Source organism: Chrysemys picta, chromosome 5 (genome assembly GCF_011386835.1).
Source record: "Chrysemys picta bellii isolate R12L10 chromosome 5, ASM1138683v2, whole genome shotgun sequence".
NCBI lineage: Eukaryota > Metazoa > Chordata > Testudines > Emydidae > Chrysemys > Chrysemys picta.
In genome coordinates this window covers 84,316,886-84,461,064 of record NC_088795.1, presented here as the reverse complement: position 1 = coordinate 84,461,064, position 144,179 = coordinate 84,316,886, and the positions used below count along the sequence as shown (strand labels likewise).

General features: G+C 40.2%; 2 long non-coding RNA genes across 3 annotated transcripts; one reads left to right on the top strand and one right to left on the bottom strand.

Annotated features, from left to right (window-relative positions):
* Positions 1 to 75,272: 75,272 nt before the first annotated feature.
* LOC122172320 (uncharacterized) lies at positions 75,273 to 106,888 on the bottom strand. The gene is made up of 2 exons (XR_010601458.1): positions 106,589 to 106,888; positions 75,273 to 75,530 (listed from the first exon to the last, which is right to left on the bottom strand). It is a non-coding gene; the product is annotated as an uncharacterized LOC122172320 (long non-coding RNA).
* On the top strand, positions 103,997 to 143,789 carry LOC135983704 (uncharacterized). 2 transcript variants are annotated; one of them, XR_010601456.1, is made up of 3 exons: positions 103,997 to 104,259; positions 132,147 to 132,323; positions 142,986 to 143,789. It is a non-coding gene; the product is annotated as an uncharacterized LOC135983704 (long non-coding RNA). The 2 variants fall into 2 exon arrangements; XR_010601457.1 differs by lacking the exon at positions 142,986 to 143,789 and adding an exon at positions 133,236 to 133,360.
* Positions 143,790 to 144,179: the final 390 nt, after the last annotated feature.

The window sequence follows — 144,179 nt, the reverse complement described above, 5'->3', positions numbered from 1 at the left end:
TGGTCTGTAGTTCCCCGGGTTCTCTTTTTTTCACTTTTTTAAAATATGGGCACTATATTTGCCTTTTTCTAATCATCTGGGACCTCCCCGGATCGCCATGAATTTTCAAAGATAATGCCAATTGCTCTTCAATCACATCAGCCAACTCTCTCAGCACCCTTGGATGCATTAGATCTGGACCCATGGACTTGTGCATGTCCAGCTTTTCTAAATAGTCCTTAACCTGTTCTTTCACCACTGAGGTGTGCTCACCTACTCCCCATGCTGTGTTGCCCAGTGCAGCAGTCTGGGAACTGTCCTTGTCTGTGAAGACACAGGCAAAAAAAGCATTGAGTACTTCAGCTTTTTCCACATCATCTGTCACTATGTTGCCTCCCCCATTCAGTAAGGGTCCCACACTTTCCCTGACCACCTTCTTGTTGCTAACATGCATGTAGAAACCCTTCTTGTTACCCTTCAAATCCTTTGCTAGCTGCAACTCCAATTGTGCCTTGGCCTTCCTGATTATACCCTTGCATGCTCTAGCAATATGTTTATACTCCTCCACTTCTTGTAAGCTTCCTTTCTGAGTTTAAGCTCACTGAAGATTTCACTGTTAAGCAAAGCTGGTCACCTGCCATATTTGCTATTCTTTCTGCACTTCAGGATGGTTTGTTCCTGCACCCTCAATAAGGCTTCTTTAAAATTGGAAAGGGTCCAAAGAAGAGCAACAAGAATGATTAAAGGTCTTGAGAACATGACCTATGAAGGAAGGCTGAAAGAATTGGGTTTGTTTAGTTTGGAAAAGAGAAGACTGAGAGGGGACATGATAGCAGTTTTCAGGTATCTAAAAGGGTGTCATAAGGAGGAGGGAGAGAACTTGTTCACCTTCGCCTCTAAGGATAGAACCAGAAACAATAGGTTTAAACTGCAGCAAGGGAGGTCTAGGTTGGACATTAGGAAAAAGTTCCTAACTGTCAGGGTGGTTAAACACTGGAACAAATTGCCTAGGGAGGTTGTGGAATCTCCGTCTCTGGAGATATTTAAGAGTAGGTTAGATAAATGTCTATCAGGGATGGTCTAGACAGTATTTGGTCCTGACATGCGGGCAGGGGACTGGACTCGATGACCTCTCGAGGTCCCTTACAGTCCTATAATCTATGAATCTATGAATCTATAAAATAAGCCAGCTCTCATGGACTCACTTAAATCACTAAATACCTAGAAAATAGAAGTACCAAAGAGGTATGCAGAAGTACTCCATTACTATAGTTGAATCACTAGAACATTTAGGGTGGCACCATAGAAACCAAACTCAGACTTTACGTGAGTCAATGCTAATGGCTCATGCAACACCTTTAAAGTCAGTGGAATTGCCTCATTGTACCTGAGAGGAAAATGTGGCTCTGACACTTCACTGTTGGACCCCATGCAAATCCTGTGCTTTAACTAACAATGAATTGAAATCATTGATATGTTGATTTTGCTACAGTGGGGCACGTCTGCCAGACACACAGTTCACCAACTGCACTTGGTTAATTTGTTATTTTCTGTGAAGAAAACAAAACCCTTATAAGCAATTTACTTAGTGTCCACTACAGAGGAATCATGAACATTTTGTTGTCATTTTCCCGTTTTTTAAATTCAAAATTCTTAATTTTCACAAATGTGATCAATTTAAACCAGGTCTACCACAAAGGGACCTACCTTCCAGCTGCAGGGACATGCATGGAACTATGTTGGAGTTCATCAAGTCTACTTTCAGATTGATTAGCAGGATTGGTGCAAAGCTAAACCATTCTCTTTTGTTCCCAACATTATCTTCCTCACATATTGTTCTGATTATATCCCTCCCCTCTTTGAATCTCTCCTATGACTTACCTTTTTCCTCACACCAAGTTCTAGCTTCTTGCCCCTCCCTGCTTGTCCTTTGGATGGTGGCTTGAGGTCTTTGGAGGCACAAGAGTACATAGCTAAGTCAGAAAAAGACTGCCTGATGTTTTTCAAACCACTAATCTTGGGTAGCGAATTGCTATTGTTAACGGTTAACAGGAATGGGTGCAGCTGAACTGGTGCTGAATATGATTTAACTGCAAGATTTTAACAATGGTTTCTGAAACGGTGATAAACACAGTTTGGCCTCATTTAAACCTTCAGTTAAACTATATTCCACCCTGGTTCAACTGCACCAGTTGCTGACGTTCTTTGTCAGCAATAGGTAATTTCATGAGTTGACGAGTCATGTCTTCAACGTCCTGGCTAGCATTTCCTCTCCTCTCAGTAAATTGGCTCTAATAACATAAGATTTTGTGTAACCTATTTCTGAACACATAATGGCTGTCTCTTTTGCCTGCTCAATAGATGCTGTAGCAGCTTTCTAGCTCATTATTGTGAACAACCTGAGATAGCCTCTGTATGAAAAGTTCCATATGAAACAAACTCTATTCTGTCCTATAAAAGAAAATTAAAGGTTTCTTAAATTGGGTATTACATTCTTGCCAAAACAATTCACGATTTTTTCTTAATCTAATCAAATATTCGTATAGACTAAAGAGATTTTATTTAGGACTTTGGCACTTGGAAATCATGTGTATTAAATTAGTATAATTTGTCAGATTACTACTTTTGTAGTATAATAAGAGGGGGGGAAAGCACATTTTTTGTGAACTGGCTGGGGTTTAGAAAAAAGAAAAGGAAAAGGCAGGACCAATTATTCTTCAAAAAGTTTTAAAAGAACAGTATGACTAGGAAAGTGGATTTCTTCCCAGAAGGAGAGTAACCAGGATTGATACATAGACCAAAAAATTAGTAAATTCCTGTCAATGCAAATTCAGTATAAATAAATTTTAGTTTATTGATACTGAATTTGCATTGACAGGAATTTACTAATTTTTGTGGTCTTCTGTAATTACTGAAGCTAACAACTTATGCAAATATAAGGGGACAGTTGATCCCTTACTAAAATTATGTGAGTTTGGTTCGTTGGTCCCCTCCCCATGCGAATCTGTCATGATCATGGGACTGGCAAGGCCTCTGGCCAATCAGAGAACTCCAGACCAGAGCCAATGGGAAGTAGCCAGCACCCGCAAATCAGTCTGATTCACCACACTGGGGGAAGGGACCTGAGCAGCTAGCAGTGGCAGAGCAGCTTGAGGTGCTGAAGGGATCTGCCGGAAGATGCAGCGACACATTTGAGGAGCTAGGGCAGGAACCATCGTTGTGTTTACATATTTGGACAGTGCCTAGTGCAGAGGGGCCTCAATCCCACATTGGGATCCTGATGCACAACTGCAATAGATAATAATCACTACTGCCAGCTACTGCCAGCAGAAGCACCTATCAATTTACTTGGAGTGTGGTAGGTACACTGATACATTTTTAGACTTTCAGTAATAGGTAACTTTTTCCTCTGGATATCTGGAAAAGTCCAGTAATGAAGAACAGAAGTTTATGAGCCATACAGTACACAGAATGCTAATATTAGTTGCCTTCATTCTCATGTTAATTTTATATGCTGCTATAGCAGACATTCAATAAAACACCTCACTAGGCCATCTTCCATTATGAAGATAAAACTCAGAATAAAGAGTGTGCTTTGTATCATGATCATAGTAGTCAATAAAATGAGAATAGATATGGTACAACATAAAAATTAATCTGTCATTGCCAAAATCGTATATACTTGAATTAAAATAGAGCAAAAGCACTGTACAGCTGAATAATTTTCTTTATTTATGATCCACAGGGACAGTACTCCAAACTGTCACAGATTGCACAACCATGTATAAATATTCTCTAACTGTATCAAGCTATGTAACACCACACAGAGAAGGGTCAAAGAGTGCTGGAAGGAGGCCAGATGGATGCAAGGAAAGTTAATAAATGCCTATTGAAGAGGAGGGTTAAGGTGTCACCTTCTGTTGGAAGCCTATTGGGAATCAGAGGAAAAGTGTTTGGGTTGTGTGTATCATCTGATGAGCTTTTTTTTTAAATCCATCCTCATTGCTATTGACAACCTTATATTTTGCCTGTCACTCAAAAAGCTCAAAACCACGGATGAGTGAAAGAGGATAAAGGAGGAGCTTGTTTCTGTAAGGTGCCTAGAACATTTGTAGGCATAATTAAAATAAATGTTGAGAGGCATGGGGGTTACTGGAAGTTTAAAAAAAGAAGGAAGGTTTGGATACATTCTGATGCTTATCCAAGCAAAACCACTGGAGTCCCTTAGTTCCTTATCTCACCACATACCAAACTTTAAACTGGTTGGAGAGTACAAATAAGCAATTGAATTATTTTTGCAAATATACTAGTTGATTTTAATGTGCTGTTATTTTTATTTATTGTTTATTAGTATTTATGTGGCTGACAGGTATTTATGGGAATATTTGTGAATCTTGGAAAGTTTTTTGTGAATTTTAGCACTAATGATTATTAATCCAATAATTAATATTAAAAGTTCATTGTTTCATATTTGCAATTCAGTACTTATCCTTTTATTTTAAAAGTTCAAGTCATTCAGTGAGGGAGCTGAAACTGTGACTTTGGTGACACTTTACATACTATGAAACGTGAATGATGAAGAGAACAATTTGAGCACGTTAGGCTGAAATGTATTTGTATAAACTATTGGGAAAATACTTACAAATATCAAATACATTTGTTGAAATCAGGATTGGTTCATGAATGATGAAACAAGAAGTAACCTCACAAAGAATATCCACAGAGAATAATTTCTTAGAATTATAGAACTATAGGATTAGAAGGGACCACAAGGGTCATCTAGTTTAACCCCCAATTTGACCAGTTTTACTTAAACACAACACTTCCAAGATCTTCTTTTGATGATCCTTGTTTTTCTAAATCAAACAAGAGTCAGATGAAAAATCATGGATTTCAGATCTACTAGCAGGAACAGGTTTGCTGGGGAACCTCAAGCAGTCGGTGGCGTTGCAGAATTTCATTTATTCTTGCTAGCTGTGAAGCTGAGCTCTATGACGGATCACTCTTTGGGAATGATGTACAGAAAGAAGATTTCTTCCTTGAAAAACATATAGACATAGAAAGTTATAATTTCCTAATGATTTTTAAATTACCAATAATGAAAATTGCTTGATTATCACCCAAAAAGATTTGTTTCTTACTCTTGCTTAGTCTAAAGGATTTCTGAATAAAAATGATCAATATACATTTATTTTGTAGTGGAGAGTTATTCTGACAGTATATCCTTTATTATGGCTAAGGCACATCACTACTCTGTTCAGTCCCCATGCCTAGTACATTGATTCATGAATGTCAAACATTCTAAGGCTCATAAAGGCAGAGTTTCCACAAAAGATAAGACAGTGATTAACTGATATCTCCTGGCCAAGAAAACAACAAACCCCCTGCAAAGAAGTGTTCTCAACTTGTTCAGTAGCCCTTTATCTGAAAGATCTTATCATAATATAATTCTTTTCCCCAGTGACTTTAGTGCTGTGGTAGTTGCATGTCACAAGAAAAGTGGCACAATGCAATCAGTCTGGTTCTTTTTTCACATCTTCTCAATGATAATGCCAAGCAGGTGCTTCAGCTATGTTTTTTTTGTTTTTATTTTGGTTTGTTTTTTTTAGAATCCGAACTTAACATCTTGTTCCTCCATAAAAGTATCTATCCATCAACTGACCTGATCGAGTATCTTAAAGCATCTTGTCACCACCACTAGTGCACCTAACAGTCAGAAGCTTCCATATGTGTAAGACTTTTTTACAGTTTATAATCGCATTCTGAGCTACCTTAGAGATTCAATATTGGTAAGCTGAAAGATAATGTCAGTAACATAATCTTGACCCAATTATCTTCTGTCTTTTCATTGGATATTGACACAAAACATATGATTACAATTTTGTGCAGAATAATATAAAAACCAACAAAACCAATGTCATGCTGGCAACAGTAGATACATGCCACAGATGCAAACCATTCATAAATGATTACATATTCAACTCAAGGGATGCCTACTGAGCTGCAAGCACTGATGTCAAAGCAAATGCTGTAATTCTGAAGAGATAAATACAAAGAGGATTACTTGTGGGGCGGGGGGAGGGGGCAAGGAAGCAATGATTACAAAAACGTTAGTATAAAGGTATTGTATAAACTGGCCAGCGTTTTAAAGATTAATTGAAAAGTATTTTTAAAATATTCAATTAACAAACCGTTCAAGATCTCTAAGCAGTAACATAATTATGTGTAAACATTCAAAATAAATACAAAACAAAAGGGTTTATCTATTCATTGAGACAGGGATGACCTTCAGCAGAAGCACTGTAAGTGATATTTTGGGTATGGCTACACTGCAATTAGAAACCTGCGGCTGGCCCATGCCAACTGATTCAGGCTCACGGGGCACGGGGTATGGAGCTGTTTAATTGTGGTACAGACGTTCGGACTCAGGCTGCAGCCCAAGGTCTGGGACCCTCCCTCATTGCAGAGTCCTAGAGTCCAGGCTTCAGTCCAAGCTGAAACATCCATTCCACAATTAAACAGCTCCATGAGTCCAAGACAGCAGGCATGGGCCAGCCATAGGTTTTTAGTTGCAGTGTAGATGTACCTTTTAAGAGGCTATGCATATAAAGGCCCTGTGATCCGAAGTGGGTATTCACCCACGAAAGCTTATGCTCCAATACGTCTGTTAGTCTATAAGGTGCCACAGGACTCTTTGATGCTTTTTGTTGTGACTTGGAAATTCATGGGCCACTTTGATCTTCCTGTCTAGGTTTAGGATTGAAGGGGGAGAAAACTTGTCACCTGCTCACCCCCTAGGCAGGACCAGACAGGCAAGAAACACTGATCCTGACCTCCCAGCTTATGGCCTAGCTATCACAGCCCACTATTCATGAAACAACTGTGTACCCCCAGACAGGAGTGATACAAAACTGCATTATAACTGACACCTTTTCTCTGCAGCTTTTGAATGTAATTAATTTAAATTAAAATACTATATAGTTCAAAGACTGCAGCCCCTGGCATGACCATGAAAGAGCCAAAACACAATGGAAAGACTGCAATTTTGTGATTAGATTTGGGAAATGGAGAAGCCACATAGAGTGACTTGTGCTGCACAACCAAGCCCCATAGCCAAACATGGTTGTGGGTTAGCTGATCAAATGTCCAGGCAGTGGCAAGAGACCTGTGCTGATCTTTGGACTAAACCCTGCTTAAGGGTTATCAGCAGGCAAGAACCATTGCTACGTCCCATGCTGCATGACTCCCCCAACACCTCTGTAGTTCTTCTATGCAATGACTTTTTACTAGGCCTTTGCATAGGAAATTGGAATTGCACCTATTTTTAGGAAATGGTTCATTGAATGACTGTGCTCAAAAGAAACAATTAACACTGTTAAAAATAAAATTGCATTTGCATTTCTGATGTCTAGTGGTAGGTAATATTTTAGATAAAGGATTTCATCTTTCTCCTATGGTGTTAATTGAAGTTTTGCAATAGAGTTCAAAGTGAACATGATCAGTGCCAGAGACATGTAGCAAATGCATTCAAAAGTGTCATCAAGACAGCAAAAGAAAGGGCAAGAACATGCTGATGTTGTAGGACAGCCTGAATTATTTGCTTCTGTGGTTTTGGAGACGTAAATAGAAGCAGCTACAGCAGAGATCTTCTATAATTAGGTTTCATGCTGATTCTGGAAGTTGCTTGTTATAGATCTTTTAATAGTAGATAAAACCACAGTTTGAAATTGTTGGCTTGGATTTTCTGGTGCTTTAATGTAAAAATTAGTATTTTCAAGTTCTGTGGTTTCTGTAATGTCATCATTTCTGTGCCAGACAAGTAGAACTCCTTCTCTAACTGCAGGGTTTGTAACGTTTTATTGATATTTTTGTACATTTTTCAACCAGAATATTCTCTTGGCATCATATTTTGGAGTTCATAATGGTTTACATTAGAAATTGAATGAATTTCAAATCCAAACTCTGGCCCAAATTACAACCAATCCACCAGAGATGCGTTGGCTGGGGAGAAGTCACAAAAAGCCCTTCCTCTGTCCCCCTTTAGGAGGGGTGGCCAAACTTACTGACCCTCTGAGCCGCATATGACTAACTTCAGAAGTTCAAGAACCAGGGCTTGGGGCATCAGGGCTCCGGGCATCAGCCCTGTGGGGTGCACCTGCCACAGCTCGGGGCTTCAGCCAAATGTGAGGTGGGGGGGGGCACTTGGGGACACATGCCCCCCAGATTTTTGCCAGGGTTTGCTGCCCCTGCTTGGTCACATATTGCCACCACACCCCTCCCTGCGTGACAGTTGTTGGAGCCGGCAAGCTGGGAGCTGCGGCTGTGGGGAGAGGCAGCAGCAAAGATCTGGGAGCAGCAGGGAGAGACACTGCTTTTGCTACTGCCTCTCCCCAAGGAGCTAAAGCAGTGGCCCCTCTCTGCAGCTCCCAGCTCTTTGCCACTGCCTCTCCATGCAAAGCTAACACCTGGGAGCTGCAAGAAGGGGACACTGAGGGTAAGACTGGGGGAGTGTCTTGGGGATGTAGCTCAAGCTGTTGGGGGGAGGGACTTTTAAATTGTGCCCCCCGCCACTTTCAGCAGGCACCGGTCATCTCCTCCCCTCTCCCCCAATCTGGTAGGCAAATAATGGGGGGGGGGATTTGGCCTCACGAGCCAAAGTTTGGCCACCCCCTGCCCCATAGTGTACCTTCACAGATGGCAGTAGTCCTGGGATGTTCATGATGGTAGATGTTATTCTGAAAGGTGCTGATGGCTACCATAAGGAGGCCTTGGATTCCAAGACAATTATGGACATTGTTAAAGCCAACAGTTGTGCCAAGCACTCTCTTTCAGCCTCAATGGAAAAAGCAATTAAGCCCCTTTATGTAGTAAATCATTTGCAAAAAATGCAGGCTATTGCCTAAGGCACTAAACTTCATGGCCAGGCCTGAGCAGAGCTAACCCAACCCATGTCTACACTGCAAAATTATGTCTTCCTAAACTACATCAGAATACAGTTACCACAGTTACTGCATCACTTGTGCGGGTCCACACTACTGCTCCTTGTGTCAACAATGCACTTCCTCCCCCAGGAGCACTTATATCAATGTACGGTGCAGTGCACTGTGGGTAGCTATCCCATTGTACAGCTCACCACCATCCAGAGGAGGGTGTTTTGGGAAGTTTTTGCACTGCCTCATGGGGTTGATACGAGTCATGCAGGGGTGACTGGGAGCATGGGTTCAGCTTCCCATAATGCAACATTCTCCATCCCATAATATTTTGAATCTCTTTTCAAAATCCCCACAAACCAGCACATCCCTCCTTGCTGTCTGCCATCTGTGGCAGAAGCATGGATCCTGCACAGCTTTGCATTATTGTGATGAGTGTTGCAAGCACAGGACACCTGATCCTCCAGTGATTGCAGAGCTACAAGAGGAAGCGTGGGGAACATGATGATTCCTTGGAGGATAGATTGTTGTGGGACATAGAAGAAACAATTCAATGTCATGGAGCAGCTGCAGATGGTGCAGATATTGATATTTTACAGATAGATCAGAGCTGAGCCTGCACAGCTGCTTCTCCGCACAGACCCAGGAGATCCAATACCTCCCATGTACTGCAGACAGGAGCCTCTCTGCTGTGTGTAACTGGCATCGTCATCTGGGCAGTTGCACACAACAATGGAGAGTTGCTAGGTGGTGCTCGCCAAGCCAGGCAACCAGGAAAAGGAATTTCAAAAATTCACCAGACTTTAAAGAGGAAGGGTGGTTTCCCATCCATCTGGTCCCTGGGCAGTAGAGTTCACAACAGTGACCAGAGCAGTTAGGGTGGGGCATTCTGGGACACCTCTTGGAGGCCAGGAACAGTCTATATAAGTACCACAGTGTCGACACTGGCTGTGCACTGATTCTAACTACATTGATCTTGACGCTATGCCTCTTGGGGTAGTGGTGTTATTAATTCAGTGTTGTGGGGCAGTTACGTCAGCAGGAGTGAAATTGAAGTTTAGACTCATCCACAGCTAAGTCGACATAAGCTGCCTTGCTTCAGCTTAACCAGGTACTATAGACAAGGCCCCAGATAGATTAACAGGAGTTCCACTTCGCAAACACAAGTGTGAGGATATGTATATGTGTATGGGCAGAGAAAGCCAGAGGAGGACTTGTGAGTATGACCCTGAGAAGAAATAGAAAGAAGTAACAGAACTTCTTGCACATAGAGGTTGCTGGAGCTCCAGACTTTGGGATTTCTGAGCAAGGGAACTGCCTGTTGTTTCTCTTGTGTTCATGGAAGCAGGATCTTGTGCACATTTCTTGTGATTAAACAAGATTACACATGGGCGGCGGGTCTAATAGGCCGGGGGAGGCTAAACCTCCCCTAAGCCAAGCCCTGGCCCCACCCATGCTGCTCCCTCTCTTCCAAGCCAGCGGAAGCTCAGCTCCCGCCGGAGGCCAACAGGTGTCTGGGGCTGACGGGCGGCCCAGTGTTGGGGCTGGTGCTGAGGCCGGCCAGCAGCATGTGGCTGTTCAGCTGGGGCTCCTCTGGCTGCGGGAAGGGGGTGGACTCAGAGCTCCATAGATTCATAGATTCTAGGACTGGAAGGGACCTCGAGAGGTCATCGAGTCCAGTCCCCTCCCCTCATGGCAGGACCAAATACTGTCTAGACCATCCCTGACAGACATTTATCTAACCTACTCTTAAATATCTCCAGAGATGGAGATTCTACAACCTCTCTAGGCAATTTATTCCAGTGTTTAACCACCCTGACAGTTAGGAACTTTTTCCTAATGTCCAACCTAAACCTCCCTTGCTGCAGTTTAAGCCCATTGCTTCTTGTTCTATCCTTAGAGACTAGGGTGAACAAGTTTTCTCCCTCCTTATGACACCCTTTTAGATACCTGAAAACTGCTATCATGTCCCCTCTCAGTCTTCTCTTTTCCAAATTAAACAAACCCAATTCTTTCAGCCTTCCTTCATAGGTCATGTTCTCAAGACCTTTAATCATTCTTGTTGCTCTTCTCTAGACCCTCTCCAATTTCTCCACATCTTTCTTGAAATGCGATGCCCAGAATTGGACACAATACTCCAGCTGAGGCCTAACCAGAGCAGAGTAGAGTGGAAGAATGACTTCTCGTGTCTTGCTCACAACACACCTGTTAATGCATCCCAGAATCGTGTTTGCTTTTTTTGCAACAGCATCACACTGTTGACGCATATTTAGCTTGTGGTCCACTATAACCCCTAGATCCCTTTCCACCATACTCCTTCCTAGACAGTCTCTTCCCATTCTGTATGTGTGAAACTGATTGTTCCTTCCTAAGTGGAGCACTTTGCATTTGTCTTTGTTAAACTTCATCCTGTTTACCTCAGACCATTTCTCCAATTTGTCCAGATCATTTTGAATTATGACCCTATTCTCCAAAGCAGTTGCAATCCCTCCCAGTTTGATATCATCTGCAAACTTAATAAGCGTCCTTTCTATGCCAATATCTAAGTCGTTGATGAAGATATTGAACAGAGATGGTCCCAAAATAGACCTCTGCGGAACCCCACTTGTTATACCTTTCCAGCAGGATTGGGAACCATTAATAACTACTCTCTGAGTATGGTTATCCAGCCAGTTTTGCACCCACCTTATAGTAGCCCCATCTAAGTTGTATTTGCCTATTTTATTGATAAGAATATCATCCGAGACCGTATCGAATGCCTTACTAAAGTCTAGGTATACCACATCCACCGCTTCTCCCTTATCCACAAGACTCATTATCCTATCAAAGAAAGCTATCAGATTGGTTTGACATGATTTGTTCTTTACAAATCCATGCTGGCTATTCCCTAGCACCTTACCACTTTCTAAGTGTTTGCAGATGATTTCCTTAATTACTTGCTCCATTATCTTCCCTGGCACAGAAGTTAAACTAACTGGTCTGTAGTTTCCTGGGTTGCTTTTATTTCCCTTTTTATAGATGGGCACTATATTTGCCCTTTTCCAGTCTTCTGGAATCTCTCCTGTCTCCCATGATTTTCCAAAGATAATAGCCAGAGGCTCAGATACCTCCTCTATTAGCTTCTTGAGTATTTTAGGATGCATTTCATCAGGCCCTGGTGACTTGCAGGCATCTAACTTTTCTAAGTGATTTTTAACTTGTTCTTTTTTTATTTTAGCTTCTAAACCTACCCCCTTCCCATTAGCATTCACTATCTTAGGCATTCCTTCAGACTTCTTGGTGAAGACCGCAACAAAGAAGTCATTAAGCATCTCTGCCATTTCCAAGTTTCCTGTTACTGTTTCTCCCTCTACCCTGTCTAGTGGGCGGGGGGCCTTGGGCAGAAGGGGTTGGGCCACATGACTAGCCTCCCCAAAGGGGGGCTCACAAGCCGCCCATGAGATTACACCAAATATTTACCTGACTCATTTCACCAATTTTAACAGAAACAACCTTGCAAGGTCCCAAACATTGGCTAACTGCTGAGGGCAAAAGGATAACAGTAGGCTAGTTAGCACGGGAATAGCCATCTATTTATCCTTCTATTTATTTAGACACCTATACAGGTAGCACCTCGACAGAACCAGCCCAAGGGGCCATAAAAATGGAAGCCAGCAGGAGTAAATGCAAAAGCTGCTTTAGAACGTACTGCAGTACTAAGGTTTGTGAAGAGAAAAGAAGAGGCCCACCTGGATGGGGGAATGGGTAGCTCCAGTCCCAGTATGTTCAAGGGATGTCCCCTTCCTCACTGGGTATACTAGGATCCATGTGCTAACCATCTTCCTCAAACCTTCCCTTAGCTATGTGGACTTTCTAGAATTTCTAGCGCACTGGCAGCGCTGGGGGCCAGAGAAATTTCAGCCAGCAGGAGCAGACAAGGTGGCAGCCTCAGTTAGGACTGTCAGACACTGATGATACCATCAGGTAGTTTTCTACACTTTTCTCTCTGAACATGTTTTCTCCTCTGCTGATTGACTGCTGGCTCCAGCTCCCTCCTGCCCTTTCCCTTAAAGCTGTTCAAATAATGGAATGAATCTGTTGAAGAAAGTGTTCCTGTTTTTCCATAAAATTTTGAAGTTTTTCAACCAGCTCTAGTCTCTGTGCTTCAGTCTCATTCTACCTGCCCTCCATGTTCTTCTCCTTCCTTCCCCCAGCATCTCTCCCCATTCTTTCTTCCTCTTCCCTGTTATGCATTTAATATAAACAAAAATAAAGTAGAGGAAATAAAAAACCCACCCAACATTTATTTAAATAATTTTTAAAAGGAAAAAAAATATGTCACTAACATGAAACTGGCAAACCATTGCTCTGTTCACCCCGCTATGTCTAGTCCCTTTCCCCCACCCGCTGTCTGTCTTCTTTATTTAGACTGTAAGCCCTTTGGAGCAGGGGATGCCTTCTACCCTGTACAGTACCTAGCACAATGGACCCTTTGAGTGCAGAACGTGGGGGCCCACAAGGAGTCTAAAAATTAATACTGGCCATGCCAGGCTTGTATTAAACTCCCAAGGTTACAGCTTCTCTCTGACTTTGGATTGGTAGATGCTGCCATCACCCAAGTGCAGAACCCCTTTGAGAGACCAGGAAGGCGCACTTGGGAATTCCTTCCTGTGGGGTACCCTCAAGCCCTTTCATACCTCCCACCCCACCCCTTGGGCAAGAGCTGAAAAAGAAAAGGAAATCCGCTGTTGCCACCAGCTAATTAAACAACATGTGCACAAACTCTTAAGACACAAAAATCCAATTCTGTTCTTAAAAAAGGTAAATTTTATTAATTAAAAAAAGAAAGAAAATACATCTGGGAACTCAGGCTATTGCCAGATTTTAAAAGAGCAACTACAAGGATTAATCACCAAGAATGGCTTTCTTGAGGTCCAGCTTAAAGGTTACAAGCAAAACAAAAGCACCTGGGGTTAGCACAGAGGAATCCACAAGCCATAATGAAATAAAGGGGATAAACCTAATTGTGTCTTCCTAGACATTTCCTGGTCTACTTACATATATGGGGTTTTAAATGAGTAGTTTCTAGGTATGATACTGATGAGTTTTCCATACGTTGTCCAAGCTTCTTACAGCATAGCTGTTGCCCTGTCTGCCTCTCCCTGGGAGAACAACCACAGACAGACAAAAGGGGAGTCTTTCTTCAATTTTAAAAAATCTTAGCCTTCCCATTGGCTCTTTTGGTCAGGTTCCCACTCACTTCCTTGTACCTATGCATAACAGTGAGACTTTTTAACCACTTACAGGCAGAGCAATTAGAGAACAGCTACTAAGAGGGATTTTGTAGCTTCTGGCTGGCTGGGTGTCCATAAAAGGGAGCTACTCTCCCCCCCTTCATTTATCACACATGTTCTTTCAGATTCCTCAGAGATGATGTCTACTCTCTCATTTTTTGTTGAGACTGGTTCTGTTGAAACAAATCTGGTTTGATTCATTGCCTGCCTGATTCACATGATTTTAAAATGTTGCTTGATTTTCTAAACTCTAAGGGGAAATCCTGAGATCCTTACCCAGGACCAGATTGCTTCCATAATTCACAAGGGTGTTCTGGTTTGGAAACAGTACAAGATGGCTTTTCTTCACTCCCTCTTTGCACCTTATGCAAGAGCCAGGGACAATCACATGCACCTCTGGAGGCACAAATCTCTCCAGAAGGCAGAATGTGGGCCTGACTAAGGCCCTATCTGACTTCATAGTGTGAGGAGCAGGTTGCACATACTTGAAACTTAAAGTGTGGTTGTGGTTAAAGAAGTCACTGTAAAAACAGCAACTTCTTTCATAACAGATCTGCTCAGTATGTAATCAGACTCCTGAGTATTTTACTGACTAAAATGTTTGGGTTTCCCCCCCTCCCCCACCACTATTTACTTCTGTTAGTGCTGCAAAGACATCTCTGCAAAAGAAAGTGAGCCGGACCATAGTCCTTATTCAAATATTTCTTAAGGCATAGTCAAATTATGACTTCTGTAACTGTTGCACTTGTACATCCTCATGGAAGATAAAGAATCTCTAAGAATGATGCTGCTGCTGATGAAGATGATGCACAATCCACAAAGAACACAGCTTGAATTTCAGAATCTAAGTTGAATTTTCAAGGTTAGTATTTCAAACTCCTCCACACCACTATTTTTACTTGTACATGGAACAAATGTGATCTTAGAAATAAATGGGTCAATAAATAAATATGGAAATCCAGGATGCAACTTTTACAGAGTCATATCTAAGAGAAAAAACACACTTTAAATAGTTGTAGCTCTATATGAGTTACAGAAAAGTTGAGCATGTGATTGGGAACATTCACAAATATTCCAGAAAGGCAGATCTATTAGTGCCAAGATGCTGTACAAGAATGTGTCAGAGATAAAACTTCAATTTCTTGGGAATTTAATTTTGTAAGATCCACCAGTAGTGAATCTTATCTTCGGATCTCTAGACTATGACTGCCTCAAAAGACATGCTACACTGTAGTCTTGGGTATAATTAAAAAAGGAGTTGCATTTGTCATTGAAAATTCATACCTATAGTTCCAAAATGTCTAAGGGTGTTTTACTTTTGAAAAAGATTCTTTTGATCCTTTAATTGTAGGTGCAGGACTCATCAAGCACGACAATTAAAGTTAATACCTAACTTCATGAAGAGAATGATGCAGAAAGTTTTGTGACTGTTTTAACCTTTTTCAACAGAAACAGCTGTTGTTCCATATTAATCATGCTTTATGGTTAAGGAGAATTACTCAATTTAAAATAAAATACTAGTGGAAAAAAACATCCCCAAAAATTAGAAGGTTTAGTGAAAAAAATCCAGTGTTTAATATTTTCATCTCTTTTGGATGTTTCTTTCCCTTCCTGCACTAAGGGGAACATTTCCCTCCCCCCCTCCCCCAAATCTCTGATCTGTGAAGAGCCACCACATAGATTCTCTAGAGGAGTTGGGACAACATAGGTACATAAAAAGCAGGTGTCCTGGCCTGCCTGCCAAATCCTATTGGTTGATGGTCTGCAGGGAAATCAAGTTATTGATCTGCAAACCCCAGATAATATATGCTTAGTGACTGTCCTTCTATGCCCCACAGACCCCCTACGCTAACAGCATAGCTTTGCCTTTGTATTTCCTTTGGCTGCCCAGCACTACTGTGGTGCATGATGGGTTTCTCCCTTAGACTTAGATACTGTAAATTCTGATGGACTTGAACAAAATGAGTAATCTTCTCAACTCTTCTATTTTCAACTGAAGTTGAGGTCATTCTTGCCCTCACAAGAGGCACTCTGTTTTTCACAGGATCTGGTCCTTAATTTGGAAGAGGAATCAGTGCAGCTTACAAAGGATATTGATTTTTAAGGGGAAAATACAGCACATATAGCATATTTATCCCAACCCTCCCCCTCCCTGGCATTTCCTATTCTCCTTTTGTCTCTGAATGAATGCACTGAATGTTGTCAATGGCAAAGTACTGAGATCTTCTGACTCCCAGCCCTGTGCTTTAATCAGATGTAGGATTTCTCAAGTCATTTTATAATGTGATTTATAAACATATTTCTTTATAGCCCTGAAAATGCCTAGCCTCCAGAACTATTTAACAAGGGCAAAGTGTATGTTGATAGAGTAAACATATATAGTCCCTTGTTTAAAGTTTACAAAATACATACATTAAAACTAGCCCTGGCAGGCACCCCCAGGCTCTGATGTATTTGAATTGTTCCAATGTGGTTCCTTTCATAAGAAACATTTATTTCCCCAGTGACCAGAGAACATGTTATGGTGGGGGGGGGGAAAGTGAAGTATTTCACTTGGTAAGTTTCAAATAGCCTGAGTCAGTATATATGTTGTTCTGAATATTTTAGAGGAAAAGAACTACTGTTAAGATGTGTCATGACCACAACTGCTATAATTTAAAATAAATTCCAGTGTGAAGGAGCCCCTGCCATTTTAAAACTATTTACAGTATGCAAGATGTCTGTAAGTAGACATTTTCTGTGTTCTTTGTCACTTTGCTAGAACAGTTAAGATCTCATTTTAAGCAAGTTAGGTGTGTAGTTGCATGAGCAAAATGTGCATGCGACTACACAACTAATATACACACATGGTATGATACATACCAATTGGCTAGTTGTGTACACTAATGTACATAATTATGCATTTCCAGATTTACACACCTTATACATGCAGTCTTTCAGAATGTAAGCTTTTTTGGGGGCAGGGGATTTTGTGGGTATTACCAGGATGATGATGATGATGATGATGATGATGTTCTTGTTGCATTTAGTACTCGGATTAGAAACATATTTGCACTCCTAACTTGCTTATAAATCAAGGCCTTAAATTTTCCTTAGAAGAAATAGTATGCCAAAATGAACAAGAAGTGAGGTGGAACATGTCTCTAAATAGAAGTGTGTGTGTGTGTGAGAGAGAGAGAGCGATTGACCCACCCTATATTTACATAGGTAGCTCAGTACATTCTTACAAATTAGAGTCTGAAACTCTACCCAGGGTTGTTGAGGCTTCTGAACCTTGCAATGAATCTTGGCTGAGTTTCATGCTGACTTTCAGGGAGGGATTTCTGATTTCATGAGGAAATCAAACAAAACTTAACAGGTGCAGCTGAAATTTGCTTTGAGTTTTGGCAAGATTCAGACACAGGGGATCTCACACAATCCAAAACCTAAGAAAGGTTAACTGAACCATCTGTGAACTTAAACCACTGTATTCTATACACTTCTTATTTAAAGTTCTGGCTCGGCAGCATAACTATCATGCAAGGGATATGTATTTTGTACTTGAGTTCACCAAAGCCACAGAGACACGGAACATTGGAAGTACCACTTCACTGCTCTCCTTCCTCTTCCTGACTGAAGGAATGGTGTGGGTGTGCTTGTGAGAGCTGTCTTTCTCCTTCCTCATCAGAAGGAAGTTTGCCCAATTACTTGTTGATTCAAAATTGCCCAATAAACTGCTGATACCAAAGTAGGTTTTTCAAGATTTTTGGAGAAATCCCCAATAGCATCTGCATGTTTGGTAGTTTCTTTAAGACATTTAAGAGGTCTGGACATGTTCTCACTTGATCTTTTCTTGGGTTCCCCCACTAAGGCAATCATTCTGAAGTCATTAGTCATTGAACTTTGCCTCTATGAGTGCTGAGGAAATCTAGGCAAAATTGAATGAATCATAGGAATTTTGTGAATGGGCATTTAAAAAATGCCTATTCTTTTTTCACCCCGATAAATTTCATGTTTAAACAAAACTCATCCGAAACTTCCAAGCGTGCAATAATTTTCATCTGATACATTTCTGAACTTGTCCTGAGCTTGCTGAAGATTTGGCCCAATTTCCTTGAAAAATACTTCAGGCCTATTAATCAGAATCTCTCCACACTTGCTAGCTAACAGTCTACCATCTAATAAGAGTTGTTCTGATGATCTAAAGCTTCTTTCTTACATTCCTTTGGTTGAATGCTTTGTGTTATTACTCAATATCTTGTAGGATCATTGTGCAAGTAGAGTTTTGGAATTTGCCAGCATATCTTAGTGCAAATAGTTAGAATTAAGATCATCTGAATTTATCTCTTGATTAACATAATATGTTATTTTTCTAGTGTGCTTCCAGCCTCTTATGGTCAATTCAGTGTTGAGTGCAACTCCATTGAATTATATGGCCCTCTATGACTTGTACTCCAAGCAAAAGAGAAGACTGCAAATCTTTAGATAAACAGAGGACTAGCACATAGGACATGTTGGGAGCAGTAAAAGCACCACAAGTATGTCTCATATATGCTATGCTCATCATAGATCATCAGTTATGACATTTATACAACTGGGATTACACAGTAAAGTTAAACAGTTTGAATAAAGATAAGGTTTGTTTGCTAGTTTACTTTTAATGTCTTACAACATTGTTTTTTTGTTCACGTTGGTGTCAAAAACAAACATTCCACAAATAAAAAACAGATTGGGCATTAACAATTAGGCTGTGGGAAAACAGGCACTACTTTGTTTTCCCTCAACTGAGAAAGGCCCTATGCTGAAGGGCTGTCCAGTGCCTTCAGTGCAGAGAAATCCCACAGATATCAGTTAGAATCCCCCATTCCACATCCACACTGTGGGGATTACGTATTCTTTCTGCTGTAAGACCTTCCATTAGTCCATGGAGAAATACAAAACTGAAATATTAGAAATTAGGGCCATGATCAGCAAGCATGTTAAATCATATCACTCATGATCCTTGCATAGCACTCCCACTGTTATCAGTGTAAGCACCATGCATAGCCTGAGGGCAATATTATTATGAATAAGTGCCAACAATACTCTATATGGCCAGAAATTGCGACCCTGCATATACTCTGTTTTTATGTGTGTTAAAATAGCCTTGCTTTTTTTCATACTAGAAGTACACTAGCTATTCAGCTGAAAAAAAATATTTTTCCTGAAAGATAATTATTGGAAGAAAAACATACCTGGCAAGCTCTTAGCTACATGATTTTCAGAATGTTCCTAATCCACATAAAGATTAACCTAACCATTTCTTTGTCATGCCTTGTTATATTCAAGTGGAACTGAAACATGTTAAAATTGCCAGCAGGGTGGCACAGCATGCTAAGGGCTGACAGAAGTAGAATTTGCTACATCCAACAGAATGTTGTTCAGCTGACTTATTCCCATCACATCATGAAGCAAGCACCGTGCAGGTGGAAGTAGAGTAAATTTACATATCTAGATATACAGCATCATGCAACTGGTCTGTTTCTTAGAGTTTTGGCCTTAGGGAGAGGGAAAGAAAAATAAAAAGATTTCAAGTCAGCTTCCACTACCAAAACAGAATAATGTGTTGTTGTACCAGTGATATGAGACAGCTAACTGCTGCAGCTTGATTTGGGATCTCTGGTTTCACTGTTCCCTTCCCTGCCAACACAAACACACAACTTTTAGGATTCATGAAATGCTGTGTGAGAAGCCTGGTAGCCAAAAATGGCTTAAACATTTAGAGTAGCAGCCGTCTTAGTCTGTATCCGCAAAACACCTGTTCTTTAAACATTTAGCACTCCTTGAAAACTGTGTTGTATGATGTCCATGTTTGAAGCTAGCAAGCATTTCTGGATGCATGGGGAATTTCATACTAACAAAGGGAAATGGTTTCTTCAATGTATAGGGAATTTCCAGCTGACAATCACTGAAAAGGGTTTTACTATGGGAATTATATTTGAAATTACGTAAACTCCCAAGGAAAAATTGAAATTCAATAGTGCAATAAGTCTTTTAGAAAAATCACAGCAGTGTCCTGTAACTTTTAGGAGGGTTATGTTTGTTCTGTATACATAGTAAGAAATTTCATTTCAGTCCTTTTCACAGGTTCTTGAAATTAAAAGAACTTTCACCTGCATTATTTATCAAGCAGTTAGAGACCTTGCATCATAGAAATTTGTTAACCATGATATTAATGCACAATGTGTCTTCTTTAGATAAGTTATTTCATTAAAATGGTACTTATTTATGTGGATTTTACTATCAAATATTTATATTTGGCAACTGTCAGTCCACTGGATCATGGTGTATATGTAAGAGGTCTAATCAGGTGCCTGTTGAATCTGCTTATGGCTGACAAGCCCAATTCGAGAGTGACGCAGCCTATTACAAGTTTCTGAACATTCCAACGTGCGAGTCTGTTTATTTCATTTTGGCCAGGATAAATTGAGTTTGGGCATGGCTTTTTTGGCTCACCTTTTCCAGGATGCCTTGATAGCTGCTTGGATTCCTTGGCAGCTACCTCAGGTTCCTTATGCCACTTACCGAGTCCGCAACCATCACACCAAGACCTTAAACACATATGCCTAAGCAAGAGTATGGAGGAGTGGAGGCTACGCTAGACCTGCCATCTCCTCTTTAGACCATTGAGACAGAGTCCAAAGGCCAGACTGAGTCCAGATGTTTGGTACCTCAATGGTTATAGCTTCTTCCAGAAAGCAACAGATTAGAACTGCTGCTGACTGCTTAACGCCTCAGCGAGGACGCATTTTTGTCAGGGTGATGTCCCTTAGCCTTACTCCAATCAAGGAATACCACAATGCAGTGGGGACTAGGGTTTTAAGGATCCTGCCTTGGTCTGAAAGTTGCAACATCATAGTATTTTATAGAAGCTACTTTTCCATGAGTAGCCCCACCACATTATCACAAGGCCCCACCCAGTCAGATGCAGGTTAGGGTCATACCCAGTACCAATAAAATATACATACAATAAATAAAAATAAAATATCAAATATATAACTACAAGTAAATATTCTTATAATGGTTTAATTTCTTTTATAATTAAGATTATATTTTGGAAATTAATTTCTATATGTATCTACTTCCAATAATATGTATTTCAGTAAGAGGGATTGAGAAGACTTTATATTGCATATATACGATGTATTCTTAACCTTTGGCTTATTGCTTATTCTTTAAAAGAATAAAAACGTATTGCTTTATCTCCAATGAGAAAAAAAAATATGAGAAAAAAACATAAGGCAACATGGCTGAACTATTTGTCTGTTTCTATTCGTGTAGGGGGGCTGAAAGTGAATTATTCAGGTAACTGCATTATTTCTCTAATACACATTTTAAAAGTACCTTCCAGATTTATCATACAGGAGTAGTAGAGTGAGCCACATTTTGTGGTTTCAACCAACTTCAGTGCTCCTCAGCTACTCCCCGAACACTCCAGCTGCTGATAAAAGATAAGCAAAGCACCATGCCCTGGCTCTGTGGATATAGGGAAAGTGGTGGATGTGTTATTCCTTGACTTTAGCAAAGCTTTTGATATGGTATCCCTCAGTATTCTTGCCAGCAATTTAAAGAAGCATGGATTGGATGAATGGACAATAAGGTGAATAGAACGCTGGCTAGATTGTTGGGCTCAACAGGTAGTGATCAATGACTGGATGTCTAGTTGGCAGCCGGTATCAAGCGGAGTGCCCCAGAGGTTGGTCCTGGGGCTGGTTTTGTTCAACATCTTTATTAATGATCTGGATGATGGGATGAATTGCACCCTCAGCAAGTTTGCAGATGACACTAAACTGGGGGGGTGAGGTAGATTTGCTGGAGGGTAGGAATAGGGTCCAGAGTGACCTAGAGAAATTGGAGGATTGGGCCAAAAGACATCTGATGCGGTTCAACAAAGACAAGTGCAAAGTCCTGCACTTAGAAAGGAAGAATCCCATGCACTGTTACAGGCTGAAGACTGACTGGCTAAGCAGCAGTTCTGGAGAAAAGGACCTGGGGATTACAGTGGACCAGAAGCTGGATATGAGTCAGCAGTGTGCCCTTGTTGCCAAGAAGGCCAACAGCATATTGGGCTGTATTAGTGGGAGCATTGCCAGCAGATCAAGGGAAGTGATTATTCCCCTCTATTAAGCACTGGTGAGACCACCAGTGTCCAGTTTTGGTCCCCCTACTACAGAAGGGATATGGACAAATTGGAGACAGTCCAGCGGAGGGCAACAAAAATGATTAGGGGGCTGGGGCACATGATTTACAAGGAGAGACTGAGGGAACTGGGGTTATTTAGTTTGCAGAAGAGAAGAGTGAGGGGGAATTTGATAGCAGCCTTCAACTACTGAAGGGGGGGTCCAAAGAGGATGGAGCTAGGCTGTTCTCAGTGGTAGCAGATGACAGAACACGAAGCAATGGTCTCAAGTTGCAGTGGGGGAGGTCTAGGTTGGATATTAGGAAACACTATTTCACTAGGAGGGTGGTGAAGCACTGGAATGGGTTACCTAGGTAGGTGGTGGAATCTCCATCCTTCGAGGTTTTTAAGGCCCAGTTTGACAAAGCCCTGGCTGGGATGATTTAGTTGGTGTTGGTCCTGCTTTGAGCAGGGGATTGGACTAGATGACCTCGTGAGGTTTCTTCCAACCCTAATATCACTGCTCTACAGCCAAAATGCTTCTGAAATAAATGTAGTCAAACTTTACTAATTCTGGGTCACTGAGAACGAAAATGATGCTTAAAATTGTTAATTGGCTCTAGTTTTCAAGATATGCTATTGGGTCAGTATATACAACCCTTGACTTGGGAATGGCGGAGGATAAGTGAGTTATAAAGGGAAGGGATCTCAATTTAAACCAGAAATTACTAAAATACATCTTTGACTGGATCTATGAATAAATCTATGACTGGGTTTGGACAGTACTTGCTTTTTAGGCAAAACAATGAATGATGCAATCTGAAGCTGGTATTGCGTCATACATGATATGAATTGCATCATGTTATTCCTAGAAGTCATGGATGATGCAATCATAACGAAGCTTACATCACTCTGCTGAACAAATTGCCCGATATTAGCTCTAGAAATCATACAGTGTCGTGCTCTCTTATTTGTCAGGGTTTGATTTTGCAAAGGGACACATTTCTGTTTCGCCAAAGTGAGCAGAGATGCCTCGTACTTGTGTGAACAGTGCAGATAACTTCTGCTATGTTTGTGGTGAAGTGACTTTTGCATCACAAAAGCGCAGTATAACCACTATGGTTAAGAAATCCTATCCCCTTTATTTTGGCTGCAAAATTGGAGATCAGGACAAGAGGTGGGCCCTACACATATGCTGCAACACTTGTGCAACAAATCTTCGCCAGTGGTTGAACAGGAAAAGGAAATCTATGCCTTTTGCAGTGCCAATGATTTGGAGAGAGCCAACAGATCATACCAGCAATTGTTACTTCTTCATGGTGCCTCAGTTGGGAAAGGTGTGTCAAGGAAGAAAAAGTGGACTGTGCATTATCCAAACATTCCATCAGCTATACGCCCAGAACCCCACGGAGAAGGACTGCCGGTTCCTGATGCACCCGAATCATTCTCACTTGAGTCAGACCAGGAAGAGGAAGAGGATGAAACTTCTGGTCCTGAACCATCAATGTCACAGGACCCACATTTTCTCCCATCCTCCTCCTCTGAACCACACCTCATAACACAAGGTGAACTGAATGACCTTGTCAGGGATTTGGAACTACCCAAGAGTAAGGCAGAGCTGTTGGGCTCCAGACTACAGCAGTGGAATCTCCTGGCAGGTGATGTTAGGGTTTCCATGTTCCGTGACCGTCAAAAGGATCTTGTCCCATTCTTCTTCATGGAAGGTGATCTTGTAGCCTGCAACAACATCAATGGTGTGATGGCAGCCCTCAACATCGTTCACAATCCAGATGAGTGGAGACTGTTCATTGATTCATCGAAGACGAGTCTTAAAGCTGTTTTACTGCAGAATGGCAATGTTTTGCCATCAATTCCAGTTGGTCATGCAGTCCATAGGAAGGAAACCTATGACAACATGAAACAACTTTTGAGGTGCATAAACTATGACCAACATCAGTGGCAGCTTTGTGGCGATTTGAAGGTTGTTGCTCTCTTGCTTGGTCTGCAGACTGGATACACAAAGTACTGCTGTTTTCTCTGCGAATGGAATAGTCGTGCAAGAGATTCCCACTACATCAAGAAAGATTGGCCACTCCAACAGTCATTGGAGCCTGGGAGGAAAAGTGTTCAGCATCCACCACTTGTTGAATCAAGGAAGATTTTGTTACCACCCTTACACATCAAGCTGGGTCTGATGAAGAACTTTGTCAAGGCCATTGACAAAACACAAGCAGCTTTCAAGTACCTCCGTGGAAAATTTCCAAGGTTAAGTGAAGCTAAGATAAAGGAAGGTGTCTTTGTTGGTCCTCAGATTCGTGAACTTCTTTGAGATGATGCATTTGACCATGCACTGCGTGGCAAGGAAAAGACGGCATGGAAAGCCTTCCAGTTAGTGGCAATACATTTTCTCAGAAACAACAAGGCAGACAACTACAGGTTCTTGGTGGAAAACTTCCTCAAGGCATACAAAAGCCTTGGTTGCAACATGTCACTAAAGATACATTTTTTGCACTCTCATCTAGATTTTTTTCCACCGAACTGAGGAGCAGTGAACGACGAGCATGGCGAGCAATTTCAGCAGGACATTGCAACAATGGAGAAACGCTAGCAGGGCAAATGGAGCCCAGCAATGCTTGCAGACTATTGCTGGACAGTGACAAGAGATGCTCCATTTAATGAATACAAGAGACAAGCCAAGAAGCACCGAATAGACACTGAATAGGACTAAATTATATACATAATAGTTTTTTGCCTTTTGTTTCATAATAAATTTTATTTATAGAACCCTTTTGCTGATTTTTAAAGTGTTACATAAACAGGACAGGTGAAATATTATCATGTAAAGCAACCATAAACACATGAAAAGACCTAGGTTTACAATTTATGATTAAAACTCTACTATCTACACAATATACATAGACATGAAAGGTAAAAACTTAAATATCTTAGAAACAGTAGCCAATCAGTTGTTTTAATTGTCATATTTGAATTCAGCACATCAAAATACATAATAAATAGCACATTTTATCTCTGAAGCAGACGACTTCTCAAAAATTGTAGACCAGTTTATTCTATGATTCTAAGGTCACCAACTCAGAGATCTCTCTGACCAAGGGAAAAAGTGAGTTCCAGAGTTGAGGACCCCACAGTAAGGGTATGTCTACACTACGGGATTAATCCGAATTTAGATAATTCGGATTTGAGAAACAGGTTGTATAAAGTCGAAATGAGTGCGGCCACACTAGCACAGTAATTCGGTGGTGTGCATCCAAGTACCGGGGCTAGCGTCGATTTCTGCACCGTTGCACTGTGGGTAGCAATTCCATAGCTATCCCATAGTTCCTGCAGTCTCCTGCGCCCATTGGGATTGTGGGTTAAGATCCCAGTGCCTGATGGGACCAAAAACATCGTCGCAGGTGGTTCTGGGTACAGCCTCACTTCCTCCCTCCCTCCCTCCCTGCATGAAAGCAACGGATGGCAGACAACCATTTTCGCGCCTTTTTTCCTGGGTGGGTGAACACTGCAGACTCCATACCACGGCAAGCATGGAGCCCGCTGAGGTCAAGACAGCACTCATGAATATTGTAAACACCTCGCGCGTTCTCGTGGAGTTTATGCTCAGCCAGGACCAGAAAAACGAGGAGAGGAGGCAGCGGCGGCGGCAGCGCAGCGACAAGCATGATGAGGACATGGACACGGACACGGACACAGAATTCAGTGAAACCACAGGCCCCGGTGCTTTGGAGATCATGTTGTTAATGGGGCAGATTCTATCTATGGAACGCCGATTCTGGGCAAGGGAAACAAGCACAGACTGGTGGGACCGCATAGTGTTGCAGGTCTGGGACGATTCCCAGTGGCTGCGGAACTTTCGCATGCGTAAGGGCACTTTCATGGAACTTTGTGACTTGCTGTCCCCTGCCCTGAAACGCCAGAATACCAAGATGAGAGCAGCCCTCACAGTTGAGAAGCGCGTGGCGATAGCCCTGTGGAAGCTTGCAACGCCAGACAGCTACCGGTCAGTCGGGAATCAATTTGGAGTGGGCAAATCTACTGTGGGGGCTGCTGTGATGCAAGTAGCCAAAGCAATCACTCAGGTGCTGCTACGAAAGTTAGTGACTCTGGGAAATGTGCAGGCTATAGTGGATGGTTTTGCTGCAATGGGATTCCCTAACTGTGGTGGGGCAATAGACGGAACCCATATCCCTATCTTGGCACCGGAGCACCAAGCCACCGAGTACATAAACCGCAAGGGGTACTTTTCAATGGTGCTGCAAGCACTTGTGGATCACAAGGGACGTTTCACCAACATCAACGCGGGCTGGGCAGGAAGGGTTCATGACGCTCGCGTCTTCAGGAACACTACTCTGTTTAAAGGGCTGCAGCAAGGGACTTACTTTCCGGACCAGAAAATAACCGTTGGGGATGTTGAAATGCCCATAGTTATTCTTGGGGACCCAGCCTACCCCTTAATGCCATGGCTTATGAAGCCATACACAGGCAGCCTGGACAGGAGTCAGGAGCTGTTTAACTACAGGCTAAGCAAGTGCAGAATGGTGGTAGAATGTGCATTTGGCCGTTTAAGAGGTCGCTGGCGTTCATTATTGACTCGCTCTGACCTCAGCCAAAGAAATCTCCCCATTGTTATTTCTGCTTGCTGTGTGCTCCACAATCTCTGTGAAAGTAAGGGGGAGACCTTTATGGCGGGGTGGGAGGCTGAGGCAAATCGCCTGGCTGCTGATTACGCGCAGCCAGACACCAGGGCGATTAGAAGATCACACCATGAAGCGCTGTGCATCAGAGAAGCTTTGAAAACCAGTTTCATGGCTGGCCAGGCTACCGTGTGAAATATCTGTTTGTTTCTCCTTCATGAAAACCCTCCCCCTTTACTGACTGATTTTCTGTAAGGAACCCACCCTGCCCCTTCCCCCAGCTTTCTTTCAAACCAAATAAAGTCACTATCATGTAAAAATCATTTATTCTTTATTAATAGATTAGAAAAAGAGGGAGGGAACCCGGGTGGTATTTGGGAGGAGGATTGCTGGGAAGGAAAAAGCCACAAAGAAAAGGTTAAAAAAATGACAGCCTTTTGCTTGGGCTGTCTACTGGGGTGGAATGGGAAGGTGTATGGAGCCTCCCCCCCCCCCGCGTTCTTACACGTCTGGGTGAGGAGGATACGGAACATGGGGAGGGGGGAGGGTGGAACAGGGGCTGAAGCGGCAGTCTGTTTTCCAGCAGCCGTTCCTGAACCTCCACCAGACGCCGGAGCAGCCCCAGCGTTGCATCCTTCATCCTCTGGTCTTCCTGCCGCCATCTCTCATCTCGATCGTCTCTCCTCTCCTCACGTTGGTCCCTCCTCTCCTCACGTTGGTCCCTCCTGTCCTCACGTTCACTGACTTCTTTCCTATACTTTGAAACTGTTTCCTTCCACTCATTCAGATGAGCTCTGTCACTCCTGCTGGATTGCATAATTTCAGAAAACATCTCGTCTCGCGTCTTCTTCTTACGACGCCTTATCTGTGATAACCTTCGGGATGGAGGAGGGAGGCTTGAGGAATTTGCAGCTGCGGTAGGGAGGGGAAAAAAGAGAGAATTGTTTTAAAAGCTACATTTTGCAGAACAATGCTTATACTCTTTCATGGTGACCAACACTGTTCACATTACATAGCACATGTGATTTCTGTGCAAGGTCGCATTTTGCCTCTTAATGCTGAGTGCCTGTGGCTTTGCTGCTAGAGATCACAGGTCTGGGCAACAGAATTCGGCTTGCATGCGGCCATGGTAAGCTTCTGCGCCGTCCTTTCCCACATACCAAGCATAGCTTGTAGAGTGCTGCAGAAGCCTGGCCAATCTCAGCCAGTTGGGGGGGGGCAGTGTGGTGGGGCTTGTCTGGGCCCCTTCAGGCAAGTAGAGTGCTGCGGTTTTTCTGCTAACATTCAGCAGCACCAGAAAACAAACTAACCCCCCCCCCCTCACCATGAATTCTCTGGGATGATCGCTGTACCCCTCCCCCCCACCGCGTGGCTGGTATCAGGGAAGATCCCTGCAGGCACCAAACTACCCCCCCCCCGCCGCCGCCCCCCCCCCTCGCCATGAATTCTCTGGGATGATCACGGTACCCTCCCCCCACCGCGTGGCTGGTAACAGGGAAGATCCCTGCTAGCCAAACGCGAAAAACTCAGGGCCAATTTCCCATCTGCGCTTGGCTAACTGCAGGGAAGGATTTATTTTCCGCCACAGGCAAACAGCCCAGTAGGAACGGCCACCTCTGTCCCCTTAATTAAGTTCCCGTATTTCAACCAGGTTACCAGGAGTGATATCACTCTCCTGAGGATTACACAACAAGATAAAGAACGGATGTTGCTTGAATGCCAGCAAACACCGGGACCATACGCTGCCAGGCTTTGTCAGGCAATGATACCAGATTACTTGCTGCAAGCATGGCGTGGTCAAGTGTCCTACCATGGAGGAGGGAATAAAGATGCACTGCCCAGAAACCTTCTGGCAAGGCTTTCGGAGTACCTCCAGGAGAGCTTCATTGAGATGTCCCTGGAGGATTTCCGCTCCATCCCCAGACACGTTAACAGACTTTTCCAGTAGCTACAGACTTTTCCAGTAGCTGAACTGACCGCGAATGCAAAGTCAGGCAAAGTAATCATTAAAAACCATTTGCTTTTAAAACAAGTTTTATATTTTAAAAGGTAAACTCACCTGAGGTCCCTTCCATGGGGTCAGAGTCTTGGGTACTGGCTTGGGAGGCTTGGGAGGGTACTTCAGTCGGGGTGATAAAAAGATCCTGGCTGTTGGGGAGAAGGGAGTGCTGTGTGCTCTCTGCAAGCTCATCCTCCTCCTCCTCCTCCTCCTCCTCTACCCCATCGGCAGAATCCTCAGGCGTCGAGACTATCCCCGACCCAGAATCCACGAACAAAGGTGGGGTAGTGGTGGCAGCCCCCCCTAGAATTGCATGCAGCTCGGCGTAGTAGCGGCATGTCCGCGGCTCTGACCCGGAGCGACCGTTTGCCTCCTTTGTTTTCTGATAGGCTTGTCTGAGCTCCTTGACTTTCACGCGGCACTGCTCAGAGTCCCTATTGTGGCCTCTCTCCATCATGCCCTTGGAGATTTTTTCAAAAGTTTTTGCATTTCGTCTTTTAGAACGAAGTTCTGCAAGCACTGAATCCTCTCCCCATACAGCGATCAGATCCAGTACCTCCCTCACGGTCCATGCTGGTGCTCTTTTTCGATTATCAGCCTGCATGGTTACCTGTGCTGATGAGGTATCTGTGGTCACCTGTGCTCTCCACGCTGGGCAAACAGGAAATGAAGTTCAAATGTTCGCGGGGCTTTTCCTGTCTACCTGGCCAGTGCATCCGAGTTCAGATTGCTGTCCAGAGCGGTCACAATGATGCACTGTGGGATAGCTCCCGGAGGCCAATACCATCGAATTGCGGCCACACTAACCCTAATTCGAATTGCTAAAATCGATTTTGGCACTACTCCGCTCGTTGGGGTGGAGTACAGAAATCGATTTAAAGGGCACTTTAAATCGAATTAAATAGCGTTGTTGTGTGGACGGTTACAGGGTTAATTCGAATTAAAGCGGATAAATCCGAATTAAAGTCGTAGTGTAGACCAGGCCTAAGAATGCACTGGCACCAGCCCCCTTTCTTTTAAATTAGGGAGTTTATATTGAGCGTCTCTGCTGACAGCAAATGATGTGGAATCACATTAAGTGGGAGGCAGTTTCTAAGGTAGCCAGGAATCAAACTAAAACACTGAGGATACTATAAATGAAGACTAAAGGAAACCAGCTTTATAAAACCCAATAGCAGAAAAGCACTTTGGGATTGTTTTAGATATTTACAGTTCTATTATACAGTGATTTACATTTGAATTCAGCAGCTAGGAGCCCCAGTCATGGATCAAGACCATTGTGGTAGGCACTCTACAAACATAGATCAAAGAAAGTCCCTACCCCAAGGAGTTTACAGTCTAAGGATATGCCTACACTATGAGCGAGCGGTGTGATCCCCCTGCCTGCATACACATACTCACATTAGCACTCATCATGCTAGTGCAAGTATAAATAGTGTAGCAGCAGTAGAGGTATGGCTTAACAGTGCCAAGTACAAACCCACCTGAACCCATAGATACGTATTCAACACAGCTAAGGCATGCCGCCACTGCCACTGCCTGTGCTTTTGCAGCTACGCTGCTATTTATACTTCAGCTATCTCAATGAGAGCTGTACAAAAGCTCTCACCCCTTGCTTGTAGTATAGACATAGCCTTAGTAAGAGTTTAGATAATTTTATTTCCCTGTTATACTCCTGAAAATTAGAAGATATGACATAAAAACATATTCTGAAGATCAGCTGCCCAGCAAATGTGTGGTATTTAAACCCTTTCATTTGTTAAGGGAACTTTTAATTGATGCCTATGATAAGAAAGCATTTGTCTTAACAACTGAAGGATCTCATCTTTGCTTTATTGCTTAGCTTGTACTTCCTTTGTCAATGCAGTACTGTGTACAGCTTCATCATTAAATAGCATTTTGAAATGTTTCATCTATCATTTTTTTAATCTTCACTTTCATTTAAAAATGACTCACATAAATGGGGATTTTTAATATTTGCCCCAATGTGTAAAGGTGTAAAGGCCCCAAACAAGAGCAGGGTGCCATTGTGCGAGGCACTGGACAAACATAGTCCCTTATCCTAAAGAGTTTACAATATATAAAGAAGACAAAAAGAGTGAGACGGAATCAGAGGTTCAGAGAAGTGACATCACCTGCCCAAAGTCACAGAGCAGGCCAGTCAGTTCAACTGGGAATAAAGCCCAGTCATGTACTATTCACTGAATTCTCATTGTTTAGGGGTAATGTCTGATTGATTTCTGAAATTGTGCTCATTAGAAATACATTCCCCCAAAGTATTTTCTTTCCTCATTTAGGGCCTGAGCCAAAGCCCATTGAAATCAATGGAGTGTGATGCAGGAGACAGCTAGCTAGCTATTAGTATTATTTTAATAAAGAAGAGTCCTTGCATACAATCCAGCTGTTAACCACTTCTCAGGTTTTGGTGGAGGACTTGCCCCTAAATACCCAAATCCATTACAAAACAGAGTACATGCCTAAACCTGTTTACATATATTATGTTCTTGAGTAAATGCGATGAGTCCCTGTATGAATTTAGTATTTGCTACATTATGCACTATCCATCATAGATTTGAAAGAACCACTGAAGGAAGAATGATGAGAATCAGCCACATGCTGTATGTTCTCTCTTTTTATGCAGCCTGAGAAGAGAGATTTTTGAAAATATTTCTACTCAGTTAAATTTCCTAAAGACTGTGAGCACATATTGTTATGTCTGTTAAGGCATTTGAAATCTTATTTAGCTTAGCCTAGACACATGCTAACTAGTTCAGCTAAATCCCAGACCTTCCCAAGCATGTGGGGAATAAAACACCCTGCAGGTAGCCCGGGCATTTTCATTCCCAAACCAGCTGTGAAAAGTTTTGGGTGCCAAGCTATATTTACCCTGACAGCTCTCCGCGGATGTTCAAGAATTCAGACTGTTATACTGTAATATCTGCTTTCTTTATTTAGTCTCTTGAGCAGCATTACACAACTAATCCCAATTCTCCTAAATCTCCATCTTGTTCTATAATGTATACATACATATATTTCTGTTTGTAATATGCACCTCTTGTCTCTTTTAAGAGAAATTATCTCATTTTAGAGAAACCAGACTTATCAAAACCTCGTTGACACAATATTAACATAAAAGTGCCCTGTGACAGTGACACGCAAGAAAGGTTGAGTCAGCACTCTGTTAACAGCAGCTCCAATCAAGCAAGGCAGAATGGAGCTGACTAAGCAGAGCTGTGCCTAATTTGTGGGTGGGGCAGGGCAGAAAGGCTAATTAAACCATTAGAAGGAGCCCACAAATAGGCAGAGAAAAGAAGTGGAAAGGGGGGAAGCAGGTAGCAGGGTGGGAGTGTATGAATGCATTGAGTGACTGTGAGATTGATTGCTCTCCCCTGCTTGTTACAGGAGCTGTATATGTTATGAAGGTGGTGGGAATCCATTTGTAAATAATGGTGTTGGACCAACACAAGGGTCTCTGAATAGTTTGTGGACCTTCTTCAATTTGTCCACATCTTTCCTGGAATGTAGCGCCCAGAACTGAACACAATACTCCAGTTGAGGACTAATCAGTTCGGAATAGAGTGGAAGAATTACTTCTCATGTCTTGCTTGCAACACTCCTGCAAATACATCCCAGAATGATGTTTGCTTTTTTTACACTGTTGATTCATATTTAGCTTGTGATCCACTATCACCCCCAGATCGCTTTCCTCAGTACTCCGTCCCAGGCAGTCATTTCCCATTTTGTATGTGTGCAACTGATTGTTCCTTCCTAAATGGAGTACTTTGCATTTATCCTTATTGAATTTCATCCTATTTACTTCAGACCATTTCTCCATTTTGTCCAGATCGTTTTGCATTTTAATCCCATCTTCCAAAGAACTTGCAACCCCTCCTAGTTTGGTATCATCCGCAAACTTTATAAGTGTACTCTCTATGCCATTATCTAAATCATTGATGAAGATATTGAATATCAGACCCAGAACTGACCCCTGCATGACCCCTTCATTATGCCCTTCCAGCATGACTGTGAACCACTGATAACTACTTTCTGGGAACGGTTTTCCAACCAGTTTTGCACCTGGCCAGCTATTCCATAGTGCTCCATTAGTAGCTGCCTGAGCCAAAAATATGGGTATTTTTAGAGCCTACCCAACCTTCCTCCTTCACTATGGGACTTCTGATGCAAAAACTATAATTTTCTGCCTCAGGGGTCAAAGTGGCCATTTAGCATCCTGAAGTCCTATCTGTCAGTGCAGGTTGCTGTTTCTGGATTTTGATGCTTGACAGCCTGGAAACAGAGCAGGCCAGAAATGGTAATCGTACCCATAGTGTACTGAGGTATTGGCAAATGAAGAGGTTTCATGGCAAATTAATGCTATGCAAATAGTCCAGGTATTATTAATTCCTTCATCATTCAAACAATAATACTCACGCAATTCAGTACAAATATGAAATGAGCAATATTTGAAAGGTACATGAAAAGAAACAATTAGGCAAATGTCTAAGTTATGAAAGGGGAGGAAATGAGTGTTTGTTAGACTACCCAGCATGAGTGGGACTTATTTCTCTACCTACTTCATGGAGGAGTAAAACACAAAATCTGCTTCTTTTCACAATTTTCATTTTAATTTGAAGACCTGAAGACTTTTGACCTGAATCTTGCTTTTGGAATCACAGGCTCTGAAAATGCCATTTTCTAACAGCACTAGTTCAGCGGACTGAGTTATCACCTTTCTTTGAAGCTAGCACCTCTCCAAATTCACGTTGTCAGCAAGGGGTGCTACAAAAAGAAGCAGATGATTCCTTCTCTCCAGGGATGTCAGGAATGAAGACTTTCAACTTTGTCTGCCCAGTCTCTGGCAGCCTATGAGCATAGTTGAGACACAGCAATGCTGCCTGATTGAGCACTTCACCTCATTGACCAAGGAAGTCAGCAGTCCTGCTCTAAAACCCAACATCAACAACTGATTTGGGGATTGGTCCTGCTTTGAGCAGGGGGTTGGACTAGATGACCTCCTTAGGTCCCGTCCAACCCTAATATTCTATTCTATTTCTAGGTGCTCAATGAACATGCCTGCAATTGTGATGTCTCCTGATTCTGCCTTGCTCCTAGCCTTGCTCCTAGCCTTGATCCTGTGCTGCCCTGCTCAGTCTGTTTTACCCTTGCTTCCTAACTCTGATTCTGGCTTCGGGTATTGACTTCACCTCTGACCCAAGTTACTGGTTTGTGGACACTGGTCACATACTACACCTACTTTGGTCTCTCGTGGCTATCCCTCAATATGAGGATGATGTCTTCCGAAGGGCGGTGGGTGGGGGAGTCATTGATGAAACAAGATGACTGAAGATCCCAATCCGTGACAGGTGGTTACGTGGAGGGAGCACAACTGCTAGCCAGGATGCTGCATGCTTTCCTTCTTCCTCTGCCATTTCTCAGCCTCTTGAGAAGGCAATTCTCTTCAAAACAGCCTGAGGCTTGATGTGTGATGCAATGCCATTGCAGTGTATTGCCAGCCAGCTCTTCCCAATTTATGTGGTGAATGCCTCCCTTCTTCAGACATACTTTCAGGGTGTCCTTGTAGTGTTTCCTCTGTCCCCGAAGAGTCCTCTAGCCAGGACTAATTTGAGAAAAGAGGCCTTGCTTCAAAAGACGAGTATCAGCCATCCGCACACAATGGTTGATGTTTCATAATCTGCACCCCAACACTCGTGATGTTAGATGCAGAGAGAATGCCGGCATTGGTGTGATGATCTTCCCATCTGACATGGAGACTCTTCTTTAGGCAGCGCTGATGGCACCACTCCAGATGCTTAAGATGGCTTCGGCATTGACAGCAGATCAAGGGAAGTGATTATTCCTCTCTATTCGGCATTGGTGAGACCACATCTGGAGTATTGCATCCAGTTTTGGGCCCCCCACTACAGAAAGGGTTTGGACAAATTGGAGAAAGTCTAGTGGAGGGCAACAAAAATTATTACGGGGCTGGGGCATGACTTACAAGGAGAGGCTGAGGGAATTGGGAATTTGGGGGTTCCAAAGAGGATGAAGCTCGGCTGTTCTCAGTGCTGGCAGATGACGGAACAAGCAGTAATGGTCTCAAGTTGCAGTGGAGGAGGTCTAGGTTGGAAATTAGGAAAAACTATTTCACTAGGAGGGTGGTGAAGCACTGGAATGGGTTACCTAGAGAGGTGGTGGAATCTCCATCCTTATGGGGTTTTTAAGGCCTGGCTTGACAAAGCCCTGGTTGAGGTGATTTAGTTGGGCTTGGTCCTGCTTTGAGCAGGGGGTTGGACTAGATGACCTCCTGAGGTCTCTTCCAACCCTAATCTTCTATGATTCTATGCACCCATAAAGAAGAGTGGGAATGACTACTGTACTGTAGACCAGGATCTTAGTTTCCATTCACATATCTCTGCCAATAAAGACACAACAAAGCAACTTTCTGAAGGATGCACTGGCACAACAGATCCTATTTTCAATCAAGATTGGGTGTCTGGGAAAGGTGGCTACCAAGATAAGGGAAATGCTCAATGTTTTGCAGGGGTTCACCACTGATGACAGTTCATGGGCAGGCTGGTGGAGCACTTTCGTCTTTCCAATGTTGAGGGAAAGTCCCAGGCTATGATAGGTGCCTGAGAAAAGATCTAGGGTGGATTACAAATCAGCTTTGGTATGCACAAGGATAGCACAGTTGTCAACACACTGAAGGTCATTAAAAACAGACCTTAGTTTTAGAATGAAGATGCCGCAGGTTGAAGAGCTGACCATCCATGCAATACTCAATCCTAATTACAGAAGAAAGGTGGTCATGAATAAGAATCAACATCATGGCAAGATAGATGGAAAAAAGGGTTGGGGTAATAACACAGCCCTGCTTAACACCAGTACAGATGGTAAATGGGTCCGTCTCCAACCCATTACCGAGGAATGGGTATAAATAATGACACAAGGTAGTGTAGATTCTTATAAATGTGTTCATTTAAGTGTATCTGATGAATGATATATGCATATGCACTGCTCATGAACAATCTGTGTGATAAATTCATGGAAGAAATTATTTGTAGTTTGCTATGGCCCTTGAGAAGGCCAGGACTTATCTAAGAAAAATGCTTCCACAATTGCTTCCCTCCAATTTTTCAGAGCTTTGGTCTGTTCATGAACCAGGGTAACTACCTAATCCCTTCAGAGACACAGGGCTGGTCTACCCTAGAAAATTAGATTGACCCAGCTACATAGCTCAAGGGTGTGAAAAATTTCCCTCCCCTCCCAGCAATGTAGTTAAGCCAACCTAATTCCCCATGTAGATTGCGCTAGGTCAATGGAAGAATTTTTCTGTCAACCTCTGCCTCTTGGGGAGGTGGATTACTGATGGGAGAACCCCCCTCCACATCTGTGTATGTAGTGTCTACACTGAAGACCTACAGCGGCACATCTGCAGCTGCACCGCAGTAGCGTTTCAAATGTAGACAAGTCCTCATACACAGACAGAGACACTGCAGAGGAGAAAATCATTCCATCTGTTGCAAAGATCACAAAGCTTGGATCTACTATGAGCTGAACCTAAGGCAGCCACAATATCTCTGTCCAAGTCTTGTGTGTCCCTAAAACTTCTGGTTTCATGCCACAATCTAGTCCCACATCCACACTCCCAAATATTTCAACACTTCTTTATAGAAATCCTCCAAGTGTCAAGTAGGTCTTGGTGCTCATCCAAATTCTTAGGGCCATGAAGGAGTTTCTTTGCAGGTGGCTGGTTTGGGCAAAACAGTTGGAAGGAACCCACATGACTTCACATCTCAGCAAATGCCAGCTGCCTGGCAGAGGGAATAGGGGGCATTTGCTTCTTAAAGGAGTACAGGAGAAATATTCACAAATGGAGAGACCTTTGCACTTAATTACTCTGGAAGTACAGGCAGTTTTTTCTCGTCTTCCTCTGCCTAAAGGAGCACAACAACAGACATGCTGGGACAGGCAGCATTGTGATAATGGGTTAACTGAACAGTCCAATTGAACTCTTCTCATGAAGTTTTTCCTGTCCATTCTAACAAGCACAAAATCCCTTGTGATTTGAATGGGGTGAATTTTTTTGTGTCAAACAGCAATTAGTGATTGTTGTTTTAGAACATAAGAACAGCCATACTGGGTCAGACCAAAGGTATTAGTGATTGTTGGTGTTGTTGGTGTTGGTCCTGCTTTGAGCCGGGTTTTTTTTTCATAGATTCATAGATTCATAGACTCTAGGACTGGAAGGGACCTCATTGACTTGACAGTAGGAAGGACAGCCTAGTGGATAGGACCCTGGATTGGGACTCAAGAGAAATGGGTTCATTTCTGTACTTAGCCACAGACTCTCTCTGTGACCTTGGCTAAGTTACTTGATCAGCCACTTGCCTCAGATCCCCACCTGTGAAATGCAGATAGTCCTTCCCTCCTCATAGGGTTCTGTGAGGATAAAATCTCTTAAATACGGTGAGATACTAGACTGAGGATCATACAAGTGTAGTGTGTTGCTAGCAGCTTTTGTGATACTGTCTGATTATTCTGGATTTTTTACTGTACCAGTATTTATCATTGAAAAGTTATGGTGAATCAGTACCACAAGAAAAAAAATCAACATAATCTATACGAACATCTATCATAATCATATCCAAATAGTATCAAAATTAAAGATGTCATTTTAAGGAAAAAGAGAGAATGAAAAAGTTGACCATCACAAGCAGATACATTACATTCAAATAACTAGAATCAGACATTACTGTTAATAACCATATTTAACAGTTAAACAACCTAGCACTATATTTCAAACATTTCTTAAGGTGTTACAGAGAAAGAGGAAGAAAATTCTGGAGAAATAAGTCCATCTTTAAACAGCCACAGCATCTTTATTCTGTCTTTGGCATGTGTAGAAAAATGTGGACACTTGCAAAAATATATTAAACAAGATATTTCTTCCAAATATGTTTTAAAAACCCTCCTTTCCCATTGATGATGAGATGAAAGAACAAGGTTGATAATGATTCTCTTTGATTGTAGCCTTGAGTACAGGGTGACATAGCTGCACTGACTCAGGAATGGTCTGGGAAAGAGGAGTAGTCTGTTTCTGGCTGGCAACACAAGTAGATTACCTCACCTAAGGGCCAACTCAGGCCAGTGCAGTGGGGAAGCAGAGTCAAGGTTCCCCACCCTCTCTAACTTCTCCATCCACTTCCTTTCCACCTGTGTGGGGGAAGTAGTAGCTAGAGCTGGATGAAATTTTTTAGCCAAAACATTTTTTCAGGGGAAAAAGAACACTTGGCAACACCCAAACATTTGACTAATTCCCATCAGTTTTGCTGAATTCTAAAGAAGTCAAAATATTTTGTTTCGACATTTTCAAACCAAAACTTTTTTTGTTCAAAATGACTCTTACATTTCCTTCCATTTTATTTTTTAAAATGTTAAAATGAATTTTTTCATTCAACCTGAAATGACTATTTTTACTTTGACCCTAAAGTGACTTTTTTTTCTATTTTTTTTAATTGCCAGCAAACCAAAATAACTGTTTTCTCAGCTCTCGTAGCTGCTCTGTGGATTTTGCTATCCCCACTGCATACAAAAGAGTAATGCTGGAAGGCCACACAGCAGGGGGAGTAAGGGGCACCTTATATCCTTTAGTCTCCTGTGTAGTCATGGAGAACAACTCAATCTTGTCCTTTACAACATAACCATAGAATTTAAGGCCAGAAGGGACTACCAAGTCATCTAGCCTGACCTCCTATGTCTCGTAGGCCACCAACACCACTCACCACCCAACATTTTCCGTGTCCTTTTTTTCCCCTTTTCCCTGACTTTGCCACTCTCATCCATAGAGCAATACTTTAAAAAAATGGAACTTCTTCATTTCACATTTAATCAATCATATATACAATTGCTAGCCTTTCTTACTCTCTCACACTTGTGTTGATTGCTTTTTGGAACCTAATGGTGTGGCTTATTTTGCATTTTTATTTTGGATTGTATGGTATATATCCTTTCCAGAGAGTTTTATTTAACAATCCTAATGAATACTGTAGCAGAAACAAATTCAATACTATTGGATGATAAAAAAAACCTATAGAAATGATGATCTACTTACTTGTATGATATTTTAGAATACTTCCGTAGAACTTTATTGGTTTAGTCCTTATTAAAATCTATAGGAATTTATGGAAAAGTTAGATATTAAAATAAATCCATTAAAGCTTCTTCTCTTGTTTATATTGTAACTAGAAATCTTTCACGTTAAGTTATCCCTGTGCAATGGCCAGGGATAGTTAGTTGGACCCCACCCACCAGACCAAATACTCAACACAGTTTTCAGGCTCAGTTTAAGTCCTTGCACTCACATGAAATTGTTTATCAATTTAAAATATTTCTGTAAATATTCCTGAGTTTCCTGCTCAGAGAAGATTGCTCCTCTTAGGCATTGTGAATAAGGTAACAAAAGCATGATGATGGTTTTAAATGAAAAGAAAGATTCAGAAAACAAATAGCAAACCAGGCTGACTAATATTATGGACAATGATCCTCCAGACAGGCCAGATAAAGCGAAAGCACACATGTTGTGTACATGTAGTGAAGAATAAAACAGAAAAAAGGAAAGAATATATGCTGTTCTGTTATACTGGCAAAAAATCCCATCCTAATGGATTTCTTGGGGAATTAATGGGATTAATAGCCCACAGGTTCACCTTGGGCCATTAATTCTCCCCATTGGTTAATAATCCCTAGGAAATGCATTGAGTTGTGATCATTATTGCTTAATTGATGGAGCAGCTGACATTACTGAAATATCTTGAATATACATTTGTTCAGGCACATATAATGTCCCCCTACATCTATTCTTTTCTGCAATTTACTTATTATTCAGGGTTTGTTGACTAGCTTGTCAGTATGAAACAACTGCTCTGCTGAGCACTTTGAATAACTTAGCTTTCATTTTTAATCTGAGTGTTGGACTTTAAGCCTATTTCTAGTTTGCAAATTAACACATTAAAATTGTTAGGAATCATGTTTTATTCAGCTTGTTTTAATACTGAAGTATGTGACTAAACAGGAGTTTCATATAGGCTGAGCACACTGTGGAAGAGAGGTTTCAGTGGTGGCCGTGTTAGTCTGTATCAGCAAAAAAACAAAAAACGAGGAATCCTTGTGGCACCTTAGAGACTAACAAATTTATTTGGGCATAAGCTTTCATGGGCTAGAACCCATTTCATCGGCTGTATGAAGTAAAATATACAGGAGCAGGTATAAATACATGAAAAGGTGGAGGTGCTTTAGACTGACCTAACACTTGTAAAGCACCCCCACCCTTTCATGTATTTATACCTGCTCCTGTATTTTTTACTTCATACATCCGATGAAGTGGGTTCATGAAAGCCCATGAAAGCTTATGCCCAAATAAATTTGTTAGTCTCTAAAGTGCCACAAGGACAACACTTTTGTTGTTGCTGTTGTTGTTGTTGTGGAAGAGAGCTTTGCATATTGTTGTAGCTGAAAAGGTAAAACAACTCAGAAGACAGATTCAGAATAGAAAGAATGTAAAACATTTGAAATGAGATTTGCAGTGTTGTCCCTTAGGGTCCAAGGACAATGCAGAAAAATGGGAGCTTTTTTAAGGTACACAAAAATAGTTAGCTATGCATGTATATAACTGAATAATAGTACCAATTAATAGTCAAATGAGGGGAAGGGTATCTATTTCATCAGAACTTAAAAAAAATAAGAATAAAATAATCAATGAAAACAAATAGAAAAATACAGAAATAACATGCTTGTCTGGTAGTAACAGAAAAGCAAATTAAGGGAAGGAGTTTATGGGGAACAGTTTTCAAACCACTCGTATGAAAAAACTTTAGAGGTGATTTAAAGTAGCAGTCTAAAAATGTTGCAGAGTTGTATAAATCCCTCTAAAAACTTAGTGTATATATTAACAGGGAATGATAACTTTGCCACTGATTTCAACAGCCACAGGATTGGGTCTTAAACCCATTAGCTACCTTTCTATAACATTATAACCAGTATAATCTAACTGTGTAGTGCAGAAAGCCACTATGAGAAGAGGTAGCTGCATATTTTTACCACCTTCCACATAGACTTCTTTTCTCTCAGCAAAATAATCCAGAATGCTCCTTGTCCTTCTCCCTCAGACTGTGTAATAGCCACAGTAAAAAAATGTTAAAAATTAATGGTGCTTGAAGGAAGGAAATAATTGAGGGAAGTGTTGGAAGCCCTAATGTTTGGGGGGTTTAAAAATAGTCTGGGCAAAGCACTAAAAGTGTACTGTAAAGAACAATGCTGTGCTGGTTGGGGACTGAATGATTTAAATCGGTATATTCCATCTCTAACTATATGATTCTTTAACTCAACAGCATGGTTTGTGATTCCCCACTGACACTTGTGTGAATTGATAGACGGTATAGCTGTCAGAGCTGCTGGTGTAATGGTTGAAGATGGGGACAAAAGAAAGCATGAAGGAAGTCATGGACTAATGACCTGGTTTCCCACAATATGTTCTATTCTATATTTTCTGTCCCTACCCCCTCTTCCAATCTGCATCCTTGTCTGTCCTGATGACCAAGTGGGAAGAGTGGCAGAGGTATTCTACTAGTTTATTCCCATCCGTATGCTTTGGGGCCAGAGAGGAACATATGGGCTTATTTCCTGCAATAAAAACATAGCATTAGTTGGGATATCCTAGAAGTGAGTGATGGTATAAATGCATAGCAGGCCATATGTACTAGGGATGCCTTCTCTGTATTGCACCTCAAGACATTATCTTCTGTGTTAATTCCATTCATTTTGGAGGAAGTCTAATACAATCAGTATAAAACTCTGTTGTATTGTTCTAGTACATTAGTTAGTCATGCATAGATGTATATTTTAGTGATTGGTTCTCCATTTTAAATTAATGTATACACATTAAACCTTTCTTTTGGCTTCTCACTGGCAGAATTGGAAAGCAGACTGTGCAATTATTAGGCTGTTTTGGCATTCACATTAAATTGCTTCTGCTCCTTCTTCCCCACCCCTAAGTCTCCATGGCTGCCAAGTTTTGAGGCGCTCCTTCAGTGACGTATATTGCAGGAGTCAGTGAGCATTTGTAAGAGGGTTGGAGGGTGGAGGGTGAAAGAGATGGATGCCTCCTTTGGGGGAAAATTGTGTTTTTTCCTCCTTCCCCTTTTCCTCCTCCCCTTTATCCAGTTGTATTTCCCTGTTCCTAATTCTTTTCTCCACATTGTACTACCTCTCACTTTATTGTGCTCTCTCCCAGTTCCCACTCTCCTTTGGGAAGGTTGTAGGGAACTGGTGGCCATATTAATTGAGGGTAGCCTAGATTCATTCACATTGAGGATTATGGGGGCTAATTTTAATAAGGGAAAACATTTGCATGGGGGCTCCAGCTTCCCCTGAGATCAAAAACAGCTTAAAGAAAGCTACTTAATATTGCAAAACTCAAGATAATATCACAAGCATGGGTGACTCTGCTAAACACTTCCCTGCCAGCTTCCAGATATGGTGACAACAAAAGCTGCATGAATGACAAGTGTACACATCTTAGAGAAAACATGCAGGTACTGTAAATTTCTGAGCCTTTCTTATCTGACTATTGAATATATCTAATTGCAAAAACAAGACTTCTTTTTCAATTAAAGTTAATACAGAAAATTGTTTTCAGTAAAAAAAAAAACAACAAAAAACATAACAGCATTTAACAGTGTTATATATCTAAGTCTCTTATCTCATTCTCTGAAATTACTTAGTATATCCATAGTTATTTGATAAACATTGGTGCCTGAAAGTACTGAAGTCCGTGAAGCATACTTAAAACTGTAAAAAGAAACAGACCTTATAGAAGAAGAGAGAAACCTATAATTTAGATACAAAACAAGAAGTACTACCCACCAAATGAGTCCAAAAATTGCAGATCCTGAGAACTTTCACATGGACCTGAGGAACAAGTATTTCTGGTGTAGCTCTTTTTGTAATGTTCCAGAAGCCGAGGCTATGTTACAATGCCCTTTATGAACTGGCATAAGGGTTGGTCATGTCTGTAGTAGTGGTGTCCACTAACTAAGCAAAAGTTTTCAGATTTTGTTTCAAATTAAAAAAAAATCTTAAGTAGATATCTTAACATGCAAGGGATTGAGGCCTTTTTGTGGATAATGGGCACAATAAATAATTTTTCTATAGGAAGTAGCATAAGTAGACAACATAGGGATTAGTCATTATCTTCTGGGGAGCAAACTTACTTTGATTGCCCTTGTGGCCAAACCTGCTTCCTTTACAGTAATTTTGAGTGATGATCTATGGGGCCTGTACCTATTCTAATGGTAGACAAAATGGCTATGTTAATTTATTTTTCTAGATTGTATGGTTCTTTCCTATATCTCTCTGCTTCAGAAGCCACTTCTGGGTTTCTCCACATTATGTCTACACTAGTCACTTCTCCCACAAGTTAATTGATTGCCTGTTAATTTGAGGTACTTAAAGATATAACATGTGGGAAGTGTGCACATTAATCAGGCTATAAACGTTTGTTCTTTGCTCATGGCTGACTCCTAGGATTAGGAACAAATGTGCAGCTCACAAGAAAAATAGAACAAGTGTTCACTTGTTAAGTACCTCGGATTAACAGGCCATCAATTAACTTGAAGTGAAAAAGTTTAATGTTGACATACTATTTTATTGGATAGTCCATACTAATGTTCGGATGACTGTTTCTATCTTCAATTCTTCATACCAGGCTGTATTTAGTACACATTTGTCCAGAAGCTCTGTGGATACAGTTTCTAGAAAGTTCAATATGTAGACTTTCCTTATATATTGAAGCTGATCATTTTCTTTAATATCTGGGCTAAAATAGCGTCTCCATGACAGTTGGTTGTTACATTGCCTAATCTCCCTGACAAGTCTCTGGTTAACATCCAAGTCTTATTGTGCATCAGTACAGTGTGACCAGACAAGATGATTACTTTTTATTTTTGCAGGTCAGTTGGATTCTGAGTGTTCTACTTTTAATGCTTCTCAATTTAACAGAATATTCTTTTAATGGCTCTTCTTTCTTTTTCACCATGACATCATTCTCATGACACTAAAAGCTCCTTTAACTTCTTTCCTTGCAAAGTTAGTCTGTCAGGTGCTGATAGTAATCTAGCACTAAGAAATTCAGGCTTTGAATCACCATCATGAATTCTTCGATTTCTTTTGCTTTCTCATGTAGGAAATATGCTTGATCAGCAAAGTCAAGATCCAGGATACCCTTAAAAGGAAGGAATGCTGTCTAATTCTTTCTGTCTGCTTAATAAAGCCACAGTCATGTCAAGGAGTCATCTGCCATGTTGTGAAACTAGGGCCATATCTATACCACAGATTAGGTGTGTGATTCCCTGCTCACGTATACATACTCAAGCCAATTCTCATTGAGCTACATGAGTATAAATAGTCATGTAGCCACAGCAGCTCAGGCAGTGGCGGCAGCAGCCGCAGGGTTTAGCCTGCCAAGTATGAACTCACTGGTTTCAGGTGGGTTTGTATTCAGCACTCCTAAGCTGTGCTGCCACTGTTGCTATTTATACTCATTCTAGCTTGATGAGAGCTAGCATGAGTATGTGTATGCAAGCTGGGAATCACACCCTCATTTGTACAACTAAATGTCTCCTAAAGAGAATTGACAGCCCTTCCACCTGAAGAACATTGCTATGAAATCTCCCCCTCCCCCAAAATTTGTCCTTCCTTTGCAAGCAACACTTTTTAGGTTCATTATATGGAACTTCAATAGTCTAAACATTTTCTTGTGAAGGGCCCACAATGCCAGACAATCTTGAAGACAGTCTCTTGTTCACAGCCTCAAGAGATTTCGCAAGTCCGGTTATATCACATCACTTGTTACATCCAAAAATCAGGTTGTGAATTTGTTTGACACCCTTTCTGAATTGAGCGTGATTTCTTTGAGGGCAGGAGACAGTATCCTTGGAGTCCCCATTCAGTAATAGTGTGTTCCACTGTTTGACAACAGTGAGCATTTGTCTGAGAAGTCTGGTGAATGTTCTTGAATAACTTGGCTAACCATTGGAAACTATTCCCTATTGCAGACTCCCCATTCCTCTCCCGCTGAAGCATTGTTTCTGAATGCTGCCTCCTCTGGATCTGAATATTTGAAATGAGATTTTAAAAGGATTCAGGGAGGGAAAAATGTGGGGAGAGACAAAATTTAATCCAGAGGTGATCAAAGAAAGAAGGGGATAAACAATAGGAAGCAAGACAGATAATAGAGATAACAGAATAGACACAGAGAGATAATAGGATGCAAAGGAAAGCCAGGACAGAGAAGAGTCAGAAGGTACAAAACACAAAAGGAAAAATGTACCTGTTTATTAGAGTTATTATTTCTGTAGAAAGAAAAGAAGAAACAAAGGGAGAATAAAAATATAAAATACTGAAAAGATCTTAAAAGAAAAGTGGTAATAAAAGAAAAGAGGGGTAAAGGGAGAAATAAAAGGTGAGTTTAGAAAAGCACTGTAGACAATCTGTAGGTAGATAGGTTTATATACATCAAAGTAAAGGCTAAATTGGAAAGACAAGCAAGGCAAGACATGGTTCTTAGGTTAGTAAATTTCACTGTATGTATCATCGGCCTATGTATAGTTGTATTTTGCTGGCATAAATCCAAGAACTGAGTATAGGGAGAAGGGGAAAACAGAACATGGCCATATCAGGGGCCTATATTGGGATTCTAGTTCATTGCAAGCTTTGAGTAATAGCCCCTTCTAGCTTTCTGAAATCTTTATTAAAAGATGTTTTGGTAAGTCTTTGTGTAAATTCTTTTTTTTTAGAATGGTGTGATGGTGAATATAATTCTGTACTTCGACAAAGAAGAGGGAAGAAACAAATAGACAGTAAATACCTGATCCTGCTGTAAACAATTATGGGTATGGTGACTGGACTACCAGAATGCAAATGGATCCTCAATTTGTCCAACTGAAGAAGGAAAAAGAGAAAGTTCCCTGCTGGAAGTAGTGAAGGAGCCATAGCATCTACCATCACTTCAAACAGTCACATTCCTAAAGACAGGAAAAGGGGATGGAAGGGGTGGAACCAGAGTAACTTTAGAAAATGTAGCTAGCTAGCAACCTAACCAATTATTTAAATACCCTATCCAAAATAGTTTAGTCACAACAGTTGTAGACTGCATCCAGACCCATTTATATCAATTTACCATAAGTACCCATGCATGCAGAAACATACATTCAGTAAGAAAATGCCTTTTTTTTTCTACTTTTCCCTGTCTATAAAGTGGCTAGGAGAGCTGCTGGCTTCCTTGGTGACTTGAAGAACAGCCTGTTTGCTAGCAAATGAACACTAACAACTCACTCCATTTCATTTATCTCATTGAATCCCCTATTTCAATATCTGCAATTAGGTACAGATTTAAATATGTTTCATTTGAAAAGTTCCACTACCTCATCTGTAATAAATCAAAACTTGAAATATGGAGGGAAATCACCACAAAAAAACATACTAAAAACACTTTAACTCTCCTCCTGCTTTTCAAAAAGCTCTACTAGAAAAACTCCAATGTTGAGGATAAGATTTCCTTTCTCAGTTTTTTGTTTAAAGTGTTTTAATGTAAAGAGCTGTTCATGAGCCTTTGCTAAACATACAAGGCCAACATTTCACAAACAGCTTCTAACAGTGTATTCAGAATTTTCTACCCACAGTTATTTGCATCTGCAATTTTCCAAGTACAGTTACTCTTAGGTGGGAACAAAGTTTAGTGGCCTAGCAATCAGACTGCAAATTCATGGGGCATATTGTGACCTGTTTGAAACATTGACCTGTAATGACTACTCCATTCTCAGTGACTGCTTCACTATCAGTATTTATACCATTATTTTATAAAGTACTTTCCAATTCCATGGATATGAGCAGTTCTCTAAAATTAAATTCTAATATATACTGTTGTATTCCTTTTTGATAATCTGCCCGCTATAGAACATAATTTCTAAAGGATTTGTTCTTCTCCCTAATCTGTAACTCTCCCATGGAAGTTATACAGTGTCATAGTTCAATAAGTTATTGTGGAGATAACCAAGTGGATCTACTTTGTTTTCAACTTTTCTTCTTTAAATGATATTTTTCTTTCTTTTTCTAAAAGACTTTGATCACCAGTTACTTTAAAAACACTTTTTGGTTGGGGGGACATGCTAATTCTTTGTACTTGAAATGCCTGTACAGCTACAATTTGATAAAGGCAAGATGAGTTGAATGCTTCTGCCAGAACAAATACTTGAATCATAGGGTTTTCAAGGTAATGCATTGTTGGCTTGTCTTGAAATGAAGACATTGATCTTATCCAGTATAACAATTCCTCTGCTGTTCTGTTCTAAGAAACCCGTTCTCTTCCTTATATATGTAGATCACTCCCAAATTGTAAATTGAAGTTATATGTGTTTATCAAGAGTAGGACTGCATGCTGATATGTAATGGAGAATAACATTTAATGTGTAAAGGACTGAATTTAAATATCTGATACATGGGGATTAGAATCACTTTGATTTGGAGTCAAATTGCTTTCCTGAGCATTCTACCTCCCAGTCAGACCAATCATCCATGACTTGCAGGCATGAAATACATGCTCTAATTCATCTGCAAGTTATTGAGCTATCTGCAGGAGTGACTGGGTAAAATTCTATGGCCTGTGTTATGCAGGAGATCAGATTGATCATAATGTTCCTTCTGGTTCGTTACATGTTTCCTCGACAGGTCAATCACTTTATGAAGTTAGCCTCAGACTCTTTAAAAACTTGTAGACTGGGCTCCCCTCCGCATTCCCGGGGTGCTTCTATTTAGTGTGCAGGTTAATGTAAGGAAGCTTTAAGGAGAGTATGTAATAGAAATGCTGCTCCTCATTCCCATTGTTCCTAGAACCAGCTTTGCCCCTTACCCACCTTCCGCAGTACACAGTCCCAATCACATGGACTGGATGTGGAGAAGCTACTCAGTAGAGCTGGGTAGGAAGGAAGCAGTTTTCCCATCCCAATTTCTGAGACTTTGAAAATTCTCATCCTGAATCAGGACAAAAACTCAACTCAAATATTTGAATCCTATCAGTCAATGCTTAGTTTTGATCATTTCAAAATGTCTTCTTTCAATTTTGACCTTTTTTACTCCTTTCCTACTATAAATTTAATTATTTTAAACCAAGTTGCTTTGACCCAAAATACCCAATTTTTTCAGTTTGAAAATGAATATCAAAACTTTTCACATTTAAAAAAAAAAATGGGAAATGGATTTTTTTTTAACCACCATTTCCCTACAATAGGTTTTTTGTTTGTTTCTTTGGTTTGGTTGGTTGGTTTGTTTGTTTGTTTGACAATTCAGCATTTTGTGATAAGAAAGCAATTTGTCAAAAAAATCCTGATGGCTCTACTACATGGCCTGAAAAGGAGGAAGCATGCAGCACAGTCACTGCTGCTTTTCTATGCTCCTGCCCACCACCAGTGACTGCACTGGGTTTGGATCCCATCCTTGCTTGTGTAAGGGTTGGGGCCCATTAGCTCCAAAACAAGTACCCATTTATAAATAAATCGCTAGAGTAGTTAGTTTTTGACACAGGATTCATGAACTCTTTTAAGAGAAGGAAGGTACCTTTCTAATCTCCTTCTCTTTTTGTCTTGACTATTCCAATCAGCTGATTAAGGGTAAATTTGCAAGTGAGTCTGGTCTCTTTAGGCTGGTGCAATTTGCTCCTGCAGTGCTGCAATTGCAAAATGCTTTACTGGTGCAGATGGAAAGTTGTGTTCTAGCACCTTTGACCATATGATTTGTACTTACAATTAGATACCTAGTCATGTAAAAAGGAGCAAAAATATGGGATAAAATTGCACGCAGTCTTTGAAAACTTTGTCCATTAAATTCATATATGCTGGATGCTCACCTTGATTTGGTGATGAGGTGACACCAAGTTATTGTACCTCTAAAAAGGGGGTGGGGGGAATCAATAGACAGACTCTCGGTCTCACAGCATATTAATTGATAATAGCCTGGCCATTAGTTATCTTTCATTTCCTCTTTAAGATTAAATTGAATGGTATCACTGAGTAATTGATATGTATCTATGAATATATTATTGAATTTAATGTTCTTTGTACTGTGGATACATTATTTCAATTAAAATAGGTCATTAAAATAGAGGAAATCAGGTTAATTACTTCCTTCCAGCTATTCACTTTTATTACCACTAGAAAACACACATTACTTCTTCCAAAGAGCCAAGATGGTAGTCTTAATCTTTTTACTCAACTATTCTTATTTTGTTTTTAATGACCTATTTCTAGCCATGTACAAATATTCAAAATGTAAAACTTAAGAAGCAGAAAATTCCCCTGACATCTAGTGAAGAGATAGGGGAAACAGACCATGATTGCATAGACAGCCTACTCTACCCAGGTGCATAGCATAATGGAGCCCCTTTGCCAAAATTATCACTTTTGGCTGGTGTTGGGTTATAAATCACTTTAGTACTGAGTGCAGGGGTAATGAAATGTTATCCTTATTACATGTGTAGCAGAAGTGTACTTAACCTGTCCTAACTGAGGGTTTCACCCTAAACTGAAACTCACTAGTGAAACTGAAATTCACCAGAACATGGTGTGTGGTGGCAGTGGCGGGAGAATGAACAGCAGCAATAACAGAATGAACAGTGGCCACAGCAGCTCAGTTTTTGCTCAATGCCTTTCCTTTCCTCTACTGCAGGGGTGGGAGGTGAACTCACTTGAACGCACCTCTGAATTCTGGGTCTTCACTGAGCAATGACAGCAACTGTGAGTGGGGTGCAATGAAGGGACAGGGGAGTGGCATGTTAAAGGAACACTTGTTTTTTGGAATTTCACCCTGCAAGGTGAGAAACTGACACAAAGGACACTGCTCAATGAGCTCTGGGATGGATGTTTGCTATGGGTCACATGATTTTGAATTGTTTGGTGTTTTCCCAAATTAATGTTGGGTTCCTTTTCCATTTTTATTAAGTTTTCTTGTCTATACATAGGCTCAATGTTTGTGAGAGGGGAAATGTTGCCTCTTAGAGGCACACGGGGGTGGTGGTCAATTTCCCCAGGTTACTGGCTAGGGGCTGGAGAGGGTTCTGTGTTGTATTGTTAAGAGACAACCCTAGATATTGAACCTAGCTCTTGTTGCTGCTGACTTCACCTGGCAGAAGGGTTACAATAGATTATACACCATTATGCTAATAGTGTTAGGTCCTAGCTTAGTCTCTGATCCTGCAAACATTTATTCACATGAATATCTTTTACAGATGACACTGGCCCTACAGAAGTCTCCAAGTGGCCACAGAGCCAAAGTATGTTACCTTAAGGCAAGGGGCTTAAGAATATAAGGAATTTTCTTTTTGGTTTTGGGTTTTTCCCCCCCCTCAACATGAACAATGGTGTCTTGACTAAAAAGACATTTTGTTTTCCTTGGAATATTTTTTCTTTCTCTGGGAGCCCAAGAGGAAGGTGGGGGGACAATGGGAACTGTGATGATACAGCCACAGTCAAGTACTGAATTGCACCATTTTAATAGAATTTTAAGAGTCACTTATTTGCAACACCCTATTAAAAGTTAGGAGAAAAATCTATCTTATGTTGCCATTGTTCCTTAAGACTAAATCAAATGAAGGCATCAATCCTGCAAATAGGAGTAACTTTGGGCAGCTAAGTAGTTTCACTGAGGTTGCCATCATTAGCCAGATTCTATTAGTGCACTTAATTTGCTGGTATGTCAATTATGCCATTTTTCAATCTGAGGTTTTCCCACTTAGAAAGGCACAAGTGAATTTGAAGCAACTTTAGTACACCAAGACAAACATTATTCATTGCAGTCAAAGCCTTAAGATTTTTTTCTCTACTCTCTCATGGTAAATAGTCTGCTTTGTAAGTCAAGTTTCAGAGTAGCAGCCGTGTTAGTCTGTATCCGCAAAAAGAACAGAACATTAAATTAATGGACACAAATCTGACATCAGGAATCATAATACTCAAAAACCAGTGGGAGAACACTTTAACCTGTCTGGCCATTCAATGACAGACCTGCGGGTGGCTATCTTACAACAGAAAAACTTCAAAAACAGACTCCAACGAGAGACTGCTGAGCTGGAATTGATATGCAAACTAGATACAATCAACTCAGGATTGAATAAGGACTGGGAATGGCTGAGCCATTACAAACATTGAATCTATCTCCCCTTGTAAGTATTCTCACACTTCTTATCAAACAGTCTGTACTAGGCTAGCTTGATTATCACTTCAAAAGTTTTTTTCTCTTACTTAATTGGCCTCTCAGAGTTGGTAAGACAACTTCCACCTGTTCACTCTCTGTGTATGTGTGTATATATATCCCCTCAATATATGTTCCACTCTATATGCATCCGAAGAGGTGGGCCGTAGCCCACGAAAGCTTATGCTCTAATAAATTTGTTAGTCTCTAAGGTGCCACAAGTACTCCTGTTCTTTTTGTAAGTCAAGTGTTTCATACAGAGAATGATATCACAACTAACTCCAGAACTGAAACCCTCCAATTCAGTGAACGCATTACTAGGTGTGAAAAAACTGAATAGTCTTTCAATGGAGAGCACTGGAGTAGCATTTTGCTTCTCTTATCTCTTACATATAACCTTATGCAGCAGAAATAAAAGGATGGTTATGCTCCAACTCACCTAAAAAAATCACTGTGGAAATCACCTGCAGAAACCACTTTCCTTGCCGCCAAAAGACAGCCTAAAAATAACTTGCCCATGAGAAGATTCTCCATGCTTCCTGCACTTCAAGTACAAATGAATAGCACTTACATGATTACAGTATCCTAATATCTGTAACCCCAATTGGAATAAGATTCCAATTGTTATAAGAAATATACATAAAGAAGGGACAGTCACTGCAAGAAAGCAGGTATAATCTAAATAAAGATATGTGATTGGGGCATAAACGTTAATTGAAAGAGAATGGGAGAGAAGTGGAAGTCAAGGGTAATAGTAATAAGAACACAAAATTGCATAGTTTCATTCAGTGTATAGTTGGCAATGTAATGCATATCTAAAGGCTGCCTTAGGTCATCAACAGAGGCTGAATCTGAAACCTTCAGCACAAAAGTATAGGCTGCTACCAGGTGAGCTAAAGGAGTGACTCAGTGCGTTAGTAGAAGTAGTAGGCTTTTATTCTGTGGATTAACAAGTAGAAAGGGATTTGACACACTTAGCCAGATTATATATACCTTTGTCCAGTGTATGATAAAATAGATTAAAAACCTTCAGAGCATTTTGCCATATTGAAAGAGTATTTGATTACGTTTCAGTTGTTCAATAGCAGTGTTCTTCCAGTTCAACCCTACCACATTTTGTGCCCTGAAGGTGGGATCACTGTCTTTTTTTTTATAAAGAAAAAGGTAGGCAGAGTTTCTTTTACTTTGAAATCAAAGAGAAAATACATTCTGCTCCTCAGGTAATTAGCCTGATGAGTGTCTCCAGAGCCCTATTAACTGTGTCTGAGCCATCTTCTTTCTAGGCTAAAATATACTGCTGCCATGCAAATGGCTGGGTTATACTTCACTGCTCTGGATAAGAACTATATAGGCAAGGGGGTGGGGGGAAGGAAGCACTCGATCAAAATGACGACTAAAGTAGTTTTTGACCATCATGGGAGCTGAAACAGAACACAAATTTAATTATCTTTGAAAAGTAAAGACTTTTTCAAAAAATATGTTTTAATTATAACACTCACATAGTTCCAGGAAGAACAACTAAGTACTGTACTTATATGCTGTATTTGTTCAGTGGACCTGAACTACAGGGCCCATCAGACAGAATGGAATACTAGCAAGTGTGGAACTAAATCTTTACATTCTGATAGTTTGAAGCAAGACTTCTCCTGAGAAAATCTTCCCTTCCCTTCCCTTCAATCTGCCTGAGGTTCCTTTGGAAAAACTTCACTTATAGAGACTTATCCTCCTGGAGAATTGTACCACAGGTCTAGGCATCTTATTTGTATATGAAGCATAACAAAACAACTACCTTTTAAAACTAGATAATCTCCTTGCCTTGTCTAGTAATTTTGTTTCACAAGGTAGATTTTTTTGTATGTGTCTGTTGAATTTTAAGGGGAAACCACTAACTTTGGTTCATGCATCCCACACTTACTTATTAGGAGTAAAGGAACTACTTATCAAATATTCTCAAACAAGAGGAAAAAAATATTCAATGACTTTAATTTGTGTTAAAGAGGATTAATTTTCTCTTTTAAAAAACCTAGTCCATCCAGTTTAATTTAGTTTTCTTTTTAAATTTTGCTTTATTATAAAGCACCTTAATCAACAAACAATTTTAATTATATAAACAATAATCAAAACATACTGGTGAAGACAGAATTTTGCTAGCAAGTAATAAAAGTGCTCCTATATAATCAGTCCACATTTTTTTAAAAAAGGTACATGAGCCATGTCAGAAAATTTTGTATGAAAATGGAAACTTAGTTCAGCCTAGACTCTCTAGAGATCACATCAAAGATCTTCACATTGAGACCATACTTTGTCAGCAAAACATAAATCAGTTTCCACTGAAGTGTAATTTATTGTGAACAAAAAGTAATCCCCCTAGTATACTTTAATGAGGGCTGTGCATGGTGCTTTTTGATTGGCCACTGGGTTTTGATTGCCTACAGTCAATATGTAGAAGTCCATATCTTCAAGAATTTGACATTTCTACTAAGCTCTCTTTGACATTTGCCTCTCCCTAGGCTTTTTCCATAAAAGACACAAATAAAAAAAAATTCCCCAGTGAGTAGATTCCTTTTCTGAAGAATCCATATAATGCTGAATCATATTAAAATAATTCAAAGTAATAGGCAGCCTGACATATTTTTGGTTTAACTCGATGCCACTAAATTGACAATAAAATGTCCTTTTTTTTAATGATTTGATATGAAATGGCCATATCACACTATCATAACACAGTCACATTAAAACTAATTTCTTCCTGACTCTGCCTTGACATTCGCAAAACTGAAGGAAAATCTATGCTTGCTCTAACCTTTTACTAAGGGAATAAAAATTGAAAATAAAGTCGATGCCAAACATGATTGCAAGAAGTCTAGGTCAATATAAGCCTTACCACTTTTATCTAATTTATAATTGAGTAGCGTCTAAAAGCTTTGTTCTGTCATGAATTATTTTTATAGTGAAGTTTTGGTTATGGATCTTGATAGTTTATGACCATCTAAATATCATGAAAGCATCATAAACAATGTACCATACATACACATTGAAAATAACTGAGAAAGATCATGTACTTTATCATTCAACCCTTGAGGCAGCTGGAAGTTGTACAGACCAGAGGAAAAAAACTGGGGTTTGAAAATGGACTAATCTCCATCTGGCTACAGGACTGTCATTTTTCATAACCTGTGGTACTAATCATTTCTGCATGGCATTCAGAAGGAAGGGCTCAACACTGCCAAAAATTTCTGTGGGGAAAACAAATGATTAATCTTAATAAAACACCTGATGAGTTTTTGGATCTGAACCAAAAGAAAAGCCTCTGTCAATCTACAAAACCATGTCAAGACCTATGCAATTTAGACAATAAAGTTGCCATTGTTTTCCCAGCTGAGTGCCACCTTGGAAATTTGCCAGGGACTTGAGGTCCATATTTATTTGCATAAAATAGAACAGAATGCGGTCACTTCATCTTTAATATTTATGGGCCCTGATTCTGCACCACTGAAGAAGTCACGGAATATTTGCCAATTACTTCAGTGAGAGCAGAACTGGAATTTGGAGTGTCCTGCAGAAAGCACATGTCCGATAGAGCTGGACAAAACTTTCTTCACCAAAACATTTTCCAAATTTGTGTCAATTCTGGCCAGTTGTATTAGTTGGAGTGGTGGGAAGAAGGTGAATCAGAATTGTTGAAATGGTTCATTTGACGTTTCCAGAATAAAACAGTTTTGGGGGGATAGATTTGCAAGGGGATGTAGTGCTACTTTCAAAACTGACGTGTAGGTAGTGGTCCCTTTATACCCCAGCAGTTAGGTGGGAGACCAGGTTTAACTCACTGCTCTAGAGGAGGGAGTTGACCCCAGGTCTCCCATAACCACAGTGAGTGTCCTAACCAGCAGGCTGCTCATAACTTATGGTACAAATAACTTTTGTATGGAATTCAGATGGAAGGAATCAACACTGCTAAGTATATGTGGTGGTATAGGTCTCCATCTCTCCTGTTGGGAAGCTGTTCTAATTTTTATAAAATTTAAATATTCAGTGGACCAAAGAGTGAGTGACTCTACAGCTTAGTGGTTTGGGGCACTATCACCTTGGAAGGGAAACACTAAATATTTAATTATTTTATAACAAGCGGAACAGCTTCAAAAGGAGAGATGGAGTGACCCACTCCAGAATAGTCAATAACCTGTGGTGAGGATACTCAGACTTCAAGTCCTTACTGCTGAGGTAGGTATTTAAACACAGGTCTCCCACATCTCAGGTCAGTAGCCTAACCATTCAGCTGTAGTGTTTGAGGAGGGGAGGGGGGCACTGTCTCCTTAGTTTTGTGAATCCAACACTTCCTATGCTTTCATTTGAAAAAAATAGTTGGTTAAAGATGAAACATTTGACCAAAAATGAAACATTCCCTGTGGCCTGAAATTTCTTTCTGATTCTTCAACTTTTGCCAAAAAAATCCCTCCCTCCCCCCAAACTTCAGGGGAGTTAACCCAAAACATTTTTTCAGAACTGCCAACAAACTGAAAAATCAGTTATTCACACAGCTGTAGTCCCAGAATGAAGTCCTCCATCATGCAAGTAGCTTTCTGCCTTGGTCAAAGTATAGAATTTATATGCTTCAACCAGGGCCGGCTCTGGCTTTTTTGCCGCCCCAGGCAAAAAAGCCAGGCGCCGCCCACCCCAGAGCACCAGGGGGAGGGCAGCGAGCCTGCTGCAGCTCCGCTCTCCCCGGCGGCCAGAGTGCGGGGGGAGGGCGGCGAGCCCAGTCGCCACCCCGCTCTCAGCCGGAGCGCCATGCCGCCCCCTCCCAGGTGCCACCCCAAGCACATGCTTGGTGGGCTGGTGCCTGGAGCCGGCCCTGGCTTCAACCTGGAATTATCACAGACCGCACTTCCATATTCAAGATAAACAGTCATGTGCTGCTTTACACAAGTCTTTGAAATGTATTTGACCTGCAGACTGCACTTTGGCAAATGCTTTGGGTTTATTCTTCTGATGAAAATATTTGTAGTAGGTCTAATCAGACAACTTGACTCTAGTCTATATTTTGCTAAGTTTGCCTTGTTTCACATTAATTAAATCAATGGGCCTACTTCTCAGCCAAGGTACTACTCAAGATGAGTAAAGGTGGTAGGCTCCAGATATTTTTAGTAACTAATTCTTCACTTGTAAATCATATGTGAACAGCCACTTGAGAGTATTCAATATCTGAAATGTGAGCTGTGTTGGTTAGTTTCTCATTGGATATATTGGTCACCTGGTATGTCCTTATTTTCTAATTGGATGAACCCATGTGACAAATTCATTTACTCATTCTACATTTACAGTCATTCCCAAATATATGCTTAAAATATAACTTTTTAATTTTGTTGCCATAGGCAGAATTTTAAAAAGCCTTAGAGCTTTCTATTTGTTGATATAGGTCAATTATCTTTAGTTATTCTTTGGAGCCAGTGGTTCTAATATATTTTAGAAAGGGGATTTGATTGCAAATCCTAATATTCATCATAGTAGCAGAGTGACTTTTGGGATCATGTTATAGATAGCTTTCTGCTCTTAACTCATTAGCCTCCATCTAGGGAGGGCACCAATGTTAATTATTTATTAATTCAATAAATACTTAAAAGTGTGCTAGACATCATACAGACACTTAAGCAGACCCATCACCTTATATTGTTGTAAAGACTTAAAATTAGATCTGATTGGAACACTTTTGTGAAAATATGTTGTTTCTTCAAAACCAAAACACAACCATAATTTTCATTCCATGAAGTTGCTGTGAAATGGAATTGTAATTCTCTCAGCAGACATACTTTCAATAGTCTTTATTCTGTCAGTAATTAATATTGGATATAGAGTAGAATTAATGGTAGATTTCATATAATTCTTTTGTCTCTTGAAGTTTACATATAAGCAAATAACCTTTATGTCATCATCTCCAAGCCATAAATATTCACAAGTAAAAGCTTGGGTGGTAAGTAAAAATAACATGCATAATTTCATTGAAGGGAATGGGGTGAGTGTTTATTTGCATAATTATGTATGAGGTGGACTGAGATGGAACTATTGTGTGACTATGTATTCATAAGACATGTTTTTTATGAAAGATTTATTGAAAAACAGGAATCTAAGTTGTTCATCTAATACAGAAGCTGGTATGGTGAATGCTTATGGGAAAGACATGAGAGAGAGAGTGAGATACTAATATATCCCTCTCATGGGACACTTACTTCTTGGGGAGTATGATAATAAGCCATAAAGAAAACCCCTGAAAGTACTGTGAGTCTGCTAAGATAAGGGGAGAGGGCAGCAGAAACGATGCAAGACACCTGAAATGAGAGGCTATGTCTCAGTCATACTGCCCATGAAAGTGGTCAGAAGGAAGAAAGGCCATGTGGTCTAGAAATGTGAGATTGTTTGTCCTGTAACTACAGGAATGGTATCAATCTAGATTCTAGATGACCTCTTGCAGAATCTTAGACTAGATATTCTATATACAGTTTTGATTTTCCCCCCTCTATTTATAATAATTCCATTTAATTTGAACATCTGAGTCTGAGATTGGTTTGAGGTTGGGTACATCCTTGAAAAGGGAACTTTCTGACCTCCTGTGAAATGCAGTCAGGAAGAACTTGCAGTTCACAGTCAATAAGGGATTGACTAATAAGTACTAATAAGTACTATCCAGACACTAGCCGTGGTGAGGAGTGGTACGGGGAAGTCATTTGACTATAAGGAATGGCAGGAACGGGAGACTTAAAGTAGCTGTCTTCAGTCCCCCATGATATTTCTATAATGTTCTCAGGTCCCCTATAACCTTTTCTAGAACTTCCGGAAACCTGTTTCTCTTCTCCAAGCCTTTCCAGTTCCTTTGTGCTCCAAAGGTTCCTAGTTCATTGTCTCTTTTCCCAGACCTTTCTAACTCTGTCACACGCTTGGCATCTCCCTTCCCTTTCCTTTTTCTCTCCAACCATTCCCATAGCTGTCTTCCTTTCTTCCAAGGACCTCATATGTTCATGTTAAAATTACTAATTGCACCTCTTCCCCCTCTTCTTCTCATCACAACATCTGCTACACCATCTTGCATATTTCCCAGTGTTGGCTAATGTTACATTCCTGTGGCAGTGCTGCTCATCTGGGCAGGAGACAGTTCCTTTCTTTTACAATGTGATGGCATGTAAGCCAGTGTAGAACTTGGAACTGTCCAAAGTGTTTGGTTTCATAAAAAATTAGAAGAAATTAAAAATGTATTCCAAACTATGTATTCCATGAACAAACCCTCCCCTTGATGATTAGTGGCTCCACATGTGATTCCCCCACCTCCGCCCTCCACACCACTTCACTCTCAGGCCTGGTTTTTAATTTAAATAGGCCTGGATAATAAAAATTGTCCTATCCCTAACTTTTAAAAAGATAGTTCTATAAGAAAGGAAACTTCCTTGCTCTTCTCTTCTCCAATGCACCCACTGCCTGGGTAGCTCAGTTTGGCTTCCACAGGAACAATTACATTTGGCTTGCTGCCAATGCTCTTGCTGTAGCAGGCTATAGGATCTACTGTGTTTATTCAACTCTGGTTAGCCTACAGTTTACAAAGTGAGTAGTTCTAAACTTCAGCAAACTTAAAAGGAAAAGCATGTGCTGTACAACTGGGACTCTTTAATTATTGTTTATTTTGCTAGATCTCTTTTTGTTTCTTTAATTACAAAAATTCATTCTTTTGGGAAATTGAAATGAGTAACTCTTTAGAGATTCCTATTAGTATTAAAGCACATAAGTGGGTACTTTCAAGAATACAAAATACAATTAATTTACTTGGCATTAATGCATTCTGAACTGTATGAGATATTTGAGGGTTCACAGATTCATAATTCCAAGGCTAGAAGGGACTTCATTTGATTTCCTATATTACATGTGCCATAGAACTTCCCCAAAATAATTCCCAGTGATGAAGAATCCACCACAACCATTGCTAAACTGTTCTAGTCATTAATTACCATCACTGTTAAAAAAATGTACACCTTGTACCTAGTCTGAATCTGTCTAGCTTCAACTTCCAGCCACTGGATTGTGTTATACCTTTGTCTGCTACAACAAAGAGTCAATTATCAAAAGTTTGTTCCCCATGTAGGTACTTACATGCTGTAGTCCTGTCACTCCTTAACATTCTTTTTGTTAAGCTAAATAGAGTAAGCTCCGTGAGTCTATCACTATAAGGTGTGTTTTCTAATCTTTTAGTCATTCTCGTGATTCTTCTCTGAACCCTCTCCAAGATATCAAGATCATTCTTGAATTGTGGGTACCAGAACAGAACACAGTGTTGCACCAGTGTTGCACCAGTTGCACCAGTGCCAAACAGAGGTAAAATAACCTCTCTGCTCCTACTCTAAATGCCCAAGATTGCATTAGCCCTCTAGCCACAGCACTGAATTTGGATGTTGCTTCACAATTCATAGTGGAGGAGAGAGGGCAGAAAGAGACTCATGTTGTCACATTCTATCTAATGGGAGAATCCTAAATACATTTTTTACTTCAAAGTATATTTAAGTAAGTTTCCCTTAAAACCAATTATCATATGCCTCTATTGGCGCCTTCCTTATTTACATCCTTCTCATTACTGTGATAAATTGCTAAAACTCAAACTGTCATATAAATACTGAGGGAATATTGCTGTTTTTGATTTGTTAAGATAGTGTTTGCAGTCCTGGGTGTTGAGTAATGGTTGCATGGTTCAAAAGTCTTAAAAAGTAACCTAGAGAACAAGCAACGTCATCTACCTTTTAACATATGTAATACTTTTTGTCATCTGGATGCATGTCTGATTCTGCTACTTGGGGGAGTGGTGAATATTTCAGATGGTTTGTCAAGAAGCATTTCCTGACCTTATTTTCTTAGCTCTTGCTCCCATTCTGCCTGGTGTGAGAAATTCCTTTCCTTAGGTGATGAGTTGATGGAGATAACTTTGACATTAGCACTCTAGAAATTGTACACCAGTTCTTTCCAGGGGCTACATTTGCATTATTTCATCTATCATTACTTGGAAGCACCAGTTTCCTTTCTGAATACTCCTTTTGGGGGAAAGGGAGGAAATAAGTGGGAAAATATTTCTTTTTAGCTTGGTTATGTTTTCACACAAATCTTGAAACCAATCATTCTGAGGATTGATCATCTAAAAGTAGAATTTTCCCTAGGTATTCAAATTTGGAAATCCAACACATCCATCAAGGAGACAGTAAAACAAACACATTTCTAAATAAGGGCAAAAGCCCACTCTAGGATCCATTCTACAGATCAAGTTGGTAAGTGCTTGCATATTTATTTGTTGTAAAATATGCTCTTGAAGAAATGAACAGATTCCCTCTGATTTTAAAAGCCAGCAATTTTATCTGTTTTAGAGAAATTGCTCATTATTTTTCACTTTAAGGGGATATCACTAGAGCTGATTGTCTGCAAAAAGACCACAATTTCTGTAATGTATTCATTGTTCAAATATCTCATTGATTTCTCTACATATATTTTTGACTGAATTGATTGCATACAGTTCACTGCAAGTAAGAGTTGTCAACCCTCCAGGATTGTCCTGGAGTCTCCAGGAATTAAAGATTGTGTCATGTGATGAAACCTCCAAGAATACATCCAACCAAAATTGGCAACCCTACTGCAAGTATCTGTGCTTCTGTGCTTTAGATGTTAACATAAGTCACATGGTATTGTTTCTGTTTCCCTGAGACCCTAAACTTTGCACACCGCACTGTCTTCCCAAGAGTCAAATTCCCTTTCTTGTCCAGCTAGCTCTTTCCTGTACAAATGCAGGACTGCCTTAGGAGGTGAGGGTGGCGGGCTCGAGATCTATGTGCTGCTGAGGCTGTAGGGGCTGATGGTCCCACTGCTGGGTCTGTGCCTGACCCATTGCAGTGAAGTGCTCTGGGACTGAGAGACACCATGGAGGAAGGAGTCCATGTGAATGCATGTTAGAAAATCTTCCCAGAAAGTAGGGGACTGATCAAGGGAACCTGATGAAATCTACTCAAAGAAGCAGTTTGAGTTATAAGGGAGGCCAATATAGATGGTGATTCCTACAAATGGTTATTTTCATTCTGTATTGTGGTGGGAGGGAGGGATGTCTTGTTTATAGGCAAAGTGGAGCTTGAGCATTTGGGTTCAGCAGTTCTATGGTACTGTTTTGATGTCAGTTTAAGGATACTGGTGGTTACCTAGAAAGTGAAAAACATGGTTTCCCTAGATACAAATACAATCCAACTATATTATGAAACCTTATGAACCAAGAAATTAAAATAGCATGAAAGGCTTATTGTAAATAAGGTGATGAAAGTGTATTTTCATCACAGGTAAAGCAAAAAATTCATGTTCAGTAAATGGTTATATAAAAGGGCGCTTAGGCAACCCCTTTAATTGTTAGGTGTTGAAGACAGCCTCCAACTGCAACTCCAGAAATCATTTAATAGGGAAACTTAAGATCTGACCTTGGTCTCAAGTATAATCTCTGATGATTTGACTTTTATTCCTAATATGACGGAGAACCTCAACTTCTTTTTAAAAAAAGAAATTGGAGGAGCCCCAACTCACAGCTATATATTTAATATAGATAGGAGGAAGTAAGAGTAGCCTTTTAGCACAGTTATTATTCTAACAAATTTAGATAATTTATGTACTCTAAAATGATTCAGTAAAAAGTATTGAAAGAACACTGCACCCTTCTGATTGAATAGAGACATCATTTTTGGTTGTAAAAAAAAATGTCAAAAAATCCTTAGTGTTTGAATAACTGAAAAAGAATTTATAACTAGCTGCCAAGAAGTAACAGGAATGACAAATGCTGTTTAATTATTTAGTTAAATATTTGCTTTTCTCATTAGGATTTTTTAGTGTACTTTTGTGATCAAGACTTTTTGTGTACCAAGCTGTTCGTCTCTCAAACACAGTATATATTACCTGAATGTTGGGTATGGCATATTCATATTTGTTGTACATGTAAAATTATTGATTTGGCTTCTGTTTCAATTCTGTAAATAATAGCTTTGAATCATTTATCTTAATTTATTTTATTTTTATTTCGCTGGCATCTATCCAAAACTTTAGCAGTCATGGACAATAAAAATCGCATCATAAAGAATCGATAAATTCTAAAGATTTAGGATCTTACCATAAATCTTCGGTGGATTGTATTGTTTTCTCCAGAAGTTAAGCTTTCTCTCAGTCTCCTAGGAGGTCAGTGTATGGGATATTTGAACTTGAGTGATTTTTCTGATCACACCTCTGTTCTCAAAACAGCTTCTCCTACAGTGGCCTGTTCAAATGCTAAGGTAGATATGCCACCTGCTGCCCTGTCTTTGCTGTAATTGGTGGTCATGTGTTCTTTCTGCTACCTACTATTGCCATTCTGAGTCTTCATGAAACAAAGACACGGTGTCCTTTGTTTTATTTGGATGTCTATTATTCCTCTTATAGGACTGAGTGGCAGAGGTGATTATGAAGTATCACCTTGGTTGATATAGTTGATATCTTGGCAAGTTGCCAATAGGGATGGTCAGAAATTTGACATGTTTTTCCATTGAAAAGTACCAACTGGAAAGTGCAACACTTTATGGAAACATATTGATTTCTGATCGAAGTTCATTTCAAATGAAAAATTGAGAGTGTTAAAACAGTTTCAACATCTTCACAATTGAATACTTTGATTTTTTTCCATTTTGAAATTATTTTTTGTTTAGATTATTTTACATGAAACTTTCAAGTCAAAACTGGAACAAAATATTTTGACGCAACTATTTCTTCCAGAATTTTGTGAGGAATCTTTTTTTAACTCTCGGTATTCCCTGCGAAACAACAAACAAACACCAAACTCTAGTTACTGGTCAACCTATGATTGGAATTTTAATATGGTGTGTCACTTGCAATCAGGGCCGGCTCTGGCTTTTTTGCTGCCCCAGGCAAAAAAGCCCCCCGCCGCCGCCCCTCCTCCCCCCACGCGGCAGGGGAGGGTGCCGGGAGGGGGAGGGCAGCCGGAGCCCCGGGGGGAGGGCAGTGAGCCCCGGTTGGGGCTCAGCTCTCCCCGGCGGCCGGGGGGAGGGCACCGGGGGGGAGGACGGCCGGAGCGCGACCAGAGCCCTGGGAGGAGGGCAGAGTGCCCAGCCGGGGCTCCGCTCTCCCCGGCAGCCAGAGCGCCGGGGGGGTGGGTGGCGAGCCCCGGCCGGGGCGCCGCTCTCCCCGGCAGCCAGAGCGCCAGGGGGAGGACGGAGTGCCCAGCCGGGGCTCCGTTCTCCCCAGCGGCCAGAGCACCGGGGGGAGGGCGGCGAGCCCCGGCCGGGACTCCGCTCTCCCTGGCGGCCAGAGCACCAGGGGGAGGGTGGTGAGCCCGGCCGGGGCTCTGCTCTTCCTGGTGGCCAGAGCGCCGGAGGGAGGGCGGCGAGCCCCGGCCGGGGCTCCGCTCTCCCTGGTGGCCAGAGCACCAGAGAGAGGGCGGTGAGCCCGGCCGGGGCTCTGCTCTCCCTGGTGGCCAGAGCGCCGGGGGGAGGGCGGCGAGCCCTGGCCAGGGCTCCGCTCTCCCCGGTGGCCGGAGCCGGAGCGCCACACCGCCCCGCTCCAGGTGCTGCCCCAAGCACAAGCTTGGTGGGCTGGTGCCTGGAGCCGGCCCTGCTTGCAATGGATGTAAGCGGTTGGCATTCTTGTTTTCTTTCTTCTGTTCAAGTTTCTTGACATACAGCCTTCTAAAAACTATTTTGAAACTAACTGTATACTCTAAATCCATGAATGTATTTTGATCCAGTATTTCTTTGCAATGTGTGCATGCTTCTGAAAATAGATGTTTTTATCGTGTCTATGACACTCCACCCCTTGTGCTGGATGTGTGCTTTGTATTGTACTTGACTTGTTATAAATTTACAGGCTAGTGTCTGCCATTTGTTTACCATTATATTCTGTCTTCATGCTTTGCTGCGCACTTTAATTGCATGCACTTCTGTTCTTTAATTTCTTGCTAACACTTTTATTTGGGAGGCATCATTTTCATGAGCAGTAGTCTTGTTTTACCTAGTTATCAGTTATACCTAATGAGTTAGTTTCTAATTAGTCCTGATAACTGTTCAGATTTGAATGATTTATTATGCCGGTTTACAACAATTATGAGTGGTATCACCTGACAGCTGGCTTCTTGTAAAGAAAATATGACTTTCCCAAGAGGCATTGTTGTTTGGATCAAAGTGTTCTTGAGGTTTTTCAATGACTTTGTCTTCCAATTTGTGGTTTCCTTCATGCTCCCTCTGGAATGCATTGTAGATCACCAATGCTTTTGGGCATGACACATGTAGCTGCAACCCCTGCTTGTAATTCTCAACCAGATTTCCTTCCAGATTTAGGTGGCTTCATTTTTATTAAAGGTTAAGTTCTGTTTTGACACCATTTTAATAAGGGTGTGACACACAGGGATACTGGTACAAGGCTGATCTTTATTTCCTAGACACAGTCACATGATATGGGTCAGGTTTGCAAAAGGTTGTATACCAGTTACATGGCAGAGGTCACTATTCATTGAGTCCAGTGGCTAATATGATAGAAACGCAAAATGTGAATAATACCTTCCAACAACATGTAGATTTGGGTAAAAGCTCCACAGAAATTCTGTGGATTTGGTGGTTACAATGAGAAATCCCTACCGTTTTTACTAAAATATCCTGCTGCTTTCTCTTTTCCCAACTGGTCGCTGAAGCCAGTGTAATTTCAGTGTACTGTATGCTTAAAATATCTCAAAGGGCAAAGCAAAATTAACTCTGTTCATCTAAATGTCTTTTACAATGCCAGGTGGATCAGTCCCACTGCAGTTGTACCAGATTAGTCATGAATTATTCAATATCAAAATACACATGTGGCAATTGGCTTCTGTTATGCAATATACATAATTCATAAGGCATCTGTTCTATGTTTTCATATTTAAGGGGTACAGAATGGAAAGACAGAATGTGAAATAGAAATATAGGAATGTTTCACTGCACAACACTGTGTGCGTTGCTAACCTGCTCAATAAGGGTTAGGAACAGGACTGTGCATCAAAAAAAACTCATCCAGATTTTTTTTAAATCCTTTTGAACAGGAAAACTACCAGTGAAGAATTTCCCCTTGTTACGCATCACTCTTTTCTTTTACTCTCAATTAGGTAGAAAGCTAGGACAGTATCCCTTTTACCAAGGACTTGCCTACACAAGGACACTCAGAAAAGTTAATCCAAATTAACCAAGGGTGTGAATTTAAAGTTCATTACTTAAACTGCATTAAACCCCTGTGTAGACACTCTCATTCATCATTAAGGCCACTTTAATGATGAATGAGTGTTCACACAGGGGTTTAATGCAGTTTAAGTAATGAACTTTAAATTCATGCCCTTGGTTAATTTGGATGAACTTTTCAGAGTTTCCTTTGTACAGAAGCTCTTAGTGTGCCACTTGTAGGACTTTATGAGCAAAACAGGAATCCCAGGATACCAACAAACCCAATTGGTAGTGTTTTTTGTGAAATTTAATGTCCTGGGGACATCCAGGCTGCTCCCATGCATAACTCCGAGGTGGAGTCCTTAGCCCTCATAACTAGAGCAAATTGGGAAAGGTTTACCTATCCCATAAAAAAATTTAGTTCCAAAATTTTTCCTGTCACAAATAGGATGAAAAATTTAAATCTCAAATTTTTGCAGACCAAAAATCCACAAAATTCATTTCAGTTCAGTCAGGATGCTTTGTTTTGATAATTTCAAAATATTACATTTCAATTTCTAAGAGTTTTTTTACTATAATTCATTTACATTTTAATAGACAATCATTTCACACTGGAAAATCATACATTTGTTATGGAAATGTTGATGTCTTCAAACCTTTTTTTAATTGAAAAAACTTTCAAAACCAAGACTTTCCTACAAAATATTTGTTTCAATGAATCAACATTTTTTTTCCGTTAGAAAAAACATTCAGTTGAAAAATTCTCAACCAGCTCTACTCATTACCCATGATATGGAATCACCTCTAGAAGCTTGTTTACATGGCCATGCATCTTGGACTATGAGAGTGTGAATAGCAGCATCCATCAGAGTGCTGCACTGTAATTGTCCTGTGCAGATGCTGCTGGGATAAACTGACAGGTACCTGTTCACAATAACATAGTCTTCTTCAAACAGGATTAAGTTAATGGGAACCAGGTAGCTTTTTAATTTGCACCCACATTGTCCTCACAGGGCAGATACAGTAGATTGTTTTTGTGTGCTCCAATTCATGCATCCATAGTCTAAACAGCAATAGAGTGTATATATAGCCTAGATGAGCAACATTATAGCCTTAATCAATCTGTTATTGACTTCTTTGGAGTCAGGTTCATCCCTGATTTGCCTGGCTTCAAACCGGAAGGCAGTCTGCTTTCTCCCTTTAAATGGGCAGGTGGTGGATCTAACTTTTAGATGCAGGGATCAGACCCAAAAAGCTACCTCAGTGAAGCATGGAGGTACAAGGTGTGAAGGCTATACACGCTGAAGTACCCCAGGCAGAATACACAGCCAGTGCATGTATCACCTCTAGGAACAGGGAGAGGCACAATGCCTACATCTTATCCCAGTCCTTGGAATTATGATAGGGCACAGCCAAAAGGACTGAAGACCCCCAGACTACCACCAAAGCTAAATATGTAATAGCATAATCTGCCCAAGTATTTACTTAACTATATATTAGTTAATAAAATACAATTAACACTAGAAACAGTGGGAGATTTGGATCAACTCTCTCCCTTCCCCCCCAAACAGACAATATTACTGTGATGGAAATAAGTCACCTCCCACAGGTGAAAAGGAATTCAGGCAGCTGGGGTGGTACAGTTGTTTATAAATTCAACTGTGAATGTTTGGAGCGGCAAGTGGACACTCGTATAACTCCAAACAGCACTGTTTCCCAAAAGGCTTCAGAATCTCAGCAGTACTGAGAGCACATCCCACAAGTGGAAATAGGCTGACCAAATAGCAAGTGTCAAAAATCAGGACAGGAGGTGGGGGGGGAGGGGTAATAGGTGCCTATGTGAGAAAAAGACCCAAAAATCGGGACTGTCCCTATACAACCGGGACATCTGGTCACCCTAAGTGGAAATAAGAAGCCACCTAAGAGAATAAAGTTATTAAGGACTTGCCCCTACAAGTGAGACCACTATGTCCCCTATGTCCTTGGGTAGCATCACTCTGAAAAAAAAATCTAAGTTAGATTTGACTGTAGGCAAAGCCTTTCAAGAACAAATTCTAAGTGGTTAATGGGAAAACAATTTCTAATTGAGCTGGGGTTCGGGCAGGAGAGATAAGCTCCTTCAATCGACACAAGACCCAATGATCTTTCTGTGAAGTCATTCATTCAAACCAAATTGCTTCAATGGGAATTTTGTTGATTTCTCTACACTATTTTCTTCAGACAGTTACAGCAATCAGGATTATTGAGCTTCAGTGAGACGAAATCTGTTACTCATGAAGTTGATAGGAAACTTGTTTCCTTAATGATATTCACTGCAGTGCTGCAAACCTAGTAAGGCCATCACATGGAAAAGCAATCCCAAATACACTTCATTTAGAGTCAATGGCAATAATTGAATGATTTTACAAATGTTTATGAAAACATTTGAAATTTAACCATTTGACATATGTATATTATAAATTGTTAATCCTTAATATTTTTATGATTTTTTAAAAAAATCATAAATGGCCATTGCCTCTTTGTTGGTTATACAAAGACAATATGTGTGATCCTTATGAGGTTCTACAAAAGCTTTGTTAAAATTATCAATAAGGTTGGCATACAAACAAGAATATTCTGCTTCTTTAAATGATGTTAAATTCACTTGCACTAGAAATTAGGGGGAGATGGGAGAAAGCAGCCTGCCAAATAGGAAAGGAAAAATTACATCAGCATGCTTCTAAGAGTGCCAAAAAGGACAATTTTTAAAAAAGGAAATTATTAAAAAGAAATTGACAAGCGGTGGCTTTTTTTAACCCTTTCACTGTTATGATAAATGTAACATTAGTATGTAGTGTACCCACTCAGCACCTAAGCATACCTGGAATGTTTAGTGTGAGGCAAGTTGTTAATTAAAAATCTCCAGTGTATTATTCAGATCACAGTAACCACAATACCTAGAGTTCCCTTTGTGCTATCTCAATTCTTTAATTTCTAGTTATAAGTAGAGTGAATTTCTTTGATTACTAGAAATTGTAGGTATCGTAAGGCTTGTGAAAAGTTCTGTATACCTAAATAACCAATTTCTCTGCTATTCTTTCTCCTTTACCACCACACATATTTCATTAATATGATTTTGCAGTGTGATCTTCAAATAAAAGGAACTAAAATTAATTAATATTCAGCATAGCTGAAGGAAGGGTGGTTTAATTCCATCTTTTGTTACACCGCTACCCTTTCATGGGCTCAAGGTATAACCCAGTTAATTTAGGCACCCCAACCCTTATCCAGTTCCTAGGGCTCAGGGTATAATTTTCTGTGGATTTGCTGGGCCTTTTACCAGTGAAAGAGCCTTACAAAGTAATATACTTAACCTCCCTTTATTAACAGTTACCAAAACAGAATACACACACTAAGCATACAATAATCATTACTCATTAAGGCAGATGAACTTTTTCTGGTCACCAGTCAGGATCAGGTCATCCAGGGCTCCAGCTTCTGCACGGTATGATTGGCAGGGTGTTGAGGTCTGGCAGCTCTGATCTTGGGCTGTTTCCTGGAGTTAGGTTACAAAAAACTTCCTTTTGGTCCCCAGTTTATATAGTTAAACTTCCATCCTGCTTAGCTGTACTTTAACGAGTCATTTTAAACCAAAGTACTGCAAACAGTATTTTTCACCAATCCTATCCCATTACGAAACAATTCTTTACCCAATCAGACCCCACCACTTTAGTTGATTTAAGTCTTGCAAAATTAGTTATGCAACAGACAGAAACAATGAAAGAATCAGACAGGGACCATACAGATAAACAATAGAATTGGGAACCATAAAGGCAAAGCAATAGAAGTATAGATTTCACAATCACAACTGTTGGTAAGTGATTTCTTGTCAGACAGAATGCTATCAAACAAAGTTTTCTTTAAAGTCCTTAAAGAAACAGACCTTATCTGGTGATGGTGGGTACTATTAGGAAAGAAGAGCCTTCTTAACAGCCTGATATTACATTGTTTTGATGTAATTTAGATGGACTGTGAGGATGTGACTCTCTGTTTCTTAGCTCTTGGCTGCTGCTGTCCTAATGTGGCAGCTGCTGCTTACTGTAGAAAAAGACATCAAACCTTACACTTTACACTCCACTAATCACGGAGGCTAAAACAGCCTTTGGCATAATTTGGAGCACCTTCAGGGCTCTCTAAATTATGCTGCACTGCCTAAGGATCTGACAGCAACATGCTCTCTACCCAGAGCTCCTCCCTATTTTATCTCGTCTCTTACACCAAGGGTGGAGAGAGTGAAGGAATAGAGCTGGCTACTCTGGTTCTGTGCTACCTGAGGATTCCCAGTGACAGGGAGAAGCCTCAGCTGCCACTTTAAGACAGCTTTACCACCATAAAGCATCTTGGGCCAGGGCCTAGGAATATGCAGAACACAATGGGCTCACAGCTAAACTACTGACCTTACTCTGTGTAGTGACAATAAAAACAGAGCCACCATAACCGATTTACACAATCTTCATTCTTAATATAACGAAGCCTTCCGAGGGAAACGGTGGGGGCGAAGGACCTGTCTGGTTTTAAGATTAAGCTAGATAAGTTTATGGAGGGAATGGTTTAATGGGATTACATGATTCTAGTCAAATGAACAGCGTGCCATCGCTGGTAAATAGTATCAATGGCCAATGAGGGTCTGGCTGGAGAATCTTGCCTACATGCTCGGGGTTCTACTGATCGCCATATTTGGGGTCGGGAAGGAATTTTCTTCCAGGGTAGATTGGCAGAGGCCCTGGAGGTTTTTCGCCTTCCTCTGCAGCATGGGGCGGGGGTCGCTAGCTGGAGGATTCTCTGCTACTTGAAGCCTCTAAACCACAGGATTTGGGGATTTCAACAGCAGAGTCAAGGGAAAGAGGTTGGGACGGCTTTGTGGCCCGCATCATGCGAGAGGTCAGACTAGATGATCATAATGGTCCCTTCTGACCTTAAAGTCTATGAGTCTGAGTCTATGAAGTGGACGACCAAACTTTATATACCATTGGCTCTTTATCAACTAAGAAACATGTCCTACTAAGAGGCCTATAGACTTTTCTGACCCCACCAGCAAAGTCCTTTGGAAACTTTGTTGGCGTCCCATGTTTTTAAATGCTTACCTCAAATTTCAACCCTCAAAAGGGCCTTTCAATTTATAATAGATACCAAGTATTTCTTCAGCTGTCAGAAGAATTTTTTTCATTTTGCAGATGAAGAGAGGAAATGGCAGACACTAAAGATCTGCCATTTCTGCTGTTGTTTCTCTTCAACCCTGAAAAAAGCTGTTCTTTATTTAGTTGTCATACCTCAGATCTAGTCACCCCTACTTCAAACCCGAAAAGGCCTTTTTCATTTTATTTTTCAGATGTTTTAACATATCCATACAGACATAGTCAAATACAATGTCAAAGAAAACACAGCCAGAATACAGACTTAACAATAACATAGTATGAAATATTTATGGAGAAATACACTTGAGCATTATAAGATAAATAGTTCCATAACAACTACTCCCACCCCAAAAAATAGATGCATCAGAAGCCCAATCTACCTGGAGTCAGTCTGTAATGCTCTTATGAAAGACCATCTGTCTTCACAATTGGATCTTGACCTCTACAGATTGTCAGTATTTTTCCATGAGGGTTGTGTTGCTTATCTCAGTTAGCCAATCAAAGAATGTTGGGGTAATAACAGATTTCCATTTTTGTAAAATGGCTCTTTTGGCCACTATAAACACAGCAGCAATCCCTTTCCTGGCATTACTCCAACAGAGTAGATCTTCTAGAAAGCCCAAAACACAAAGGCTTGATGTAGGGGAAACTTCTACCCAATCACATTAGAGCATCACATGCTTCCTTCCAGAATGTGCATACTTTGACATTCAAAGGCTATCTGAGACAGGATTACATTGGAGGTGTCACATGTCCAACATTTACTATGTACATCAAGTCCAGCTTTATGCAATCACTTCAGGAGGCCAATGATAACGATTTAGAATTTCTTTCTGAAAGAAACACAAAAACAGGAAGTGGATGGTGTGTGAATACTGTGCCAGATATTAGCCCAGCTTTTGGAGGAAACTGAACTGTTTAGTCCATTCTCCTATTTTTCTTTTATGATATTAGTCAATAGGATAAATCAAGGAGTTGCGCTATTTACATGTGTTCACCAAAAACATTTTGGGGATCATATTTTTTAAGGAGCACTTTAAGTGGAATATTATTTGTGGGCTGCCAAATTTCCCCAGCTCCTTCAAAATGTAGAGTCAAATCTTATTGTAGAAAGGGCCTTGCTTTATTGGTAGCTGTTATTTATCATGAAAATATGTGAAGGAGGATAAAGTTGTCTGTTCCGGAATCTTTTATGGTTAATATGCTCTTGGTTAGCCAAGAGGATTTGAGTTTCAAGATATTAGGACATTTAAATTGGGGATTATTCCAGATTGGCATGGAAATTGGTAAGATTAGCAGTAATAATGGACTTGATTTTCTGAAAAACACTCCAAGAGGAGGCAAATGTGTTTTTCTTTAAAAATGCAGGCAGAAGTTTTAAAAATGGAAGTTCAAAGAGAAAGCCAAAAGGGGTTCACTATTTTTTTTCTTCAATGTCAAGCCATATTGCAATTTGGGAAGAGTTGATGATACAGAACCATTTTGTTAAAAATCTTAACTGAAAATCCAGGTGATATAAAAACAAATTAGGTCATTGCACCCGCCATCCCATTTGGCAATGATTCTTAAGTATTTTATCGGATAACTCTAGTGTCTTCATATTCCAGAAGAATTGTTGTACAACTCTCTTTATTCCTATGAAAGTTGAAGCAGGAAATTTAAGTGAAATTAAGATAAACATACACATTAATCTTGGTCCTACATTCAGTTTAATAGCTTCTACCTTCCCCTTAACTATATTGACAGTGAATGTCAGTTCTCCATGTCTTATGTCACTTCTCTGAGTATGACATCCATGTTTGCAGATACTATCTTTGATAAATCAGAACATACCCTGATATGTAGGTAAGTAGGTTATCTCTTTGCATGAATGAAAGGAGAATGACTGATTGATTGTATTTGACATGGATTTGGTCTATGAGAAATATCCATCACTTGTGACTTGTTGCTGTTTATCTGAAATCCTAATCTCTCACCAAAGTACTTTACTGCAGATAGTAGTTGTGGAAGTGAGGAAGAGGGATTTTTGAGAGTGAGCAGAATGTCCTCCACATCCTTCAACTCTTTATCCTGGATGGTAATGCCATCAATGGAGGATCTCTATCTGTTAGCGGTTCCATGACTATATCAAATAGTAGAAGCAATTGAGGGTATTCTTTACATGTTCCTTGATTTTAACTGAAAAATAGAGGAGATAACCCCTTTGTCAGAACAGAAGGAAAGAGTGGTTGTAAATAATATCAATCCAGGTCAAAAATGTAGGTCCAAATCCTAATTGTCTCAGGATTGCTTGTAGTTATGGCCCTTACATTCGATCAAAGGTCTTTTAAGTATCTAACAATAGGATAGTAGCTGGAGCATCAGTTGTTTCTGCCCAGCAGATTAAGTGGGATATCTTCTGAGTATTATCGGCTGCTAATCTGCCAGAAATAAAATCCACTGGGTCCACATGAATGAATGATGGCACAATGTTGTTTAAGCATGAAGCAAGGCCCTTGTCAAGATTTTATAATCTGTGTCAATTGCCACGAATGTTCTTGTCCTATTTTAGACTAGGTTAATTAATATCATCCTCATGTCCCGTGACACTATTTCTTTTGTAAAAATGTCATTATAGACTTCTAACAGTACTAACTGATTGATAAATGTCTTACACCATTCTGCTGGAAAGCTATCATGCCCAGGCACTTTGCCAGAGTTGAGTGAGCCAATTGCCTGCTTAACTTCTAGTCAAGAGAGATCTTCATCCATATAATTTACCTGAGGTACCGAGAATGTATTTAGGGTCAAATAGATTCTTTACCTCTACTAAGCATGCATTCAGTCTGAGTGGACATCCATTCATTGTATTTGTATTTTGCAGATGAGAGACTGCAGTAGCTCATTATTCTGAGTGTCTTTATGGTGTTTTTTTTTTAATTTAGTAACCACCTCTGCCAAAGAATTTATTCCTATTCTTCTTCATTTCAGATGTGAATTTTGTGCATTCTCCCCTTAAGATAGCCTTCAGTGCTTCCCATAAAGTTGTAGTATAGGATACTATTTGTTTTTTCCTTCAAGAAGCTGATAATGAATGTTTCAATCACCTGAAGAAATTTAGGGTCCCTAAGTAGACGTGTGTTTAACTTCTATCTTGAGGATCTTGTAGCACTATAACCAGTATCTGCATGAAAAGAAATTAGAGTATGATCAGAGATGATGATATTACCAACCTCTGCCTCCAGACGTGCAAGAGCTAGGACTTCAGCTATCATAAAAATATCTAATCTGGAGTAGGAGACATGAGTTAATGAGGATCTATAATTACACTTCATAGGATGCTTTAGTCTCCTAATGTCCACTAGTCCAATATCCTCCAGCAGGGGTAATGGATGGTTTTGCAAAGGCCTGAGATTTTTGCCTAGAACCTTGAGATTTGTCTATGATATCATCCATGACAGCATTACAATCTCCTCCTAAAACCACTGGACCATCAGCTCCATTGGAAATAATGTCAGTTATTTCTGCAATAAGGGGTGCATTCCCACCACTAGAATTACATACACTCCCCAAAATTAATCTTAGTGTTGAAAATGTCTTCTATTATTATGTATCTGCCCTCTGGATCTAAACATGATTGAATAAATTGAAAAGTTACACTCTTTTGTGCTTTGGTATCACTATTCCCTTGCTTCTGGAGTTGAAAGAGTGATATTCATGTCCCTTCCACAGTTTTTTAATTCTTCCGGCATCTTCATTCCTTACTTGGGTTTCCTGAAGAACAGTTATATGACATCTATCTGATTTTCAGTGCCTCAAAGTGCCTCTCCATGCAAAAAGAAAGAAAAACAAAACAAAACATACACTACCTAAATTACCCTTAATATCACAGATTTCTAGTATGGGCACATTCAGATCCCAGATGGCATACACCTGCGCCCACCTTCCCTCTCCACAAGCACAATATGAATTAATTAGGAATCTGCCAGAAATATACCTATATTTAACAAAATACCTATATGTGTCAAAGTATATAAATGAATGAAACCTGTTGTTTCATAGATATGAATGCATAAGAAATAATATGTAGTATATAAATGCTAATATTCACATGGTATATAAATATTTATACCCATAGACTAATGAAAAAAGTAAATATGAAGTGACATAAATGATGATGTGTGTGAAAATAAATATGAATATATTACCATACATATTATAAATATATAAGATTTACATATGAATAGAAGCATAAAACCGCACAAGTATCCATATAAAGAGATATAGGTAGTCACAAATAACATGCAAGTAAATAGTTATGAATATATTAGCATCATAGAAGATTAGGGTTGGAGGAGACCTCAAGAGGTCATCTAGTCCAACACCCTGCTCAAGGCAGGACCAGCACCAAATAATGTATATATCATGTATATCTAATAAACATCTAGACATACATATAGCCATATAAGTAGAAATAAACAGGTAAGAGTAATATAGTTATGAATATATAGATATACGCATATTGGCTTATCAATATACTGAAAGTATTAATTATCAAGCTATACTAAATATCTTGTCTAACAGTACTAATTACAGCCTATAAAACTATTAAATATCAAACATCAAATATGTACATGAGTTACCTGGTTTTCCCAATCATGAGTCCTTTTCTTCAGGGCTTATATTCTTCATTTTCTTTTCCTTTATGAGAGGATGATGGCTTACCCTTAGTGAGATTTGGTCTCAATTCCTGTAGTGCTTGCCAAGCATCTGATGGGGTATTGAAGTATTTCACAGAGTCTGTCAGTTTCATTATGAAGATCACAGGATATTTGAGGTTGTATTTAATATCTGATCCCCTGAGAATTCATTTGTTAGCATTAAATGCTGCTTTCTTCTTCCTTAAATTGGCAGAGAAATCGGGATACAAAGAAAATTTAAAATCCTTATACTTAAGAGTTCCTTTTTGCCTAGCAGCAGATACCAGCTTACCTTTGTCATTAAATTTTAGCAATTTAAACATGATGGGTCTGGGTTATTATTGTTCTCTCTCCTTCTGGCCCCTGCCACTCGACGAGCCCTTTTAATCTCCAGGGGAGGCAAACTGGGATCCAATCCCAGTACCTCAGAGTGTGTGTTGTGGAGAAAGCTACAATGGTTTTTTTTTCCTTCCAGCCCTTCAGGGACCCCCAGTAACTGCAAATTATTCCTGCATGATCTGTTTTCAAGATCTCCTTGTTTCTTCTCAAGCTTGGTTAGTCTTTCCCTGAAGGGAACATTCTCCATTTTAACCTTCTTCAATTCTATGGCAGTTTTTAATAGTTTGTTATCTAAGTAGGTTAAACAAACTTTGATTTTTCCCACATCTTTAGAGTCCATGTATATCTTGAGATAAAAGATTAAATTTGGTAGCTGAAGTTCTTCATAGCTGCAAAGTTCTGTGTGAAAGACTGCTGGGGTCCCTCAGCCTTACCTTTCTTTGGAGACTCAGTCTTTGGGTTGTCTGGTGTTCCTATTTTTCCCAGCAGGATCCATAATAGCACAACCAAAAGGACTCCCCTGATTTAATTAGTAAATTTCTGACAGAAACTTATCATTTAGATACCTGGGAGCCCCACATTGTTAAGAATTAGTTGGGGGTGGAAGGGGAAGGGAGAGGAGACGGGGTCAGGCATCTATCTTCTCTACAAGGTCACATTTCCCCCTTCTCCCTTTTACATTTTTTAATACATATAAAAGAATTAATTTATCATGACTGGTTTTCAGTATAAAAACTGCAATTAGATGCCTGGTAATTGGATATGCAGTAGAATTGCAGTGAAATATCACCTTCCCCATGCTTAAAACTGAGAGGAAGAGAACCTTCAAATTTTGCTAGTGAGTGTTATACAGACTCTCATTTTTTTGTTTATACAAAATAGGCCTGTTTCTGCACTCCATTCTATGCCATTGATTTTAAACACACCTGTTTAAACAGAGTTACGCAGGCATAAAACTGCTGTGAGAGTATCAGAACCAACATTTCTAAAAGGCTTAACATAAAATGAAAGCCTAACAAAAATTGACCTTGATAAGCATGAACAATTACCACTGACATAGATGGAAACAGCATCCACCTTTCAGGTGCAGTAGATGGTTCTTAGTTTCAGACTCTGATCTAAGCAAGCCTATAGGGAAACTAATCCACCGGATCCAACAGAACATCAATCTCACTCTAATACGATGGTTTTTTTTTCTCTTAAGGGGGAGGTGAGGCAAGCCCAAAGCTGCTAGTGACATCAATGAGAGCGGGAACAATGCACCATAAATAGAACTTTTAAAGGTCAAATGCACAGATATTTTTATAAAAATCACTAAAACTCTCCTATGAGGTTCCAAAAGAGTAAATAAAGAAATAACCACTGTATTTTTTTAAAAATAATATATTTTAACAGAAATTGTAAACAACTGCAGCCTACTTAATTTGATTTCCTTGAAAGTATCTTTGTAAGGTGCTTAGATATCCTGGTGAGGAGCATAATACAAGTACTTAGACAGGGGACACAATGTTCCTACAATCCATTCACGGGGATTTTGTTCACCATTAGGGCGGTAGTACAATCCTCCATCAGATTCTCTCCTTTTGAACTGTTATACAGGTGGTTGTCTCAAGGAATATTAGACATCCTGCCTGAGGATTGAGAAGAGCAGAATCCGAAGGCAATGAGAACAACTGGGTATGTAACATAGTTCCAGGAGCACCTCAAGAGGCTGGGAGTTTTTGCTTTTGAAAACCTGCCAGGGCAGCAGGTGAGAAAACAAACTTACAACAAGGGTGCATGTCTACGGATCTTCCAACCCCTGAGGACTGAGCTCTATTATTGCTTCCCAGCATGGAATCCATAATGCTAACCAGATGGCAAGCATTTTTTGAAGTGGTTTGTTAGGTTGGCTCTGTGGATTACAAAATCTGCTGCTAGGGAGGTGGGAAAAAACTGGATTTTACCATGTGAACTTGCTTAATTCTTGGAAAACCAGAGACGGGATGTTAACTCCAGAGCTGGAGCTGGGTCGTCAAGCCGCCCATTCATCAAGAGTCAGCACAAGTGCAGCAAACTCCTGTCTGAACAAAGAGGTCAGGTTTTAAATCTCATTGATGTCTTTCCAAATATATTCTCCTCTGCACCTGGCTGGATCCAGCTGATTATACCATCACATCATGAGTCCTGGGACAGCAGGTTAGAGAGACGCCTCATACTTGATCTCTGAAGATTTGGGAGATCATCCAGGATGAGTTGCAAGCTACACTGGATGTAGGGCTAGCTGAGGAGTCCCAAAGAGTTTGGCAAAGTCCCATCATTCTTGTCCCAAAACCTGATAATTCAATGCACTTTGGTATAGATTTCAGAAAAGTTTGATGCAGTCTCAAAGTTTGACACACATTTGATGCCATGAATGGATGAGCTATTAGAACATCTAGGGTCTACCAAATATAGCAGTACTATAGATCTTACAAAAAGATACCTGTATCACCTGCATTACAAGACAAAATGGCCTTCTTGAAGCCCTTAGGGCTCTTCCACTTCAGAACAATGCCTTTCAGCTTACTTGGAGCAGCGACAACTTTTCAACTGTTAATGGACATGGTGCTCAGGCTCATCAGTGGGATGATGCTGCATATCTGAATGCTATCATTATGAACCTTCAATAAGTCCTTGACTAAAGCAGGTTGCAAGGCCAAATGAAAATTGGTGAATAAAAAATTACGTATCTGGTTTATAACATGTAAGAAGACCAATTTAGGCCACTAGTTAGCATAGTGCAGGCATGTCCATATTAAACAGAAGCTACTATAGTTAGATATCTTTAAATCAGCAGGTCCAGATAAACTTGTATCCTAGAAGTTTAAAAGATCTAACTGAGGTGCTCCCTGGACGGTTAATGATTAATTTCAATAAGTCTTGGAGCACCATGAAAGTTCCAGAAAACTAATGCTGTGCCAATATTTTGACGGGGTGAACGGAATGACCTGGGTAATTATAGGCCTGTCAATCTGACTTAAATCTTGGGCAAGATAGTGGATCATTGGATACAAAACTGTAAATTAATATGGAATTAGAGGGTAATATAATTAATGTTCATCAACGTGGGTGTATGGAAAAATAGAATTGTCAAACTAACGATGATTTTTTAAAATGAGATTATAAATTTGGTTGATAAAAGTAATAGCGATGACGATGTAATATCCTGAAACTTCTGTAAAGCATTTAGCTTGATACCGCATGATATTTTGGATGCATACACAGGGGAATCTCTAGTAGCAGTAGTGAGGTTATTTTAACACTATATTTGACACTGGTATGATGGCTCCTGGAATACTGAGTGTAGTTTTGCTGTGCACAATTTAAGAAGGATGTTGATAAACTGTAGAGAGTTCAGAGAAGAGCCATGAGAATGATTAAAAAATTAGAAAACATGCCTCATAATGATAGACTCTAGGAGCTCAATCAATTTAGCTTAACAAAGAGAATATTAAGAGGTTTCAGAGTAGCAGCCGTGTTAGTCTGTGTCCGCAAAAAGAAGAACAGGAGTACTTGTGGCACCTTAGAGACTAACAAATTTATTAGAGCATAAGCTTTCGTGGACTACAGCCCACTTCTTCGGATGCATATAGAATGGAACATATATTGAGGATATATATATACACACATACAGAGAGCATAAACAGGTGGGAGTTGTCTTACCAACTCTGAGAGGCCAATTAATTAAGAAAAAAAAAAACTTTTGAAGTGATAATCAAGATAGCCCAGTACAGGTCACATCAGCCATACCATCAGGGGCTCGTTCACCTGTACATCTACCAATGTGATATATGCCATCATGTGCCAGCAATGCCCCTCTGCCATGTACATTGGCCAAACCGGACAGTCTCTACGCAAAAGAATTAATGGACACAAATCTGACATCAGGAATCAAAATACTCAAAAACCAGTGGGAGAACACTTTAACCTGTCTGGTCATTCAGTGACAGACCTGCGGGTGGCTATATTACAACAGAAAAACTTCAAAAACAGACTCCAATGAGAGACTGCTGAGCTGGAATTGATATGCAAACTAGACACAATCAACTCCGGTTTGAATAAGGACTGGGAATGGCTGAGCCATTACAAACATTGAATCTATCTCCCCTTGTAAGTATGCTCACACTTCTTATCAAACTGTCTGTACTGGGCTATCTTGATTATCACTTCAAAAGTTTTTTTTTTCCTCTTAATTAATTGGCCTCTCAGAGTTGGTAAGACAACTCCCACCTGTTTATGCTCTCTGTATGTGTGTATATATATATATCCTCAATATATGTTCCATTCTATATGCATCCGAAGAAGTGGGCTGTAGTCCACGAAAGCTTATGCTCTAATAAATTTGTTAGTCTCTAAGGTGCCACAAGTACTCCTGTTCTTCTTTTTGAGAATATTAAGAGGTGATTTGATTATAGTCTACAAATATACACATAGGAAACAAATATTTAACAATGTGCTTTTCAGTCTAGCAGACAAAGGTATAACATAATCCAGTGGATGGAAGTTGAAGCTAGACAAATTCAGACTGGAAATAAAGTGTAAAATTTTAACCATGAGAGTAATTAACCATTGAAACAACCAACCAAGGGTCATGGTGAATTCTCCATCATTAGCAATTTTAAAATCAAGATTGGATGTTTTTCTAAAAGATCTGCTCTAGTAGTTATTTTGGAGAAGTTTCCTGGCCTGTGTTATACAGAAGGTCAGACTAGATGATCACAATACTTCCTTCTGACCTTGGAATCTATGAAAAAAGTTGTTAGAAGATAATGTTGGCTGAAGTTAATTTTTAACAAATCATTGAATACCAGGGTATTTCTAAAAGACTGGAAGGATGCTAATATTGTGGAAATATTTAAAATGGGCTGATCATTTAGAATGACCTGGGTAAATATAGGCCATTTAGCCTGACTTCTATACCAGGGAAAATAATAGAAAAGCTTATATGCGATTTATCTGATAAAGAATTAAAGGTTAAGAATATAATTAATGCTAGTCAACATGGTTTCATGGAAAATGAGCTTGTCAAACAAAGCTGATTTCATTCTTTGAGATTATTAATTTGATTGATAAAGATAACTGTGTAGATGTAATATACTTACACTTTGTAAGGCATTTGAGTTAATTCTGCACAACCTTATAATTAAAAAAAATAGCATTATATAATATCAATAAAGCATTCATTAAATGGATTAAGAACTGGTTAACTGATAGATCTCAAAAATGTAATTGTCAATGGGGAATCATCATTGAATGGGTGTGTTTCTAGTGGGGCTCTGCAGGATTCAGTACTAGGTCCAATGCTATTCAACATTTTCATCCATGATTGGGAAAATCACTGCTGATAAAATTTGTGGATGACATGAAGATTGGTGGAGTGGTAAATTATTATAAGGACAGGGCACTGATACAGAGTGCTTTGAGGTCACTTGGTAACCTGGAACCATTCCAACAAAATACATTGTATTGCAGCTGTCAAGGTTCCTTCCCCACTCTCCACTTTAGGATATAGATGTGGGGACCTGCATGAGAAGCTCTAAGCTCAATTAACAGCTTAGATCTGGTCTGGCTGCCACCACTCCCAAGCACTAATTCCCTTCCCTGGGTAGCTTTGAGCAATTCCCTGGTGAACACAGATCCAATCCCTTGGATCTTAAAACAAGGAGAAATTAACCATCCCCCTTCCTTTCTCCCACCAACTCCTGGTGGATCCAGATCCAACCCCCTTGGATCTAAAAACAAGGAAAAATCAATCCAGTATTAAGAAAAAGTCTTTTAATTAAAGAAAAGAAAAAGAAAACCCTCTGGGAGAGATTAGCATACCAGCTACTCTCACTGACAACAGATTCCAAACACAGAGGATGTTCCCCTGGGCAAAAACTTAGTTACACCAAAAAAAAAAAAAAAACCAAAATACCCAATTTAACTATTCCTCTAATTGCACAAGACAGGTTACAAAGAAATAAACATAAATCTATTTATTTCCTTCACTAATACTCACTACTTGATAAGGGGCTGAATTCTGGATCTTTCCCACTCCGGTCAAAGGTGAAACTCACACAGACAAAGGGAACTTTCCTCCTTCCCTTTGAACCATCTTGTCCTCCCATTGGTTCTCTGGTCAGGTGTCAGCTAGGCTAGGTGAACTTCTTAAACTTTTACAGGTAAAAGAGGCATTAATCCTTAACTATCTGTTTATGACAGCAGCTAAATGCAAATTATATCTAGGAACAAGGAATGCAGGCCATATCTACAGAATAGGGAACTGTATCCTGGAAAGCAGTGTCTCTGAAAAAGATTTAGAAGTCACAGTGGACAGCAACTCAACATGAGCTCTCGGTGATGCTGTAGCGGAAGAGGCTAATGTGATCCTTGGAGGTACAGAGTAGGGAGCTGATTTTACTTCTGTATACAGCACTGGTGAGATTGATACTGGAATATTGCATCCCATTCTGGTGTCTGCATTCAGAAAAGAATGTTGCAAAAATGGAGAGTGAGTGAAAAAGACCCACAAAAATGACTTGAGGGCTTGAGAAAATGTCTTACAGTGAGACTTGAAGAGTTCAATCTGTTATCTTATTAAAAGGGAGATTGAGAGGTGATTTGATTAGCAGGTCGAAGTACCCCCATGAGGAGAAAATACCAGTTACTAAAGGCCTCTTTAATCTATCTGGGAAAGATATAAAAGAAGCAAAGCTGTACATATACTGTGTGTGTGTGTGTGTGTACACTGTGGGGGTGGGGAGGAGAGGGAGAATTGCAATAGTGTAGCTACACAAAGTAGCGTACAAATTCCTGCTGTATGTATACTGCACCAGTGTTGGTCATACTTTGCAATGACACAGCATGTCTACTGTTGGGGTTTGCATCAGTGTAACTATATGGGGCGGTGGGGGATGGGAATCACACATTTGGCCTAAAAGAGGAAAGAAGTGGAATGTGGCTGTGGTAGCCACAAGAATCTCTCAAAGTGCTATTTATGTGTCAAAAAAGTTTCTTATTGTGATTTAAAAATTTTAAAATACTTGTTTTTTGCATTGTTGAACCACATAAAGAAATTTCGTTTTGTCAAGATTAGCTACAGAGGAGTATAAATGAAGACCCAAGAGCAAATGCCCTTAATTTTTTATTTTATTTTGTGGGGAGGGAGGAAATATCCTAATCCAAACATGGATTTTGTAGCAGAAGTTCGCTCATGGTCATACAAGGCTAATCATGCACTTCTTGCTCTGTTAAAAAAAAAATCCCACTGATTTCAGATGAGATTTTGTATGAGTAAATAGACAATACATTCAGCATAATAATAAAAATAATTAATATGCTCTCCCTATCTCTCCTTCCACAGCAAGAATATAGTTACTGAGAGGAAGACAGAAATTCACCAGTATATAGTGCGCTGGTTGCCCTATTGTACTGTCCATAATGTAAAGTTCATTACTTTGGAGCAGAATTTACATCCACTTCACTGAAGTGAAAACATGGACCACATTTTTGTAGGCACCAAATGGTTTTCTCTTGCTTTTAAACAGTGATTGGGCACTGAGCTGTACTGACTAATAGCATTTCACATGAACTGATCAGAAAAGGGGTATTTCCCTTTTTTGTTATTTCTGAAAAGTTGCATTGTAAACTCAGAACAACAGAAGTGTGGAATGACAATGGCTAGTAAGAAGAAATTATCTTCAGGCAGAGTCTGACAAATCCAACATTAAATTGCAAGTCATCACAGCATGGCTCAAATTGGGCAGAAAACTCTTCAGGCTAAGTCAAGAACAAAACAACACTTTTCCAGACCTAAATGTGAGTATTAAACTTTCCCAGAGGCAAGACAAGTACTACTAATGTCAGTAATTTATTTTTATAATCACAGCAGTGTGTTGCAAGTGGACAGCTGTAGCTGCCTTAAGTGCGTCTCCTAATTCTTCATCTTTAAATGCTGATCCGAGGAAGATTTTTCTTATAAGTGAGGTTTTGCTTTAAAACTTTGACATATTTAACTAAACTCTCAGGCTGTCAAATGCCAGAAAGACCACAGAATCAAAAGTGTCATAATAGCGGGATTATTACCAGCTGATCCACAGGCAGCTACTGTAGCTTCGTTATTAGTCCATCTATTTTGCTCTTATTGTACCATGCATATCAGAACAGGGAAATATATTACAATGCATATCTCTTCAGTGGTAGCAGCTGTTTCATTAAGCAAATATTCTACACACACAAAAAACCCCAGTTTAAATACCATAATAACATTTCAAGAGGGTGAGGGGAATCTGCAGGATTTTCAATTGCTTTGTTCAGCAATCACAGGAAGATGAAACTAAACATGGCAAACCACCACTGTAACCAATCAGACCATAAACATTTTTTTAAAATCCAAGTTGATGGATGAGGTAGATGGGCGGGGGGAGGAGAGGGGACTGCTTTTAGTGCATTCCAGCCTTTAAAAAAAGATGTTTGCAATTACTTTAAATAGATGAAATTTCCCTGTCAGCTCTGATGGTCTGCTTGGCTCCTTGTTTCATGAGTCTATCATCCCTATGTGTGTAAATTATTATTATAAATGGAGAGGAAAGACCTTCCATTTGGATTTCATTGGACTAAAAAACACATCCTATAGTGGTAGACTCAAAGAGCACTATTTATTTACCTTAACAAAGAAAAAGTTAAAAAATGACTTGATTAGTCTATGTAAGTACCTGCATGGGGAAGAAATATTGGATAATTGGCTCTTCAATCTAGCAGAGAAAGGTATAACAATGGCTATAAACTGAAGCTAGATTGATTCAGATTGGAAATAAAATGTAAATTTTTAACAGAGAGAATAATTAACCATTGGAAAAATTTACCAAGGGTTGGGGTGGATTCTCCATCACTAGCAATATTTAAATCAACATTAGATATTTTTTCTAAAAGAGCTGCTCTAGCGATTATTTTGGTGAAGTTCTATGGCCTGTGCTATACAGGAAGTCAGTCTAGATGATCGCAGTGGTCCCCTCTGGCCTTTAAATCTGTGAATCCCCCAAATCCTTATACCAGTTCAGTTGGCAGGCACACTAAAACTGGCAATAAATACCATCTCCAAAAGGCAACTGTCTTAAATAACCACTTTAGAGAATCCCCAAGGTTTTCAGTACAATTTTGTATGACCTTTAGCTAAAGGCCTCCTTTGCTAGGCAATTGATTTTTTTTTTCAGGTCCCTTCCCTTGGGTGGTTGCTTAACACAGGTTTCACTGCATTTTAGTACAGCTGTGCTCATATAAAGAAGCGATTGGGGGGCTGAAGAACAAAGTATTGAATTTCTAGCATATCCATGCAGGTAAATAATTATGAAATTAGTTAGCCTACAGGTTTATTATAAAATGCACTGCTAAGCAAGTAAATTCTGAATAATAATACTTCAACCACCCATGTATTTTAGTTGGCTTATCTCTATCACATCATTACCATTTGGATGACATGTCATTTTGAGCACTTGGGTGCAGGTCCAGTTTGCCTTTTATTCCCAAGAAGAAGGTCCATTTGTTTCTGTTCCCTGATGAAGCCTCAGTTTATTATGTACTCAGCTCAATTTGCTGGAACAGCAAGTGTCACCTCAATGTTTATGACAGAGCTGATGAGGAGATTACAGTCTTTAGGGTAGCTTTGCAATTATCTCCTTCCAGAGCATCTGTGCTATATGCTCCCAGTGTGACAAGAGTGACTTGTGAAAACAATATTGAGCTCTACAAAAGAAGCCAGCTTGGTAGCCACAAAGGGTTAGTTTCATAAAAGGGACTTAGGTGCACCTAACTCCTATATGCCCTGCCATCCAGTGGAATTCATAGCCCCAAGTTAGAAAAGTCAGGTTCCCCATGCTTTGTAGGGGGAGTGTTTGGCACCTAAAAAGGGATTCCCAGAATTCAGCTATTAAGTAGGGAGTCACCTAAGCAAGACATGAATGAAATGCAAAAAATAGATGTGGGGCCTTACCCCCATCCCTCAATCATGAACCACCTTCTGAAGTTAGTCACCTAAAGTATCTTGGCCTGCTTCAGTAACCTGAGCCCTAGCAGTTGAAAGGAGGTAGACCCACTCTATTATAGACAATAGGTCAGTGATTAAGGAACTCGTGTGGAATCTGGGAGACTGAAATTCAAATATTTAATTATTTGAATAATATTGAATAATAATTCAAATAATAATCCAGCTCCAACAGAAGAGATTTAGAAGCCCACCCCAGAATAGCTAGGGATATGGGAGATGTGGGCTCAAGTCCTTGTTCCAAATTAGGCATAGTAGGTTTTCAAACCTGGGTCTCTCAAGGGCTGTGTGAGTGCCCTATATACTGGCTATAGGATAACAATGAATTCTTGCCCCTGGTTGTCATTTGTGCAGGTTAGATGTGCTCAGGTCAGGCCCCAAAGGTGAAATAGGTAGGGGAATGCCTAGTCTGAGAATCCCGCCAGAGCTCGGGTGTGAGCTAAGGCACCAAGAAGTTTGGTGGCATGAGGACATAAGTGGCTTTGTGCATGCCAACCAGCAGAAATGTAAGCTCCTAAGCGATTATACCAGCAGAAACTGGGAGCTTAAGGAGTTTAGGTGATTACAAGGTTAAGAGACAGCTGGGTGGTTGTTTTGTCAGTCTCAGGGGTGCCTAAATGTTGGACTGAGGTGCCTGAAGAGGTGATTATGTGCCTAAATCCATGGTACATGGCAGTCTACCAGACAGTCATCATAATGTTCAAGATGCTTGATATCATAAAATATACAAATACAGCACTCTCGAAAAGGATTCACTTGGAAGGCAGAGCCCTCTCCACCAGCTTCACTACAGGGCAGAGAAAAATATGAAAGAATTTCTAATATATGGATTAGTCAGGCTCAATTCAAATATTTAATTATTGGGAGCCATATGGTGAAGTCAAAATCTAATCAGTTCTTCCTTCTTCTACTCTGTCTGCCACCTAATCTAACTTTAACAGTTGAACAATGCAGGAAAGTATTATTGTCACTAAAAAAAAGAATGTTTTGAAGATAAAACCCAGGCACAATTCTCTATCAGCACACTTCGATTGTCAGACTTTTCATTCTGTTTGTTCAGCTGGAGTGGGAGAGAAGAAAAACCTCTAGCGTTTATATGAAAACTTGCTCAGCTATTTGGGATGCAAGAGAATGGAGTTATTTCTTCCAAGTTACCATCAAATCTTCACTTAGGGGAAAGGGAAGAGAAAAAAAATCACAGATTTAGCTACTCTTCTATCAGGCAGCATGCCAGAAAAAATGCTTCCTTTGGAGAAGATTTTTTTTCAGAATTAATTAAATATCATAGTCTGAATCCTCAGCTGAAGTCAATGGATGTATGCTAGTTTACATTAGCTGAGAATCCAGCCTGTGTATTCACTGAAATAAATACTGTCTTTGTTCCTCTGCTGTCCCAACCTTTTATGTCCCAAATCGCAAAATAAAAATAGCATTTAATTAGGAAGTGTTTTGTCAATATAGTTCACTTTAAAGACCTCTCAGATATGTCAACATTTTTCTCACAATTTTTTGTCTGTAAAGAATATAAGCTCAAACCATTGCTTGCTATTTTTAAGAGGCTAGAAAACCACTAATTTAAAAGAACTAATCCACCTTTGCTTAAGACACTTTAACAAGAGGTATGCCTCTAAAATTTATTTTCTCCATTCAATATAAGCTTTATTTTCTCCATTCACTATATAAGCAAGACACATTCTCTGTTGTATTGAAGGAGAGCTGCCACAAAATGTGAACTCTGAAGAAAAAGGTCCCTCAAAGTGTCCATTAGGCTTTCATTGAATCATATTTGTGAAATTAACATTATCATACCATAGAACTTTCTGTTAGGGATGAGGAGAAGCCAATGGAATTGCAAAAACAACTGGAAATTCTCAGAACCAGACACTCATTCCGATTGGATGTTTTCTGAATCAGATATTTGTTTTATCTGGTATGTGAGGTGAACCAAGAGTGGTGGAGGATGATGTGTATATGAGAGAAAGAGAAAAAGAAAATGAGTAGAGGCTTACATTGAGGAGTAATGGGCAAATCTTAGTGTTCAGAGATTTGGACTGAATAAGCTGTCAGAAGTTCAGATACTTTTCAAAAGTGCACTCCAAACCCCTTAAGTCTACAAAATTATTCTATAAATCTGATGAGAACAGATTCTCACAAAAGGATTTTCTTAATGTTTACTTCTGTTCTGCCTGGAAATAAGACAAAAACAGCCCCTCTCCCAACATTTTGGCACTTCTATTTCTGTTTTTGGGTAGACCCAGGAATTGTAGATGTGTATGAAAATAACAAATAATGGAAGAGTGTGGTGGGAAAAGAGTTAGCAAAACATTTTCAACCCTTCAACTATCACCCTCCCCAACCCTGCATGCCCTTTTGACTTCTATTTTTTCTGCACCCTCTTTTCATTACCTCACTCTGAATGCACGCAACCGGCCTGGACACAGTGATTCTAAATATTCTCTGTTCTTCCCATGCTTCAGTTTCTTCCACTGACACTACCCCACTCTCAGCACACCCCCCTCATAGGGCTCCCTTTGTAGTCCACATTACCTTTAACTCCTAGTAAGTTTGGCAGTCTTTGCTGGCCCCAAGTTGGCTGCTGTCTTAAAATTTCACAGGCTCCAGGGATTTCCTATGCCAGTACTTCTGAGCCAACCCTCGAACTTGTGAGACTGGAATGGAGCATCTGGTGCAGGCCCAGCAGAGGCTACTACACCTACTGAGCGTCTGAGGCATCATGATGATAATACTGGGTGAGCCTATTAGAGAAGGGCAACGCATAGAGGGAAGACAAGGAAATGAAATGTGTGGGTTTTTCCGCTGATATACTTGAAGGGAGGGAGAAAATCATGTCATGGAAATTTAGAGAAAGGAAAAGCATCTGATTGCATGAGATGCAAAAAATAGAGTCAGGAAAATCAAAAGACTCATAACTTAAGGGGAACATAAAAACTTCTTGGATGAGAACCAAATAAAATTTCTCAATGAGATTCACTATTCACAAGCTTTTATAAATGGATCATAGGATGTTTTTTTAGCATCACTAATGTCTTTTATACTAATGCTATAAGGCCAATTGACTAGTGTTCTCTCTATCACTGGGAAACATGTCCAGTTTGCACAGATGTTTACTTGCATCAAGACAGAGGCAGACATGTGCAGTGAATACAAACTTGGGCAAGAGTATCTCCTAATTGTTTGTTTAACATAAAGCAGCCATGCCATCCTATAGCTCAGATGACCCACAAGGATAATGATGCCAAACAGCAGTAATAGAACAGAGCATAGCCATTTATGAAAGGATCACATGACAGTAACAAACTGCCATGAGATGGAAACAAAAATAGAAAGATATTTTACACCATCACAGCCCTACCTGAACCTGCACTCAGCAAAAATAGCAAATGACCAGAAACAGCCTCAGCAATTACTGCACCACCAGTCAAACCCAAACTTGGCTAAAACAGGAGTATTTTAATATAAAAACTACTTATTTAAGAAAACATTTATCCCTAAAACCATTCTGGCTGCTGCTATATTGCTGCATTTTACAACCTTATAAAGAAATAAGGAGTTGTTATAACATCAGCCATTTGCTGTCTCTGGGCTAGGGATACCATTTAGCAGATTTATATTGTACTGTGTTCAATGTCACAGAAATTTGCAATATACAACAGGTGAATTTTTGAATTAAAACTAACAGAAAATAAATCACATCTTTAAAACTTTGTATTTCCTGCTGCTCTGAGTTATGAACTTTATTCAGATTTGAAAATTATCCTAATCTTCTATAGACTTTTCTTTCTTCTGCAGATAGTCCATTATCCTCTCTCTCTTTTTCATAAAAAAATCAAGAACTTGTACATTACTTAACTTATCCCCACTGTTCCAGGGTCCATCACAAGGGATGGTCCAAACAGAATATAATGTTTAATTGATATACAGCACCAAATTAGGATGGTCCCATTGCAATTACAATAATTCCCTTTGGATGACCATTCCCCCAAGTGAATAATAAAGTGCCAGGAGAAGGATGTCAAGAAATTTGGCTGCCAGGCTGCTCTGAATGGAGGATACCCACCAGTGGTGCAAGTGGAATCAATTTTTTACTGGTACGGGGGGCCCCCAGGAGGCAGCGGGGAAAGGAGCAGAATGCCAGCAGCTCCTCCAGAAGCTGTACTGCCCCAGCCCCACCTCCCCAAGCCCTGTCCTCCAGGGGGCTGCTGCTGGGAGCCAGAGAAGACACAGTTCAGTGAAAGGGCAGGGGGTGGAGCTGGGAGTTCTGCTCCATTCCCCACTGTGGTTCCCAGGAGTGCCCTGAACCGCAGGGCTCTCCTAGGAACCGCAGCGGGGAAAGGAGCAGAACATGTGGCCACAGGGTGGCCCCACGCCTGCAGCTCCTCCGGCCTGTCTGTACCCACCCCTAGCCCTGCCCCCAGCCCTGTCCTCTGGCGGGGCTGCTACACAGACAGAGGAGATCCTGTGTGGAAGGGCTGGGAGCAGTACAGCTGCGACAGAGGAGCAGCCCCATGTTCTGCTCCTCCTCTTTCCAGTGTGCCATACCAGCTATAAATATCTTGCTGGCATGGCATACCAGACCATATCGCCCTACTTCCACTGCTGATACCCACTTATCTGTCAGAAGGGCAGTTTTTGGCCTTTTCTCACCTATAATGATTCAGCCAGATTAACATAAATAATAATTCTTTATTTAAAAGAGACCAATACAATTCCCTTTTCTTAGCATAAAGCACTGAAACAAATATCACAATGCTGCACAATTTAAATTTTGAACTCATCCCAAATCAGCCTGGAGGACCAGATCATTGACATTTTGCTAACATGTGTGGAGTAGTGGTGGCAGGGAGCAAAGAGAACAGATATGCATAACCTATGCAGTTAGCAAGAGTTAAGCTACTCAGCCCCCAAGCAGCAATAATATGCTTTTTTTTCTTCATCTTTTCTTTTATTAAAGAGAGTTTCTAAAAAATCCTATTAACCTAGGGGCAATAACAGTTGGAAATTCCTGATTACCAATGGCCACAGCATAATCTGTTTGTTCATTCCCTAAAGGGATGGGGAGGTTTAATTGTATTATCCAGAACCAGTTACCCACAAGAAATACACACTTCCCCTTGCTTCTCCTGTAATTCCAGTGCCTGCTGTTTTGAAATCTTTTCTAGAAGTATCATCTTAGAGGAGTGACAAATGCAGGGATGGTATATAAATGAGTACTTCCTTCATGAGTGGGCAAAGGTGTGGCAGAGTATATGGCATACCCAGATGTGAGTGCATGTCCTCATGCTCAGAGATGTCCAGGGTGAATATTCAGCACCTCCAATTGTACACATTCAGGGTCAGATTCCTACTTCGTACTCCACTGCCAAGGGAAACTGGTCCCAGAGCTAGTGTGTCTGGTCCCAGGAGGATCACTTCAAAACAGAGGGAACCTTTGCTGGCATAGTGACGATTTATTAACTTGTGAAGAAATGTACTATCTCTTTAAAGGACAGTTATGGGGTTATGGCCATGGCTGCTCTAACTTACAAACACTGACCAACCCAGCAGTCAGCTCACTGTTTAGGAAGTGCAGTGGTGACACTTATGTCCATTTTGCACCCCCCCTAACCTGCTATGTATGATTCTCAGATGTAGCTGAAGATTTGGCCCCTGTTGTTACCCATCAGGGTTATTCACTCCCCATAAAAAGCACATGTCAAACTACAAAAGATCTATAACAGTTTAACTAGCACACAGTAGTGTGCAAAAAAAAAAGAGTAAAAAACCCATCATCCAAATTAGGGGGTATGTAATTGGACACAAAACCTCTTATCTAACAGGTCTCCAGTGAAAAAAGTTGTTATCTTATTGGTGTTTGGTGAGAACTGGATTGACAGTTCCACTCTAATTCTTAGTGGGCAAAAATAGTCATTGCATTTGACACCCTTCTTCAACTGCAAGGCCAAAACTCAAATGGGCACAGAACATGAACTTCTTAGCAGGGGTCCTCCAGATGATGGTTGAGGAACATTCATTGATGAGCTGGAGGAAGTTCTCACAAGCCCCTTAATAGGAGAGCTGAGTTTTGTGTTCAGTGTTGGAGAATCTCAGGGCCTGGTTTTAAGAAGTGCTGAGCACCCACAGCTCCCATAAAGCTCAGTTCAAGGTGTTGGTTCTCAGCATCTCTAAACAATTATTTTTGAAAGCTAGTCTCTGGTTTTCAAAGTAAACTTCTAGACCTTTTCTCAGCAAAGTTAACCTTCCCACCGTGGATTGATTATGCTGCATAGGAACTAATCATGTCTGTGGAGGGGAAGAAGGAAAGTCGGCAAATATTTATTTTGAAGGCCCAGTCAAAAAAGACAGCTCTGCTTGTTAAAATCACTTCTGATGCTGCTCACTCAGAACTTGATTGTCCCTGCCCTTGCACATGTGGGAAGAGGGGTAAATGTACAAGAAGTTATCTCTGTGAAGGGTCAAGAACAATTATAGTCTCTGGGAGTGCACATTGACCTAAAGAGGATTTTGAAAAAGCAGAGCATGACCCTTCCCTTATTTTGTACCAGCTGCAGCACAGCCTGGAACACCAGGAAAGCAGTAAGCATATTAATAGTGCAATCTGCACACATGCACCCTTCTCTGTTACACAGAGTTATGCCAAATAGATACAACCTAGCCCTTCCGCATCAGCTGCATTATGTGTGTACCCAGTGCTGTTGCAGCTTCTGCAAGGGCAACATCCATCCTGCCTCTGTCCCTACTTAACCCCACATACTCCCAGCTGCCCCAACAGGAAGGGGAGAGGAGGTAGGTTCAACTAATGCTGCACTGAGTGGAGTCCTCCAGCCACTATCACCTACCTCTCTCTGCCCAACCTCCATTTAGAGTTCAAAGAAGCAGTCAAAATCTGCACTTTTGCCTGGCCCACCCCAGACTCTAGCCACAGAGATCAGTCTTTCATTTGACACTTGTGCATACATCCATTTAGGAGCAGGGAAGACTCACTCATCCCAAGAAGCAAAGGGAACCCTTTCCTCACCCAGCCTATCACTGAATGGACCTTGTTTCATTCTGACCAAGCACTTACTAGCTAGTGGCCATAGGACATGTGCCTACCACTATTGCAGCCACTCTAAGGAACAGTTCCCAAGTAAGGGAGCCAACTAGAGGATCCACCATGAGGTGCTGGAGTTGGAAACCTGGTGGAGTGTGGCAGGTGGAAGGACAGGGGGGTTTGCAGGAGTGGGGAAGAATATGGAATTAATAGATGATTTTACTCAGGAAATGTGATATGTATTGGTGACTGAGGTGATTTATTATTAGCAAGACCCTTGTAAAGATAAACATTTATTGCATTACTTGAAACAGTGGTGGGAAAATGTGTGCTGCCACTGTCCATTCTGTAAATAAGATTTAGTCCTCAGGGCTGTCAATCCAGTACTTTACACTAAACAAAACAAAAATGAAAAGTCATGTTCCATGCTTGAGTTTTTCATGCAACTTTGAACGTATTGTACTAAACAATTACCATTCCAATTCCTGAATACGGCTTTGAAAGACATCAGTTTTGAAAGATGATTTGGTTAATCCCCATACTATTCTGATGTATTTGCCCATAGAGTTATTTCAGTACAAAGAAATGCAGGAAAAGATTTGCCTATTTCAACTAATGCTATTGGTGCATTGCCAAAGGGTCTTTTTAACACAAACCCTGCCTATTAATAACTTCCCCTATACATTTGGAATTCTCAAATGGTTATGATTAATCTGTTATAACTTGCAGCAAATTCTTCTAGATGAGACACCCTGAGAATTTACACATAGACTGTGCACCATCTCATTTGTAGTTGCTTAGAGAATGAAAAGTTCCTTTGGGGTAATTATGCATAGGGGCACTAGTGATCTGAATTTGCTGAGAATCTCAGTGCCGTTGCCAGACTCAAATTTGGCCTGGCTACTCTCTTCCCTTTCCCCATCAGAGTGGACAGAGCGGACATCTGAGCGGTGCTGAGATCCTATGTGCCAGGGGTCAGGTCATGATTCCCAGAGCATGGAGCCAAGACCAGCCAGCCCCATGTGACAGAAGCCACAGGAGCTGCCAATGCAGGATGAGTGCAGAGCACAGTCTCTGCAACTTACCCACCTCTGGGATAGCACCTGACCACCCTTCCCCCAGACCAAAGGAGGTCTCAGTGTAAAAAGGTTGGGAATTATACTGTTCTCGACTGTTCCATTGCAAGGCAAGATTGCCATCCCACCATGGAACAACCACCCACTTGTTCTGTGATGGGGCAGACAACCCTACCCCCAAGAGGAACATTGTGAAACACTCCATGATGGGAATCTCCCCAAAGGCCCTCTCCTGCCCATTTGCTATTGGAGGAGGAAATCTGTGTACTTCTACAATGAACATCAATCCAAATAGACAGTGTATGTCAGATGTACAAAGGGGTCTACATGCCCCATACTCAAATGCAGTTGTCTGTTGGCTGCATTATCCAGCTTGCAAGAGCAACAAGAGAGGCTGTCTGCAACGGCAATGACCATCAGCTACTTTCTCATAAACCAATGGAAAATAAGGATTCTGAGACGACTATTATTTTTAAAAGGGTCTCTCAGAATGTTCTATATATTCTTTGATATTCCTATAGCTTTTTGAAAAAGTGGATATCTTATTTTTATTTTTTATGGAAAAATCACATGATATAGTTACTCAACATTTTCCCTAAATACAGTGAAGCTGTTTCATCTTTATACCAAGGCTCTTTACATCATTTTTTGCAGTGTAAAGGGATCTTGAAATAGTTTTGTGTATTTGCATCAACTTTACACTATAAAGGTGCATAAAAGGGCCTTAGCGTGAATGTAAATCAGGTTTTGATTTTGTTCTTGAATGTCCATAAACTACATTATTATAGATTGAATGTACCGGATATCTAACTCCATTACTGTACCAGCAGGTATTGAGAAGCACTTTCTTCTAGGAAGTAAGTCATCCTACCACTTACTCTTAAAAATAAGCAAGTGATACTCTATTTATTTCATCTGCAGCTATGTTAATCATGAGTTATTATTATATTTATGAACTTTGACTTGGGAAGTTGAAAGATCTGTAGAAATTAACTAGTTAGGTAGAGCTCTCATCTCATGCTCTTAGTCCATCAAGGATCTAGACATTAAATGAATAAATACAAATATTTTCCTTTTGTTTAGATCTAGATATATTTCAGTGCAGGAAAAATGCACATCTTCTGCCTAAAAAAGAGCATTTATTGTAAACACAAACATCAAAGAATAAGATTAAAAATAAGAGACAGAGTTGAAAAACCAAAGGCATCAAACTGGGTCCCTGAAAAGACTCTTTTTGTTTCATTCAAATCTTTTGTCTCTAAGTGTGTCTTAATTCTTGTCATGAACAGTTACGCTTTCTTCCTAATTAATACTTAGGAAAATTTAAAAGCCCAGGAAATATATATCTTCACCTGGAATTCTGGTTCCATTTTAATCAATGGCAAAACTCCCGTTGATTTTAGTGGGACCAGAATTTTACTACTGCTTTTCACCATGATGATAATCAGAAAATAATTACATCTCACTTGCTTGTTAAAACCTCTTCCTGGTAAAGTGGATGAGTAGACTTTTGTGTGCCTGTGCTAAATTCTCTCCACTCCACTCCAAGAAATGTATACTATTTTTGAAAGGGGTTGCCTGGACTTTATAATTTTGTAGGGTTATAGGGTATAATCATCAATGGTGAATCACCAGATGTCATAACTATAAAGGGAAGGGTAACAGCTCTCCTGTGTACGGTGCCATAAAATCCCTCCTGGCCAGAGACTCCAAAATCCTTTTACCTGTAAAGGGTTAAGAATCTCGGGTAACCTGGCTGACACCTGACCCAAAGGACCAATAAGGGGACAAGATACTTTCAAATCTGGTGGGGGGGAAAGGCTTTTGTTTGTGCTCTTTGTTTTGGTTGTTGTTCGCTCTTGGGACTGAGAGGGACCAGACATCAATCCAGGTTCTCCACATCTTTCTAAACAAGTCTCTCCTATTTCAAACTTGTAAGTAAATAGCCAGGCAAGACGTGTTAGTTTTCCTTTGTTTTCTCGACTAGTAAATGTACCTTTTACTAGAGTGTTTATCTTTGTTTGCTATACTTTGAACCTGAGGCTAGAGGGAGGTCCTCTGAGTTCTTTTAGTTTGATTACCCTGTAAAGTTATTTTCCATACTGATTTTACAGAGATGATTTTTACCTTTTTTCTTTAATTAAAAGTCTTCTTTTTAAGAACCTGATTGATTTTTCCTTGTTTTTAGATCCAAGGGGGTTGGATCTGTATTCACCAGGAGTTGGTGAAAGGAAGGAGGGGGGATGGTTCATTTCTCCCTGATTTAAGATCCAAGGGGTTTGGATCTGTATTCATCAGAGAATTGGTAAAAAGTTTCTCAAGGCTTCCCAGGGAAGGGAATCCACTTGGGAATGGTGGCAGTGGACCAGATCTAAGCTGGTAGTTAAGCTTAGAAGTTTTCATGCAGGCCCCCACATGTGTACCCTAAAGTTCAAAGTGGGGAAGTAGCCTTGACACCAGATTACACTGGATTAGTAGGGGAAGGAACAGTGTCACCAGGATCTGTGCAGAGGGACACTGCATGCTACTTGCTTGGTGATGGGAGCAAGAAAGACATCCCTGCTGGTTCCCTACAAAGAACTATGATATGCATAGGGAGGTACCAGAGGATATGCATGTTTTACCAACTAGACACACAGGTAAATCTGCCCCCATTCACCTGGTAAATCTGACCCCACGTTAATGCAGCCCAAGACTGCTGGGGAACTCCACTTTGAGAGAAGTTTGTGGTGTCATCTGCTGTCAGGGGAAATCCTTGGTCATGTGGATCTATTGGAGTATCACAACCTGGGCAAAGTGGAGATCTTAGAACCAGTGTGGAGGCACTGGGCCTCCTCTAAGAAGACAGTGTTTCTCCAGCAGATCTTGGAGAAGCTGTAAGCTTTGGAAGACAACCCTCTGCTCCTCCATGGGAGCCAACATTGGTCCACCATCCCCCCGCCACACCCCCAGTGTTTAAAAAACAAAACAAAACCATGATTCCTCCCCTGCCATCCTCTCATCCGGTCATTTTTCTGTGAAGGGGGCAATCATCCTTCTCTCTCTACCCTCCCTCTAAGCATCAGTCAGAATGTGTAATGTATTTCAAGTATAATAAAGGAATTAAACATCTTCTATTTCCATGGAGTTTCCTGACCGTTGATCATGTCGCTTTGACATCTGCAGAGGCAGTACCTACATCAAATGGGAACACCTTTCAAAACCAGCAAATCCAAACCAACATATGGTTGAACAATATTTTTAAAAAAAACAACTAAAGAATTCAGAAAAATATTGTTGTGACTTAGAGTTTTACAGAAGATCAAATAGAAGGCAAGAAAATATTGTTAGAACTAAGTCTTCATCTAGTATCCCAGCAAACATGAAATATTCCATGAGAAGAAGTTCATGTGGTGTCAGGACTGGAAAGTGAGTGATCTGACCAAGTGGTTGAAGCCAGAACAAGGAGGGATTGGAAATCAAAACTCAGGGTTAGTGCTGGACTGGAGCCAAGGGTCAGGAACCAGGACACACTAGAGAGAGAAGCAGGGGATCAGGCAGGGGCAAGAGCTGGGCCTTGGTGGGAACAAGGCAAGAGTATAGCTGGAAACAATGCAGGAGCAAGGCTGGGAACAAGGCAGGTGGAAGGCAGGAACAGGATTGATTGTGATTGTTGGGGAAGCATTGAGCAGCCAATGACCTGCTGGTGCTGCTGGTCTTAAGAGGATGCCTGATGGCTCCCTTCCACCAATCAGGTGTGTTGGCCAATCAAACTGCCCTGCTGCAGCCCATCTGGGATCATTAGTCTACCTGGAGACTGAACTAGCTATCCCAGGCTCAGTTGCAGGCCTTCATTCCTGACATATGGGTTCTCCTTAATTATTGTACCAATTTCCTTCCACTTTTTCCACTGCTATGAATCTGAGTGGTCTCCATATCTAGGAAATGTCTTTTCAATACCTTGCAGCTGTAGGATACAGCAGTGTCTGTTTTTATATAAGAGAGCTTGAGATTGATTATACTGTATGTATGAAGCAAGATGAAAGGTACAGTAACAATGACAAAATTGCTCTCATCAAAGTTAGGAGTTGCACTTCAGGTATGCCTTCTAATTAGTTCACAGTTCTGTAATTTACAATGCCATTCTAAAACTAATAATAATACCCACCGATGTCTGTTATCGTGATTTTCATCCATAGCTCTCAAAGCACTTTATTAAAGATGTAAGTCTATTTATCCCCATTTTCGATGGGGAAACTGATACATAGAAAGGCAAAGTGACTTGCTCAAGATCAGTCAACCAGCCAGTGGTAGAACCAAGAAAACTACCTAAATCTCTTGAGTTCATAGATTCCAAGGTCACAAGGGAATATTGTGATCCTCTAGCCTGGCTTCCTAAAGTGCACAGGTTGTAGGTCATCCCCAAAATAATTCCTAGAGCATATCTTGTAGAAAAACATCCAATCTTGATTTTAAAAATTGTCAGTGATGGAGAATCCACCACCAGCCTTGGTAAATTATGTCAAAAATATATGCCTTATTTCCAGTCTGAATTTGTCTAGCTTCAACTTCCAGCCATTGGATCATGCTATACCTTTCTCTGCTAGATTGAAGAGCACATTATTAAATATGTAGACACTTATCGACTAATCAGGTCACCCTTTAATCTTTTCTTTTTTAAGCTCAGTGTATTGAGTTTCTTGAGTCTATCACTGGAAGACATGGTTTTTTAATCATTTAATCATTCTTGTGGCTCTTCTCTGACTCCTCTCCAATTTGTCAACATCCTTCTTAAATTATGACACCAGAACTGGACACAGTATTACAGCAGTGGTCAAGCCAGTACCAAATACACAGGCAAAATAACCTCTCTATTCCTACTCAAGATTCCCCTGTTTATGCATCCCAGGATTACATTTTGGTCACAGTGTCACATTGTTCAGCTGATTTTAGATAGATAGATATATGTCTATTCCTCATTTGCAGTTACATTTTGAGACCTCTCTGTTAGTCAGTTTTTAATCCATTTAATGACTGCCATGTTAACTTTATATCATTCTAGTTTTTTAATCAAAATGTCTTTTGGTACCAAGACAAATGCCTTACAGAAGTCTAAGTATATTACATCAACACTATTACCTTTATCAACCAAACTTGTCATTTCACCAAAAAAGGTGTCAGAGTCCACTCATCAGAAAAAGAATTCCATATCTGCTGGACCACACTAAGTCAATATTAACCTCCATATAATGTAAGATTCAGAAAAAGTAGTCTGAATACCATCTTTCTAAGATGAGATTTTTTTTCTGGAAAATAAAACTCTTTGGAGGTCAAGAAGTAGATAAAGAAATTAAACTAGTACTAACCAGACCTCATATTCTGCACTAAAAACTAGATTGAAGAAACTTCATATATCCTTTCTGAAGACTCTAAGCCAGTGGTTCTCAATCTATTTACCATTGTGGGACGCATATGCAGCTCTCTAAGTGTTATGTTGGCCACATCCACACACAATATATATATATATACTATCTGTGTGGCCATGAGGATGTCACATGGGCCGCAGCTATGTGCTGATTGGGCCAGAGGTTGAGAACTACTGCTCGAAGACAACAAATTATGCGCTGTAGTCATAATCCAGTCAGTGGAAAAAAGGAATCAGGAAAGTCATCTTGTTCCTTTGGAAGATGAGAATAGATAACTTTGTAGATGTTCCTGCTCATTCTGGCATTGTTCCAACTATTTGTCAGAAGATCTAAAACTAATTGTTCTTACCTGTAAAAACAGGAAGGGTACTCAAAGAAACTAAATGCTGAAGGAGATGCTTGAACCTGAGTCACGTGAAATAATGAAAACAAAAACGATAAACTGTGGTGTCAAGAGGCCTGTTGGCAGCTAATATTCATTGAAGTTTTTTCTCTTCAACTTAGGTTCAGATATAAAACAGTTAAACAGGAAGGCCCACTTTTTTATCTATAAAAAATAATCTTCTACCTGAAGTGGGTTTGTCAAGATCTTGTATAAGAAATTTCAGACTCCAGCTCATATGTTGGAATGACAAGAACAAAGTAGCGATATTGGATGCAAATTCAGTAGGAGGATCAACTGTCGCATTCTAAAATCAGATTTTAATACCCTTGTTCTTCCTGAGTCACACCTTAATGCAAAAGCATTCCAAGTCACATAGGAGTTCACATGGTATATGGCACAATTCAGTGCACAGGTATTAGTATCAGGCCCTTAATAACTGTCCATGGGCCTGACCCTGTGATTCTCACTTGAGTTAATTTTTCTAGTGTAAGGGAGTTTTGCCTCAATAAGGACTTCAGCTCTATTTTTGCTCTCCATTATTGTACTTCCCTTTTCATGGTTAGCACAAAGCAGATACAGGAAGAGTTAAAATTGCAACTCAGTTCCAGTATTGCCCCAACATAGAGGAAATTAAAGTCAAAATGAGGAAATCAGACTCCTTTCTTCTTAATTTGCCACAGTGGAAATACATTATTTTCTATGTCCTGTGCTCTGGGCATTATCCTGAATCACACAAATCAACCAGTGTTTTGGCCAGGCATGATCATTAGAAAAGGAAGCTTACAAAGAGAAAGTATTGTTTTTGTGCCAGTTTTTGATTCTGATGTATTTTTTCAACTGTTGAAATTGAGTGAAAATGAGTTTGTGGGATGGGCATTTATTTGAAGTTTCTTCTCTTCATCCTCATTTGAACTAATATGAACCAAACCAGATTTTAGAGGCTTATACATACCGTGAACCCAGTCAATGCCCATTTATTGAGGAAACTGCATATTAAAAAAGTCAGTCGTTTTATGCTATGTCTTTGTCTCAAACTGAGCCTTGGAAAGAAATTGGTCCTGATTTCCCATTCTCATAGTTCCATTAAGAGAGAGAATGTCTAGAACACTTTTTCCATACATTAAAAAGATGTTTGTATAATAAAGCTTTGTCATCTATTAAGAAATAAAATTCTTCAATTCAAGTAGAAAAGTACATTATGAAAAAAAAGTTTAATTCTTTAAAGAAAGTTTGGAATAAAAAGAAACAAACCCTTTACTTCAGTAATAAATCCCTTTAAGGATTATTGCTTGAATGACCATGAAAAATTACAGCTGTGAAATCTCACTTGTAATTAATGAGGTAGAACGAAGGTGGGTAACATTGTTTATTGCCAGGCATCTCATTTGAAATGAAATGCAAAAGCTGTCAAAGGGATGCACATTCCGCTGCTGTAAACTACTTTGAATAAAAAATAATTATTATCACTTAAAGGAAGAAGAAGGGATTTCTGAAGAGAAAGTTTGATTGGTACATACCTTATGCTAATCACTCATCCCTATTTCTAGCATTCTATTTTATCTTTCACAATTATAATTACACGAACTTCTTGGAAGTAAATGGAAAGGTATATATATTATCGCAACCAATTCATAAAAAGCATGAATAAAACATAAAATGAATATTTTCCTGGAGCGCTTTATCCTTTTGTATCAAATTTGATAAACGGTTGTAAGCAAAGTTAAATTTGTAACATGTTTTTGAGTTCCTATAGTGGACGCTAATCTATCTGTAGAGAAACTAGCAGTTATTTTTCATTGTTTATCTTCTTTCTATGGTCTATGGCAGAGTGTAGAATTGGGAGAATACCACAAAAGCATTTCCACACGTATTTCAATTTGTTTTGGCTATGTTCAGCCCACTATTGTGTTCATTTTCCATGAACAGGAAATCATTTTGAGTCAGATTCACATGAATGGTTGCAAATAAATGAATTTGGGGGCAAGATTCTCAGTTACGTTCCAGCTCCTTTATGCCTCTCTAGCAGGATGGAAAGCAACTATAATGGACTAGGTGAGGATTCCTTCCAGTGTCCCATCCCACAACCCAGCACTGAGTGGGGAAGGGACATAGCCAGAGGGCGCTCCACAGACTGGTATATAGTCCATTGCAGATTATGTTTAGCTGGCATATATTAGAGCAGCTCATAGGTTGCTCTAATTTACACCATCCCAGAAGCCATTGCAGGTGCCCCAGGAGAATTTACATTCTGACAGTCTTTGCTTCAAAACCTTCCTCTAAAAAAAAGGCTTTCCACTATAAGAATGCCCCAACATTGACAATCTTAGCTACCTATAAACCCCTACTAAAGAAACAAAAAATAAATTAATAAAATCTTTGTTTAAAAAAAACCCTACCCCATACAGAGTTTTGACCCCCAAAATGGAGACAGGCCAGAGACGCCATAAATTCCACGAGGAACTTTATTGTTATTGATTTTTACATGGAAAGTACTTAAATATTGCAGTGATGGGTGTCAGAATAAAAAGGATAGAAAAATATAGTCAAAAACGCAGTGCACATGACAATTTTGTATGGAATCAAACACAGTTTAACACAGCAGGGGCCAATGTTCTCAAAACCCCTTGCCAGAGTTGTGGCACACCGTCCATTTCATGAGCCAGCCAAGGTGCAAACAAGAGAACATGCTTGTACAGTTACATGTATAAATGTGATGAGAGACAATTAAATCTAAAATCTACATCCAGCCATTAAATTTTGAAGTAACTTATTATATTCAGGAATGAGGCTTTAGGCAAAGCTAGTGTAGCCAAGAAATGAAAACTTTAAAAATGTTATATAACTCCCCAATTAAATTAAAAAAGATATCCTATCTCCTAGAACTGGAAGGGACCTTGAAAGGTCATTGAGTCCAGCCCCCTGCCTTCACTAGCAGGACCAAGTACCAATTTTGCCCCAGATCCCTAAGTGGTCCCCCTCAAGGATTGAACTCACAACCCTGGGTTTAGCAGGCTAATGTTCAAACCACTGAGCTAGCCCTCCCGCCTAATTGTGTATTATAGTTTCCCTACCTAAACTTCTTCCTCTCCCTGAGAGATTCATTGTCGCAGTGACTTCTTCACATGCTCCTCAAGAGTATAAATCTTACACTGACACCACCAGAGTGCAGAAACAGTAACATGTGACTTATGTGACCAACCACATCTAACTCCAACACAGCTCACATATTGAGAATCAAATATCCATAGTGAGTTGTTCCTGTTCAGTCCCAAGAGAAAAGACATTTTAAAGGGTAAGTTTTAATAATAAATAGGAGGGAATAGTGATCTGCTTGTGGACACTCTTCAATCAGAAAAAGGGTAAATTACGTGTACATATTTGCTGTGAATTAAATCACGTAATTCAGATACAGATGAGTCCAATATTATGTGGTTACATGACACATAAAGTGTAAAGGTGGACTTGCAGGGGGGTTATCTTCCAAAATTTCATCAAGGGGAGACCATAACACACACGTGCACGCACGCACGCACACAGACACACACACACACACACACACCATGAAAAGCTCCAATCTTCTCCTCGCTTTTCCTCCAATTCTTAACTTCCATCCTGAAATTTCCCAAATAATTAATAAGTATGTAGCCACTATACAGACACATAACCTCAAAAATATGGTTTATCTATTTCTTAGTATCCAATGTTCATGTAACCATTGTTGCAACTAGGTTTACAACATCAGTTCAGATTTACAGTACTACTATTAATTTTAAAATAGTTGAAACTGGATAACCATGCATCCTAAGGAGATGTTGCTATTACATAATGCACGTACTAAAACTCAGTTTTTTCATTTTTAATGATATTTTACATAAAATAAGGGGTCATTTTCTGTTAAGGCACCATTTTAAAATAGCTTAGAAAGGTTTCTATAAAAGATTAATAGATCTTATGAGCATGTGTGACCCTAACATTATCTCAGTGCAAGAGAGCAAGGGCTTACTGGTATCTGGTAGTGAGTTTTAGCTGGCCTGACCAGTTGAGTGTACTCCAATGCATTAAAGTTATAAAGTGTATCTGATAAGTCTCATGTAACTTTGGAAAACAAATAAACTGATCATTAATATTATTTCATGTTGTCTGTATAGTACATTCCCAAGAGGCCATACAAATATGAAAGAAATGTGAAAACAAAATATGTTTTCCAGACAAGTCTGGGGAGTGTGTAAACAGGTTTCTCCCAGGCAAAAGACAGGCAATGCCTCCAGCCAGGTGTCATCAGAATCTATTAGCAATCACATGTCAAGTGGCCATTCATTTGCATCAAAGAGGGCAGGAACAGATCAATTTGCCTTTTAGCAAACACCTGTGGAGGAAGAAACCAACATGGAACTTCCTTCAGTACCAGACTCCATGTCTCCTTCTTCATAGTGAACTTTATTTGGGGGGGGCGGGTAAACATCAGAAGAATCTATTTCAAAGGTTCACTCGACTATCAAAGAGAGGGGCAAAGAACTCTACATTATCTTTCACTTAAGAAGACAAAGGAACCAAGCACTTTGTCTTTGGGGAGAGATCCTGACAAAAGAAGGGAGAGAGGGAGGATCAGCCATCTTGCTGGAAGGAAGTGTGGTAAGAATCTTACCTTGAACCAAGGCTATAGATTTGTTAAGACATAGTCTCTAGAAAACATTTTTCACTTTCATTTGCTTGTAACCATTTCTAACTCTACCCTTTATACTTGAATTCACTTAAAATCCTATCTCCTTTTGTTGATAAACTTGTTTTACTTTTATTCTAAACCAGCCCAATGCTGTTTGAATTTAAGTGATTGTTAACTTGAGTTAAAATGATAAACTGTGCAAGTTGTTTCTTTATGAGAGCAAACAAACCACCTTATTCCTCTGAATGGTCCAGGAAAGGCCTGGACATTGCAGAACACATGGTTTGGGGGAAATTTGGGACCAGGAGGGGTGTTTGGTTACACCTGGGAAGATGACCCCTAGTTGGTGGATGCCAGAGTGTGGTTGGGGTGTAACAAGAGAGCTGCTGGACTGAGAGTGCTGAGCCAGAGTTGCTTAACACAGAGATACTCAGTGCTACAGCTTGTCTGCTGTTGTAGTCCACAACCTGGAGCACTGAAGGCACTCAGAATTATAGGGCAGGTGGTGACACAACCTGTCACTGGCCTGTGATGCACTCCAGAAGGTGACAGCATGTTGCAGACATTAGCAATACATTAGAGAGACAAGGGGGGCAATACCTTTTATAGGACCAACTTTTGTTGGTGAAAGAGACAAGCTTTCAAGCTTATACAGAACTCTTCTTCAGGTCTGGGAAAGACACTCAAGAGTATCTCAGTTAATAAAAGGTGGAACAGATTGTTTAGCATAAAGAGTTAACATGTTGTAAGAGACCATTCTAGGAGAAGTGGGCAGTCAACACCTCTGCAATCATAGGACAACAAAGGGTTGGTTAGTAGGAAACAGACTATTTTAATGAGCTATTAATCCACTGTTTCTGAATCTATGATTTTCAGTGTGTAACAAAGTTATGATTTTAAGCTCCTAGGCTCGTCTTTTGGAAGTGTTATGGAGGTTTCCTTTGAGGACCTGAACTGACAGGTCAGATATGGAGTGATCATTTTGTGAAAAGTGTTTACCTATGGGTAATATGGTGTTCTTGAATTTTATCATTTTACTGTATGAGTTCATTCAAAACCATAGTGATTGTCTGGTTTCACCCACATAGATGTTACTGGGGGCATTTAATACACTGGGGGAGATAAAACATATGTTGTGACAAGCATGTGAGGGACCCGGGGATCTTGACAAGTATGTTGCAGGGGGTATAGATCATCATAGAAGTGGAGATATGTCTGCAGATTTTGCATCTGTTGTTATGGCAGGGTCTGGTGCAGCTTTGAGTTGGTGGGTCCTGATCTGTGGGAGCTTTCTTCCAATGACAAGCTTGGCAAGGTTGGGGAGATTGTCTGACTGTCAGAAGAGGGAGTTCAGAAAAGATATTTTTCAGTATTGGTCATAATTGTTTAATGACAACCTGTATGAGTTCCAGTGTCAAGTGGTAGATGACAATTATGGGTGTGCAGTTGGTGGCAGGGGAGTCTGTACTGAAGCAGGTTCTCTCGGGGTATTTGGGTGGCCCCTTCCATGGTGTAATCTACTTCTCTGGTGTAGTGTCCTTGTTTGGTGGAGGCGGTTTTAAATGTGTCTCCCAGAATTTCTCTGGGGAGCATATTCTGTAGTATCTGATTGCCTGGCTGTATTTAACAGATTAGTTGGTGTGTTTGGGGTGGTTACTGGATCTGTGAAGGTAAGTATGCCAATCCATGGGTTTCTTGTATATAGTTGTTGGTAGTAGTATGTATTTATAAATGATCGAGAACACAGAAGGTGTTATCTCAGTAGTTAAAACCCATGACAATAAGGAACATATTGTCCTGTTATATTCTATAACAATTGACTAACTTTTTATTAACTCAACTATAAATCAAGTATTAACCCTTTATAAAATATTTACAAATTGAATTTTAATAAAAAATTGTGACCAAAATAAATGACTTAGTTATTCTACGTGATATACATAGCTAAGAATTATATAGCAGGACAGAGTTAAAATAAGACTATACAGATGTGTAATATGCTTTTGCTTTATAGCCATGCAAGTTTCCATACCCTCCAGGTGGGATCTGCAGATGGATCCTGTTGAAACGGATCTTTTAATGGTCCACAGTTGGGCAGGTGTTTACCAGTACCAGTGAGAATTCAGAAACCAATATGCTTAATGCACAGTCATTTATTTGAGAGAGAATCACACAAGCAGTTAAGGTGATATGGTATATATTTTTTTCTATATGCCTCAGTTCCCTAAGCCTAAACCCTCAGTAACTATGTTGGCCTTACACAGTATCCTGGTTGGCAAACAAAGCAGATATATCTACCTGATCTGCTGGAGACTACTTCTCTTGGTCTGTCCCTCAAAGCAGGGCCTTGGTTACCCAGATGACCTCTGGTTCTAAGGTCCCTCGAGGCGGGGTCTCGGTTACCCCGATGACTTCCTTCTCACAGTCTCGAACCTCTTTGGATGTTAATTGGGGAATTGATCTGACTCATTTACTTTGCTTAGCATTTATATACCTTTTTGTTCTCAAAAGAATCACATGTTCCAGAAATATGGCTCGTGGGCATTTATTACTGGTTTTCTTCATAATTTTGAAAGGGATTGCAAAGCAGACCCACAGACCAAAGCTCATCCATAGTTTACCCTCACATAAATCATTCACTTAAGCTCTCAGCATGAGGTTATCCAAAAAGGGTCATTTTGACCCATGTCAGCACCAAGCCCACTGATCACATGATCTTACATGTTCTTTACTTTGTGAGCGGGTTCTCTGCTGATATATTCCAAAGTTCAGGGTTAAAACACACACACCCATAGAGCCGTTGTTAACCATTCCAGTGCAGTTTCAGCACCTCCAATCGTTTTTCGCATCATTCATCTAATGCTAAGAGACTTCTGCTCCCAGAAACCTCTAGCACGTTCAGACATACCAATCCATACCAAACTCATGCTTGCCACATTTATCCATATAAATCACAGCAATTCATAATAATTGGTCACTGTCTCAACAGATCCCTTCAGTTGGGCCATTAAGAATAATTATACACTGGTTAACAACATAGCTAAGACTGACATTGTATCCTCTGACTTGTTGCAATCTTGTGATGCAATGTGTTGCTTCTGTTCTGAGTCTCTGACAATGGCATATGTTTTCTTTCTCGATTATTTCCAAAATGCACTATTTTGTATAAAGTGTTTCCAGTAGGAGGCTTTCTCCCAAATCCTCCTTTTTAGTACATTTTTAAATAGCTGTGCGCAGAAATGACAATACTTACAATGCCATTCTACCTACCTAATGTAGCAAATGTTCCCATATGCTAACTGAAACTAAACTGCCATCAAACAGTCTTCAAATCCCAAATTTATTTTACTACATAAAAGCCTTTAGTCTAGATTCCTTGTTTTCTCTCTTCACCATTATACCACTTGTTGCCAACTTGCTTTAAACATAAATAATACAATAATGGAGAAACATCCCCTCTGGTAAGACACTTACATCACTTTCCAGTATCAGCAGTTATAGATGACAAGTATAATACCATGTAGTTACTTACAACATCACGTGAATTCTGAAAAACACATTGAGTGGCATGTAGATCTAGATAAGAGGAAAAAGCAAATTAAAGTATATATTAGGAAGGGAAAGTCCATTCAGGTGCCTGAATCTTCCTTCCACTATTTGTATACAGTTGTCCTCTTTTTTTTTTATTCTCCAGAAACACCAGGGCATCTTATGAAAAACATAGATCTGACCTCCACAGCAAGCCCCAAGCCTAATAGCATAAAAAAACAGGCAATCCAGATTCATACTTTTCTGCCTCACTCTAAAAGTCAGAATAATTTTCCAATGAAAAAGAGCAGGACAAGGTATCAAGATAAAATACAGTTTTAGAATCCTGAAAAATAAACTTGGATTTATGTCCTATTGTTCAAATTTTGTTTCTCAAGTCAATAGTTGCCCGTTCTGGGCTACATTGTATTTTGTCATAAGACCCAAGTAAGGGGCAATGTGTAATTCCTAGTTTAAAAAAAGACAATTACAAATGTAAAGAAAAATGTTAAAACATGAAAACTTTTAAGACATCAGCACCATCTCACAAAATTTTCCTTTTTCTAAAAAAAGCTTTTTTGAGACAGTGGGGCTCAGGGAACCTCCTTAATTCAAAAAATTTTGATCGGTCCTACTGAGACATATTTTCTATAGGGAAGCTATTTAATAATGTGTTTTAATCAGGTCTGCATACAGGATTTACAAAGTCCAAACCAAGATGTGAGGGTGGAGTCCCTCTGCATCCCAGTTCCAGGGCCAAATTCAGAGGCAATATAAATGGTGGTGTACATTACACAGTGATTAAGGGTACTTAATTTACAAGCTGAGGGGACAGAAGTGAGAAAGGATCAGGAAAATCCACCAACAAGAGGGCACAGCCAGGTGTAAGATACCCCCATATTTAATCTTACACATCTCATTGCACCCCGTTAATCTTGCATATTTTTTACCAGCTGTTATGCCACATCCACTTGTAATTTACACTTGCTTGCGGACATGTAGCTTATACCACCATTTATCATTCTTTTGATTTTTAGCCTTAAAACTTGAAAGCTCAGTGCTGTGTTCAGTCAGTCACATTACTGTGGTAAAAACCTAGTTATCTGGGGCTAAATTCAGCAGAGATGTAAAAAGTGGTGGTAGTTTGTCAGAAAATGGGTATAAATTATAATTTAAAGTAACTGGCAGCAATTTATATTCAGTGGGTGGCAAAATAAATGTAAGTTGTGCAAGGAGGAGGTTCTGATTTTCATCCCATGCTATTTTATACCCTAGCGTGATCAAAAATCAGTCCTTGAGGTAGTGAAAGTGAGGTGTGTAGCTATAAAAGCAATTAACAGCAGGGTGTACAATAAACTAGAGTTGCACTGGTACCTGAGAAATTGCACATTTTTAAATAATAGGATACAAATAAGAATACAAACAAATAGAAAAAGGAGAAGTGGGGAATGGGAGATGGAAAAGATGATGGTGGAAAAATTCTACGAGTTACGTAGTAAAATAGATTAATAGATTTTTAAGGCCGGATGGGACCACTGATACCTAGTCAGACACCCTGTATATCACAGGCCATAGAACTTTTTCTAATAACCCCTTTATTGAGACCAATAACAAATGTGTGACTAAAGCATATGAGGACTTGGATACTGTGAAGGGATCCACCTTCCTGGACAATTTTGCTCACACAGAGCCCAGCTGAAGTCAATGTGATTCCACGTGGGCAAAAGGGTATGTGCACGTGAATTCCTTTGCAGGACTGGGGCCTAAATCATTAAACTCTTGTGGGTTTTGCCGTGGTTTTTTTCATTTGTTTGTTTTTAAGGAGACTTGCTAAACCACTTCTGTATTTCATCTATTAGCCACTGTTTGAGCATACGAAGATGAAGTATACAATACCTGCATACATTTTTTTTAAAGGTAAACAATTCCAGTGAATTTCAAAATTTGAGAATCTTATGCGGGGGGGGGGAACGGGACTTTTTCAAAGCAACATAAAAGAAAATTAGCCTTAACCTAAACCAAAAGATAAAATATATTCCACAATAGCTGCAATGTTGACAAGCAGTAAGTCAGACAAATCAGGACAGAAAGAAACTCTTTTTTTCCATGGAAGTCAATGGAAAAAGCACTAATTAGACCAGGGATCGGCAACCTTTGGCACGCGGCCCATCAGGGAAATCTGCTGGTGGGCCGGGACGGTTTGTTTATCTGCAGCATCCACAGGTTCGGCCGATCGCAGCTCCCACTGGCCGTGGTTTGCTGTTCCAGGCCAATGGGGGCTGCGGGAAGCAGCATGGGCTGAGGTATGTGCAGCCCCCATTGGCCTGGAACTGCGAACCGTGGCCAGTGGGAGCTGCAATTGGCCGAACCTGCGGATGCTGCAGGTAAACAAACCGTCCTGGCCTGCCAGCAGATATCCCTGATGGGCCGCTTGCCAAAGGTTGACGATCCCTGAACTAGACTCTTAGTTCTGATTTTGAATCCTGGACATAGATTGGTAATAAAATAATAAATAAAAATGATATTAAAACAAAACTATATTTACCTGCATATTCTTATAAAAATTATATATTTAAACTTGCCCTCAATCTGGGGTCAAAATCTATTGCTTTCCTATTGATGTCCTTGACTAATGAGTTTATTATTGTCTTGATTTCTTTACCTCCTTTTAGCAACAAAAGTATGCCAGCCTCTATGGAGCAAACACATCCATAGAAAAATTGAGCATTCATAATTTCTTAAACTGTGTATACACACACACACATGCGCGCGCGCGCGCACACACACACACACAACACATGTCCCTATTCACAACTGTAAGGTTATCTAGTTTCTATTCATGTGAGTTGTTACCTAGTTTGCAGGATCAGGCCCTAAAACTTTGTCATTAGTTTAATTTTCCATTAATCAAACCTTCATGTGATGACTGGAAGGCTTGAAAACTGCATATTCACTAAGCTTTTTTTTTTTTGTCCACAAAAATCAACAAGTTCAATATTAAAAGCAGTCCAGACTGGTGACCAGCCTGCACGCTGGAAAATTGGTAAATACTGGTGAAGAGATTCCTGGATTCCCCTCCCACACACACACTTTGATTTTCCTGTTAGTTCCCTACAGCAAACTGTCTCCATTATCATGTTTCTTTTTCTCTTAGTTTATGTGACTGTGTTCCAGTATTTACTTGATCCCTTTCCAGTAATGTACAACATCTTCTGGTGCTAGAGACTTTGATTTAAAGAGTAGAACTTGACTGCAAACAACAACAACAACAACAAAAATCTTACACAATTAGTTTCCAAGGGTCTCCTAAGTGAAACTTAGTGGGGGAGCTCTGGTTTGTTAGAGCCAGTGCTGAAGTTAAGGGTCAAGGTCAGGATTTCACAATCTATTCAAGCTTTAATCAAACTTGAATCCCAAGGACATTCTTGGCTCAGCAATAATACACAGTAGAACTACTGCCCAAGCTCTTTTCCCATCACAAGGGAAAGATTCATTATTGTGCTTTATTTTGTATCTAGTGAACGTTAGTTTATTTTTAATGTGAATCTAATTAGGGACTCAAAACTAAGCTGCGCCTATATTAAAACATACACACACAACTGTTGATATTGCATAATTTAAAATGAGTGCTGCCAGACCCTCAGAAGTCATGGGGTGGAAAGCAGCATCAAGAAACAATGGAGGTGCTCTTACAATCCCATGAGTCTCTCTTCCCCCATAGCTGTTTACCCCACAGCAGACTCCTTCCGATCAGTAGTTGTCTTGTTGAGGGAGAAGGCCTAGGACTGTTCCTTTGTGGGCAGGGAAGTTAGCAGGCCCCATCTCAGGATATACTGCATCTGTTTCTTCCCCCAAAGTTATTCCCTCTCCTTTATTTCTCCCCTCCTCCAGTGTCATGACCCAGGGGTCTTAAATCTGGGTCTGCAGGCTTCATATGGGATAGCCACGCTCCAAATCCAAAGGGACATGTTTGTGTATCTTCACCACTGATCCCTTGCTGCCTTTAGAATAGTTTGCAGGCAGTAAAAGTTAAAGTAGCCCTCAGTCTACTCAGATTTACATCAGAGATCTGGTCTAATGTGCATCAGGCCTAGGATCTGGGGAGTCCTCTGTGCTACCTTTGCATGCACACACCAACATGCTTGTACACCAAATTCCACTGAACACATCTCAGCTACAGCTGTGGATTTGGGCCCTCCTGTAAATATAATTGTAGCCAAAAGTAATCACTTTTCTGTAGTTTACTTATAAATAAGATGATTGTTGCAATGACTGTGCATTCAAAAAATGCTAAAATAGTAGCAGGGCAGCAACCATAGAAAATTCAGGTTGAAAAATGAGCATATCCATTTTCACAGTATATAATCATGTTTAAAAAAAAAACTTTCTGGGAGGAATGTGGAATGACTCAGAATCTTAAATTATATGACGGGTAAGGCAATTTGGGATTGTTTAGAATCTGAAACACCAGAAAAAGTAGGGCTGAAAAACCATAATATTGTGGAACTCAATCAACTAAAAAGTGGTTTGTGAGAACTTGAAATTATAAATATTTTTACATGAAATGAGAATGCTTACATGGGAAGCTTTTTTCCCCTACCCTTAGTAACAGGAAGCAAGAAAAGATATTCTCAGCTTATGAAATTCAACTTGAAAATTCCAATATAAACAAATCATGGGAAAATCTTCTAAAGGCCATGGCTTGTGAACTCTTTGCTTTAAAAAGCACGTGCTGTGTTTTCCTTACTTTGATGGTTAACTAAACACTGAAAATGTACTCCTGGTTATTTTGAAGGTGTTTTACTTTGGAGCTGTGTAATATAGCTTTTTGGCCTTAGAAAAACAATATCAAACATACCATACTTAATTTGGTATGAGAAACAAACCAAACTTAATTGTTACTGTCATACTAAAAGTAGAAGTAAAAAGCCAAAGAATTTGTTTTTTTCCCTTTTCAAAAAATAAACAAAACTCTTAAAACCCTGTTGGAGTATCCAAGCCTGCATTTAACTAGGGAGCACTTCAAATGACCTTGAGAACAAGATCAATTATATAAAACTCTAGAAATGGAATTCTGACTTGTTCCTTCTTTCCTTTTGAAAGGTTGTGACCTGTAATAAGTCTGAACTGAATACATGTTGTATCTGAGAACTTTGGTGAATATATTGGCTATCTTCTATGAGTTATAGTAAAACCAAAAATGATGTCTGGTGGTGATCAAAACACCATCCCATCTATAGGGGAAGATAATTATCTGATCAAGGAAATGAGTCTGAACTAGGGAACTTTATTAGCACTAGTACCAGAAACTTGGGAGAAAGAAACCCACAATTAGGACCGATGTTAAAACTTTCATCTACTTCAGTCCCAGTTCAGTGCTACCATAATTATAGTATAAAGTATAAATTCTACTCATCGTTTACTAAATGAACACTTCTTGCTCCATTTTCAGAGACCTGTATACAGTTTAGCTGTGTGATTCCCTTTTATGGTTGTGATGCATCAAGCTTAGTTCTTGAAAAATGTATAGATTAAGGCTGCGATCCAGTAAAGAACATGAGCATGTGCTTAACTTTGAGTCTTTAAGTAGTCTCATTTGAGTTAAGGCCTTTAAGTGCTTAGCTTAGAGGTCTCCAAACTCAACCTGTATACGGCTACCATAATTCTCAGAAACCAGACGTTAAGATTTACACTTATCTATTCAAGAAAGAGACATATAATGCAATCTATGTTTCCAATCAAAAACAGTTTAATTATGAATATTGAAATCTCACAATGAACTTGTAATCAAGCTAAAATCCAATTTTTTTTTTGGTAGAATTTATTCAGTGAGTAATTTTAAATAATGACATTTGATAAAATTGTAATGTGTTTGTGGACAAGTTGTCAACCGAAAACTGGCAAAAATCATCACATTAGTTATTCATTAAGATTTTTTGTCTAGCAGTGAGCAAATTATTAAACCAATTAATTAGGCAGCAGTCTGGAGCGCGAGATGTTGTTGTTGAAAGCAGGCTCAGCAAAATGCGGTGGGCGGGACATGTGGCCTGACTCAGCAACAACAGATGGACCGGAGCTATATCCGAGAGGTATCCGCGAGAACAGAAACAAACACGCGGTCGGCCTCCAAAGAGGTAGATGATTTCCTAACAAGGGGCTTGTCTTCACTACCCGCTCAGATTGGCGGGTAGAAATCGATCTCTCGGGGATCGATTTAACACGTCTTGTCGGGACACGATAATCAATCCCCGAATCGACACACATACTCCACCAGCCCAGGTAGGTGTAAGCGCCGTCAATGGGGGAGCCGCGGCGGTCGATTTGTCTCACAGTGGGGTAAGTCAGATCAGATACGTCGAATTCAGCTACGCTATTCCCGTAGCTGAATTTGCGTATCTGAAATCGATCCCCCCCCATAGTGTAGACATAGCCAAGGAGATATGGACAAGCATGGCGAAGGATGGCCAGAGCGAGAGAAAATTGGAAGACGTTGTGATCGGCTCAGTCTCAACTGATGAAGGACCGACAGTCTATGCAGTGTATGCATATGCTTGATTGCTCTCCTCAATAACAATGATTCCCTGAATCAAGGCCAGATCTTACTAAAATTCTTGATTCTGGTTAAAAGAAAAAACTGCTGATGAATGTACACATAAATTACTCTGTTAACACAGAATGGTAGCTTTAAGACTGCTGAATCAGGGCAAGAATCAAGGGGGTTTTATACAAATACTCATAATTACAAATTTAAATTTGCTTTCCATATAAAAGTTGCTATTTTGGCACATATCCCTGCTAGAGAACTCATTTGCTACAATATTAACTGAAAGAGAACATAAAAAGGATGTGATCATAGGTGTAGCATATTTTAAACAAAGTTGAATTGCTATAGATGGAAAATCTTTTGCAATATTTGAATATAGTTCACTAACCACTTATTTAAAATGAATTTTGGGTAGATGCTTTATTTCTCAAGTAAATAATTCTTTGGTTTTGTTCCTAGTTTACAGTAGAAATTCTGGCCCAGATACAACAGTACAAACTGTTAATGGCATTTTCTATTTTAACTTTTTAAAATAAAATATCATCCATTTCCTTTTGAAGGCAAAAACAAGACAAATATTTCACATTAAAAATATGATAAATACCAGCCATTTTGTGCTCAATAGAACCAGAATTAATTTCTGTGAACCAGTGGTATTCATTTTTACAGTAATATTTCTTTTGAGTGGTCCCTTGTGGCTGTGGGAAATATGAAGCAAAACCATAAAACAAACTTCTGAGGACATTTAACCATGAACATATTATATTTTTCTATAAAAGAGAATGGTGAAAGTGTTCATCTTGAATTGATCTTCTCTTTGAAACTTGAAAATTAGTGAAGAAAATATATTCTGCTCAGCTGTGTTTCTACACATCTGCACAGGACTGTTCTCCAGTAGGATTTTTTGAGAAACAGGTGCATTCTCAAACAAGAGAATTTCAAACTAGTTTGGAAAAAAATCACTTTGCTCAGTGTGTCAGGAACTAGTGATGGGCAAACCAGGTCCATATTTGACTCAATATGGGTTTTCCAAATCCCTTGAACCAATCCAATCCCTCTAAGAGGTTCAAAATTTCAGCAACCATTTTTTTTCATTTTACATACCTCTATATTCCTTGGCTGTAGATTGCCCACAAAGAGAAATGCTAGAATACTATGTGAAAACCATTCTATTAGTGCTACTAAGCTGATCAGCAATAGCAAATGCCAATCATTAGCATTACTTTTATCATAAAATGTACATTGTGTATTTGTTTCTACACCGATATTAGACCAAATTTCAATGAGGGTAGGTTGTCATTTATTTTTTTACATCAATTGAGTCCCTGTGATGGTATCAGGTTGGCACCACTGGAGAACTAAGCCGTCTTGGCATTCATAATACAGGGTAGGCAGTGGAGATTTCTTCATACTGTCCCAGAAACAAAAGGCAATTGTGATTTGGACAAGGAGCATATCTAGTGATAAGAAAGGAGCTGATCAGGGCACACTGGTAAATGAAAGACAGACATACGTGGCAAGCAGCAACATTATTAACTTAATGGGGAGGGGCACTATTGACCCACCCCTTCCTCCCACACATTTATATAATCAATAACTGGAAGTAGACCATCTTGAACCTTACCATTAGGACTTAGTTCACTTCTGAATGCTCTCACCCTGCTCTCTGTGAGGGGAGCAAAACTTCAGAACTCCCCTTCTTTTTATAGGCAAAAGGTTCCCCAGCCATATCCCAGATCTCATGTGCGTTGGGGAGCTAGCCCTTTTAGACTTTCTCTACACCGGACATTGGCCGCAATTTGCAATGAATGAAGCATTCCTATATCACCATGGCCCCACACAGATGAGAAAGGGCCCAGAGAGGCCCTGGTGGTAGTGCTACCTCCACCCTTCTTGCCCTGTCAATCATGTATGATGGGGAGAATGCCTTTAAAAAGGAGGAAACTTCAGTCATGGGGCGTGGAGGAGCAGGATTGCCCCAAGCAGCAGACGGCAGGAGCGAATTTTTTCTTTTTATAAGCTACTGATGCCAAAAGTAGACCCCATGTCCATTTACCCCAGATGGAAAACTGGTAGCAGCTTCCCCAAGAGTGGGTCCCACGCAAGTCCTAAGAGAATATATAGCATGTGGTTGTGACAGCGGATCTTCCCTGACAACAGTCATTGTCCACTGTGACAAAATTGCACCATGTTAACTATAACTAGAGCATTTGGACTATCTAATTGGACCCAAAACAATGAATGTGGCTCCTCAGGTGAAGTAAGTGAGAGTTGCCTCTTGTAAGGGTCAAGACCAGGCAGACTAGTTTATGTGATCTCTTATTTCACCAACAGCAGAGAAGTACCCCTTGTAGTTTCCCTAGGCAAGCTACCCAGATGAAGTAGAGGTGAAGACTTTAGTTATAAGCTGTGCCTTCCTGACCAGTCTCCTCCTCCACATCTGGTGTCAAGCTCTAACCCAGCTACTCTGTCACCTGATTACAGTAACTGCAGCCATGTAAATCAAAGATCACAAGACCCTAAAGCAATTCAAACTCTTTACCTTAAATATCTTATTTTTCCTTTTCCCTCAGTTTCATATTTTTATTTTTATTTTATGCTTCTTTGTTGTTCTAGGCTGTGAATGTGTGGCCTGAATGTATGTGTGCATTCATGCATGTCTTTTTGGGAAACAGCAGCATTAATAATTATCTTAGATTAAACCCTAAATCTATCACTTAATCAGTAAAGTGTTTCCTTGGTTATAGAAGTATTATTTGAAGCTGCTATTGTGAGCTGTGAACATTGTTCAGCAACTAATTCTGTTCTGAAGTCACTTAGTAAAACTGGCATACTCTGTGGGTTGGGGAATAAGCAGAGAAAAATATTAGCTGCCATAACAGTAAGATTTAAGGAGGACATGTGGAGTGACATTGAGATTGTAGGTTAAAGAATTCAATTTGGCCTCCATACTTCTTTAAGACCTAAGTGGAGTCTACTGCTCCAGGCAGTAGTCTAAAACCAAAATGGACAGTCACGTCCTACACCAGCTAACTTGATTTCACTGTCGAGACAGGATCTTTTAGTTGGGTATTTTTAGGTTAAAGCAAAACAATACCTCCTTTAGTCTCCTGATGCAGGATTAATAAAAGGCAATTCTTTCTTATGTCAGCCTCATGAATTGATTAGCCACTGAATTAATATCGTGATTTGATAAACTGATGATCTAAGCCAATATCATTATTCACCCATTGAACTATTGATTCAATCTAAGTTGTGACCTTGATTTGATCATTGTATTGTTTCATTCTTAGTTTAGTGAAATAATAGTAGCTTTAGCCTTAGTGATATATTTGTTTAATTTAAATATTTGCGTGCTTATTCTATTTAATAAAACCCACAAAAGTACACCAAACTGGTTTATTCTTTCAAATTGCAACATGGGTCAGAATCACAAGGACTAAGGTAAATTAGCTGAGTTCCAGAGAGATGTTTGGCCTTTTCCTTAAATTAAAACCTTTACCTTCACAAATGCAAAGTATTGTGTGTATGTTGCTATCCTCAGAACATAAAACACAATAAATGTATGTGGCTTTTCATTATAAAACAGCAGGAACTAGTGGCACTAGATTGACTATTTCTAAACTGATATTGTTTATAGATGTATGAATTCTTTATGTATAGATAAATATGAATGAAGACAAACTCTTAAATGCTTTGTAATTCAGGGGCCTTTCTGGGATTCTGTGGCCATTTTCCTTTCCAGTCTGCTGAAAGATTATATATTAAAGATACTGAACAATAGATTAAAGTTATAGCCCATACATATTCAACGATTCTGTCCCCTACAGTACCATTGCATTGATGATCTGTTTTTTTTAAGAGTTCGTAATCACATTCCACCCCTGCTGTGAATGCATGAATCATTCATTCGAAGCAAATATGGTGAGTTTACAGATCTGGGGGTGGAAGCTGGAGAACAGAGGGGGTCAGTGAGAGGAGCTTTTCCAGCAGTGGGATAACCAGTGCCAATTGCATCATCCTTCCAAATGAGGAGAGGAAAATAGTGACTCACTGCAAGCTGGTTGTCAGTGAAGACAGACTTTCAAAAATTCATATCCCAAAGAGTAACTTTTGTATTCCGTATTCTATAAATAGAATGTGTGCATCTAAAGCAAACACATGGCCCCATTAAATAAATTTAAAACTGAGGGAAAGATCTTCAGCTGGAATAAAATAGTATAACACACTGACAACGGAATTACACCACCTTACACCGGCTGAGTATCTGGCCCCAAATATACTATTAGCCAAACACGCTGTTTTGTTTGCTTTTATTTTTTGTAGTTTTGTGTCACAGGAGTTTTCTTTAAAGAATATAAAATCAATATGAGCTTCAGTTATTTTTTTTTAAATTAAATGTTAAGTTTTGCACTGAAGACTAAGAGCAGCTAACAGTAAATGCCTGAGGGAGAGATGGGTTGATGTTGTATGGCTATGTGAGATAGGACCAGCCACAGACATATCTTGACATGTAAAATATTGGCAGACACAATAGTATCCCTCAAGCATCTATTTGGCCCTAGCTTCAGCTAAATCATTTGGTAGTAAAACTGACAATGACAAAATCATCTGGCTCATTCTATAGAGACCTCCATTCCTTCTTTCTTCTTGCCCCTTTGTGGTTTATGTAGCTATGTAACCAGAAGATGATGTCACTGTTTTCTGTGCTCCACATGTTCAATTTCAAAAAAATCCTCAGCAGGCAAGGGACATCTGCCATTTTGTGTTTCAGTTCAGACACAGAATGTTAGAGTGAGTCACTCTGATTTCTGTCTCTGTCTAATAGACATTTCTTTGTTTGTTGTTTTCTTAAGCTGAAAATATCTGTTTTCCTCTGTGTATGTGGGAAAACATCACTCCCTGGACTTCGGCGGTGAGGCTGCTGTTGCTACTGTACTTCTTTCCAAGCTGCATGATGTTGTCTAGTGTTTGGATCAGGGCCCTGTCAAATGTACTCAGCCATTGTGTCAATTATTCTTTGCTTGCAATGCTTTCTGTCTCTTTCTGTCAGGCACGAAGAAGGAGCCCATGGTATTTTTAAATCGGGGTCCACAATCGTAGTGCTTTTGATCACATATTTCACTACCAAGAAATCCACTTCTTTTTTTCCTGCCAGAGCTATAGTCCTCTTTCTTGTTGCACCACGTGAACTTCAGCTCACTTTTTTTTCCAACAGGAAGATCAAATAGAATGACATGGCAAACACCACTGTGATCTTCATTGGACAGGATCTTGGAATTGTCAAAGGTCTACAGAGTCCATATTAATCACTCTGGTGAACAGATGGAGATCGCATGTGTGTGAGACATAAAATTGAGGCTTGTGGATACTAACAATGCACTTCACCGATTAAATAGTGTCCTTCTATATAGGATGGGGGAATGCACAGCAGGTCCTGGAACCCACATGGCAATTAATCAAATAAAAGAGAGAGGTGACTTTATTATTCACAAATAGCATTGCAGGTGTAATATAAAGAGCCCTTTCCAGCTTTGTCCAGGGATGCATAAGAATCCTTGTGTGATCACTTAGCTGGCAAACTGGTGTGGGACTTAGTGGTGTGGAGAACCTTGTGTTGGCATATCACTCTGAATATGGGAAGGGTCAAATTGAAGAAAATTCGAAATTATATCTTAATAAGGCAGTTGAATGGTTGAAAGACTAATGAGGTTTTGGATTTCGCATGTATTCAGCAGCCAATATGGTGCACCAAATTTCAAGATTTTAGATCAATGGGAATATAGTAAATAAGTGTCAGTCAACTAACAAACACCTATGGTTTTGTTTTAGCTATTGTGAGGCAAACCTACATACAGGCCAGGGCTGCTCACTCAACTGCCATAACTTATGCACCTCCTGATTTACAGACACCCCAACCATGGCCCCATAAAGTCACAAGACCTCCTCGTCAATCTCCTCCTGGCATTGGCCAAGGTGGCCGTCCACAATACCAGGAAGAGGATGCTGGATGGGGAGGTGCTCTGAGACTGTGGGGTCAAATCCCACTCCTTCCTTAGGTCACATCTTTGGGCATAATTCTGGGCCACATCCACTGGGTGCCTTTGAGGAGCAGTAGGCACAGTCTGGGGTTCTCTACTCAGGGTCCCCCTCTGATTTTGATCCTGTATCCCTCACTCTTGTCCCTGTTTTATCACTTGTTGTCCCCCGCATTGAGTCCTGGGTCCAGTGGCTCCTCCCATTACGCTGGGGGAGGGGCCGTTAGATGTGGGTAGGCTTGCGCCCGCCCATTCCCCCAGAGTTTCAATAGCTGCCATGACTCACCCCTTCAGAAGAGCCACACATTGCTCAGGTGTGCTGCAGCAGTTCAGCTGCACTAACTCATCCTTTAAGCAGAGCCTGCACTGACTCATCCCTCAGGCATTCTGCAGCATGCCTGATCTCTGGACAGGGCCCAGATCAGATGACCCCAACACACAGGTATTTCACTGACACTTCCTTCTCCCCCTCCTCCTCCCCCCCAGCTGCAAGTTAAGCTGTACAACAGTACTGCTTGACCAGGAATCCTCCAGCTGCATTGCGGTGTTACAAACTTCCTAGGCTTTCAGCCTGCCCTTCATCTAGTTTTTGTCCAAGTCTTGTTCCAGACCACTTCAGCCTTGTCCATTCTCTAATCTGACATTGCTCTAGCCCTGTTCCTGACCCGCTCCAGTCCTGCACCCACTTCCTAATCCCAGGGCCTCGGACTGACCCCAACCTGGCTTTGGCCTTCATCTGGACCCTATGATCCACATTCAGAGTGTCTATGAACTCTGACTTCAGTTCTGACCCACAGACTGTCCCTAGTTTGAGCGCTGCCATTGGCCTGGTCCCAACCCTATGGCCAGTTTCTACTCTTAGCAGCTTTTCTTGACCACAGATCCAGTCCACAGGCCTGACCAGGGCCGGCTCTAGGCACCAGGCACCCAAGCACATGCTTGGGGCGGCACCTGGTAAGGGGCGGCGGGGGGAGCGCGGTACGGCATTCCGCGGGGGGGGGCGCTCCGGCGGCGCAGCGCTGGGGGGGCAGGCTCCGGTTGCGCGGGGCTCGGCGAGGGGGCGGCGCGGGCGCGGCGCTGGAAGGGGGTTCCGGCGGCGCTTGGCGGGGGGCGGGGGCAGGCTCCGGCAGCGCGGGACTCGGCGCTGGGGGGCAGCGCGGGGCTCGGCGCTCGGGGGGGTGTGCGGCGCAGGCGCGGCGCTGGACTGGGTTTCCGGTGGCGCTTGGCAGGGGGCGGGGGCGGGCTCCGGCGGCGGGGGGCGTCGCGGGGCTCAGGGGGGGTTCCGGCGGCGCTCAGTGCAGGGGCGGGGTGGGCTCGGCCGGGGAGCGGCTCGGGGGGACGGTGCTCTGGGGGGGTTCCAGTGGCGCTCGGCGGGGGGGCGGCACGGCACTCGGCTGGGGGGGGGCGCGGCGCGGCCCGGCGCTCGGTGGGGGGTCTGGGGGCGGCGCTTTTTTTTTGCTGCTTGGGGCAGCAAAAAAGCTAGAGCCGGCCCTGGGCCTGACTGCCTAGAACCCAGTTAGAGCCTGACAGATACATGGGCTAGAGCTGGGTGAATTATTTAAAATAAATAACAGACATGATAAATTTCACCTCTTTCTCTGTGAAACAGACTTCTATTTTCTTAAAATCACTTGTTATTCAAAATTTGTGGCTAAATGGTTCCTGTGAGTAACAACTGGTCTCTAGTTAATTCAGGAGCAGCTTGTTGGAAGATTTTAATATTTAAAATTTGAGTTGTTCTGAGTGGACATTGAGATGGCATAGGTATGTTCCTGTTCCCTGATTAAGCAAGTATCTTCATATCAGTCTTAGAGTATGAATACTTGCAGTGCAAATTCAAAATCAGTTTTCCACAAATATTTTGCGATATTTGCTTAAAATTTGCTATATGAGCAAATTCCTTCCAGTAAATTCATCATGCAGAATATTTGCAAAAAGTGATTTAAAAAAAGGGGGGATGGAAGTGTAGTCAAGGCAAAATCATTACAAAAATGTGAACAGTTCACACAAGGCACAAAAGCATGTTTTGCTGTATTCGCTCACTTCCAGTTATGCACATATTGCATATTCCAAACCGTGCTTACCTCTTTATATCTTTATTTAGATAGCTGAACTACATCAGCTTCTTTCAGCAAAAGGAATTGAAGTGATCTAGTTTGTATTTTGCTATGATACATTTGACTTAGCAAATAGTATTTCCTGTTGAGTTCACTCATATCACACTCACAGGGAACAGACGTTCTATATTTGTTAATGTTAGTTCATTTTCTGAAGGTGAGTGGATGACATGCATTCAAAGTAAACATTCAGGGGCAATAAAGATAATGGCTGAGCTCCTGAATTCATACCAATATATGTGCCGAGCACAAGCACAAACCTGATAAACGAATAGATTCATTGGAGCACCAGTTCCTAATAATCTCAGAGCCTTATATAAAAATACTTCTACCCTGATTTCTGCTTGGTAAATGAATTAAAAACTTCCCCCCAAATTTAGAAACTAATGATGAGGTTATTGATTCAGCAAAACACAAGTCTATGCATAACTATGGATTTCAATTGGACTACTCATTTGCTTAAGTGTTTTGCTAGATTGGGGCCTCGGTCAGTTCAATTATTTATATGGTATATAGTTCTTGCGATCATTCTGCTCCCATTCTCTGCACGGGGAGATTGGGTTGTAGTAGCTACACCATCCATTTTACAGCCTGGGAAGAGAAGATTCATCCCCTCTGTCATCCTACTCCTGGTGGCCACCGTGTTCCTTACTAAAGACATGAGCTGACCTCGAGATTTATCCCTACATACTAGCATGGAAAAGCTCTGATGACGTTAAACCATTTGTGAAAGCCTCAAGATATTTACTTTTGTGTTTTACAAGCTCTACTCCCATTTTGCTTGGGACTTTGTTTTCCTTAGAATACTGTAGCATTTGAGATATGGCCCACTACTGCTAACACGGAGGCTATATCTTCACTGTGGAGTTATCCTGGGCCCGCATTTAACACCTTTCTTATCCATACCCTAAAACCTCTCCCTCAAATTTAGTGGCACTTTCAATGCTATCTGGCCAACCTAGCTGGGGTGCAGGTTACAGCCAAGATTTCCCTCTCACTCAGGCTGGTAACCCACCCACTTTGCAGTGTTGACACAGGCTAAATCACCTGAGAGCTGATAAGTATCAGGGGGTAGCCATGTTAGTCTGTATCCACAAAAACAACAAGGAGTCCAGTGGCACCTTAATGACTAACAGATTTATTTGGGCATAAGCTTTCGTGGGTCTGAAGCTTTCATGCATCTGAAGCTTTCGAGGGCATAAGCTTTCATGCATCTGAAGAAGTGGGTTTTTTATCCACGAAAGCTTATTCCCAAATAAATCTGTTAGTCTTTAAGGTGCCACCGGACTCCTTGTTGGTTTTTTGAGAGCTGATAGTCTTCCAGTGCCTTCCCACAATTCCCTCTGTGTGATCAGAAGAAAAGACAGGTTCCCCCCAATTGACTGATAAAGAATCAGAGCTGCTCAGCTTATTACAGCACAAAGAATCATGGGATATGTCCTCAGAAGTGCTACCAGGGAGTGCTAACAGAACTGGGTGTTGACCACCCAGGCAAACTCTTCAGTGAAGACATACCAATACATAGTGAATTTAACTCATGTGAATAGTTCCACTGGTCACTGTCACAAACAGGATACAGGGCTTGATGGACCATTTGTCTGATCCAGTATGGCTGTTCATATGTTGTTAAATCAAGTAGTCCATTAAAGGTAAACACACGTATAAGTGTTTATAGGACTGGAGCTTTAATTTTAAAATATCCAAGCTGGGCAAACAAATAGCAATAAATTGCAACAGCACAGTAGCAGATTTTTTAATATACCGGACAATATAGACTACCCACCTGAGATCTACACCTGTGGGATTAGCTGCTTGTATGATGTTTAATTGTTTGCCAAATTAGTGAACAACAAGGAATTTCCACTAAGCATATTGGCATGGACTTTGGGGAAAATTTTGCTTTCATTTGGCACACTCGACTGGAATTAGCATTTGCCTAAAATGGATATTTCTCACTTGGGTCCTGATCCAGTGTGGTGCTGAATACTCTCAATAATCATTGAATTAAACTGACTAGGAATTGAGGGGTCTCAGCACCTTGTGGGTTTGGAATATTGATCGGTTTTGTTCTGTGGGAAAGGACTGGCATTTATGGATATTGGTTCACCTCTCTTATTCTGTTTATGTTTGGAATCTAAGCCTTACAGGTACAGCACATCCCAATATGCAGAGAGGTGCATGCATAAATCCTTGCTGTAAGAGTTAAATATAGCGGACCATAAAAGGTATAACATGATTGCAGTATACTTCGTGGGAATCTAACAGTTAGAGCATGAAGTATTGTGTAATGCTTTTGCAGAGTCTGTCTCCAGAATGTGGAATGTGACAATGTGATAAGCGAGAGAAACTGGAATTTTCTTTATAGCTTACAACATTCTTTCCAACTCCTGACTTAGCTGCTGGAAATGTTTGCAAATTGCACTACTTTGAAATGCTGCTATTTAAATGTGTACCCCTTAAAATTGCCAACTTCCACAGAAAATGAGTGGAAAGGCAGCAACTTAAAACCAGCAAACATTTTTTATAAGTTAAAAAGAGACACCAGCCTGACTTAAATATGGCATTTCAAGAATGTTAAAAATCATCAAAAATAAATACAGATGGAAAAGAGAGATGGACAAAACTTCTAAGAAAGCTTTCCCCTTACTATTGCTACGGCTTAATAGTCTTGGGTGGTCTAGTAATGGAGAAAAACTACCATTTTGTCTGAAATCACTAAATTTTTGTTACATGGAGAGATTTTGGTGCACATTGTCAACCTTGTTTGTTTCAAAGCCTTTTTAGAGTGAATCATACATCATAATATTTGCTAAGCACAAATTCTAGCTTCAGGAAGGGCATGATGTAGATACCTTATGAATCTTTAGAGAAATATTTGCGTTATATAAAATGGGCGCTAGTAATATTTCATTCCTAAATCTTTTCATACGGACTTGTATTTTTTATTCTCAAAACAGTGAGTTCTATTCCCTGTTTACAAGCATTAAAATCATCAGTGTGAATGAAAATAGGGTTGTGTTAGGACTTCATGGGCTTAGTTACATCCCTTTATAATTTCTATCAGCTGCAGTACTTGGCAATGAGTTTTTTCAAGTTCTGAACAAAGTCTATGTTTCCACTCAGCACTCATCTGTCCAAGTAAACTAATGGAATTTTGTTTTGGACAAATATACAAGGGCAGAACAGTGATATTTGTACTGCTGAAGAGCAGTGTATGCATTTGTTATGCATTTGTATAATTTCACACATGTATGAAACATTTCCAGGTTCCCTGTAGCTTCACTGAAAGATAAAATGGATGACCAGTTGTCAACAGTGCGTCTAGTACAGTCTTCCTACAGTACCCCCGTTACAGTCTATGATCATTTGATTCAGTACAAACCCAGCTTTGAAGCAAAAACAATTGCCAGAGCAATTTTTCAATATGTTGACCTTCATTTTTAAAGTTCCTCATGTACATCAAAAGGGTCTGTAGAGCTAAACAGTAAAAAGAGATTTTTTTGTTGTTGTTCATTTCTATGGAGCTACCGAAAGTGGCTCTTAAAATATGCATGATTCCCTCACAAAATGCAAATAAATGGAGCCATTTTGTGATTGCTCAATCATATGAATTAAGCTAACACTTAGCTCTGTATTAACTCTACTCTCAGGTAACCATTATAATTAAAACAGCAACCTTTAGAGCTTTAGAATTTTAAGCTCTTCAAGTGGATTACCATCTGAAAAGTGCTGTTTTCAAAGACCAATTAAGACTGCATTATCATTGCTTTTCACCAAAGAACAATGATAATACCAGCATTATCAAGGTCTAGTCCAAAGCTAATACAAGCTGCAAATTAGGATCTCAACAGATCTCTTAATGTATATTATAAAAGCGACTCTATGCCCAGACATGTCCTTTTAAAAATACTTTATCCTTCTGGCAAGGTAATTTAAATGTGTAGCAATAATGATGAAATTTAATTGGTGACATGGAGCTGCACGTAAGTACATTTTTTTTTTTTTTACTTTCTACTCTGAATGTTTCTTTAGGTCACTTATGTCATAAGATTTTTCAATTATAACTGAGCTAGAATATTTTGTCAATTTAAAATATTTTAATTGAACTTCAATTTCCAAAAAGATGCCAAGGGCTCTTAATCTGGGTAGAGAAAATGTGGATAAATGAGGATGAAAGTGTCGAGGTGGCAACATTTTCTCCTTTCAAATTCATGTTTACTGGAAATTATCATGTGCTATGGCAATCATCTACAAATGGAAAATATAAGGGGGCAAATCAAATTCCCAAATCTGTATCTTAGCTGATTTGTATTATGTAGGAGTTAACTTACTCTTTCAAACCTCTCTGAACTCTCCAGAAAATGTTAGGGGATTTATGTGACTTCACTTACAATAGAACATAGCTACATTTAGATAGTGTTTTTTTTAAAGACTAGATTGTCCAGGTCCTTGTCATTATGAATTGGCTTAAAAGACAGATGAAAATACTATCTGATTATGATTACTGTGCCTTCCTAAATAATTATTTGCAAACAAAGACTAAGTGGAAATGGCTTTGTGCAAACTTTAGAATTGGTGGCACAGAAACACTTGGGTCTGTCTCATCCATCTCATGTAGTTTTTCAGTTTTATCTGTTAGTTTGGGTTTTTTTCCCTTTTCTCTGCATTTACTTTTTTTTTTTTTTTTTTTTTTTTTTTTTGTGGATGGACTTCCTTCTTTAACTTTGCATCTTAACCACTATTGCAGGGGCGGGCAAACTTTTTGACCTGAGGGCCGCATCAGGTTTCGTAAATTGTATGGAGGGCCGGTTAGGAGAGGAGGTCGTGGCCCGGCCTCCACCTCCTATCTGCCCCCTCCCAGGTCTCCTGCCCCATCCAACCCCCCTCCTTCCCTGATGGCCCCCCTGGGACCCCTGCCCCCATTCAACCCCGTTTCCCCCCCCGACCACCATCCACATCCCTGCCCCCTGACCATCACCCCGAACTCCCCTGCCCTCTATCCAACCCCCCCTGCCCCTTACCGCGCTGCCTGGAGCACCAGTTGCTGGCAGCGCTACAGTCACGACGCCTGGCTGGAGCTGGGCCACGCTGCCGCTGCTGCCACCAGAGCACCAGGTCAGGCCAGGCTCTGCCGCTGTGCTGCCCCAGGAGCTCACAGCCCCGCCACCCAGAGCATTGTGCCAGGGGCGAAGCAAACGAGCTGAGGCTGCAGGGGAGGGAGACAACAGGGGAGAGGCCGGGGGCGAGCCTCCTGCGCCAGGAGCTCGGGGGCCGTGCAGGATGGTCCCATGGGCTGGATGTGGTCCGTGAGCCGTAGTTTGCCCACCCTGCACTATTGGCACCGTTGTGCTAGCAGGAGCAGGTATGAACCGTACGTGGGAATTCTGTAAGCATCATGGTCCAGATCCACAGATGGGCAGTAACATGCCTAGGAAATCAGTGGAATAACAATGGAGATTTACAAAGCCTGAGCCTAGGATCCCCATACATTGACTGGTGAGAGATAGGCACCTAAGAATCGGATGCACAAAAGCCAGTATACTAGATGGGGAGCCACTTAAGACAGCCAATGGGAGATGCTGACGAGAGTGGTGTTACCTAAGCCTTGCTGCTCTCAGGGAGCTCAGGGTTTAATGCCAGGCTGCAGGAAAGTGCCTATCTCTGCTTGCAATCCATGGTCTCCTGGAGTCAGGCAGCTTAGCTGCTTAAGCTGTTTCTTGCAAGAGGGAGTTAAGCAGGTGCCTGCCTCCACACAAAATGGCATGGGGGAAGAGTGAGAAGGACGACAGTCTCCCTTATAACCGTTAGTGCCATGATTAGCGTACAGAAAGCAATAACCAAAGAGGAGGTTTGTTAAAGAATTTCTTCAGTATGTAGCAGACTTTTTATATGCTGAGCTACTGTAGGTGCTTATAACCCATTTTACATCTAATGGAGATGCAAAGTCAAGAAAGAGTTTTGGGTTTTGCTTCTATCTTTGGTTGCAGCATTTTGGGGACTGGAGTTGTCCCCCATGTTGGTTCCAAGAGGCAGATATTGTTTCTGGGCTAGATCCTTAGCCCTCTGTCCAAGTACTCTCTGCTGTTCAGGCAACACAAACTGACTTGAAAAGATGGGTATCTGGGCAGTCCCCTAGCAAAGGAGAATCCTCAAGACCTGTCGAGCCATTGTAACTGGTGCTGTGCCACCGCCCTAGTGTAGGGGGCATATTGGTGGTGGTCTGGGGCATGGGTTTTACCAGTCCCAGATAGAGAAATTTTTTCTGATCCTTAGATCCAGCACCTCGGTCAGTTTGTGTGGGATCCTAAGGATCTGGGTTTCTGTTCTTAATGCTACTAAAGAAATATCTGTTTTCTATGGCTTATCTAGTTCAATACAAGTTTTGATAATTTGTTTGTTTGTTTTGTTTTAAATTGACAGAGAGTAAAGCACCTTGGGACATGTTGTGTAAAAGAACTGTTTGTATTTGCACTGCTTTGTTTACCTGTGAGCAGCAATCAATATCGCATGTATTTCACCCTGTTCATCTACCAGATGTGCTCTTGGAATATCATCTTTTATTATCTATTCCAAATGGAGATTGTATTGAATCAGATATGAAACCAAATAATAAAAGCACTACAGCAGCCCTTATATTATGCTCTTTTAATATCACATTATGTGGTCCTCACATTTTCCATTTTTAGTATGCCCCAGATTGTCATTTGGAGGTTTCTTGCTAGATTTGTAATCAGGTTACCAGAAAGGTCAGATTCAAAGCAAATTGAAGTTAACACAAAGACTCCTGTTGACTTCAGTGAGCTTTGGATCCGGATGTTATTGCACTTTGAATTACCCCTAAATCTGTTATCATATGTCAATCATTTTCTTGAAATTATCATAACTCAGGCATCGTTGTTGCTCATATTTCATGAACATAAATGTGTACTGAGAACAGTTATGAAAAAGAGACTAAGCCAAAAACCCTGCACTGCTGAATATACAGAAAATCTGAAGAACTATCCCTGCTGGGGGGAAGAATTAGTGCAGAAAGAACAGAGGCATGTGAATGTGCAGAGAATCCTGACCCTCTGGATTTCCATGTGGAATGCCAGGTCCTGCTTCTCCATGTGCTATCCTAACATCCCTCATTCTTGTAACATGGTCAAATCAATGGCTATGCTGTCATTGGTCCCTTAGTCACTGGTCACATAGTACAGTCCCCTCCAAAGATGGTACAGGCCACAGATACAAAATTAATGCTAAAGCAATATTAATTTATACTACACTTTCCACTGCACAATAGACATATTATGGGTATAATAGATATACTGAGGTCAGAATACCACCTAGAGCAGTGGTTCCCAAACTGGGGTTCATGAACCCCTAGTGTTCGCGAAATGTTACAGGAGGTTCTCGGGGAAAAAAATTCCCTAATTGTGGACAGAGCTGTCTCTAGGGACCCTGACATGGGGCCAGCAGCCCACAGCGCCTGGACTTCCAAGAGCTAAGCAGATCAAAGCAAGCATATCTATCAAACTGAGGAGATTTAAACTTCAAGACTCCTTATAAGAAATGGAAAGAGAGGTGGATATTTTTTGCTGTTTTTAAAATTAAATAGGCAGCTAGTATTGTTTTTTAAATTATTATGAAGAACAAGTTTAAGCTTTGTAACGTGCGTTGTTTGCCTGGACTGCTCAAGACCTGAATGCTTGTATAGGAAGAACTCTTTGACTTCTTAAATACCTTCATGCTGATTCACATCTGATACTCCTTGATGAAACATAGGAGCCTTGTCTTATAACAGGCTTATTCAAAGTGATACAAGCTATGAAAGTTAGATCTTGGAAGAGTGTTGTCATTTTCATAATGTAATAAAAATACTACAATGATAAATAATAATTAATAATAAATAGTGTGTAATAAGCATGTCATAAAAACTAATTTTATATTTCCAAGATCCCTGCTTTTATAATTTATACTCAGGTAAAGGAGAAAATCCCTGGAAATATTCATTTTTAGGAGGGGGTTCGCGAGACTTGACATTTTAGTGAAAGGGGTTCACGGGTTGTTAAAATTTGGGGACCACTAACCTAAAGCAACTGACTCGCAGTGCTGCCCCCATCAGTCACTTCTCCCTTAGATTTTGTGGCGATTCAGATGTGTCTTTATGCACAGCAGCAGTATAAAAAGTTGTTGTTTTTTTCTAGTCTCCCCCCACTTCTCACACCCTGCCTCATTTTCATTTATTTACTTTCCTCCATGGTTTGCCACAGAATAGAGGGGAGCATTTGGCCCTGTGTGATCAGAAAAGTCCTTTCACAGTTTCAGAGTTAAAACCTGGGGCTATTATTGAATAAATGTTTTCCCTGGAGAGTTCGGGCCAGATTCTGACCTCATTGACACTGGTGTATGTCTTGTGTAATCCCACTGACTTCAAGTGTTTCACACTTTGTAAAACTGAGATTTGGTAATAAATACAAAAGACGTATGAGAGAGAAGGATGTTAGCTAACCCGCAACACTGCTGACAGGGACCTTCCAACCCTTGCTTTGTGCACAAGAGCCCCTGATCTTGTACCTGTTGAAATCAATGGAAAGACTCCCATTGGCTTCAATGGGTGCTGGATCGAGTTCAGATTCACCAGGGAGCTGCCTTGTTTTAAAGTCTCCCTGAGCTGCACCACCTACAGCACTGGGAGATGATGATGATGTGATGTCTCTCCCAGAATGATTGTTTCCTGTAGTAATTTAATCTAACATGGTCAGGCAAGTCAAGCATCAATTAAAATACACTTCCCGTTGGCTTCTAAGCACACATGTGATTTGCTGAAATTAACTGAAGTTTGCTGCTGTTCAGATGATCTCTCATATAATTATTATTCTAGTTTAAATAGCATAAATTAGGCATCATTTTAGTCAATTTCATGTATCTCTTTCAGTCCTGTTCCCTCTGTTTATTTTTATCATTTTATTGTCTCTGCCACTATTGTCTGTTATCACCCCAGCCCTGTGCCTTGCACTGTCTGCCGATGGCCACCATAACCTTTTTATTTCTAGCACTTAGCTGATCCTATCCTAAATGCCTTTTATCCCTCACTGAATGTAATCTGAGCACTTAACTTCCACATATCTATCCTCTTCTTCTGTCCTCTCCTTTTACAAGGGTATTGACTCCCCAGTGTTTTCCTTTTCACTTTTACTATGTGCTTCTTATTTCCTGCAGACTGAAAAAGGCCCCTAGGCAAGCCATAATCTGCAATCATATTTACCATTTCCAGTGTTTGTTTTAGAAATGGTTTTTTATCTTGTAGCCAGCACATTGACATTTATTCTTTGTTTTTAATGTTACAGATTTTTTTTAAGCAAACTGAGATAGCTGGCTTGATGACAAAGAGCAGCCTGTCTGCCACAGGGCTGCCAACAAGGGGACTTAATCTTAAAACTAACCCTTGGAAAGGGAGCATTCAGGGCCTGTTTCAGATCTCAGTTACATTGATAGAAATCAGGAATAACGCCAGTGAAACCAATGGAGTTATGCTGCTGTAAAGCAGGTGAAATGTAAGATTGGAATCTGGCCCTTTGGACGGTTTTGCTGTGCTTATACAAGCCACAAACTAATCCACCTCCTTCTTCATTCATAAACTTCAGGCTCACTGAAGGAAAGTGCAAGTCTAGCCAGAGAAATGTGGAACACTTAAGGAAGAGAAGGGGCAACTCCAAGAAAGAAAGACTTGGCAACAACTCACAAATAGAAGCCCAGTGAGTAGAGCTTGTTGGAAATGTGACAAAACATCTTTCTGTCAGAAAATTCTGCTTTTTCAAAAGGTAAATGCTTCATGGAGACCTGTCTGTTTTGATAACATTTTGTTCCAGCAGGGAAAAAATGAAAAAACAAACAAACTTTGATAACATTTTCAGAATGAACCTTTCAACTTTCCATTTCAAAATGACCTTTCATTTCCAAATTCATTTGTATAACATAAAATAAAAATGTTTCCAGTGGCCCAAAACACATTTCTTTCAAAATTTCCTGAAAACAACATTTAAAATGTTTGACTCTGGTCAGTTTTGGAACAGAAACATTTTCAAAATCATGGCATTTCCTATGAAACATAAAATCCTGTTCCTGCCCAGCTCTATGAAGGAGCATAATTGGAGAGAGGGGAGAGAGAGTGAAGGCTAAAGGAACATAACTTTCCTGATTTTTCCATCTTTGAGGAAAGTGGAGATGATTTCATTTTATAGCACTCAGATTCAAAAACTTGGGCAATTTTAAAAATGACTGTTAATTTCATACCAAACCTCAGCATATCCCCTGTAAGAACAAGAAACTGTGTTCGTTTGCTGTAGTGTTCCTCAGATAAATCCTCCCTACAGAGTCTTCTTGTTTGGGAGAACAGAGTTAAAGTTATGTTAAGTGAAGAAACAGACTTTCTGGATTTGTTTGGCAGGAATTATTCATGCACGCTGACACAACTTAAAAGGTTTGCAAAGTTCTAAAATGAATAATTCTGGAGATGTCTCTTTGGAAGGATTAAGCAGCAGAAAAGATTCGGCTTCAGTTTTTTAATCAGTGAAGCATCATGCACTCCTGCTTTTAGGGACTTCTTGTAATCTGCCTTCTCTTTCTCAATCTTGTTCATTTGGTACAGCGAAACTTTCAGCTCTATTAGTGATAATTTACTTTTTCTCTTCAAACGGCTACCACATTTTTCTCATTTTCTGATGTCCATGCAGGTGTACAGTGTAAATGAAGGGGGGGGGGGCATATTTCAGCAAGATAGCAACTCATGAAGAGCCTACAACTGGTGGCAACAGCACAATCAGTGTATTTATAATATTATGATCTTTGCTCTAGCACAGTAAGCCCTTTTATTTTATTTTATTTTATTTTAAAAGAGATGGAATATGTATTCCTGCCTAGGTACTAGTTTGTTTTCATAGACCAATGGGAGGTCTTAGTGTGGCAGAACTCAATCAATGAATTCCTTTAATATTCCTGTACTCAGTGGATAAGAGAGAAACTATAATTCTGGTAAATGCCTTGATATTGTTTTCAGTACAAGATGTTATTTGCAAGAAGTCGCTATATAATAGTGCTGTCTTTAGGAAGGAAAGAAGAGTGCTCCAGAACATTTAATGAAATATTTGCACATTTCATACCAATTATCCATATTTTTTTAGGAACTCATTCAAAGCACTCAGCTATTTGATTATTATAATTACTGTACATTCCATATCTCTGAAGAGCACCAGATTCCTAATAAGGAGGAAGAAATCTGTCTAGAGGCATGCTCTAACAAAACAATGGAAAATAGCCCAATAACAATGCCCTTTTCATGGTGCTTACCATGCCTGACTGCTGTGTAAGCAAAAGCACAGCAAACTTTTAATATGAATTAAGAAAATTAACTTGATACTTGGGAGCTTAGGAGGCCAGAAAGAAAACTTGCCTTGTGAGACAGCTTTGCACATAATTGAATCCACTTATATGTTTGCGCTCAGAACAATGCACCAACCTACCTTTGTTCTTCTTTAAAGTAATCTTCCTGAAAAAACAAAGTGACTTTATTATTAGTCTTATTGTTCCTGTTGTAATACTTCAATAGAAGTTGTAAACTATTTTCATTTTTTTTGTGATTAAAAGATAGTTAACATGTTACTGTACTCAGAAACTAAATGTTACATTTATGTTTTCTTTTGTTTTCAGCAGAAGTTTGCATCCATAATCAGTCCCTTTATTTCAAACAATTTTGCAGCAAAATCCTATCAAGGGATGTGTGTTTTCTGAAGATATTCCTTGAGCCTACAGTCCAACTGGATTTTCTCTGGAAGCTTTTTCTTCTTTCTAAAATATAAATGTATTGACTTATGTGCTCATAAAGGTATTGGATTGATAGTTTTGGAAATTTAATTCCTTTATGCCAAAGAGGGACACAGGAACAGTACAAATTGCCCTACACTGCCACCACCAATTTACTTCAATGCTAACACACACAGCAGTGCAGGGGGCAGCTGGAATAGGGCACGTGTGTAGCCAGGGGCAGAGGATTCAATGTTATGTGGCTCCTCCAGGCCTCTGCCATGTTATGGTTCTCAAAGGCTACTTCAACCAATAGAATACCCAAATATTGAGCCTGGGCACAAACATGAGGATTTGGTCCTTAGTACAAGTTTTTCCCATTAGTGTTGTGGGAGTTTTTGAGCTAAGCTCTGTATATTTCCATATTAGAAATTGTACTGAAACCTTTAAATCAACACATATGTGCAACTGAACATAGTAATGTATTTGGTTACTATCAAAATGAACTGGATTTGAACTGATGTACTAGGTGAAAGGTTCCTTTAGACCATTACCAATCCCCTATATTATCCAACCCACAGCTACCTGGAAATGTTGTTAAATGTAATGAGGTATATTCTGCCTTAAGTGATACATTGAAACCCTGTTGACTTCAGTAGAGCTGCAACTGTGTCATTGTGGGCAGAATTGTGCCCTCTGATTCATCCTAATAATATATAATTATTTAATTGCCACAAGCAATTTTTTGTTTATTTTTACTATAGTCAGCTCTACGGATTCAGAGCCCCTCTTGCTACAGAGAACTGGATTCCATTCTGTCTTTCACATCATCTCCAGAATAACCAGCTGGACTCGATTTCCAGAATCTTTTATTCCAACAACCACAACTCATTCTCATTCATAAGGGCACAGACTACAATGCCCTCTCCTGGTGGGGTGGGTAGAAAACAAAGGGAGAAGCCAAGCAGGAGATGTGGGTTGGTAACGGTAGCAGTCACAGGGAGGAATTAGAACTTTGAGTAACAATCATCTCCCAGGGCTGTTGCTGGAGCAGAGCTCAATAGAGTCAATTCACAGGCAGGTTGGTTAAGATTTACAAAAATTTAATTTGTATCAAGGACCAGGACCCTATTGTGTTAGGTCCTGTACAAACACAGGACAAAAGATGGTCCCTTCTCCGAAGGCCTTATAATCTAAGTAAAACAAGAGACAACAACTGGATATAAACAAGGGAGCATGAGGAAATTATGAGACAATACTGGTCAACATGATAGGCAGTAGTTCAGCACACCAGTGGCCTAATAGTTGTTGATTTTTTTTTTTTTAGGCATTATGGAAAAGGAGAATTGTAAAGGAGGACAATGAGGTAGCTTTGCAGATATTTCTGGGGAGTTCCTCCCGAGCATGAGAGCCAGCGTGGGAGAAAGCACTAATCATTGATGAATTTAGTGACATTTTGGCTACAATCTCATATTTCCTAGCACTGTGAGCCAAGCCGTGTTGTTTCCAAATCACATAAGGCCAGATTTTGTCACTCTTTCTCACACTGAATAGTATCTTGCCCAATAAGCAATTCTGTTGATTTCAATGAGCTTTCTTGTACAAGTCGCTGCTCATCGGTGGGACTAAGGGGTTCACGATTTGGCCAATATGAGTATGTGTTGCGGAATCAGACCCCTAGTGTTTTTCTAATATTCTTTTTAATATGAATACTTTGCAGAAACAGTAGGATGGTGACTTACCAGGACTATGTAAATATAGTACAGTATTTCTGTTTTAATATTTCCAGTATTTCTAAATAGAAACATTTTGCATACATCAGATGATGTCACTCCTGAGGTAATTATGGATAAAATTCTTCTCTTTGATCTGTTATCTGCAATGTGGCTCTCTGTTCCTCATTTTGCATTTTTCCACCTGTGAAATTAATACAAAATGTATAATACAAATTTACAGTAAAGATCAGAGCAGAAGTTTTCCCTTAGTTTTTGTTCATTATAGCTTCAGTTACTTGTCATGCAACCAGGATGAAGAATCATAAACATAATTGTCTAACACTAAACAAGAAATGTTACTAGAATAAGAAAATAGCTTACTAAAGCTACTTCCTCTCTATCTGTCTCTCTGTTCTCCTCTTCCTATCTAGAGCATGCTTTTGACTCTTTATAGATTTAAAGAAACAATACACATTTCCTAGTACTATTTTCTATTGTATTCTGATGAGCACAGAGGCCCAGATCCTCAAAGGTATTTAGGTGCCTAACTCCCATTGAAATCCACTGAAGGAGTGTAGCAAAGCGAGGCTCAATGGTGCGGTGCCTGCTGGTTGTTATCCTGACAATTATCTCTTTTCCAGCGCTGGAGCGCCCTCTGCAGGCTGGTGTCTCACCTGCCTCAGGCCCCGTGTCCCTCCCAGACCCAGGTGCCCTTTACTTCGGGGTTCTGCCCCAGCAGTACCCCACCACACTCTGGGTCTCCCCTCCCAGGGGAACCCCCAGTCCTCCCACCCCCCTTGCCTCAGTGGCTACTGCCAGTCATCATCTAGCCCCTGCTCACTGGGACAAATTGCGGACTGTAAAGGCTACTCATCATTGGCAGGGGAGTCAGACAGCTGCCTCTGCCTAAGCCCGGGCTGCAGCCTCTGCAACCCAGTACCTGTTTTGGCATTTTAGCAAAGCCCGCAGCCTGGGGATTTGCCAGGCTAGAGCTCCCCAGCTCCTCTTGCCTTTCCCCAGCCCTGCTCTGTTCCCTGTACCCTGACTCCCAGGCAGCTGGGTCCTTCTCCCTCCAAGGCTGGAGAGAGCCTCCTCCAGCCCACAGCCCTCTTATCAGGGCCAGCTGGGCCCTAATTGAGTTGGCCACAGCTGTGGCTGCTACTCCAATCAGCCTAGCTTGGCTGTTTTAACCCCTGTTCTCCAGGAGTGGGGCAGCCACCCCACTACAAGGAGGTAGGCATGTACCTAACTTTGAGGCTCTGGGCCACTGTATCTAGGTGATGACTGTATCATGTTTTAAATTATGATCAAATATTTGGGGCCATTTCTGCTCACTTTTACAACATGCTACTTCATGGGGCACATTGTTCATGTCAAAGGGTGCTCTGTGTGAAAGCATTGCAATTGTAGACATTTGGAACTAAATTCTTCTCCCTTAAGGGGGTGGCCCAGGTATAACGAGAATCAGCATTTGACCACAAATGTTTTCTGAAAGTGCTGTGTATCCTCAGAGTACTCTTTTTCTTTAATAAGGGCTGCTCAGTGGGATAAAAAATATGCAAAAGAGCCTCTTAATTAACATTACTCATCTTTGGAATATAATAATATCAAACCATCTCCAATTAGACTTTTAGTAAATTGAAACTGATATTGTAAACAGAGTGTTTGACAGCGATTAGCCAAGCTCTGTGAAGAATGCAATCAGTGAATGCTATGCTAGTTATTCATTGAAGGTAGACCTCAGATGTCTAACCAGAAAAAGATTATGATGACAAAGTTGAGAATGCGTTACATTACATCAGAATATCCTACAAAAGTGTGGGAACAAACTGTAGCATTTTTTATAAATACATTACTGTGAATAAATTATTATTTTGTCTTGATTTTTTCCCCCACAGACTTTAATGAGCTTCACAAATAATGAGAAGTTTAGTAAAAAATATATTAAAAACACATTTTCCTTGGAGAAGTACAGCAGACAAAAATTCTGCTTGTAATAAAACAGACTATGGCTAGCTATTGCATCATGCTCATTAAGGGCTTCATTTATAAATGTTTTAATAATGATTTCCCAGATTGCTTTCATGATTCATAATGGGCTCAGTCTTCCAGTTCATGGGTACCCAAAGCTCCCATTGAGGTAAAGAGGAGTTTAGATTATATATGGAATGGAGGACAGGGTCCAATATATGTGTTTTATACAGGCATATTTGTACCTTTTTCTTTTGTATCATGATGACCTACGCATAAACCTCATTTGGCCCAGTCCCAAACTCCACATTCAAGGTCCAGCCCAGCCCCTTATTCTCATGGGGCTAAATCACATATCTCATGCAGGCACACATTGTTTGGAGAGAGAGTAAAGTGCTTCCCCCACCTTGGACAGCCAGTGTAAAGGGGGTCCAGAATCACAGCTTCTGTGCTCAAGGAAATGTAGGGGTTACTATCCAGCTAATCCTCTGGAAGCAACTTGCCAGAAAGGGGGAGACAGGGAGTAAGTTGAATGATGGCTCCACCCCTTCTAGGCACCAGCCCACAGGCATCAACCTGGCTGAATCCTGATGAAGGAGGAGGGAATATGCTGCACTTTAAAAATGAATTTAGCAAATTGCTCTCCCTTGGCACAGCAGGGAACTCCACAAAGTATTCTGATCCAGGATAGCCCCATATAACGTAATAAGGAAATCAGTAATGGGCACACAGGACTGAGCCCTCAGTTCTTGGTTGGCCAAAACTCCCATTGACTTCAAAGGTAGTTTTGATGGAACGGCAGGATAGAGCTGAGTGCAGTTCTGAAAATTCCATAAATGACAAATGATATTACCTTTCCTTAGTATTGTCAATGGAAAAACAGTCTCAACCACTTGCTTCCTGATCTTTTAGAATTCCTCCTGAATTGTAAAAATATGATTTACAGAGAGTGGGGAAAGAGATTCCTTTCCATTTGGTAGCAGTCCCATAGATTATGCTCCAAAGTCTTGGGAAAAGCTATGGTATAAGTGGCTGAGTAATATACCAGACGGGATTCTGTTCCTGTGAAACTGAACTACGCTTGACCTCAAAGATAATTTTGCCATATTGTAGCTATTGCAACAACTAGAAGATTCAGATAAAATTATACTGATGTCTGTGATCTACATAATCAGTCATTTCAAGTTTTATAAATAATTTCTGCTATTCTGTGAGTGTCTGCAACTTTCATTTCACAAAGTCTGTGGTAAGACAATTAATATTTCTGGGGAGAGGGAAATAGATTAATTATAATTACTCTCCTAGAAACATGATTTTATTGCTATTTTTTCAATTTAGTGTGTAATTTGCAGGACACATCTTATTTGTAAAAAGAAAAACATGCTTTAAGGGATATAATAATAATTCCTTTCAAACTAATTGGGGTTAAAAATATATTGATGATTGGTTAGGAGTAATGCTGTTAGTGTAGAATCTGTCAAACAAATGATAAGCAGAGTAAAAATGTTACTAGACCACATGTAGCCTGCATTTTTCATCTCTGTAAATTGTAATTTCAGTATTTGAAACATTTTGAGTACACATGCCACAGGCAATAATATCTAGCTTAAACTTTTTCATGGTACAGCTGTTTGCAACAATACCTCCATTCATAAGCTTCAAGAAGTAAAATGACAGCTACAAGTGCCTTGAAGGAATATGTGCTCCTCTTTGCATTGTCCTGCAGGTTACTCCTGAAGTGCATTAAATCTGCAGTATGGTAACTTCAATTTAAAAGAGAGCATTATGCAAAAAATTATGTGATGGCATCATGGGATAATATTATTTACATTTGCAGCCCAATCCTCGTCCCACTGGAGCCAGTGCAAAAACTTCAGAAGGAACAGGAACCGGGTCTTGCTGTAAATACTTCGCTTTTAATTAGCACGGTACATATATTTGTTTAACCAGTTCAAAGCACTCGCTCAAATTCCTAGGACACCGGATGAGACAATATTTGTCCATGTTAAGATGGAGGGCCTGATTCTCCACTGCTTTGCAAGTTGACTCTGCATACTCATTTAATCTTGAGTGCAGCTTCTATTTTGCTGAAGTCCTTGACTTCAGCCCAGCACACTCAAATCACAACTGCCTCCTTCTTCATGCCCTCAGCTTGGTGAGGCAGGTGGCCATCTGCCAAATTCACTTGGCTAGCCTCTAAAATTCACAGATTAAATAGGCCTATTCAATAGGGTCAGTAAGAAGAGTACAGAGCTTCTCAGACTCGTTTGTTAGGCATCTCTTAAACAAATGTCTATTAATTTTTATCTCATAGCAAGAAAAAAATCCAGAAATAATGCTAAATTCATTGTTCAGTGATGGATCCAGGATCTTCATAAGGCTCTGTGGTAAGAAATGGAAGGAATAGATTAGTTTCTTATAAAGTCTGATTTTCAGGGATTAACACCTCTAGGGGAAATCTTCTGGGGCTAGAACCTGACTAGTTTTCAGTATCAGAAGTGATTTTTATTTTTTACAAAAAGAAAAAATAATTAGGGGAGACACTCCTAATCCTGGTTTATAGGAACTGTTTTCCCCCTCCTCTAACTCAAAAACAGACTTGGTTTTGAAATGGACATGTGGCAGCAGAACATTGGTTCACAATGTCGACAACTTGCTTTATATTGTTTTAGTATCTTAATAGTAACTGTTCCCTCTCTTGTATGAATGGATATTTTTTCTTGTTAAGGAATTCCTTAATAATACTCACATAATGCAGACATTTTCTATTCTGAAGACATTGGTTTAAAACATTATAGTCCCACTAAAGTCATTTGGCAAAATCCTGATTTGCAATGATGGAGCAATCAGTGAAGCTCAGAAAAAGAGGGTGCAAATGTGATTTTAAGTTTCCTTTTTGTTCCCACAATCCTTGACCAGTATGTGCAGGGCCAGCTCTCCCATGCTACTTAGAACAGCCAGAAATTGTGCTGGCTGCAAAAGGCCATTTCAATAACTGGGATTTGCCAGAGCACAGGGACACCTGGGCCAAAACCCTTTTCCGTGGCCACAATCCAGGCTGGTTGCAGGATTCACCATTCACTTCACCGTCCAAAGAATCCTCCAGGAAATACAGAGAAATTTGCACTAGCCTAGGGGGCCTGTCCCAGTAGCAATTTGGGCACTGACTTCAGTAAGTATAAGATTGGACCCTGCTATTGTAGGGCCATGATAAAGCAAAGAAAGATGCACTTTAAAAAGTTGCTGAATATGGCTATGTCAGTAAGCACATGGGAGTCATACTGTGGCATACTTATTCATACTGTGCCAAATCCTGCTCAGTGTTGCATCTGATAAAAGCCACTGAAAAAAGACATTCAGCTCTCGTTGAAGAAATAGGGAATTTTATCACTGACTTCACCAGGTACAAGAGCAGGCCTTAAGTCACCCATCAGAGGTTTTGGTGAACTGCTCATACGTGGAAAATCCACTATCCATCCAGGATCAGACTGCTGTTAGCACATAATCAACTGCCTTGCCATCTACACACTCATCAAGTTATTTAAACCAGTATTTCTTTAAAGCTCCTGTCATCATATTATCTAGCCTCATCCTAAGCAGGATTTGTTCCCAAATGGTCTTCCACAGGTTCTTTTTATCTTTGCTATTTATTTACTTGATTAAGTTGCTTTATTTTTTTCTTATATTTTAAATTTTTTTGTTCTTCATTCTTCTCATCTATTATGTGTCAAAAGCCATAATAATAATAATAATAATAATAATAATACCTAGCTCTTGTATACTGCTAGTCGAGACTTCTGAGCTCTTTTCTCAGCTTTTCCACTTATTTATTGTTTGACCCTAGTCTAGGCACTTAATGTCTCTGAGATACCCTTTCTATGGATGGATAAAAAACATAGTAATAACTTCTTCACAGAGGTTTTGTGAAGCTAAATATATTAGTTGAAATGATGTTTTTTGTGATCTTTGGATGACAAAGGAACATAAGAATGGCCACACTGGGTCAGACCAATGGTCCATCTAGCCCAGTATCCTATCTTCCAGCAATGGCTTGTGCCAGATGCTTCAGAGGGAATGAACAGAACAGGACAATTTATCAAGAGATCCATTCCCTGTTGTCTGGCCCCAGCTTCTGGCACTCAGAGGTTTAGGGAGGTTAAGTGCTGTAAGTATTATTATATAGATATGTGACTAAACATATGTGCTACTTTACTGTCATAAAATTGTACTCGTATCTAGAGGGGAAATGCCATTGTACATCTGTGATGTAAATAATGGACTGTTGCTTTAGAATAGATGTGTGAACTGGTGCACATTAATACCTGCTATTGTATATATATCATCTTCAGATAAATCAACAACTCTTCAGTTCAGAAAAATTAAAGGTTACAATATTCAATATATGCAAGATTTGCTTTTTCCAACTGTGCTGAATATTGCCTATATCAAAAATACTTTAATTATAACAGCATCACACTTTTTTTTATTTTGTTGTGACAAGCTCTAGTACAATTCCATATCTTGCAGTCCTAGTCAATTTGCCAGTTTTGCTCCACTATCTGAGTCTCCACTAGCTTCTCTCAGCATGTTAAGTGGATGCTTCAAAATATGTTTTTTACATTTTACTTCCACAAAGAGGCTGCAGTGGAGAACAGTAGCAAATGGGTTATCATGTGTCTATTAAAAGTTACTAATTTTCCATGGTTTGTAATGCATAGTTTTAGTTTCAGCAAGTTATGCACTCACACAAACAAACATTATTTTCCTTCCTTATCCTCCTAGCACACACAAATATAAAGGTAATAAGGATAAATGGTATTTCTCTAATAGGAAAATACTAATTTTGCAAACTTTAAAGGGTATAGTTGAAACTTATTCTACCTTTGACAAGGAGGAGTCTATCCACATGAAAATGAAGGCTCCAAAATTAAGGCTAAAACATGCTTAAAATCTCAGCTGAGATACATTTCAGTAAATGACTCTCCTTGTCATTTTTAGGAAAAGAAAATCAATACCTGGCCTACTCATGAAAGCAAAGCAAGAATGGAGAGTGACGAGACAGAATAATGAACCCACAAGGCAACCCATGTGCCAGCGCTATGTGCATGTTCGGTATTCCAGCTCAAGCTTTGGGATTTAGCAATTCTACAGTCTTTATGCAATGGAGAGCAAGACGTAAACACAGATTTGTTTGGTCCATGTGTTTCTATGGTACGGAAGAGACGTGGCGGGAGTGCAGTTAGGCAGAAAAATATGTGTGAAAACAGCTGTGGAACTACAAACTTCCCCTCAGATGCATTGACAGGGGAGATGTGTATATGAAGCAGTCTGCGTGGGCATAGAAATGCACACTGATCCTGAAAAAGTGTAAAAGAATCAATAGTAGTCCATAGCACAGATGAGGGGAGGCGTGTATCTGGCTGCATGGAGATATAAGGGGCTAGTTTGTTTTGCTTGATTAAATAAACATTAGTATTTGCAAGCATATGGCACAGGGTCAATCGCTACATAGAGTAATAGATTCTAAGACTAGAAGGGACCATTGTGACATCTAGTCTAATGTCCTATATAGCACAGGCCATAGCACCTTCCCCAAAATAATTTCTAGAGCAGAACTTCTAGAAAAACATCCAATCTTGATTTTAAAATTGTCAATGATGGGGAATCCACCACGACCCTTTGAAAATTGTTCCGGTGGTCAATTACTCTCATCATTTCAAATGTACACCTTATTTCTAGTCTGAGTATGTCTAGCTTCAACTTCCAGCCATTTGATTGTGTTGTACCCTTGTCTGCTAGATTGAAGAGCGCTTTATTAAATATTTGTTCCTCATGTAGATACTTATAAACTATACTCAAGTCACTCCTTAATGTTCTCTTTGTTAAGCTACATAGATTGAGCTCTTTGAACCAATTACTAGAATGCACATTTCCTAATCCTTTAATCATTCTCATGGCTCTTCTCAGAACCCTCTCCATTTTATCAAAATCCTAGAATTGTGGGTACCAGAACTAGACACAAGTTTCCAGCAGTGGTTGCACCAATGCCTAGGATTACCAGATATCAATTGTGAAAAAACGGGATGGGGGTGGAGGGTAATAGGCTCTTATATAAGAAAAAGTCCTGACTGTCCCTTTAAAAATGGGACATCTGATCACCCTACCAATGCCAAATACAGAGGTAAAATAAAC